General features: G+C 42.3%; 2 protein-coding genes across 13 annotated transcripts in view; one reads left to right on the forward strand and one right to left on the reverse strand.

Moving 5' to 3' along the window:
* Positions 1–20421, forward strand: part of ARID2 (AT-rich interaction domain 2) — a 203135-nt gene extending 182714 nt beyond the window's left edge. Inside the window, exons 21-23 of one of the 5 annotated variants that reach the window (XR_012904297.1) lie at positions 1–11566; positions 12747–12808; positions 14583–20421. The exon at positions 1–11566 is cut by the window's left edge and continues 3254 nt beyond it. The gene's annotated coding sequence lies outside the window, so the exon portion shown is untranslated. The other 4 variants (XR_012904298.1, XR_012904299.1, XR_012904300.1 and 1 more) reach the window with 4 other exon arrangements.
* Positions 20422–22107: 1686 nt separating this feature from the next.
* SCAF11 (SR-related CTD associated factor 11) lies at positions 22108–97459 on the reverse strand. 8 transcript variants are annotated; one of them, XM_006126485.2, is made up of 17 exons: positions 97172–97459; positions 79254–79308; positions 71570–71650; positions 69245–69405; positions 66001–66078; positions 65172–65269; positions 63317–63381; positions 61171–61226; positions 55938–56024; positions 54357–54454; positions 50161–50250; positions 42804–42925; positions 29685–32168; positions 26698–27041; positions 23759–23926; positions 23159–23278; positions 22108–22861 (listed from the first exon to the last, which is right to left on the reverse strand). In XM_006126485.2, exons 3-17 carry the CDS (start codon positions 71628–71630, stop codon positions 22727–22729), a joined length of 4167 nt encoding a protein of 1388 aa, XP_006126547.2. In that variant the 5' UTR covers positions 71631–71650; positions 79254–79308; positions 97172–97459; the 3' UTR covers positions 22108–22726. The 8 variants fall into 8 exon arrangements, with proteins under 8 accessions (XP_006126547.2, XP_006126545.2, XP_006126546.2 ...); XM_006126483.2 differs by having other exon boundaries at positions 23711–23926; positions 97172–97457; XM_006126484.2 differs by having other exon boundaries at positions 23711–23926; positions 42819–42925; positions 97172–97455.
* Between the last annotated feature and the right edge of the window lie 12361 nt (positions 97460–109820).

A 109820-nucleotide genomic window follows, 5' to 3' on the forward strand; every position in this document is an offset into this window, starting at 1 on the left:
AGCCCCCTACCAAAAAAAGAGTGGGAGACCAGACGAAGTCCATTTTCATGGAAACAGGGCTCAGACCTCTCTCGGAGCTGAGATATTCAGATTCGCTACAGCTCTGGTGCCATGGAAAAAACAGGAGAAGACAACTGACAGAGGATGTTCCCCAACCCCTATGATGTCTGGACATGGAGACCAACACAGAGTGTAACCCACGCCAGGTCACTTCACAATTCTCAGAGTGGGTGTTGTTGATCGCAGCACAATACCAGAATATGAGCAATCCCTTCCATACCAGAAGCTTTTTTCATAGCTAGAGCCCTACTCTGAGTGTTGGTACCAATTGCAGCAGAAGGAAGAAAAAACAGGCTACTGGCTTTACCTTGGCACTGTCTAAAGGGAAACTGGCCATGATGACCCAGTCCCAAGCTCCTTGCTTCAGCAATGGTGCTTGGTTAGGATTGCTCCTCCCTAATCTCTGAATAGACACTCCTCAGAGTTGGAGGCAGAGGAAGAGTCATACACCTCCCACAGGAGATGGCCACTGATACACAGCTCAGCACTATCCTGCAATGGACCCAGGCCAGGCCAGTCCATCAGCTGAATGGCCTTTTGGACAGTGGCGGATGCTAGTACAGTGGCTCTTCTGAAATCTGTGGGTTTTTCCCCTATGCAAGGCCCTCAGTCAAGATGCTTATTTCCACATTTTAATGTCAGGGGGACAGAATGTTCCTCAAGTTCACTATGAATCGCAGACACTACCACTTCGTGGCTCTCCCATTCAGCCTGTCAGCAGTCCTATGAATGTTTACAAAGTGCATGGTGGTCATAGTTGCCTTCCCAAGGAGGCAAGAGGTGCCGGTTTATCCTTGCCTTGACAATCGGTTGGTCAGAGGCTGGACCAGGGCCAAGATGACATCCAGCACATTTTTAATTGTTGACTTTCTGAGACCCGGGCCTACTAATAAATGTGTAGAAATCTACTCTCTCCCCAGTAGAAAGGATAGAGTTCATTGGAGTGGTGCTCAGACTCATCCAAGCCACAAAGCATTCATAGGTCAAGGCAATCGTGATGATTGAGCATGTGAGATCACCCATTTATAACTGTGTGAAGCCGGACCAAAACATGATGTTCCTCTGCCTTGCAGCCTGGAAGCTCCATGGCTAAACCCCATAGAACTAGCACGCGCATAGTAAGTAAGTTATATTAGGAAGCAGGAAGCCACCCACTGGGGCTACTTGTCTGTCAAATTGGAAATGTTTCTCTGGTCTTCCCAGAAGACCTATGGAATCATCATTGTCATCATTCTGGAATACTTACTGCAATGAAAACTGCAAGGTATAACTATGGCATCTATTAGAGTCCACCTGGCAGCAATCTCAGACTTTCACGACTGGTGAATGGCTGATTTATTTTTTTCCAATGAATTCTCTGATAGTCTCCATAAGGGCCATGACAGGTTCTACCCCTATGTGCATGACCGGGTACCCCCCAAACTGGTTCTATCAAACAGCACCCAAACCACCCCCATTTGACCCATTGGCAACTTGTTCCCTGCTCTATCACGGAAGGTGACCTTCCTAGTGGCCATCACTTTAGCTCTGACATGAGGGCAAGATCTGTTTCCTCACATCAGAGCTGCCTTAAATGGTGTTCTCAATGACAAAGTTCAGTTGTATCCTCACACATCTTTTCTTCTGAGTGTGATTTCCTAGTTTCAGAGCAACTGAATTATCTTCCACCTGGATTTCTATTCAAAGGTACATGTGAACAGGGAATAACTGAGGCTGCACTTGCTAGATGTTAGGCATGTTATGGCTTTTTACATAGAAAGTACAAAAACATTTCAGAAATCTATCTTAACTGTTCATGGTTATTGCGGAGAGGATGAAAGGTCTCCACTCTCAGCCAAGAGAATTTCATCATAATGTTACGAATTGGCAGGGGTTCTTACCCTGCCTGTTCTAACACCTTAGTCCACAGAAGCACAATCATCTCCGGCATTATTTCTAGCACAGGAACCCACTCAGGACATTTGCAGAGCAGCAACCTAGTCATCAATACACACATTTGCTGCTTGTTACAGCATCACTCAGCAGGCTAGAGATTATGTTGAATTTGTTGCAGTGAGCACGTCACTAAACTCTCAAGTCCTCTACCTCTACTTGTACAAGAGTCACCTACCTTGGAATGGACATGTGCAATCACTTGAAGAAAAATGGTTACTAAACTTTAAGATGTTTTGTACATGTTCCAAGACCTTCCTCCTATCCCTCTTCAGAGTTGACTGGAAAGAAGGAACTAAGCGGGTACAGGGTTGGCCAAGCTCTTTATATTGGTGCTATGAGCATGCAGCACCAGAGGGCACGAGAGCTGACCCAACAGATACCATTGAGGGAAATATTGCCAGCTGCTGTGCTCAGGGCATGCACACCCCTATATTGGAATGCACATGTTCAACACATCTTGAAGAACAACAATTCTAGAAAGGTTCATAACTGTTTTTATTAACTGGTGTTGTGAGTTGTTTAAAAAATAATTAAGGAGCTGTTGGGATTGATTTCTGAGGAAAAAGTAAAACATATATAGCTTTACCAAATGATTATGGAACATGTATAGTCCACAAACAACTAAGACTAATTGTTTGTGTGGTCCAGGGGGATATAACAAGGAACAATGGACTGAAAATAAGTCATGGAAAAAACAGACTATTGGAATACTCTTTAAAGGGATGGGCTAGAAATCCCATTGCTTGACCCACTTTAAAAATAGACTGAACATAGCTTTTGTGAATACTACAGGAAACAATCCTGCATCATGACTGCTATAGATAAAATAAACTTAAATGGAGCTTTTTCATCTGTAATTTTTTAGCTTCTATTACATGCCTTTCCCAATGACTGGAACAATTTGCATTGAAATTTATTACGGACAATTTCCCATTTTCAAGAAGATTTGACCTTTAACCATTATGTTTGGCAGTACACTTATTGAATATTTAATGAAATATATGTTGTAAGTTTCTGTATTATTCTGAACTGCGATGCTAAGATTTCTGTATTATATTTGTGTTATCATTAAATGTGTTGACCACTTGTTTCAGAGAATAATCAGCATCAAATATACAAACTGAAAAAGTTATTCACATTCTGCTGTATAATGTAATCAACTCCTTAACTATTCTTTATTTTCATATTTATTGTGGTGGTTTCCAGAGACTTGGGAATATAAAATAGGAGTTATAGGGTAGATCTGGGGGCATGGAGTTGTCAGTTAGCTGCATTTGCTCCAAGATCGCAGAAGTAAACCCAATTTCACAAAGTCCAACATGGTGGATAATAATCTGTTCATTTCTGTATTTCATCTTATACTTTCATACAGAACATAACATGAATCAAATGTTTAACTTTTGACAAATCATGTATGTATTGTCTTTGTTGGAAATTATTCAAGGTTTGATCTAATGTTCATTAAAGTCAGTGGAAAGACTCCTGTTGACTTTCATTGAGCTTTGGATCAGGCCCTTAGTCTTTAAGAGTTTATTTTTCCTGCAATGTTTCCTTTTCATGGCTTTGGTTCCACTTCAGCTTACTTTTAAGAAGAATTTTGACTTGTCTAAGGTCTTTGACAGCTAATAAAAATACTTGATAAGAGTAAAATGAAAATGGATAAAATAATTTCAATTTTAATAAAAATGATTTTATTTTAATTATAGCATAAGTACTTCTGTAATATTTAATTGTCAGCTGCCTACTTTCTGAACAAAAAGATTCTAATTTTTAAAAATAAAGTCCTTGCTATTTACCAAACCTTAGTTCAGATTTCTCTCATTGTTTCCTATAAATATTTCTAATTATATTAAGTAGGATAATAGAATATTTCAGTTATGCAAGTATTATTCCTCTTTAATTACCTTGTTTTTTGTTTGTTTGTTTTAGGGCTTGTAAGTGATCAACTCTACCTACTTTTACCAATCTATGTACTGCTAAGGCCAGCTCAACAATAATGCACCATCTTCTCCTGGGAGAAGGAAGAAAGTCACAACTGATAAGCTTTAATCAGCATACTTTTATTTGAACTAAGATCTTTTTTCTGATGCATTAACCACTGCTTCTTTCTGAAACGTATCATTCCAGAACTGAGAAGGCACAACAGTGAACAACTTGCTATCAGTTTGGAACAAAATCAGTATTTGTACCCAAACAATTTTGTTACCCATATGACTGTGTTTCCCTCTATTTTTATTGCTTTTTTAAAAATCATTATGGACTTGTTTGGTTTTGCATGATTCTGACTTTCAGCATGGAAGGAAGGATGGTCTTGGACTTAAGGAGCTGGACCAAGACTCAGAACTGAGTTCACTTCCTGGTGCTGCCAAGACTTCCTGTGTGACTTTGGACAAATCACTTAGGGTGCATCAACACTGCACCCTACCTTGAAATAAGCTATGCAATTTTTGCTACGCAAATTGCATAGCTTATTTCAAAATTTGGTGCTGTCTACATATATTTCGAAATAAGAGGCACGTTTCAAGATACGGAATAGCTATTTTGGGATACTTCTGGTATCCCAAAATAGCACCACTGTCTAGACATAGCCTTAATGTCTGTGCACCTCACTATAAAATGGTAACAATAGAATTGCACTGTTTCATGGAGTTGTCATGAAGATAAGTCAGTGAATTATTGGAGTTCAGAGGTTACATCAATGTGGGGTCAAAATGGTACCTATATACCACCAAAGCATGTTAGTTCATTCTATCTATGTTTTGCAGAGGTGCCATGTGGGGAGGAGCATGCAGGGTCATGTGCTCCTCCCCTTTTCCCCTGAGTTATTTGGTTTGTACAGAGCTGCTCGCAGAGACTGAGCATGCTCAGTAACATCTGCCAAAGCCATTGCCCTCACTCTCTCCCTCAACTCAACGCCCCCCCACCAATCAGTATGGGTGGGCTCTGCCTTGAAGCATTAGCCAATCATATTGGAGAAACAGGGTTTTGTTTTTTCTTACCTGGGCCCTTTTCTACCTGCATTGTTATGGTAGCAGATAGTTTTATCTGGGTGGATGATTATGAACAGCCTTTTTCTAGTTGCAATGCTGATGTAATTTCATCTGGAATTTCATCTGGTAGGTACAGTAGTTGCAAATGCATGTGTAGTGGCCATCAATCTTCATGTGTTGCCCACAGAGCATGGCCAATGATTAGCTCAACACAGCCAGTGATCACCAATCCTGAAAACTGCTTAAGGTTGTTCCTGAAGGCCCAGCATAGCAATTACCTGCATTTAATCACATAAGTTTTAAAATTTGGAAATAAAGAACCACATTAGGTTAATAATTAAAAGGGAGTTGAAGTGAGATGTTCTGAAATCAGAGTTTTTCAAGCAGGTAAATGGTGAAGACTCAATGCTGATCTTGATGGATCATCGTTACTGTCAAATATTTGAAGAATTCAACAAACCTAAATGATTATCATTACTTTATTGTCATAGCTTTTCTCCCAAAATAACGAATGTGTTCTTTGAGAAGTGTCCCCGTGGGTGCTCCAACTTTAGGTACACCAGCCCCGCTGCACCTACCAGTCAGAGATTCTTAGTAGCAGTGCCCCCCCGGCTGGCCACTCGTGTGAGATTCAGGCACAAGATACCTGGAGTGTGTAACGCACAGGCTTGGCCAGCCAGCTCCTCAGTTCTCCGACCACCGCTGGCTTTGTTTCAGCACAGCAGTTGCCTTCACACACTTCCCTCTCTTTAATTAGCCTATTTTGTTTAGTTCTTTTCAACTATTTCTGTTATTCACGTTACTCAGCCTTTTTGAAAAAAATGAGTTTTTTCTGTCAGGCAGCACTTTCTTTGTTTCCCATGGCTCCGCTTTGATAGTGCCCGTCATGTTTCTGCTTATACTACTCAGGACATGCCCAGCTCACCTGAGTTTAAAAGGTGTTTAGACTGCAGTCTATCCATATCAGTAACAGACGGCCACTTTCAGTGTGTCCACTGCCTGGATCAAGATCATGACACAGCGCTGTCAGCATTGCAGGAAATTGACTAAGCATACAAGGAGAGCTAGACAGCTTCAACTCCGCATTTTACAAGTGGAGAAAGCCTTGACACCTCTCGGTCTCTTTCCCTAACTTGCCCCTGAGGCTGACAAAAGGGTGCTTTCAGTTGCAAGCCCTAAACTCAAGGAAAATCTCCCTCAGCAAGGAAGAGGTCTCATACTTCCTCGGGGCTACATCCCCGATGAGGAAACTGGTGAGCACAAAACCTGGTACTGTTGCCCCTACTCTATCAAGGGGGGCAGATAACTCTAGTGCTGGCTCCCATAAAAGCCGAGAGTGCACACAGAGCCGGATGGCAAGGCCAATTGATCAAGCCGGTACTCCAGCATCAGTTAAGACACTGGCAACAGAAAAGGGGGTGCTAACAACACCACATTCCATGCCAGCACCTTCAGCTGCACATGCACTGCCCGCTGAGCAGCCGACACCAGCAAAGTGCTCAAAAACGCTAAGCACGTTCTTGATGCCCTGTGTGCTACTGGCACCGGCTGTTCAAAGTACTGTGGTACCGATAGCTCCGCCTCCTGCAGTTCACTACAGCTACCGAGTTGTCAGTAACTTTGGTGCTGGGAACCCTGCACTTCGGCACAGTTGGCACCCCAACCAACTCAGACATTTCTTTTTCGGGTATACCTGCTTCTATGTCAGAAAAGTTTAGTTACTCTGAGGAGGAAGATTTACCTTAAGCTCGAGTGTCTAAGACCTCCTCACCTAAACTGGTACAGCTCCAACAGTGGCAACAGCAGTGGGTACTGCCATTCATGCCTCTAAATTGGCTGTATTGGGACCCATGGGCTTCATTCAGACAGCAGCCCTCTCCCCAACCAGGATGCCAATACCACTCATCTGCCAGACCTAGTCTTCCCAGCCTACATTCACTAGACAGGTCTGAATTTTCCGACGGCGAAGAGGACGGGGATGTCACAGGGACGGAGCAATCCTCCAACTCCCCCCACCTACACACTCTTCTCCAGCCTTGTCAACAGACACAATTATATCCCCATCATTCATGAGTTCGGGGTACACTTTCAAGTCCTTTCAGAACCTTTTTAAGAGGGTAACCGACAAACTAGAAATATCCCTCTCCGCTCCTCCTGACACACAGCACAAGCTAATTCAGTGGTCTCCAACCTTTTTAAGATCACTTTTTTGAATTTAAGTGCTATCCAAGATCTCTGTCACACCTAAATACCCTAGTCCTGCCCCATTTGTGCCCCTTCTGTGAGGCCCTACCCCCATCTCACTCCAGCCTCCCTCACTTTCACTCGTCTGAGGCAAAGGGCTGGTCTTGGATTAAGGGATTTGGAGTGTGAGGGGGCTCTGAGGTAAGCCTGGGGCAGCCAATTGAAGTACCGGGGGGTTCTAGGTACAGGCTCTGGGATGGTGTTTGGATGCAGGGATACTCAGGGCTAGGGTAGGAGCTTGGGGTGAAGGAAGGAGTTCATAACTGGGGTTGGAGTTTGAGATGTGGGCTCCAGATGGGCACTGCTTACCTTAGGTGGCTTCTGGTTGATGGTGCAGTGGGGCTAAGGCACCTCTGCCCTGGCCCACTCCCTAAAGCAGTCAGCAAACTCCATCCCAAGTCCTGTTGTGCCCCCTTTCTGCTCTGTGGAGATAGGATGAAGTGTGAGAGGGGGCACCTTGACATCAGCACTCCTCCTTGCCTTTACCTGCCCTGCAGAGAAAGCAGAAGGCTCCTCAAGGGGAGGGGGAGCTGAAGTGCCAGCACTTGATAGCCTCTTGACCAAACCAGTAAGGATCACCTGTAAGAGGCTCCAAAATCTACCAGTAGATCCCGATCTACTGGTTGGTGACCACTGAGCTAACTAATATTCTTCACACCTTGGTGCAAACTAGGGTCTCAATATCCATGAATGAGGTATTGATGGATCCAGCTAAGCTCCTCTGGAAGACCCTGGCGACAATCCCACCTACATCTAAGAGACTAGATCGAAAATACTACATTGCCCCATAGGGTGTGGAATTTCTCTTCACTCATCCCTCTCCAAACGCTCTACTGGTAGAGGTGGCAAACAGCAGACTATGCGATCAATCCCATATGACAAGGAATGGAAGAGGCTTAATGCCATGGGCAAGAGATCATAGTCCTCTGCCAGGCTACAGCTCCATATCACCAAGTACGTGGTGCTACTTTCCAAATACACGCACCACATTTTTGACCAACTGTCGACTTCTATTGAAACTATACCAGACAATGAAAGAAAGGAATACAAAGCTTTGATGAAGGAAGGTTCTCTGATATCTAGAACTGCACTTCAGCCTGCCTTCAATTCCGCAGCTACAGCTTCTAAATCTCTGGCATCTGCAGTGGAGATGAGGCGCATGTCCTGGCTTCAATGGTCAGGTTTTCCAAAGGAAGTCCAGAGCACGGTTGAGGATCTCCCATTCGGGACATCCCAGCTATTTGCAGACACCACGAATGTGACTCTTCACTCTCTGAAAGATTCGTGAGTCACTCTGTGCACACTTGGCATCCAACCTCCTCCCAATAGAAGAACGTAAAATCGACAATTTACATATAGATACAAACCAACACCTTTCAACCACACTATACAATATGACAACAGATGATGTTCAAGACAACCTCGTCCAACAGGCTCAAGCACATCAGTCATTTTGAAGTCTTGGTCGAGGGTCAGAGAGCCCCCATACATCCTGTGCAGCAATACAAGCCTTATACTACATTTGGCTCCAGACTAGCAGCATTCTGTCCTTCCTGGCAATCCATTATGACTGACAAGTGGGTTTTCAAGATTATCAACACAGGTTACGTCATCCCCTTTACCTCCACCATATCCACCATCCCCGTCCCACTTCAGGGACCTTTCTTGTGAGGCTGTGCTTGTACGAGAGGCACAATGTCTCCTGCAATTGGGAGCCATAGAAGAGCTGCACTTCGAGTGCAGGGGAAGAGGTTTTTATTCTTTCTACTTCCTCACAACCAAGAAATCGGAATTGGAGACCTGTACTATATCTCAGAGGATTCAATCGGTACATGTATGATCAACGCTTCAAAATGATGACCCTCGCCACAGTCATACCCACCACCAAGAAGGGAGATTGGCTGTCCACCCTCAACCCTCAGGAGGCTTACTTCCACATCACGATACACCTGTCACACAGCCGCTTCCTCAGAGTTACAGTGGCAACCCAACATTTCTTGTACAGAGTCCTACCTTTCAGCCTATCAACTGCCCCAAGGGTATTCTGAAAGATACTAGCAGTGGTCATCGCTCACTTTAGAACAAGGGGAATTATCATTTTTCTGTCTCTTGACAATTGCCTCATAAAGGGCCAGTCACCCTACGATACTCAGCAGGCAGTGACATTTACCAGGGCATTATTCACCAGACTCGGGCTATGCATAAACTTGGCAAAGTGTATCTTGCTTCCAACACAGACACTAGACTTCATAGGGGTACACCTGGACTGCAAAACAGCCACAACCTCACTTCCACAGCACAGGTTCACAGCAATTCTAGAGTTGGTACATCTGGCACAGTTCAGACTCTGTATAAGTTTCTATCATTTCAATGCCTGTTTAGTGGTGCTCCCAAAGTACATTATTTGTACGTTGTCATCTGAAAATCCCTCACTGTTTTTTCTTGCTATTTCCCTTAATTCAGTTGCTTTACTTCTGTAACACTTCAGAACCCTTATTGTATGACACTCTGCTGCCAAAACTTTGGTCCAAGTTCCCAGCTACAACAGGAGACTTCCCATTTGGTGGCTCTTGGTTTGGTACTGTTCACAATCCACTCAGAATGACTACAGGTTGCTTATCTGTAATCCTTTGCAGAATTGCATTGATTCCCCGGCAAAGCAATGGTTGGTTTGAAATGTTGTTATTGTCATTTTCAGCTGTGGGAGCTTAACGAGTCCTACTGCAAAATATGCTGAAGTTTACATTCCTACCTGCAGCTGAGGCACTCTCTGCAATTGAGCCAGGTTTTTTTTTTATCGTTTGCTCTAGTTTAAATATTTAACACCAAGACATTCACAAAGTAAATTCCATTTCTGATTTAGAAATATTTCCCTCTAGTCAGTATATTTACTGAAATTAGCTCTGCCATGTAACTACTGCAATCTCTATTAACTAATAGCACATGCCATCACCTGCAGCTACCCTGAGCTTGTGTCAGTATCTTAAGAGCAACATTTGTTTGCTTTACAGTTAACATGATGTGTCATCTAGATCAAGATTTAGCATTTGATAAGAAGAGAGGGTTACTCACCCTCTGCAGTAACTGATGTTCTTTGAGATGGATGTTCCCGTGGGTACTCCATCTTAGGTGACTACAAGCAGTCTATCCCCTGGAGGTGGGCGCTTTGGATGGTGTAGTCTCCTTTGGACTGTAGCGAAGATTGTATGTCCAAATGCAGTTTCTCTGGACACAGAGGAATCCAGAGCATAGTGAGTAGCAAATGTATGAGTAGATGACCAGATGGCCGATTTGCATATATTGGACAGGAAGATGCTCTGTGCATAGGCTGTTGATGCAGCCATGGCCCTGATCGAATGTGCAAAAAGTTGTGCAGGTGGTTCTTTACTAAAGGTTGAATATGCTATTTTTATGCATTCTACTATCCATTTAAAGATCCTTTGGGACGAGATGGGGAGTCCTTGGGTTTGTTCAGTGGTTGACATGAACAACCTGTTGGTTTTCCGAATTTGCTTGGTTATTTCCAGGTAAAATGCAATGGCCCTCCATAAATCAAAAGTGTGAAGTGTGGCCTCTGTTTGGTTTGCATGAGGTTTGGGAAAAAAAGACTAGTAAGTTAATAGGTTTGTTACAGTGGAAAGGAGAGGGCATCTTTGGCAGGAACCTAGGGTGAGGTCAGAGGACTACTTTGTCCTTGTAGAAAGTGGTGAAAGGTGGGTCTGCCATGAGTGCAGCAATTTTGCTAACTCTCCTGGCAGATGTGATTGCCACTAGTAGAGCCACCTTTATGGAAAGGTGGAGTATACAGCAGGTTGCCATAGGCTCAAACAGTTTATAAGTTAAGGTTCTTAGAACCAAATTGAGGTCCCAGGCAGGAGCTGGAGGTTTGATTGGTGGATAGATGTTCTGCAAACCCTTGAAGAACTTTCTGGTCATAGGATGTGTAAACAGCGACTTGCTGTCTATTGGCTGGTGTAAAGCAGTTATGGCAGAGAGGTGGACCTTCAGTGAACTGAGTGAAAGTCCAGAGTTTTTTAGTTCGGTTATGTATTGCAGGACCGCAGGTAATGGAGCGGAAGATGGGTCGAGGTTGTGGAGATGAGACCAAGTGGAGAACTGGCACCACTCGTACAGGTAAGTTTTGCAAGTGAATGTTCGACTGCTAAGGAGAATCTGTTGAACATCATCTGTGCATTCTGTTTCTAGTAAAGTGAGCCACTAAGGAGCCAGGTCTAAAGGTTCATGGTGTGGAGATGAAGATGCTGAAGGCAACTCCGATATTGAGCAAGGAGATGGGGAAGCTATGGGAGTGGGCGATTGGCTGATATATGCAGTAGGTAGGTATACCAGGTTTGTCTTGGCCAGTCTGGCACTCTCAAAATGATGTTGGTGTTGTCTAAGCGCACCTTGGCGACTACTTGATGGAGAAGCGGTATGGGGGTGGGGAGGAAGCGTATAGTAAGGCTGTCCCACCGGGGAATTGTGAACGTGTCCCCTAGGGATTGTGCTCCAATGCCCGCTTGCGAACAGTAGCATGGACACTTTTTGTTGGCAGTGGTGGCAAACAAGTCTATTTGCAGGAAGTCCCTTTGTGTAAAGATTTGATGTAGAATGATGGGGTCTACTTCCCATTTGTGGCTCGCAGGAAAATTCCTGCTGAGGCTGTCTGCAGTTATGTTGTCTTTTCTGGGGAGATGTGAGGCAATTAACATTATGCTGTGAGTGATGCACCAAATCCATAACTGGACTCTCTCTCTGCAGAAGGGGAGGACCTCTTCCCTCCCTGCCTGGTTATGTAGAACATTGCAGCTTAGTTGTCAGTAAAGACCTGCACTGTGGAGTTGGAAATATGATTCACAAAATACCGGCAGGCGTAGTATATCGCTCAGAGTTCAAGCACATTGATGTGCATCGTGGTCTCTGTGTGGAACCACTGTGCTTGTGTAGTGACGGAACCCAGGTGAGGTCCCCAGCCCTGTTGGGAGGCGTCTGTGGAGATGGTGAATGATGGGGATTGCATGTGGAAGGGGATCCCAGCGCACACATTTTGCTCGTGACGACCATCGGAGGGAGTGTCTGACCAGGATCAGAAGCTAAACCAGTTTGTGAAGGCTGTGTATCTGAGGCCTGTATACTGTGCTCAGCCATTGTGGTATTGGCCTCATGTAATCTGGCATGCGGGATAACTGTTGTCACTGTTGCCATATGGCCTAGTAGCTAGAAGCATAACCTGGCAGGAAGTTGTGGGGCCATTGAGTGAAGTTGTACTAGTTGTAGTATTTCGAGGAACCTCTGATGGGATAAGGATGCAATAGCATGGGTACAATCAAGTTGAGCTCCTATAAACTCCAGGACTTGGGTTGGCTGGTGCTGGCATTTGGATAGGTGGATTTGGAGGCCAAGTACATGGAACAGCACCATACTGGTTGTGACGGAGTCCTGAGTTTCTTGGAACAACTTGCCCCTTCTGAGGCAGTCATTGAGATATGGGTAGACTGACACTCCCTGTCTTCGCAGGTGGGACGTCACAATTGCAAAGACCTTGGAAAAGACCCTCAGCGCAGTGGATAGGCCGAAAGGTAATACTGTATACTGGAAATGTCCCCCTGCTGTGACTCTTAGGTACTTCCAATGTGCAGGGTATATGAACATATGGAATTACACGTCTTGAAGGTTGAGAGTTGCCAACTAGTCATCATCGTGAGGGAGGGGTGTCACGTTATTGGATTCTAAAGATCACTGTTGCACCCATGGGGGGGGGGGGTTGCCCCAAAAGTCTCTACATGTGAGATGTTAAATGAAAGCTTGTTTTATTGATTCTGTATATGCCATTCATGTACTTGTATAATATCTGTACGTGGAGTTATAAATATGTACTCTGTGTTGATGCTGGAAAATTTTCTGTCTGAGACCGAGAAAATAGGCAAAGAATGTTCAGCCAGTGGCTATGCTAATTAGCAAGGAGACAATGAATCTCTAGGTGCCAATACACACCTGAGGAATGTGACAGGATACCTGCAAACCAGCCAGGGCATAATGGCTGCCAGCATGTGAAACAGAGATAGGTCGCTCGACCATGTGACATACTCTGGCCAGGAGGATGCCAGGAGAGGTATATAAGTGCCATGTGGCAACCTCCATCGTCTTCAGTTCATCTCCTGATCCTAGATGTAGCCTTGCAGGGAACAACAAGCCAGAAAGAACCATGGACCCATCCTGACATAGGATGTACACCAGAGACTTATAAGATAGCAGTTTATAACATCTCTGCTAAGAGCTTGCATTGAGAACTTGGTGATTCAATGCATGTAATGTATTCTCCTTAACCTTATTCTCATGCTTTTCTTTCTTTTAGTAATAACCCTTTAGATTTTAGATTCTAAAGGATTGGTTCAGTGTGATCTTGTGGGTAAGATCCAGAGTGTAAATTGACTGGGACCTGTGGCTGGTGTCTTGAGACCAGAGAACCCATTTGGGATTGGTGAGATTAGGTTCTAAAGCCCCTCATCTGTGTGCAGGCCCAGGGCTGATTGGGGCACAGGAAGAGCTGGAGTGTCAGAGGAGTTTTGCTTGTGAGGCTTCTGGCTGGCCAGATTGGCAGCTGAAGCATTCGGTGTGACTGGTTTGTGACCTGTTTGGAAGGTCTCCAGTCTGGGGCTGTAAGGAGCCCCAAGTTTTGAGCAATTTGCCCTGAACCGATGCCCTCAGCTGTGCCCAGACCCGGCCCAGTCCAGTACGTCACAGAGGGTATGATGGTGGAGAGGGTAACCACATTGAAGCATTGATACCGGACATATTTGTTGAGAGCTCTGAGATCGAGAATGCGTCTCCAGCCCCCTGACGTCTCACAGATATTTCCTCACAGAGAAGCCGGTATTTTGATATTGTTGTGGAACCCTTTCCGCTGCTTTGATATAGAGCAAGTGGTCAATCTCTTGACTCAGGACAGGCTCGTGAGATGGGTCTGTGAAGAGAGATGGGGGGGTGGTTGGGTTTTGGGAGGAGATAAGAAGGGGAGATAGGAAGTTTGCAGTACCCAAACTTTATCATGTCTAGAACCCATTTGTCTGATGTTACGAGGCGCCACTGATGGTGAAATGGTGCTAATCTGCGGTTGGATACTAAGAGTGATCGGAGGCTCGGGTGAGGGAAGACGAATCTGATGGGTCTTGACAAGACCTTCAAAATGTTTGCCTAGAGTTAGAGGACTGAGATGAGGTGGGTTGGTTGGTGGGCTGTCTCCTCCTTCCCGGACGTTGGCACTTCTGGGGTAGTATTGTCTTTGAGAAGGACCAAAGAGGGAAGGTCTGTATCTTTGAATGTAAGGTTTGTTTTATTTGCGTTTTGGTACAGGAGCCTGGATGCCCAGCATTTTAAGCGTGACCCTGGAGTCTTTGAGGAAATGTAGAGAAGCGTGTGTGCCATCAGCAAAGAGCTTCGGACCCTCGAATGGAAGGTCTTCCACCTTTGTCTGAACTAACTTAGGGAAGCCAGAGAGGTAGAGCTAGGAGGCTCTTCTCAGAGATGGCCAAGGCTTGTGACGCTGTGTCAGCTGAATCCAGAGCAGCTTGGAGGGCTGTTCTGGCTACCAAGAGTCCTTCATTAGTGTTTGCTCTCATTTGTTCTTTTTTTCCCTCTGGGAGGAATTGAATAAAGTCTGCAATTTGCTGAAAAATGGGGTGAGTGTATTTTGCTAGCATCACAGTGTAATTAGCAATACGTAGCTGTAGGGAGGCAGAGGCGTATGATTGTTTGCCCATGATACCCAAACATTTCCACTCTTCAATCAGGAGGGGCAGATTTGGCAATGGTTTACTTGCTCCTCTGATTTTATGCTGGGTCTCTGGCAGTGTGGTTAGCAAGACCTTGAGGACCTCAGCTACCCTCTTAAAGAGGTCTTGGAATGCCTTGAAATTGTGCCTGGATGGGGCTTGTAGAGGCATGAGTGTGTCCACTGGGGAGGAAGGAGAAATCTGGGGAAGTGGGTGAAAGGTGGTTGTGGAGTCCTCGTCACTCAGTGGCTGATGGAAATCTGGTCCCCTGAAATGTCAAGGGACACAGTGGATATAGGCCTCAAGTGGAGCTGGGCAACATGGAGATGCTGTTGTTACTGAGCTCTGTGAAGTGCCCAGGGGTCACTTGGTGGTAGCCAATGCGCAGGTTGCCATTGTAGTAAGGCTAGTTGTAAGGGAGGGAATTTGTGCCTTGGCGTAGAGTGTCTGGGAGAAGTTGAGGTCACACTGGAGGACTGATCCTTCTCACCAGAATACAGAGGTATGAAAGTGCCAGGCACGGACATAAAAAAAAGCCTCATAATGCAGGGAGGAATCAGTGCCAAATAAGGGTGTCACAGACACTAAAGAGATCATAGAATTGTCTGTGGACATATAAGGGCAAAAAAGAAGCACCAGTGGTAAAGACTATTGTGCCAGTATATGCTTTGGCATTACCAGGAGAGGGAGGCAGTAACAGTGCCCTGGTCCTTTATATGCAGCACTGCTCAGTGTCGGTAAGACCGATGATGCTGTTGTAGCCCTGTGCTGTTTGGCTGCGACAGGCTGGGGCTTATCAGCATGTTTAGGCACACTGACCAGGTTCTTAGACCCTCGGGGCGCTGTGGGTGAAAACTGCCCTGGTAAGCACTTGTCTGGAGCCCCAACGGGGGACGGAGCTGGCTTAGGATTTAGGAATCGCCCATTCTTATGTGCAGGGGATTCCATTTGCTGCTGCATGTGCTCTTTTTTGTTTGGAAGAGGCAGAGCTCGCAGCTGAGGCAGGAGGAACTGCCTTATCTGACATTGCCATTGGTGAGGCTGGTCTGAGGGAGATCAGGCTGAACTGAAAACCCTCTGGGTCTTCTAACCCTGGCTGCCAAATTTTCACTGATGGCAGTGAGCTGCACTGTATGGCTGTGTACATGTTGGTAAGATTTTGCGCAAAAGCAAGCACTTTTGCACAAAAACTTGATGCCTGTCTACACTGGCGGGGAGTTCTTGCGCAAGAACACTGATGTTCTAATGTAAGAAATCAGTGCTTCTTGCGCAAGAACTATGACACTCCCGCTCAGGAATAAGCCCTATTGTGGAAGCATTCTTGCGCAAGAGGCCAGTGTAGACAAGCAACATGAATTTCTTGTGCAAGAAAGCCCGATGGTTAAAATGGCCCTCGGAGCTTTCTTGCGCAAGAGAACGTCTACACTGGCACAGACGCTTTTGCGCAAAAACACATGCCAGGATAGACGCTCTCTTGCGCAAATACTCTAATGCAAGAGTTTTTGTGTTAGAGTATTTGCGCAAAATCTTGCCAGTGTAGACATAGCCTATTTGTCCAGATAGCTAGCCTTATAAAGAGAATGGCAGCCTGTGAGGAAAAACAGCATTTAGAAATCAGAACCCCTGCCTGGGAGAACTCTGTTACAAAAAAAAAATTTATTTATTTTTTTTATTTGAGGAAAAGTAAGACTCTCAGCCGTTTGTGAGGAGTCTGAGGTAAAAACGTGCTGAGGCATTTTGTTTGCCTCAGCACATCAGAGAGGGGGCCCCTGAGGGGGCACACAAGGCGCGGAACACATGCTTGTCTCTGTGTGAAGGGGAGACGCTCAGTCTTTATTTTTTAAAAATCATAAGATGGTTGTAAGAAGGTAATAAAAAACCTAACTCGGCAAAAGAAACTAAAAAGACAGACTAGCTGAGAAAAATCTGCAGAGCGCACTGCGGTTCTGACCGACGCCATCAGTGGCAGAGAAGGAACTGAGGAGATTGTACCTTGCACATGCACATTAGCCGCCTGGCGTGTGCAGTGCTTCTGTGCATGTGCGCGCTAGCTGTCAATGCCATTGCTATGAAAATCTTCCAGCCAGCGGCGCTAAAACACCGAAGGTAGAGCAACCCCTGGGATGCTCCTCGAAGACCAATCAGCAATTGGCCTGATCTTTTGAGACTGTATAGATGGGGGCCTGAATTTAGTAGAGGTTGCTCATACTTATCACTTATAAGCCATGAAGGCCCTGATCCTGCAGAGACTTACACTTATGCTGGCCATTCTGAACGCAGCCCAGTGAAGGGAAAGGGACCACTGAGAATAGTGAAATAAAGGCATATGAGTAAGTCTTTGCATCACTGTGGGTGCATGTTTTGGGGCCAAGCAATTCCTCCTGCAGCCCATACTAGTTTTCCTGTGCATGGGGTATTTTCCTTTTGTGTTTCTATACATACAGGTTGCTTCTTTGTTCCTTGATTACATCTCCTAAAAGAAAAGAAAAAACACAAGTCAAGAAGGGAGCAACTATAGGAAAGTTACTATAAACTCTCCATACCACTAAAGGGGACAAGTGATGTAACAGGTACGTTGGCCTCCTAGTCCATTTTTGGGTCCCTACCAGCCATTATGGGTTTTGAAGTTTTTAAACTAACCAGAGACCTGACATCTCAATACATTTCCAATAGTGACCACTTCAACGGTTTCAGTAGACAATTCCAGCAACTGTTCAAAAGGTGGTATTTAAATTCTGCCAGGCTTTTCACTCCACCTAATATAATTAATTGGTCTGATTCTAGTTTAGTCCAATGTCATCAAGGATATTAGATCTGGAGCAAAGAACTTCAGTTGCTGAAACAATGTGAAATAACTATAGGACAAACTTAATGAAGCACAGGTGTCCTACATTTCTAGCTAAGTATTTAATGATGCTTTTGTATAATGAAAAACAGGTGCCATAAACTGTTTTATAATCTACCAAAGGCTCCTAGGGGTTAAATTCAGGGCTGCATCTCTAAGTCAGAGCACAGATTTCACAGCCCCAGCTGAAGAATGTACTGAGTTGGTTTAAAACCACATTTGCACCCTCTTGATCCTGGGCTATTCTAGAGCCTGCAGAGAATTTCAGTAAAATCTGGAAAATAACTTCAGCTTAAAAAAAAAAAAATCAATAAAACCCCTTTTAAATATTGTGGAAATGTTTTGAATTGACAAAAAAGCCACAAGCTTATGTGCATGTTTGGACCCTGGAACAGTGCTGGTAAAGTACAGAGCATTTCACTTGCAAGCCACCACTCACATGTAGCCTGGACAGGTAATGACTGAAAGATGGTTACATTTCAATGACTTGATTTCAGTGAGTGAAATCAAATGACATTCTCAGTCTGTCACAGAGATCGGGGCTAGATTCAGAGCAGTCCTCTACTCAAGCTCTGCTGAGGTAGCCATCCCTTTTTGGCTCCTAGCTCTGGGGGTGTAAAGTGGCAAGAAGGTAAGCTGGCCCTGGGACTGCCTGCTGAATCAGTCCCTTGCAGCCTGAAATTTGTTAGTGGCCTGTAGCTGCTCCACCTTGCAGCACTGGGCCTGGTTTGGCCTCCAAGCTCTGGAGAGCATTAAAAGTGCCAAAGTTCTGATCTAGTTTCACAAAGTTGGCACCATAAATCTGTAAAGATGCCACTTGTTCAACGCACATGTTGCTCCACTCTGCCCTTGACTGGGGACACAAGTTGGATACTCATCTCGGCAGAGCAGTTGACCAGCCTTCATGTACTTGGCTTTTCTTGTGAGGGTAGTTGCTGATGATCTCTCTCAAACATGGGGCTCCATAAAGGGGCTTATTCATGAAGGAAATGTGTTTACTCACCTGCAATTAGAGTTTGCCTAAGTATACTCCCTGTGCAGTCACTCATATCCAAGCTTCTTTCCTTTCTTTTTTAAGATCTTACTAAGAGCTTTGACACAACTTGGAGTGATTAAAATATTTCAATCTTTTTTTTTTACAGGAGTGCCAATAAATGGAGATGCAGCCCCAAGGACAGTAATAGTGACATTAGCATATTACCTTGTGGAAATAGTCACTGAAACATTTGCCTGTCAAAGGTTGAGGGACTGTAACTCCATATCCTTGAGCAGTAACTTACACAGCTCTTCAAGTAAAATTAGTGGTGCTTACGATGTGATCCATGGAATTCTTCTGGACAGGCCACAGAACAATGTCTGAATATGAAACAGAGGACTGAGGTTCTTCAACAGCAAAGAGGAACTTCAAACAACTTCATGCCTTTTGTCAAAACTACCTCACTACTGCTAAACCACTAGGGCCACTTCTATACCAGAAAAAGTATTTTTAACAGTTACTACAGGAGTAGAGTAAAACCTGGCCTTAATGAAGTAAATGTAAAAACTGATCTAAAAGAGTCAAGATTTCACCTCTTATATAGACAAAGCAGATTTGTAATTTTAATGAGTCACGTCTAAAGCTGGTATCAGCTCTAGTGATGTGCCCTTTGCTAACTACTAAGGAGAAATCAAGCCTCTAGTTACCTAAGGGAGACCAACCACAGCCTCAACTGTGGAGGTCTTGGCCACAAAAACTCAGGGTACAGAGCTGTAGTCCTACACTCCTTTCTAAGAGCTGGAATGTATTGTACCCAGAGAAGCCAGGCAGCTGGACAAGGATTAGATTCCTCTGTACTTAAACACACTGTTTCCCACAACTCCTCCCAAAAGGTGTGAAATGTATTAAATGCTTCACCACTAGCGCATGTCTCCAAAGAGTTACACACAATTTCTCTTTTACTTAATCATTATAAAACAAGAAAGTACAGATGTACACAAAACCACCATCCTAACTAGGGATTTCAGAAAAGGTAAATACTGCAGAATAATTTCCATTTAGTTTTACATGCCTACAAAACAGCAATTCATTTCAGAGCCTGTCCTGTGACAGACACTGGTAGAAGATTCAGCCGTTTAGTTTAAGACCAGACACATAACTTGCAGTTTAGCCAAAAGAATTTATTAGAAAATATTATGCACTACATAAAACTATTTTTAGAATATTATTTCAGTAGACAGCACTCCAGCCTTAAGCACCACAGCATGGACTTTGTCCAGCTACTGTGCTCCTGAAGATACATCTTTAGGATGAGACATTCAAGCAGCATGCATAGTGAAACCATTTGATGGAGTGCAGGGAAACCCCTTTGTGATTTGCCTAAATTCACAAAAAACAACAATTCAATAGATTTTTCTCAAGGCAATTTAGATAAGATGAATTTGTCTTCTCAACCTTCTTAGCATCAACTGGGGCCTGAGCTTCTGCTATCACTTTGCATTTTGTATTAGTGCATGTCAGGAAATCCCAATAACTACTAGGGGTTAACACAAGAATTGCAATAAATAGCAACAGGAACATAGATTTAATATTAGTCTTTTAACAAAAAGATGTTCACAAAGTTAAAACCCATGCCTTCTCATGCAATCATTAAAGTAGACCTTGCTAATTTTTCTGGAAAAATAAAGGATAGTCTATGTATTAAGGCATCACATTTTTAATTTAGCACAGATTTTAATGGACTGCATATTTTCTGATAAATTCTTATCTATTTCAGTTGTAAAAAATAAGGTTTACCGATCACATTCTAATCTATCGGATATTCTTCATAACAATTTGAAATACAGTGGAGCATCATAATAATAATCACATTACCACAATATAATTGGGACAAAGTGGCATCTTGTCTTCCAGACAGGAGCTATGGACACAAAGAAACAAATTCTGCCTTCCTGCTCCCAACATGTTGAAAGCATCTATCCCTCCAGCCATTTACCTCCTATTTCTCTTTAAAAGGACATTTATCTGTCTCTGAAAATGAGCATTATACTGAGGCTCAACTGTATAGAGTAAAAAGATATAAAAATCATTAAACTCCAAAATTCATCCAAGGAGGAAAATGCAATAAAAATAAGTACGCATGGCGTGATTAACCAGGATAGACATAGCAATTTGCTACAAGATTTGTAGAAAAAGTGCTAATCAATTTTAGCTTAAAATAGATTGAGAGTTCATACAAATTGCTACCACTGTCTAAAACTGAATCACTTTTGAAAGATCTAAAACATGGCTTGACCATAGAAAAAGTATTATACCATCAGTCTTCAATTTACATATTTTGATTTAGCCACACAAAAATAAATATTGCAAGTCAAATGTTTCTGTTTTGTGATAGCATTTAGTTATATGTGTATAAATCCCTTATTTTATCCTTTAGACTCATGGACGGGAGTGGACAAGCATTTGAAAGCTCTCAGAGATCTGGATGATAACATACCAGAAGGTTAAACAAAGTATATTACACCACATTGCAGGGATTAAGTGTGTATGGCACATTCACACTTTTGAGATCTTTTAGTGGAACACAAGGCTCTTGGGCTCACAAACAAGTGTCACCACAGTGCAGTACTGAGGGAAGCATATTGCATTTGTTAGCACTGCCCTTCAAAAGGAGAAGGAGAGCAAGGGCCATTCTGCTATTCCCCCTTGTCACTGTCCTAAAGAAAGTTAAAAGGAGCCGAATGGGTGCCATAAAGAGCTGGTAAAAATCTCAAGTACTCTTATAGCATGCTTAATAGCTCCTATATATGCCTTTCAGAATGACTAGACATTCTGTACCTGAATTCTTTATTGAAAAGTATTTTGGGAAATTAAACTAACATATGTGACTACATATTGCTTGTTATCTAGGATATCTTTGTGCTGTTTTAGTGACAAGTTTTGTGGGCTATGCTGTAGTCCTTTGCAAAGTACAGTTCATTTTAATAAAATACCTCACAAGTAAAATTGGCACAACTGGCAACCTCTGGTCAACAGAGACTCTAGTAAGACTCAATAGAGAAGTCCACTTTATTCACTATAAGTTCAAGAGCTGTACAATGCTAATGTTTATAATTCCTGAATATCAAGCCTATAGTGTGAATTTTCTAGGCCACTTTACCAGATGAGGGAAGGATTAGATATGCACTTGTGGTTGCCTGAACCATACCTCTTGGAACTGAAGCCTTCACTTCAATTCCATAATAATTAATCAGATTCATTTTAAAACAAAAGTCACAAAACAAAAACAAGCAGCATAACCTTTATTTGGTGTTACAATAGATGTACAGCGCCCATGATATTGGACACTGAATCTTACTGTATGATTTTTTTTTAAATCTAAACAGCTCTTCTGTTCAGACAGCCATGTGCTTTTTTATATACACACACAGACCCCTGCAAGCCATCTGTCCAGTTAACACTAGAAATATGTCAGGGGAATACATTATTATAATTAGGGGAAAATCAAAGAGAAAAATCTTACTTTCATATTTTTAACCTGACTGATTACATGTACTGTACATACCTGTTCCAAAACCAATGTAATTAGAAGTTTCTAATTTTATGCACTTCATTATTCAAGTCAAAATGCTGTACATCTGCTAGTATCCACACAATCGTACATTCCTAATAAAAATGCACTCTCCTTTACACCTTTTACTTTCTTTTAAGCCTCTTTACTGGAAAAGGGTAAAGAAGTTGCAGTTAGATCTATATTTATTTAGAACAAAACATATACTACATTGAAAAATAATTTTTATCAAAACCAGATTCCAATTAATCATGTATAATTTTCAGTTAATGGTTCATGTAGAAATTGCACTTTGCAGATTTATCTTGATCATTTTCTCAGTTCTTTTTCATTTTACTCTTTTTTTCTTTCAGCAGAGACTGCATCCTCTGGATTTTTCTTCCGTGAATGTTTGTATTTATCTACATATGCTTTCACTAGATTTGCCACTTTTTCAGAATTGACTTCTCCACTCTTGCTATGACAAACCTACAACAGGAAACAGACACACACACACATCACTGTCAATGTTTCATAGCTGTCAGTAACGAGTTACTCACAGATAAATGCTTCCTTTCAGCAAAATGGGCAAAACTATATTAAAGAAATCAGGTGGGCTGTTTTATTAATTTAAGACATGATATACTGCTCTCTACTGTCATCACTTTTTGTCTATGTAGTGCACCCTTATCTTCTTTTCCAATATGGCCAGGGGAAAGGGAGAGGGGGGAGAGACAGCAATTTAAATATTACTTTTTTAAAAAGTAATTTCTGAACAGAACTTACTTTGTCTACTGCTTTCCGCACAATTTCTTTATATTCTTCCTTAGTAATATCTTTATTCTGGTAAAAAGGTTTGATAGCCAGTTTTACCTCATGTGCTGCTTTTTCTTGAATTAACAATTTCTGTTAAAAAAAAACCCAAACCCTTATATATTTAGGTCAGTATATCTGCAATTTTTTAAACATCAAAATATAGTATTAATGTTAAATTAAAGAGAGAGAAGCTTTGCAGACTGTTTCTCTTAAATTGAGGGTGTCAGAAACAGGGACATAGTTTCGCTCTACTATTTGAACACATGACCAATTTCCACAGATATGAGAACCACGCCTATTTATCTAGAGCAGAATATGATCCTAATAATAAATTAATATTTTATAGTGTATGGTACTTACAGAACTACAGCTCTAAAAGTATTAATATTTTGTTAGGTTAAAAATTAAATTAATTTAAATTAATTTGCTAGTTTTTTGTAGTTACATGAAAGTTTAAAAATGACAGCAACAAGTATCCTATACATAAGGAGAGAAAAATTAAACTCTCAACTTTGAACTTGCCTGGTCTTTCTTCGAGCTATCTGCGCTGGCTTCCACCATTACACTTACTTTGTCATCTGCCAATTTTACAGCAGCATTAGAGGGTTTGATGTGACTTGATGTTGGATTACCAGAACTTGGTCCTTGAACTGTTCCCACATTTCCCAGGGCGGCTGTTGGAGCAGGCAAGAGTGGTGCACTCAAGTTACTACTTACATGAGGAGCACTAGGAATACCCTGTTTTAAAAAGTTATCAGCAGTTAATACATTATTCTTCAGATATTCAATAACTGCTACTTTTTAAAAAGAACTCAGAAAGTGTATGAATATCACAGGTACTTGGATTTAGCAGCTAATTTCTACGTGAGCTGTTGCTACAACTGCCAGCCACTTTTATATAGGGATTAATATGCACAAGAACAAAAATAGTTAATCAAAGCCCGAACAAAATAAATACATCTTTTATTATATCATTAACGTTGCTCAACCCTGGCTGTGATGGACTTCTACCTACTGGGAAAGAATTCCTAAGAATGGTGCTGAAAGTGGAAATGGGCAGTGTTCAAATTTAGGTTGTGACAGCAAGTACTTCCCAGTCTCATTTAGCTCTCATGGCAACATACAGGAATGTGTCCTTCAAATGTATTCTCCCAACTGCCCCCCGGGGAGCGGGGGGTGGCAGGGTGGAGGGGGGAAGAGTATACAGGTGCTTGAGCTCAGGTATCAGAATGCCTGCCCATATGTCTTAGGTTTGCTTCTGTGTTTCACAAGAAATGGAGCTTTTCATAAATGTCAAGGGTAGCCATAGCTAAAGCTCAGTCATGACTAGAAGAGCCCAAATTACCTCTGAAGTCTATACCTTAGGAAAAGCCATTTCTGAGATATCCATAAAACGCAATGAGCCATTGCTGCTACCCTGGAATTATGGAACAACAAAGGGAGCAACAGTCCCTAGTGGAGCAAATGCTGCCCACTTGCCAGCTGCTCTAAATGCTTCTCCCTACAAGCATCACTTCTATATTATGTAGGTTGATTGCCTGCCAGATTATATTTATCCAGATTGGGCAGTAACAAAACTACAATTTGAGTTCAACCAAAAAGAGATACAGAGCTATATATCAAGGCATTACACCAGTAGCAATCCAGTTAGACCTTCCTTAATTGTTTCTTATAAACACGGAATAGGAAGGAGAAACTGAAATGTTGCACAACTCACACAAGGATAAGTAATTTTGTGACACTACCCAAGTGCCTCTCAAGAAGTAGCAGAATTATTAAAGAGCTATTCTCAAAAGACCCGTCAAGCAATTCAGGACATGTCTATGCTACAGTATGTTTCCTACACTGAAAGAAGTGGTACTTCTATCAGTACATTTAATCCATTTCTCCAAAAGGCAACAGCTGGGGATAAGATTGACCTAACCATGGTATTTCGGGGTTCAACATTTTACACAATTCAGATCAACCTAACCATGTGATTCAAATTTAAATGTAGACCAGGTCTCAGTCTCTCATGATCAATGTTGTTACAAGTCACTAACAGATTTAGGTCTCAGCACAAACACAATTTCATAAAAATATTGAGGGGAAGCACACAGACAACAGTAGTGTCTCAGTTCCATACTGGCTCTTTGCTGCAATACATTTTGCTACTTTGTCTTTACACAAACATATTTACTGAGTCACTGGACAATTTACCTTTTCTGCAAATGTGTCTTCAGATGTGTTAAGTAAACCTCTTGTAAGTCATTCAATTTTCCTCAACACTCCTGCGTGGCTCCTAATATAATGACTAGTTGTGGAAGAACCACACATGTACAGAACTGATGGCTAACAGCAGCCCACCAGCCCAAATATCACTTCTTTAGAGCACTACACAGGTACTACCAACCTTATGAGGCACATAGGCTACGTCTAGACTGGCATGATTTTCTGCAAATGCTTTTAACAGAAAAGTTTTCCGTTAAAAGCATTTGCGGAAAAGAGCGTCTAGATTGGCACGGACGCTTTTCCGCAAAACCATTTTCGCGATCTGGGCTTTTTTGCGCAAAACAAATCTGAGCTGTTTACACTGGCCCTTTTGCGCAAAAGCTTTGCGCAAAAGGACTTTTGCCCGAACGGGAGCAGCATAGTATTTCCACAAGAAGCACTGATTTCAGACAGTAGGAAGTCAGTGTTCTTGCGGAAATTCAAGCGGACAGTGTAGGCAACTGCTTTTGCGGAAAACCTTGCCAGTCTAGACACAGCCATAGAGATCCCCCAATCTATCTCCAGTAAAAATGAGGCTTTTGATTGACTGGAGAAATGGAGCAGTGACTAGAGAACCGAAGTGGAGGGACAGAGACTATATAACATACATAAAAGCAAAAAAAAACCCAAAAATTAAAAGGAAAAAAGGATGAAGACATGGGGTGGAAAAAGAGAAGGACTAGAGAAGATAAAGAGAGACAAGCAATGCCATAAGAAAATGGTGCAAGGGGACACTAAAGAGGTGATACTTTGATGATCTATCCCAAGAGATGGCTCCAATAAAAGTTGGGAACCACTAATTTAGGGGATTGTTAAATGAGACAATAAAAGCTTCCACGTATTACAAAATATATAAACTGTTCCAGAATATTAAGGCACTGCACTGCTAAACTGGGAAGAACATTTAGCACTCAATTCAAACATGTTAGAATTGAATATATATATTTGTACACACACACAATTTAATCAGACAAACTATGAGGAAATTATGCAACATACCATTCATGGCTGAGATCCCTGGGTGCTACCTGAACTACAAATAAACAGTAAATATTGTGCATTCTGGCTAAGATTGTTAATAGTCAGAATCAACACATTTCCTCATATAAGATCACCTTTTTTCAGTCGGAAGAAGAGCTGTTAGTATATATTTTACAAACTTTATGGTAGTTTAATACAAGATACTCTGGATAGATGTAGCACTGCTCAACTATGTATTTTGGCTATAGTGATTAGACCTTGATTTCTGAAAAACATACCTGCAACTGTTTTCCATCTGGTTGTGAAGAAATGTAGCTGATTTGCTGAGATGGTGGGGGAGGCGGTGGAGGTGGTGGTAATCCCTGAGACACATTGGTAGGAGCAGCTACCTGTATGAGAGGTACTCCTGTATGGAGATGCAAGGGCAGCGGAGGATGAATGTTAAATGGATTGTGTTGGATGTTCATCATAGGAGCATGAACACCCATTGGATATGGGAAAATATTCATAGGCTGGTGTTGGGCGTTCACTTGTGGTATTACATTCATTTGTTGCTGCATCACATTTATTGGTAGCTGAGAGCCATCACCTTGTTGGTTTGTTTGGTCTTTGAGGTTTGGATCTATTAAAAGAACACAGAATATTTAAAGTACAAAATACCCTCAAGAAATACTAATGTATCGGCTCAAGAAGTCAAAGTTCAGGTTGCTCTGAGTGCTCTAACTACTCCTTTATATTTAAAATGTGTTACATTTTTACTGAAACAAAAGGTTCAGCCAAAGTAAAGGAATACAACACACAGTACCCAACTTTTGTTATTATGGAAACAGAACCATACATTTTCTCCTGTATGCAATTCCTTGCACTCCTATTGACTCTGGATAACTGATTTGCACAACCATGCCATAGTTATTTCTAGCAAAATGCAGGACAATGTAGCACTTTAAAGACTAACAAGATGGTTTATTAGATGATGAGCTTTCGTGGGCCAGACCACGAAAGCTCATCATCTAATAAACCATCTTGTTAGTCTTTAAAGTGCTACATTGTCCTGCATTTTGCTTCAACTACCCCAGACTAACACGGCTACATTTCTATAGTTATTTCTAGTAAGTGTTCTAAAGTACAAGAATATTTTATACTCTGATTGGCTAAGAGTGTTTATTATCCATGCTTCATGGATATTAACTGTATGAATGGTGACATGCTCCCTTACTCACAACTTTCACACTTTGTGCCAGAAAGGAAAAAAGGTGTCCATCTCAGCTTTACAATAGAAGGCAATACCATAGATACCTTTTCAATAGAAGGCAATACCATAAATACATTAAAAAAAATCAAATTTATATGAAAGTAGTAAAACAGCAGCAGCTAAGAAGCTGGGACTATGAAAGTGCTGAAATGTTTAAAAATCCATAAGCTGACTTTCTTTCTTTATACATGACTGAAAACAGTGAGAACTATGTCACTGAATTCAAGGAGATCAAGATTTGACGTTCACTCTTATCTCTCACTCCCTGCATACGCTTCTCTTTTTCTATAGGCCAACACAGCTGAGTCTTACTGATTTTATAATGGAAGAATTTAATTATCTTCCTCCGAATTCAGTTTTCAACAATATATGGAGCTATTTTGAAGATGATTTTATGGACAGTATGAATTAGGAATAGAAATGGAGAAAGAAAAATGAAGAAATGGACATGAGAGCAACAGTAGGAATTTTGTTTTGTAAGTTTTAGTAATAGCCCATTTCTCTTTTTCAGCTTTTATTTATGATTTACAAACTTTATAATAATATGAGTATTAGTCATTTGAGAAAGCTTTCCACTAATTCAGAATTAACCTCATCATGAGTTAATAAAAGCCTCAGCCTTCCACTCAGCCCAGTTTACTCAGCCCAGAATATTTTTATCAACAGAAAAAAATTCAAAGTGATATTACAGTCCCACTGGTCAGGGATGTTCACTGTAATATGGAAAAAAGAGTAGCCTTTACATAAATGTTTTATTTGTTCCTAGTTCTCTGAATGCCTTTTGATATTTCTCTCCTAAGCTTCTTTTTCTGCTTCCTCTTGTAATTCAATAATAATTCTGTTTATAACAGCAGTTTGTGCATAGTGCTAATTGTTAAATCAAAAAAAAAAAAAATCTAGGACCAAGAGAGGGGCAAACAAGGATTTCTTTCCCTCCAGGTCAGACAAGAGCTATCTGCTAAAGTATAAGTTTTTGGATTTATAAATACTTTACAACATGAAAAGTCAATTTCACTTTAAAACTACTAACTGCTTAGCTTTTAAAATAAACTTAAAAACAACAAATGGTCTGGTAGCACTTTATAGACTAACAAAACATGTAGATGGTATCCATGAGCTATTCCACTTCTTTCGATGTGCCCATGAAAGCTCATGATACCATCTACATGTTTTGTCAGTCTATAAAGTGCTACCAGACCATCTGCTGTTTTTTTAAGTTTATCCTGTCCAGACTAACTCAGCTACCCCCTGAAGCTTCTGTAGCCTTTTAAAAACAGTTAAAGATATAGTGCCATCAAGTTAATAAAAGTGGCGAGGAGTCCTGTGGCACCTTATAGACTAACTGAAGTGTTGGAGCATAAGCTTTCGTGGGCAAAGACCCACTTCGTCAGATGCATCTGACGAAGTGGGTCTTTGCCCACGAAAGCTTATGCTCCAACACTTCAGTTAGTCTATAAGGTGCCACAGGACTCCTCGCCGCTTTTGCAGATTCAGACTAACATGGCTACCCCTCTGATACTTGACACCTCAGATATAAGTTAATAAAAATGATCAAATCTGTAACCTGTGAATATATTTATTGGGCACTATTAAGTCTTCTTGAAGAAATCTTTCTTTTAAAAAGGCAGTAAGTAGTTTATTAAATTTCTCTCCTTTTCAATCTGTACCTACAATACCGTACTGTGTATAAATTCTCAAAAAAAAAGCAAAGCATATCCATAAACATTTTTCCTTAGAAACATATTCGATTGAGTCTTTTGAATTACAGTGCGAGCAAAGGCCAGTTCTTAATTTACTGAATGTTCAGGCCAAGAATATTTGTGGTGTATAGACGGAGGTGGAAGGGGGAGGCGTCCCCTTCTTAGTAGGCTTTTCCAATTTTGTTGTGTGATTACTAGGTTAGCCTTTGCTGCATGCACAAAGCAGTAAAGTGACTGAAATTCACATACTATCTGTAGTACTCTTAAAAAACCCTCCATTCAAATGAAATGAATATCAGATAAAAATGAGTACCTTGTTCAGATGTCTCATCTTCTTGCCTCATCCATCCAGACTGAGGACTTGAGGAATTTCTTCCTCTTCGTGAATAATAGTTCTGTACATCTGCAGGTAATGTCCTTCTTACAGCCCAACTAGATGCAGATGTCCACCCAGACCTATCAGCAGGCGTATCAAAAGAAAAATCTTGTTCATTCTTACGCCTGTAGGGTTGATGTTCTGGGAACCTTGCAGTTTCATTCCCAGAAGCATTTGAGTTTCCTGAGAGAGGTTTTCTATTTTGCCAGTGGTTTTCATTCTGGTCTCCATACATAAAACCGCCTCTGCCACGGCCACCTCTGTTACGGCCACCTCTGCCACGATTTGAAATCCAACCTGAACCAAAGGTTTTATTCCAAGAATGCCCTGAATTATCGTATCTATTTTCTTCCCATTGTGAATCTTTAAATTTGTCTCTTTCTCTGCTCCTATTTTCCGGAACAGAATTTATCCTTTCCATTACCCAGTCTGGACAATCATTCTTATGCTTTTCAGAAGATGATGGTTCATCAATACTTTCATCTGTATTGTCTTTTTCTTTTTGCATATTTTCATTCTGTTTCTCCTGTTCACTTCTTTTGTATCTATCATTTCCTCTGGGACTTCTCCAGCTGTCATTTGTCCACCTCTCTTTCCAACGAGGAGAGTGGCCATCTCGCTCATTCCTAATGAATGAAGAACCTTTATTTCTTGTTCTTGATCTGGATCTTGATCTAGATCGCGACCGAGATCTTGACCACCTCCTATTTCTTCTCTCCCTATCATGATCTCTCCTTTGCCCATCTCTATCAGTATCTCTGTCTTTGCTTTGAGACCTAGATTTTTGTCTTGGAGAGAAATCTTTAACTCTTGACCAAGGAGGAGAACTTTTACCTTCCCGGTCAGTCTCCCTTTTAGGAGACCGAGATGGTGTTTTCCTGCCTCCTCTGACAGTCTCTTTTTTTGGAGACCGAGAAGGAGATCTCCTGCCCTCCCTGATAGTCTCCCTTTCACGTGACCGAGACATCCTGCCCTCTCTCACAATATCCCTTTTGGGAGACGGTGACTGAGATTTCCTACCCTCCCTCATGGAAGGAGACCAAGTTGTTGATGGAGAGTGAAATCTAGACTTTCTAGTTCGAGTCTTCTTATCTCTTTTAAATTCTGTTGAGCATTCTGTTTCTTGAGCATCTTCATCTTTTTTGTCAGAAAGACCTGAGTGAGATACACAGTATTCAGAATCTTGCTGCAATGAGCTTGCCTCCTCTTGTTTTATGCCAACAATCAGTGGTGGCTGTTCAACATGAGATTCAATCTGGTCGCTGCAAAACGGGCCACAATCCTTCGATATAATTTCACTGTTATCCTCATTAAAATGTTTCTTAGATTGTTCAACATTCACCTCGAGTAACTCTGAAGTTCTGTCCTCACATACCGGTATGGGCTCCTCATCTAAAGACTGGTCCAATTTATTAATGTCTAGAGAAATATTACTTGTTAATACAACTGTATCAGTATCTTGCACAGTTTGTATGTCCTCAGTATTTACACTATTACAATTTGCTGACTTTTCTTTGTCCTCAGAATCGTTAGTTTCTATGGATTCTGGATGCTCAGTCAAATAGCTTCTGGGGCTACCTAAAAACTGATCTACTTTTGCCACAGATTCTAGATGCTCAGGCATTTCATTTTGGACACTCACTAATGCTTGATCTACTTTTATAGATGTTTTTGAATTCTCAAGTAATTCATCTGTGATACTATTCACTGGTTGTTCTACTTGTTCTAGAACATTTTCACAGACACCCTTATTCTCAAAATCTGTAGCATTTTCATTAACATCTTTTATTTCACATTCCTGAATCTCTAAGTTTAACACAGGAGGTTCTTGAATACAGGAACCTGAGTCTGAATTTTCTAGGGTATCCTGTTCTTTGTCACATTCGCTAGTAAGCTCCTCCCTCTCTACATGTTCACTAAGGCTTTCCAAGCCATTAGCAGACTCTGTTTCTGCATTATTTGTGTGCATAAGACAGCAGTTACTACTTTCAATATCTGATGGGTGGTCTTTCGTAAATATAGGAGGTGTATCAGACTCAGCAGTTTCATCATCTTCCACTGAATCACTGGATGATTTTTCAGAACGCAAAGAACTTCTAAGTTTCTTTTTAACCAAAGGTACCTGCTGTTTAACTCCTCTTTTAGATTTTCGTTTTGGAAGCGATTTTTCTGGTTCTGCAGAGGAAGTAACATTTATAGTTGAGTTATTGTCATTGGGGGCATCACATCCAGAATTACTTGATCTTGGTGAGCTGCAAGACTGACTCATAGTCTCAGTTTTTCTGTTCCGCGCAGATCTTCTAGGAGTAGTATTTGCAGTCTTCTTTCTTGTTCCTCTAGTAGTGCCAGATGTGCTAGAAGCTTGCTTTTTTTCCTCTCCTTCCTGTGTACATGCAACAGCATATCTCTTTCCTGAAGGATCTAATATAACAAATTATAAGTTAAAATATAGCAAATATATTAGTTAAATGTAAAGTAAAGACAAACATAGTATTTTAAGTTTAATGAAATTAAGATACTGATGTGTGCAACACAATGTACATTTTGGTATGAAACGCTACCAGGGCTACATCTAGCATTTCGTCCAATATATGCTGCTTCTTCAAAAGAACAGAACTAGACTAAAAAAATTAACATGTTAGAGATGTACAAGAAAGGCTCCGTGACAGCAATGACATTCAAAAACAAGTAAGCAACCAGGTCTTACCACAGTGAGACTTAACCATTAGAAGAGTTAGAATGAATGCCATTTAGTAAAATTAACTGTTCACCACATATAGTGGTTAATTTACAGCAGTGTTTGCCATTTCAAGAACAATATTTATTGCAGTTACAGGTTGACACAATCTGGAATCCTCTGGTGTGGCAACATCCGTAGTCTGTCAGGGCCACAGATGTTGCTGGACCTAAGAGCCCCATAGGGGGAGCCAGCTGGAAGAAAGTGGAGGCTGGGGAATCCCAACTGGGCTAGCAGTGGCTGGAGTGGGAGCCCTGGTGAACCACAAGAGATCATTCCACTCTACACTGTGCTAATTAGGCCGCAATTGGAGTATTGTGTTCAGTTCTGTGTACATTTCAAGAAAGATGTGGAGAAATTGGAGAGGTCCAGAGAAGAGCAACAAGAATGATTAAAGGTCTAGAAAACATGAGGGAAAACTGAAAAAATTGGGCTTGTTTAGTTTAGAAAAGAGAAGACAGAGGGGACATGATAGCAGTTTTCAAGCATCTAAAAGGGTGCTATAAGGAGGAAGAAGAAAAACTGTTGTTCTTGCCTCTGAGGATAGGAAAGAAGCAATGGGTTTAAATTGCTGCAAGGGAAGTTTAAGTTGGACATCAGGGAAAACTCCCTGTCTGTCAGGATGGTTAAATACTGGAATAAATTGCCTGGGGGGAGGGGGAGTAGTTGTGGAATCTTCATCACTGGAGATATTTCAGAGTAGGTTAGATAGACATCTATCAGGGATGGTCTAGACTGGGCTACTCCCTCCAGGTGGGATCCTTTGAACATGTCCTCTACTGGGAACACACTCCACACAACAGCAAGGTGTCTCCCAGGTGGGGTGAGCATTAAAAGATGCAAGCAGATGGGCTGGCTGGAAAAGATAGGTAGAGCATGGGCATTTCTAGCCCTCAGGGAGGAAGTGCTGGGATCACTGGGGCATTGTGGGAAGTGTTGTGTATTCATACCAATCACTGTGAAAGAAGTTATTTGCATATAGTTTTGCATGTATATGCAACCACATTTAAGTTGCAGCCCTCGGCATGTGCTGTATCACTATGGCCCCCGGGCTTCCAAAGTTGAGTAGCCCTGGTCTAGATGGCATTGGTCCTGCCATGAAGGCTGGGGTCCCTTCCAGTTCTAGTGTTCTATGGAGTCAGTAGAACTGGTAGTGGCAGGGTACCCTGGCAGGGGAACCCCTGCGGCAGTGCTTGGGCAGCCTGGCCGGGAACCCTAGGGAACCACAGCAGTAGTGCTTAGACAAGGCAGCCAGCAGGGAGGCACTGACCTCCCCTGGTCTGGGACAGCTCAGGTCCTGAGGCAAAGTCCAACCTGTTTAGGGTGCTGAATGATATTTTTTAAAATGGCCATCAATGTAACTGTGAATTACTGTATGAAAAGTGGCTAATTAACAAGTGTAAATGGTAACATAACACCAAATAAAATCCTACGTTGATAGTTTATAATGAAGACTCTGTGTGTTCCACATCAAAGTGAAATTAAAGGCCAGAAAGGACAGTTGCAATAATCTAGTCTGATCTCCACAACACAGGCCACAGGAAAAGCTGGAGATACTGGTTTCTCACACATATCCCATTCTCCACTGGGATGAATCCAAGACTTTCCCAAAATCAATCAAGAAATCAGAGAGAGTGTGAGATTGAAAGTACGTAAGTGAGAGCAGAATAGCCAAGAGTTGTTTAATATTTTTGTGGTAGGAAAGCTTCAATCTCTAAGTCAGACGTGAGCATTCAAAGACTTCCTGTTATGAGGCTATGACACATCAAATCTCAATGCAAGAAAAAAATGACACTGTATGAATTACAACACCGTAATCCATTGCTGCCATGGAGACATTGAGTAAGGGGATAACAGACTAAAATCTAGAGTACTACAAAAAAGGTTTGCTGGGATAGCTATCTTGGTAAACCCCTCTTATGTAGATGCATTTGCTACAAAAACCATCATAGTTACCTACCTTTTTGAAACTGCTGTTCTTCAAGATGCGTTGCTCATGTCCATTCCATTATAGGTTTGTGCGCCCACATGCACAGTTGGAGATTTTTGCCTTAGCAGTATCTGAAGGGTTGGCTATAGCAACTCCTTGAGTGCCATGTACACACGTTGGAATATTGGTGATCCTGACCTTTCAGTTCACTCTTGCAGGCAACTGTGACAGGGGTAAGAAGGAAGGCAATGGAATGAACATGAGCAACACATATCAAAGAACAGTTAATTACAAAAGGATAGGTAATTTTTTCTTCAAGTGTTTGCTCTTGTTGATTACATTCTAGGTGACTCGCAAGCAGTATCCTTGGAGGTGGGCTTGGAGTTCACTGTCTAGCAGCTTGCAGTATTGCTCTACCAAATCCAGCATTTTCCTGGGCATACCAGTAAGTGCATAATAGGATGTGGACAGATGAACTGGTGGCTGCCCTACAGGTGTCCTGGATAAGCATTTGGGCAAGGAAAGCTGCTAAAGGGGCTTGTGCCCTGGTTGAATGGGTGGCACCTTTGCCTGATGATAGCAGCAGGAAATGCAGGCAGTGATACCAAAAAGAAATTCTTTGAGTGGACAGTGGATGACTTTTCATCCTGTCAGCCACCACCACAAACAATTGTGTTGACTTGTGGAATGATTAAGCTAATGCCCTCCTGACATCTAGGGAATGCAAACTTATGCAGTTTTTGGGGAAAAAATACAGGCAAGTAATTGTCCTGTCCTATACCAGACTGAAAGATCACCTTAGACAGGAAAGCTGGCTGTGGCCACAGCTAGACCCTATCTTTGAAGAAGCCTGGATAGGGAGGTTCTGAGGAAAGCGCCTTAACCTCAGAGACCTGGCAGGTAGATATTATCACAACTAGGAACACAATTTCCAAGACAGGAGGAAGAGAGAGCAGGAAGCCACAGGCTTGGAAAGGGGTCCTGTGAGCTGCAACAGCACAAGATTCAGATTGCATGGCAGAAAGGGGTCCCTGAAGTGCCAGTAGAGATACCTGAGGCCCTTGAGGAACCTGGCTGTCATGTCCTGGTTAAAAACTGACGGATCTTCGAGTGGTGGATAGAAGGCTGAATATATGCCAAGCAGACCCTGATAAATGAAAGAAAGGGACAAACTTTGAAGCTTGAGATGCATAAGGTAGTCCAGGACCAACTTGCAGTGAGGTCTGCTTTGGCCAAATACTTGTACCCAAGGTCCAACATTCGAACTGCTTCCATTTGGCCAGATACGTCACACTGGTGGAGAGCTTTCTGCTGCCTAACAGGAACTTCTAGACTGTGGCCAAGCACTCCTGCCCCATCACATTTAGCCATGCAGCAGCCATGCTGTCAGGTTCAGTGTCACCAAGTTTGGATGCAGAAGACTGCTGTGATTTTGGGACAGCAGGTGCAGTTTGATCAGCAGCCACCTAGAGTTCCAACAGCATGTCAAACCAGTGCTGGCTCAACCAAGCCAGCACTATGAAGATCACCTTTGTCCTGTCTGATTTTCACGAGGACGTTGTAAATCAACAGCATTGGAGAGAAAGATATTCAACAGAGCCCCCAACCACAGGAGCAGGAAAGTGTGACAGTGACTCTGTCAATCCCACAAATCAAGCAGAAATGGTGTCATATTTCCTAATCTGTGAACAGATCCACCTGTGGAATTTCCCACCTCTGGAAGATAATGCTCACCAATTCCAGATGGAGGGATCACCTGGGGCTTGCTGATGTGATCTGCCACAGCATTCCTGCCCTAGAGAGGCATGCAACTACAAGATGAATGCCCTTTTGAACACAGACATTACAGACCTTGAAGGTTTCCTGGCAATGGACAGAAAACCTTATCACCTTGCTTGTTGATATAGCACGTAGCTGTTTTATTTTCTGTCAGACCTGGACCATTCTGCTTTTTGAGAGAGGCAGGAAAGCTTGGCAAGCCAGACAAACCGCTCTGAGCTCTGATGTTGATATTTAATAAGAGCATGCCTTGACCAGCAACCTTGTGTGCCAAGATTGCCCAGGAGGGGGCTCTACCTGACATCTGAGGCACCTGAGATGAGGGTTCCAAAATGGATGGCATCGCAAAGGCAACCCCTCTCCAACACTATGTGAAACTAACTTCTTAAGAGACTTGTAGAAGAGGTACAAATCCAGAATGGGTCTGAGGCTCGCTTTTGCTTCTGGAATTAGGAAATAGCAGGAGTAGAATCCTTTCCCCTTCAAGTCTGGAGGAACCTACTCTACAATCCCCAGGTATGGTATGTTCACTCCTGAATGAATATTTGCTCATGAGAAGAGTAGGAGGAAAGGTTTGCCATGAACTACAAGGTGTAGCCCAAAGGCATTATGTCCAAGCACCAATGGTCTGAAGTCAACTGCAACCAGGCCAACTGGAAGGGGCGCAGGCAGTTGAAGAAAGAGCAGAGGGTGGATCCTGAGAAGCGAATGAGGCACTGTCCTTGGGCACATCCTCAAAACGCCTGCTTCTGGCTTCCTTGGCCCCTTGAAGAATCAGGCTGGGCAGAGGAATGGGAAGATGAACAGTGAAACCATTTAAAACCTTTATCTTTATCCTTCCTTTAGGAGCTGGACAGAAACACTCCATGACCCCGATGGAGGCAACGGGACAAAATGACCTGCTATCCTGCTGAGGGATGTGTAGATACAACAAATGGAAGATAACACAGGAGTCTTTAAGGCAATGAATTCATGCATCAGTCAGCTCTGAAAAGAGCCCTTCATCCTCAAGTGTAATCTGCATCTTCTGGGACAGCCCAAAAGACTAACCAGGAGTAGCACCTCATGACTGCCACAGAGGCAACTACTCTGGCCATCGAGTCTGTGGCATCCGCCTTCTGAAGGGTGTCTCTGGTCACTGCTTTAACCTCTTCCTGGTCTTGGTCCTGTGAGTGGTCCTCCCTGAACTTCCTTATGTTCAGGTTTTGTGTAGCAGGGCCTGATGGTTAGACTCCCAAAATTTCAGGCTGGCTGTCAAATAAGTTTTCCTGTCAAACAATACCATGTTTACATTTCCATGCACCACTCGCCTACCCCAGCCCAGTTTGGCCTTTTAGTGTACGTCAGACATGACAGGGATCCTGCTGTTGGGTGGATGTATAAGCACTCAAATCCCTTTGCTGGGACACAGTACTCCTTTTCTGCCTTCTTGGAGGTAAGCAGAAAAGGAAGAGGAGGTCTACCACACAGACTACGCAATTTTAAGGACCTCTTGGGCAGACAGGAAACATGATACGGGCCAGGATGGAGGAGCGTATGATATTGAAGAGGTTGTTGGACTCTTCTCTCTGCTAGCTCCTCTACCTCCAAGTTCCGATTGGCAGGTACCCTTCTGAGCAGGGCCTGGTGCTCCTTGAAGTTGTCATGGGTAGGGGCGGGAGAGGATCTGCTTGTTTGTGAGCACTTTGTCCAGAGACAATGAAGACTATTGTGCAGCAGGGGGATGAGGTGGCTTCTCCTTGCTCATCTGGGTGTCAGGTCCTGCTGTGCCACCCTCACGTCAGATTTAGCACTATGCACTAACTTGAATGCCAGCTGCACTGAGGGTGACTGATGTGGCCTGGGTGAAACGGTGGAAGTACAGGACTAGCATAAGAGGTATAAGCCCAAGTTCCAGTACTGCAACTGAGCAGGCCATTGTTTCTGCCTCCACAACTCCACCGTAGGAGCCACAATGTCTCATGAACAGTGGCAATTGTCTTTTAAAGGCAAGGGGCTGCACTCTTCTTCAGGCTCGGATCACTGTCCTTCTAGTGACCAGGGTGGATCTGTAGATGTCCAAATCTGCCAACTGATTCTTGGTGACCGGTAAGCAGAGGGCAAGGACTGGTGCCTGCCTGAAGAGTAGGGAGTTGGAGACCACTGCTACAACCGAGATTGATCCTGCAGGGGGGCAAGGGGAGAGAAATTGATGCCTGAGAGACCACCCAAGTGATGGCAAACTTTAGTTGGAGGCCAACAGTACGATGAGTACAGGGATTGTGGTCATGAGTCAGGTGCACTGTACCTTGCTGGTGGAAACCTTGGCATCAGGGAACTGTGTTTTTCTAACTGGGGACTGAGATTGTGGTACCAGGGTTTGAGGCTGCACTGCTGGGGCTGACACTTGTAGTCCAGGAATTGGGGATGCTCTGTTGTAGGAGGCAGTCCTCTAACTAGCCTGCTTGTAAATGCTGGGTCCATTGCCTGGCTTGGTGTCTGCAATGCTGTTTGGCCTACTTGCTGTTTGGCTGGTGGGCCTTCTTCAGGCATAGAGGACCCTACTAGGGGTTGGGATCTTCTGTGTCTCCCAGGAGTCAGAGGCAAGTTGCTGGCTGGATTAGGGAATATGACCACAGATGTGCTCCTGAGCAGCTCCAAGTCCTTTGCCTGAAGCTCCCTTTTTTTGCAGTGCTGGCAGGCCCATTGACATTGACCACTTAGGCACCAGGGAGGGGGAATGGTGTCAAGTGGAATTTTGTGCCAGTGATATACTGTGCACCAGTGCTGAGCGGTCAGGCATGGAATCTGATCAAGAGGGCACCAAGGAAGGACCAAGCACAGCCTCCATGAGGAGGGCCCTCAAACAGATATTTTGCTCTTTCCAAGTTTGAAGGCAAAGATTTTTACAGATCCTGCACTTATCCTTTCTGTGGGACTTCCCCCAAACACTCTAAACAGCTTTCATGGGGTTCACTAATGGGCAATGGTCAGCAGCATGATGAACATGGCTTAATGCCTGGGCAATGGGGCATGCCCTGCTCCAAGGCAAAATCCCAGCTGGGACTAATTCCTAAACTACTACTCTAACACCTAATGGTCTAACTATGGTCAGGTCTACATTAGACCTGGCAAGCCGGGTTAACGTATGCAATTCCAGCTACGTAAAATACGTAGTCGGAGTTGGCTTACCTTAAGCAGAGCATGGCACAGTGGGGGGCTGACAGGAACACACACTCTGGTCAATTTTTTAACTAGTCCCACTAAATCAAATGCCAGAAGACCGATTTCCAGCATGGCAAGTGGAGACATTGCTTAAGTACCTATCAACTAGCAACAAAGATGACAGAACAATGGAGTGTAAGACCCACTAATGCTCTTGCACTGCAAGACAAGGAGTTCCAACCAACCATGAGAGGCAGTAAGAAGGAACTGGAAGGGTATAAGGTCAGCAGCACCTAATCTACTGACTCATAAAAATGGCACTCACGAGGGTGCTCCTATCTCTCTGACTACAGATACCACGAAGGCAAAATCTCTGATTGTGCACATGGATGTGCACATACCTCGAATGGAATCAATGTGAGCAAGAACTTGAAGAATATGCTTTGGTAACTATCACTTATAAAATAAGCTATACCGGCAAAAGAATTTTTCTGTTATATGAATTATTCTTCACTAGGGCTATCTGCCCATATAAAAATCTCATATCCATAACAGGCCTTATTATACTACCAAAAGTTTATAGTGTAGACCAGGCCTAAAAGTCTTCACGCAGCGCTCACATCCTGAACATTGAAAAGAAGGATTAGGTCCTACAACTGTCTTGATGAGGTTGCTCTGTAAATTTCAATTTTCCCAGTTCAGCATGCTTGAACACCTTATACTGTCCTGTTCACATGAGACTTTTAAAACATGCTAACAACAGATCTTTAAGTTCTAGTTTAAGGAGAGCTTAAGTATATAATAAATGAAAGTCTCGTGCGTGTCCCTCTAAACACCTTTTTCAAGTCACTGACATCCTTTTGACTTTCATATATCAAAGAGTAAAAAAGAAACCAGACAACTTCATTTCAAATCACAATTATTCTCATTTCTTCATATTTCCCTAGTAAGATCTGCACTCTGTCTTTTGTACTACTTCCAGTACACAATGTGAAGAATTTAGTTCCATCTTGCATTAAATATATGGAGGGTCATTGACACTTGGAAGAGTTGCTAGCATTATCAATCCTAATTAGGCTTAGGATTAATAAAAATAATTAGGCTTAGGATGAATAAAAATAAATAAAAAAGTTTTCAACATTTTATTATACTAACTTTTCAAACAAAATAAAGGATACACTTCAACCACGGGTGCACATTCTATTAAGAGAAGCCCTATCACCTTAGGGGAGAAGTCTAGTACTGCCACAATCCACTGCAGTGGATTCCCATCAATCTAGGTCCACGTTTAAAAGAGAACAGCTGAAATCATGTGCTTTCTTATCCCAGATCTCAATCACAGCAGGGCAGCCAGTAAGCATCTTACAAAAACTCCTTCTCTTAATTGCTGACACCACCTTCAATCAAGATCTTACATCAAATATCTGCAACCACAAAATAGGACAAGCCTCAAAGAGGAAGTGTATGTAAGTTAACCGATATTTCAAGTTCTATTTTAAAAACAGAATCAATCTTTTGCTGCTCCTAGCTTCAATTTCTGCCTGAATTTAAATTAAAGAATATTAAGGACTTAACTGTATGGGGAAATTGACCAGCACAGCTATAGCAGAATAACTATTGCACTATAGCTAACCTGGTATAACTCCCAGGTGTGGACAAACTGCAAGTTTCAAGCATCTTTAAGGTGAAGAAAGCCTTTAAAATGTGGACTACTGAAATATGTTCCTGAATCTGAAGATGAAGTTAAACAATAGCTTCAAGGGACATTATATTGCCTTAATCATCGCACAGCTGACACCCAGTTGAAAACAGTTATAATGTCAACAGTAACTGTTCAGTCGCTGAGAATTTTAGCAGCAGCATTCATCTAGTGTTCACATGTTACCAGATGCAGTAGAGGTAAGAAACTAGTTGACTATCCAATAAGCTATAGCTTATCAGATAGTGGATTAGTGATGCAACTAGTTGCTTCCCACACCTGTGCTGCCTCTATCAGAGAGAGAAGCAAAGCGGGGAGTAGGAGCTGGTGGGAGCCAGCGTAAAAGCCGGGTTCCCCCCAGCAACGTCTTGGCAGGGGCAGGGGCAGTAGAGGCACAGCAGAAACTGCATGAGCGGGGAAAGAAGCAATCTCCTCTTGCACTGCTTCTACTATTCAATTGTACAAGAGCCCCAGGGCTCTTGCACATTTCAAAGGCTCAGGTGTCACAAGGAGAGCAGGGCCAGCGGGGGACTCCCCCACTGGCCCAGAGCTTGCTTCTGCTTTTGAAATGTACAAGAACACTAGCAGGGCTCTTGTACATTTCAAAAGCTGAAGCGCCACACCGAGCTCAGGGCCAGAGGGGTCCCACACTCCCTGTACAAGATCCCCACTGGGGCTCTTGTACATTTCAAAGGCTGAGGCACCGCAGGGAGTGTGAAGCCAGCCCTAATTGGGCTCTTGAACATTTCAAAAGGAAGACCCATCCTCCCTGCGAGCTCTTGCTATAGTTCAAAGGTGGAGACGCCCTCAGACTAAATCAAATAGTTGATGGAAATTCCATTGGCTATTGGATTAGATAATTAATCTAAATTTAACATTCTTAGTAGTAGAGCATTGGAAAATAGGCAGGAGGAGGTGAAAGCGAGCCAGTTAAACTGTGCTAAACAGTAGGGCCCTGAAGAGTCAATCTTTCTCTGCCTCCCTCCACACAAAAAAGGGTAAAGTTTTAGCTTGTATTACTGGATCTGTTCTCACCCCTTGCTCTTGTCCCTTGATAGCTGTTTCCCTGTTTTTGCTGCTTATGTTGAAGCCCCAAAGTCCCTGCTTGCACAGCGCTTAGCTCTGAGGCAATATTGCTTCAAAGAGGCAACAGATGATAGGCAGCAGAACTATGAAAGCTCTGTTTTCCACATCTCAGAGCTGTGCAGACCGGGGGACAGGAAGACTGCCATTCTAATTGGGTTTGAGGGTAGGATAAACTAGATGACAGCTACTGCAACAGGGGAGAAAATGCTTCTTCTCGGTTCCCCATGCCCATATTTTTACTGGCTCTTAAAGATCAAATGATGCTGCAAATTTTTTCCTCTCACTTTTTGGTGAAGGGCCCTGCCCTACATTAAATACTAATCTAGACCACGCTGGTGCTTATGCAAGATTGTTTCCTTCATGACATTTAACAGAGCACTGCCGAGTGTAGCACTTCCAGATTCCAATTAAACAACTTAAAAGAATGAATAGGAGCTTTCCTGATGTAACCAGTTTGATAAGGTTTGAATAATAAATACAAGATTCATATAATTTTAAAATATAGAATTCTATAAGAAAAATTTAGAGAGAAAACATTTTGCTCTTCATTTAATGAAGACAACTAGTAAGCAAGTGACAAATTACTGGCACAATAGTTTACTGCCTAAATTTTAACTGTGGAAACTGATTTAGAAATTCACAGCTGGACAATTCTTTATATGAACTATAAATAAAACTTACAAAAAAAAAGTTTACCAAAATTTTCCAGAGGCGTAGTATGTGTTGGAAAAACAGTCCTTGGCATTATACTGGAAGCAAGAAGATAAGTTTCAGCTTCAGCTTCATAAAACATGAAGGTATTTCTGTAATATTAAAAATATTAAAACAATATAAAAGATAGAATGCTTTACAAAGAAAAAGATACTACATTAAATGAAAAATATTGTAAGCAAGTAAGATGTTTCACTACATTCACAAATGGAACATTATGCCTAGGACTGCCTGAAAGCTAGTGATATTGAGTCAAAACTGAGAGTCAGTAAGCTTTCTTTCCCAAAAAATATATTTTTCAGGAGTCATTCAGTAACAAAGCCAAAATAACTCTCTACAATCCTTTAAATAAAAGTAGACATAACTAACAACCTGGAGCAAGGTATCAATGGAAAAATCCATAGTCCTACTGTAATTCCTTCTGGTCAGTCCAGTAATAAACTTCCCTCTACTAAGGAGAAGAAATACTTCTAAGAGAAACTCTCTTCTGATGCAGCACAGTGAAGGGATGAAAAATTCCTTTTCCCTCAGGCTATGTCTAGATTACATCCCTCTTTCGACAGAGGAATGTAAATTAGACACTTCGAAATTGCAAATGAAGCCGGGATTTGAATCTCATGCTTCATTTGCATATCACATCATGGTGCTCTTTCAAAAAAGGCTTCTGTTTTCGAAAGAACCGTGTCTAGACCGTGGCTTTACTTTCGAAATAGCACTTTTTCAAAAGAGCGCCATGACGCAAAAATGCAAATGAAGCATAGAAATTTCAAATCCTGGCTTCATTTGCAATTTCCAAGTGTCTAATTTACATCCCTCTGTCGAAAGATGGATGTAATCTAAACATACCCTCAGACACAGCAGTAGTGGAAACACAGCAGGGATAGAGAAGAATAAATACATTTTTCCAGAAATGTTCCTTTTGTGGGTGTCAGGGACACCATTTGAGGGGGATGGGCTGGAGGACAAACTGGGAAAGATGCCTGAGCGAATGATTAAGGTTATGAAGGAGCCAACAGGGATGCTCGTGTTGGAGTAAACAGAAATGGACCTGCAACATATACAGAATTCTTTGTCCAGCAACCCACCCTCTACTCACCCATACATTACTTTTCATTGTCTGGGAAGGCTCACTTTCCACCACACTCCACACCCTATCACAACCATGACTATGACAGCTGGACCTACAGATAGCTGTGAGGTTCTACCCTAACCCAAACCCTCCTTTCCAAGGAAAAATTGATCTTTAGGCGTGTGACCATGATTTGCAGTGGTCAATAAAAGCACACATATTCGATGGTACAATGACTTTATCTTCTGTTCCACAATTCATAGTGATCGTTTAGGCCCCAGGTGCAGGCTGTTAAATCCCTTTCTTTCAGGGAAATGCATTATTTGGGAAGAGGAATGGGATGCAGCAGGGAAGCGACCCCCAAAAAAGAGACATTTCAGTGCCATTCATTGTCAAAGTAGTTCCTCAAAGTCTCCCTGATGTTAATGGCAGCCCTCTGGGCTCCTCTGACAGCCATAGTGTCTGACTGTTCAAAATGTATGCCCAAGTGCTGTGCCTCAGTGCTCCACCCATGAGGAACCATTTCACCCTTATTTTCACACTTGGAAATAGTGACCATAATACATTCAAATGTAACATCCCTATGGTGGGAAAAGCACCACAGCAACCCAACACTGTGACATTTAATTTCAGAAAGGGGAACATCAGAAAAATGAGGCTGGTTAAAACAGAAATTAAAAGATACAATATCAAAAGTGAAATCCCTGCAAGCTGTAAAAAAAACTTTTCAAAGACACCATAACAGAGGCACAACTTGAATATACACTCCTGTAATGGACTGGAGGAGTGCTGACCAGCACCTACAGACTGAGAGGTTAAGCTCAGGTACCTAGCAAAGGTGTCAACCAGGGGGCTGAGAGAACCAATCAAGATAGAAGGTTGAAATTTGAATTGGATATAGATCCCCTGCCTGCTTTCTTTGTGTGGGAGAAATAAACCAGAAGTTGAGAGAGAGAGAGAGAGAGAGAGAGAGAGAGAGAGAATAATTTAAACCCAGGCAGGACTACTAAGTCTCTAGGAATTCAGGGCATGGGAGAGGACTGAACAAAGAGAAAATCAGACGTAAGTAAAAGTGAATCCAGTCACGCTCAGAGTAATTTTCTTTTTTGGGGGGTTTGGTTTGCCCTGCGTGAATCTATGCCTCCTCTCCCCATTTGCTACCATCTAAGCATTGTGCTGAGACTTTTGTTAATTTGTTTCCCTTAGTTGCTCTGTAACATCTAGCAACCATGTATGAGCTCTCAAGTTTCTCTTTTGTTTTGCAATAAAAATCATTAAAGTGACAATTTGATTCTTGTGACCAGGAGGGTCTGTCTGCATGTATCTGCATGCCTCTGACTGAAGGGTCAGGTAGCAGAGACTGCAGCTTGTTTTTCTTTTTTCAAGCTCTTTTGAGGCAAAAGAGCTTTGGGTACCCGTGGGGGTGATTTTAAGTGATCACCCCTGGTTTTTAGGGATCAAAAAGTAGTTGATGATGGCTGCAATTCCCCAAAATCTGTGTATTATGATTTTGGGGGGGGGGGGAGGGGGAGGTTTTTTTTTTTTTTTTTTTAATTTTATTATAACCAATGCCTGTAGAGGCAAGGTTTTGAATCTCTCTTGCAGGCCTTCCTCACCTTCTGCACTTGGTGTGCCAGAGTGGGGAACGGTCCTGACAACCCCAAGTTAAAAGCAGTGAGAAAGAGAAAGGCATAGTTTAAAACATGGAAGTTAAATCCTAGTGAGAAAAATAGAAAGTAGTATCAGCTCCGGAAAGTGAAATGTAAAAATGTAATTAAGGCAGCTAAAAATGAATTTGAAGAATAGCTAGCCAAAAACTCAAAAAGTAATAGCAATTTTTTATTGTAAGTACATTAGAAGTAAGAAGCCTGTTCAGCAGCCCCACTGGTTGTTTGACTATCTAGATGCTACTGGAGCACTCAAGAAAACTAAATGAATTATTTGCATTCTTTCCACTCATTGTGGAAAAACTAAATGAATCCTTTGCATCAGTCTTCACAGCTGAAGATATGAGGGAGATTCCCAAACCTAAGTCTTTTTTTAGGTGACAAATCTGAAGAACTGTCCCAGATTGAGGTGTCATTAGAGGTGGTTTTGGAACCAACTGATAAACTAAATAAGTAGTCACCAGGACCAGATAGTATTCACCCAAGAATTATGAAAGAATTCAAATGTGAAAGTACAGACCTACTAACTGTGGTTTGTAACCTATCCTTTAAACCAGCTTTAAAACAAAGGAAGTACTTCACACAAGACAGCGTCAACCTGTGGAACCACTCACCAGAGGATGTTGCGAAGGCCTAGACCAGGGATGGGCAACCAGGAATGGTGGATGTGCCACAAGTGGCCCTCTTTCACTTCAATGGCCCACTGGGTTTCCACCTGTGGCCCTATGGGCTCCCCTGTCTGCCTTCCCCTCTTCTAGGTGCCTCTCACGCACCAGGGCACTAGAGCCCCCCACTTACCTGTTCCTTCCCCTCCCTCCCTGCACATTTGGAGTGCACAAATTACCTGATTCACGTGCCGCCCCAACTCCTTCCCTTCCCCTCACAGAGCTGGAACACTGCAAACAGCTTATTTGGGTACAGAGCATGAATCAGGCAGTTTGTGTGCTCTTAAAGTGCTGGGAAGGAGGGAAAGGAGAAGGAAGTGTGGAGCTCCAGTGCCCTGGTGTGTGACAAGTGCATGGGGTGGAGGGGAAGGGAGACAGCTAGGAGTCTGAGTGTCACAGGTGGTACCCCAGTGGGCCATATGCAGGTTGCAGGTTACTCACCACTGGCCTATACTTTATTAGGGTTAAAAAAGAACTAGATAAATTCATGGAGGATAGGTCCATCAATGGCTTGTAGCCAGGATGGTGTCCCTAACTTCTGTCTGCCAGAAGCTGGAAATGATTGCAAAGGGATTTCACAAAACAGGGTGACTGGACAACACATGGCAGACAGAATGCTATGCTGATATCTGCAAAGTAGTGTATACAGCAAAATAATCCCAAATATATATGTTAGTTTGACATCTGTAGTATGTAAGATCTTGGAAAAAATTTTGAAGGAGAAAGTAGTTACAGACATTGAGGCTAATGGCAATTGGGACAAATTACAACATGGTTTTACAAAAGGTAGATCGTGCCAAACCAACCTAATCTCCTTTTTTGAGAAAGTAACAGATTTTTTAGATAAAGGAAATGCAGTGGATCTAATCTACCTTGACTTTAGTAAGGCATTTGATACAGTACCACATGGGGAATTATTGGTTAAATTGGAAATGATAGGGATTAATATGAAAGTTGAGAGGTGGATAAGCAACTGGTTAAAGGGGAGACTACAGCGGATTATATTGAAAGGTGAACTGTCAGGTTGGAGGAAGGTTACTAGTGGGGTTCCTCAAGGATCAGTTTTGGGGCCAATTTTATTTAATCTTTTTATCGCTGACCTTGGCACCAAAAGTGGAAGTGTCCTGATAAAATTTGCAGATGACACAAAGTTGGGAGCTATTGCCAATTCAGAAAAGGATTGGGATATCATACAGGAAGATCTGGACGATCTTGTAAATTGGAGTGATAGCAATAGGATGAAATTTAATAGTGAGAAGTGTAAGGTTATGCATTTAGGGATTAACAACAAGAATTTTAGTTATAAGCTGGGGACAGATCAGTTGAAAGTAACGGAGGAGGAGAAGGACCTCGGAGTCCTGGTTGATTATAGGATGACTATGAGCTGCCATTGTGACATGGCCGTGAAAAAGGCTAATACGGTCTTGGGATGTACTAGGCAAGGTATTTCCAGTAGGGATAAGGAGGTGTTAGTGCCATTATACAAGGCATTGGTGAGACCCCATTTGGAATACTGTGTGCAGTTCTCGTCTCCCATGTTTAAGAAGGATGAATTCAAATTGGAACAGGTACAAAGAAGGGCCACTAGGATGATCCAAGGAATGGAAAACCTGTCTTATGAAAGGAGACTCAAGGAGCTGGGCTTGTTTACCTTAACCAAAAGAAGGCTGAGGGGGGACATGATTGCATTCTTTAAATATATTAGAGGGATAAATACCAGGGAGGGAGAGGAGTTATTTAAGCTTAATACCAATGTGGACACAAGAACAAATGGATATAAGCTGGCTAGTAGGAAGTTTAGACTTGAGATTAGACGAAGGTTTCTAACCATTAGAGGAGTGAGGTTCTGGAACGGCCTTCCAAGGGAAGTAGTGGGGGCAAAAGATCTATCTGGTTTCAAGATTAAACTAGATAGGTTTATGAAGGGGATGGTTTGATGAGATAACATGATCTTGGTAACTAATTGACCATTATCAGTGGGAAATAGGTCAATGGAGGGATGATAGGAGTTACTATAGAGAACTTTCTGGGTGTCTGGCTGATGAGTCTTGCCCACATGCTCAGGGTTTAGCTGATCGCGATATTTGGGGTCGGGAAGGAATTTTCCTCCAGGGTAGATTGGCAGAGGCCCTGGAGGTTTTTTGACTTCCTCTGTAGCATGGGGTACAGATCACAGCTGGAGGATTCTATGCATCTTGGGGTCTTCAAAGTATTTGAAGGCTTCAATATCTGAGATATAGGTGAGAGGATTATTCTAGGAGGGGTGGGTGAGATTCTGTGGCCTGCACTGTGCAGGGGGTCAGACTAGATGATCATAATGGTCCCTTCTGACCTTAAAGTCTATGAGTCTATATACAAAATAATGGTGTCTAAATTAGCTGACCCCCATCAATAAAGAGCTCTTGGAGTCATTGTTGACAGTTGTCTGAAAATATTTTCTCTATATCTCCTGACTGGAAAAAAAACCCTAACAGAATATTGAGACTTCATAGGAAAAGAATAGATAACAAGATAAAAAATATATTGCCTCTATAAATCCATGGTATGTCCACATATTTAATAGTGTGTGCAAATGCGATCACCCCATTTGAAAAAAACATATATATTGGATTTGGAAAAAGTAAAGAGAAGGGCAACAGAAATTAGCAGTACTGAACATATTCCGTATGAGGAGATTAAAAAGACGACTTTTCAGTTTGGAAAAAGAGATGACTGAAGAGAAGATAGGACAGGAGTCTATAAAAGCATGAATGATGTGAAAAAATTGAATAGGAAGTGTTATTTATTTCTCCAAACACCACAAGAATAAAAGCCACTCAATGAAATTAATAGGAAGCAGATTTAAAAACCAAGTATTTCTTTGCAGTCAGTCTGTTGGAACACTTTGCCAGAGGTTGATGTGAAGGTCAAGACTAACTGTTCAAAACCGAACAAGATAAGTTCATGGAGAATAGTGTCCTCAATGGCTATTAGCCAGCGTGGGCAGAGATCCAACACTATGTCCAGAAGCTTGGAATGGGTTATGGGATGAATCACTCACTGATTGCTTGTTGCGTTCATTCTCTTTGAAGCACCTGGCATTTGCTACTGCCAAAAGACCAGATACTGACCTAGATGGACTTTTGGGTCTGACCCAATATGGCCAGTCTGATGTTCTTACATAGAACCCAAATGTATCTGCCCCTATTGTAACCCACTAGACTCCTTTCTACCAGAGCAGAGGTAGAAACCAGGAGTTCTGACAGTCTCTCTCTCCACAGAGTTAGTAACAAAGAAAGGATATATTAACATTTTTAAACCTAACAATGTCCCTTAAGAAACTTGCCACAAGAGGTCAGAACATATTATTACAATTGAGTGGGTCTACTATTTGTTTTTCTTTTACATAGGAATTAGATACTGGACTCCTGTGAGCTAATTGTCAAATTATCTGCCCCCCATTTTTTGTGAGAAATGTGGATTTTTCTTTCCTCCCCAGGTTGAAGAAAGTGAAAACCAACCATAGGAGAGAATAACTGGTTTGAAGCTGTGGTTTAAGTCTTGAGATTTAGTAGTCTGTGTTTAAATCAGAAAAGTATTACAAAAGAGGTAACATGAACTTATTGAACGATAAACAATGACAAATCCTGAATGAAAAAAAAAATAGACACACATATATGAAAAATGGCACATGTAGGCTCACAGATCTGTGCACAGTGAGCTTATCACACTGATGCACATGAAAGAAAGTACCAGAATATACACAATAAAAAGTCTCAATTTAGATAGAAGTAGCAACTAAGCTATGAAAACATAGAAAATTATTATCTGAAAACAGATTTTAAGTTTTATGTTTACGGTATTATATATAAAAACAATTAATGCGATTTCAAACTTTAGTTTTCATTTAAACATTTATCCACTTAAAACCACTGTGAACATTTTACCTTTGAACTCTAGCTAACACAGATGACGACGACAATTCCAGTTCTCGTCTCTTTTGTCCAATCACTGTATGGATTTCTATAGATTCTGTACTGGAAAATAAATTTCAGATTTTTTTTTAAAAGGGTGCATCAGACCAGTCTTGGATATTATGCATTTTTGTAACTGATCCAAGCAAATTTATTAAAATCAATTATTCCTAAAGTATGTTTTAAATATTTAAAATTGTCAAGATTTTTTTCATGGCTCCTCATACTTCCCTAAATGTGCAAATGAGTAAGAATGTCCCAGAACTGCATATTAAAATGATGATACGAAGGAAAAGTGGGAACTACTAAAGTGAGAGCAGAATGCAATAAGTCATAAATAGAGACATAGATTAGGTTTGTGAGGTGATGTGTTGGATTACATCTCAAAAGATCATGAAGAAATTGAGTATGGGACTTTAATTCATGAACGCCAAGAGAAAAGTGGAGTTTAAGTATTCATCAACTCTCAGGGGGTATGTCTACACTACCCCGCTAGTTCGAACTAGCGGGGTAATGTATGCATACCGCACTTGCTAATGAAGCCCGGGATTTGAATTTCCCGGGCTTCATTAGCATAAGCGGGGAGCCGCCATTTTTAAATCCCCGCTGCTTCGAACCCCGTGTAGCGCGGCTACACGGGGCTCGAACTAGGTAGTTCGGACTAGGGTCCTATTCCGAACTACCGTTACTCCTCGTGAAACGAGGTGTACCGGTAGTTCGGAATAGGCACCCTAGTCCGAACTACCTAGTTCGAGCCCCGTGTAGCCGCGCTACACGGGGTTCGAAGCAGCGGGGATTTAAAAATGGCGGCTCCCCGCTTATGCTAATGAAGCCCGGGAAATTCAAATCCCGGGCTTCATTAGCAAGTGCGGTATGCATACATTACCCTCCTAGTTCGAACTAGGAGGGTAGTGTAGACATACCCTAAAAGACTTTGTCAGGCTGGTAGTATATATGGGACAAGTGAGGAGGAACTACATTCCTTGGCTACGTCTACACTGGCCCCTTTTCCGGAAGGGGCATGTAAATTTCACTAGTCGTCGTAGGGAAATCCGCGGGGGATTTAAATATCCCCCGCGGCATTTAAATAAAAATGTCCGCCGCTTTTTTCCGGCTTTTAAAAAAGCCGGAAAAGAGCGTCTAGACTGGCCCCGATCCTCCGGAAAAAGTGCCCTTTTCCGGAGGATCGGGGCCAGTCTAGACGCTCTTTTCCGGCTTTTTTAAAAGCCGGAAAAAAGCGGCGGACATTTTTATTTAAATGCCGCGGGGGATATTTAAATCCCCCGCGGATTTCCCTACGACGACTCATGAAATTTACATGCCCCTTCCGGAAAAGGGGCCAGTGTAGACGTAGCCCTTTAGTGATACAGCACCCAATGTTTTGTTTTGTTATCCAATTAGTGTTCAAGGTTTTCATTATTTTTCCCCTCTCTTTAAATATGCATCATTAGTTCTCATACTTTCGCAGAATATTTGTCATCTTCTCATTTATTGTTCTCTCTGCTATACAGCAACCTGTTGGTTTTTGTTTTTTTTTTGTTTTTTTTTTTTAAACACACTCTTTGCCTCTGCTGTGAATTGTGTTCTCATTATTTTGAGAATTGACTAATAATGGTCTTATGCTATTCAGCAACACAATCGAGCACATACTTAAAAGTTAAAGCCAGTGACACTTAAGCATGTACTCACATGCTCTGATGGACACGGATGTATTGCTGAACTGCAGTCTTTATTCCCAAAATAAGACAAAGTGAAAATGAAGGCTTTTATTTATCACTTAGTGTAAGAAAATACATGTATTTGGGGGTAAAGCTGTCAAGCAATTAAAAAAATTAATCACAATTAACAATGCTGCAAAATAATCATAGAACAGTATTTATTTAAGTATTTGGATGTTTTCTACATTTTCAAATATATTGAATTCTATTAGAATACAAAGTGCACAGTACTCACTTTATCTCTGACTAGAAGATTTACCCTCCATTGTTTGGGTCCTTAATTTTTTTTTTTTTTTTTTTTTTTTAAGTAAAATGAAAATGTACATGTTTCATTTAAATCATTGCTCCACGGTGAGGCTGGAGATGAAGGGTTCAGCATGCAGACTGCACTAGGGAGAGAGGACTACCCCCAACCCTCTCTTACCACAGCAGCTTGGGGCCAAGTGAGAAGTGCCTCTCCATGGCTGCTGCAGCTCCAGTGGGCACAGCTGGGAGAGGGGTGCATGTCTCCCAGCTGGGGCAGGTCCAGGTTAGTCTCCCCTTTGTGTGCTCCCGACAGATTGAGGAATGCAGCAAACTGTGCGTTTTCCCTTCACTCCCTGACAAAGGGGAACAGCCAGCAACATCCCCATATGAAACGAGATGAGGATTGGGGGGAGGGGGAAATCTACAGACCCTCTGCTCTCTCTAAAGGGTGCCTGGGGAAGTGGGAGGCTATGGCAGTTCCAGAGGGTAGGGGGCACTCTTCCACCCAGTCCTTTTCACCTTCTTGGTGATTCTGTCTCAGTGTTTGGTTTTATGAGAATGAATCAATCATATTCCTGTCACTTCCCATTTTCCTGGAACAACCAAGCCCTTACCTTGCTTTAAGTTATGATAAGAGGAAGCTGTATACCAAATTTTGTGATCCTAGCTCTTGCCATTTAGGAGGAGTTTTTTAATAGACAGACAGACACTCATATACACACATAGCAGATTACAAATGCTTGAACTGTAAACAAAAATAGAAATGGTATTTTTCAATTCACCTACTACAAGTAATGTAGTAAAATCTCTATCAGGAAAGCTAACCTTACAAATGCAGAATTATATACAAAAAATAACTGCATTAAAAATTAGACAGTGTAGAACTTTAGGGCCAAAAAGTCCACTCAGTTCTACCTATTGTTTAGTAAATTACACAGACAAACAAGTTTGATTACAATTTGCAAGAGATAATGTTAAAGTCACCTGAAAGTGAGAACAGGTGCTCAGCTGGCACTGTCCACTTATTTACAATAATGCTGTCCACTTATTTACAATGTCACGTGAAAGAGAGAACAGATGTACGCATGGCACTTTTGTAGCCGGAAAATTTGGAATACAGCTTCCTCTTAACATAACTTAAAGCAAGGTAAAGTTTTGGTTGTACCAGGAAACGTGAACAAACTTCCTATAAAAGTGAACAAACTTGTTTGTCTTAGCAGTAAGCTGAAGAAATAAGACTGAAAGGAATTACAGGGTCTTAAGTTTTACATTGTTTTGTTTTTGAGTGCATTTATGTGACAACAAATTTCTACATTTGTAAGTTGCACTTTCACAATAGTTTCCACTACAGTACTTGTATGAGATACACTGAAATATAGTTTTTAATCATTTTACAGTGCATATCTTTGTAATCAAAATTACATGGGCACCGTATACTTTGTATTTTGTGTTGTAAAAGCAATCCATATACAGTAAACTTCCGATAATCCAGCACCTTTAGGGCCCAGGGGGTGCCAGATTACCAGATATGCTGGAGTATCGGAAGAGGAGGCTATGAGGGGTCTGAGGTGGGGTGGGAGGGATGCCACCCCAGACCCCTCATAGCCTCCCCTTCAGATAGTCCGGCTCTGCCCCAGGCTTCCCCGATTCAGCCGCTGCTGGTCAGTTTCAGCAGCGGCTGAATCTGGGACGCCTGCGGCAAAGCAGCTGGGGTGCTGCCGGGTTGGTCCCACAGTCCCGAGGGGCAGCGCTACGGAACCAACCCGGCAGCACCCCAGCTGCTCTGCCCCCGGTTTCCCCGATTCAGCTAATGGTCAGTTTCAGCAGCGGCTGAATCGGGGAAGCTGGGCGCAGAACAGTTCCAATAGTCTGGCTGCATGGAGCACTTCCAGGCTCCCGATGGTGCTGGATCATCAGGAGTGCCGGAGCATTGGATGCCGGACCAATGGAGTTTTACTGTATTTGAAAATAATGTCCAAAATATTTAATAAATTTTAATTGGCATTCTGTTTAACAGTGTAAGTAATCATGATTAATTTTTCAAGTTACAATTAATTCTGCGTTAATCATGTGAGTTAACTGCGATTAATGGACAGCCCTAATTTGAAGGCAATAAAATGTAAATGAAAGCATAACTGAACTAGAATTTCTACACCTACAATGCTAAAACTTAGTAAGTTCAGTAAAGCATTAGCAAATACTCACCAGTCATTTCTATAGCTAGAGAAGGATTCTCCAATGGAAGGAGATCTATTGCAGAAATTATTATTCAAGCACTCAGTGGAGCAGGTCTGTCTTCTAGGCTACAAAATAAAAATATAAAAGAAAGACAGCCAATATTGAATCTTCAGTATCTTTAGCAGTTAATGCATGATTGTCCAGAGACTTTAAAATTGAACTGGCTAGATTTCCTTTAAATGTATGTTATAGAGGCTTTATAGTTGAAATTGTATTGAGATTTGCAGTTTTGTATTCAAATGTTTGAAATTCAATCTCCAAACATTATACACATGTTCTTTGTGGACCAATTTTTTTCGAAGTCAGGTTTTCTCTTTAGTACCGGAAAAATTTAAGACGACCTTTTTGAATTTTTCCCAGTCTCAACATTTTTCCTGGCTAATGAACCACAGTATCAATGAACATCAAACCCCACACAGAGACATTTCCAAAATAATTCAGAAAGGACAGGTTTCAAACTTCATAGGGTTAAGAAATCTGGAGTTATACATCATGATATTCATCATCTTTGCTTAACTTTTTTTAATGCACAAATCAAATTCAGCTACTTCCTTCCTCCAATGTTGTCATCCTGCCTGGAACCACCAGATCTACTTTGCACTAGGGATGTTAGCAACTAGTCAACTATTCAATAAGCAAATGCTTATTAGATAGTCAAGTAGCCACCTGACTAGTTGCTTCTCTTCCCCTCCCTCCCCCCACCTTGCTGCCTCTATCAGAGAGGGGCAGCAAGGGGAAGGGAGGAGGAGCAGGAGCTGGTGGAACCAGCTTAAAGCCAGTTCCCACAGCACTATCTCCACGGGGGGCAGGGGAGGCAGAGGCACAGCGTGGAAACAGTGCAAGCAGCGACTCCCTCGCCCTGTTCTCTGTGGTGCCCCCCATCTTGCTGCCTCTGAGAGAAGCAGAAGGGGACAGGGGAAAGAACAGGAGCCAGTGCTGGGGGGAGCTGGTTCCCTCCATCACCGTCTCCAGAGTGCCTCCTTATCCCTGGGATCCCTTGTCCACAGCAGTCCCAGTGGAGAGCTGCCCCCCACCGCAGACAAAGGCTCTGCCACCAAGCCGCCCCTTTTCATGGCAGCCAAGACTGGCTGTGGGCAGGGGCTGCTCAGATAGCAGCCCCATCCATGGCCATCCTGGGCTCCTGTGAATAGGGGCTGGTGCTGGAGAAGTCTCTGTTTGCATCGGCCAACAGAGAACTGCTCCCGGCACCAACCCCTCTTCATGGCAGCCAGGGCTGGCCACGAATAGTGTCTGGTATGGCACCAGCCCCTGTTCGCTGCAAACAGGAGCTGCTGGACTCCGCATGAGCCGGGACCAAGCAGTCTCAGCTCGCACTGATTGCTGCACCTTTGCATTTAAAATGTATTAAGAACCCAGCAACTTTTACTACATTTAAAATTCAGAGCAGCAGTGCAGGTGGCTCCAGAGCTGGCTCCTGGAGCTCTCTGCTGCGGCTCTGCACAGCAGCACTTACTGACCACCCCTATAGTTGATATAAATTGTATCGACTATATGATTACCCAGATAATCGCATTTTTATATCCTTACCTTGCACAGAGAGTCTAAAAAGGCAGCTGGGCAGTTAGGAGACGTGTACCTAGGTAGGGGCAGATGGGATCTCTGGGGCATACATAACTGTGCAGAGGGTCAGAAGAGAATTTGCTTTATTAAGGGGGCAAGAGAAGCAGAAGCTTTCAGAGTTGCCTGGGACCCCCAGCAAATCAGATAGCATCATCATGAAGAGGAGGATACAAAGAAGGAAGCAGAGAGGGGAATCTTGCAAACCAATCTTGCAAAGGATGGGGCAGCACAATGTCTGTTTTCGAGAAGTGTTTTTATGTTTGGGGAGAACAGGGCAATGCAGGAGGAGTGGAGGATGGGACTTTTGTGGTTTCCCCCACCTCTAGGTTTCTTTGAAGTCTGTGCACTCTCAGGGTACGTCTACACTACAGCGCTAATTCGAACTAACTTAGTTCGAATTAGTTAATTCGAACTAACGCGTCTAGAACTAAAAACTAGTTCGAATTAGCGTTTTGCTAATTCGAACTAGCATGTCCACATTAAGTGGACCCTGAACCAGGCTTAAGGATGGCCGGAAGCAGTGCCGGCAGGGCATCAGAGGAGGACTTAGAGATGCTGTCTCAGGCTAGCCGAGGGCTGTGCTTAAAGGGACCCAACCCCCACCCAGCCCTTAATTCGAACTAGTAAATTCGAACTAGGCTTAATCCTCGTGGAATGAGGATTACCTAGTTCGAACTAAGCGCTCCGTTAGTTCGAATTAAGTTCGAACTAACGGAGCACTAGTGTAGCGCCTATGAAAGTTAGTTCGAACTAACGTCCGTTAGTTCGAACTAACTTTGTAGTGTAGACATACCCTCAGTGACTGTGCCTCAGCTCACTGCATTTCCAACAACATATTAAATTCCTCTGAATCACATCTAAATGCAAAATTAACTCCAGCCTCATATTTCCCCCTAGACAACCACTGCTAATGCTTATTAACTGCTCATATCACCACAGAAAATTAACATTGGTTTTGAGATTATAGCTCAGGTTTTGTTTTAGCGTACGATCTAGAGAAGTATTGTATGCTTCACTGTGTTTGAGTAACTTAGAAGCGTAAAGAACCATCTTGTGGAGATACAGAGTATGTCATTGATTGCATAATGTCATGTGTTACATATAGCATGTTTAATAAGGGTGCCAAAATTGGAAATATCCTTGCTTTTCAGTGATTGCAATGATGAGCTCTGCACTTAAGCAAACTCAAGTTCTAGGACATTTTTGGATGGTGGGATAACTAAATGCTTAGACACATGCTTTCTTATTGTCATAAGCTGCCTATCACATTTTGATGCTAGATAATAAATATCATGGGTAGGTTAAAAAAAAATCTAAATTTAAACAATTGTGGTAGTCTGCTTCTGCAATTGAAGTATTTTTTTTAATACAGGTGAGTTCTGATAAAGTACATGAACATAAAAATGTATGTTTTACTAGCATAAATATTTGACAACTTTAGTAAAAATGAAACAAAAGTTTATTTACAGTTGCTTACAAGAAAGGGTCCCAATAAAAACAGAAACAGGAGGCAGTAAAATAGTTTCCTTTCACTTACAGAAGGTATCTACTCCTGGTTTTGCTTCTTCATGCTTCTAATTTATTACTTCATTAGTTTCCAAAAATATCTACCTGACTACCATAATTTCATATATATTTCTAAGTCTCATTCTACTGCAGTTTGATAAGTAACACCTATAAAGGTTGAACCTCCCAAATCTGGGACTGCCTGGTCCAGCAACATCCATGATCCAATAGGAACCCCAGCATCAACGAGGCCAGGCGGTGGCTGGGAAGCTCCAGCCCTGGCCAAGGAACCTCTGGCATTAGCGAGGCAAGGTGATCAGGGAATCCCAGCCCCAGCTGAGGAACCCCCAGCTGCCACTGGATCCCAGGAATCCCACAAGGGCCGTAGGGCTGGGATGACAGAGCAGCCTCTGCCAGGGAATCCCCAGTGACAGCAGGGCAGCCCTAGAAGCAGCATGGTGTGGACGGGTGGCCCCAGCTGGGGAACCCCCAGTGGTAGCAGGACTGGCAGCAGCCCCCGCCAGAACCCCAGAGCAGCAAGCAGGTAGTAAGGTGGGGAGCAATGGTGGGCCAGTGGCAGTGCAGGGAGCCCCAAGGAGAGGAGCCTGGGACCGGGATAGCCAGCAAAGGAACACTGTCCATGGTCCAGGACAGCTCAGGTCATGAGGGTGCTGGACCAGGGAGGTCCAACCTATATTTCTTTTATATACCTTTGTACCACTTCACAATTCTTATTTCTATGAATGACCCAACAATACAGGGGTCTCAACTGCCTGCTACTGTAGTTTATAAAATGCACATCAGATTAAAAATTAAATAATCAATAGGGCTGTCGAGTGATTAAAATCAATCTTGATTAACTGTGCTAATAAAATACCCTTTATTTAAAAGTGTTTGTATGTATTCTATGCTTTCAAATACATTTGGACAGTCATACTCCAAGTACTCGAAATGCAGGAGCACCTGTGGAATGGACCCTGGCGGTAGGAGGAATAGGAGGTTCTGTGTGGCCATTGTCATGTGGTATTGGACACTGTTGGTAGACAGGATACAGGGCTGGATGGACCTTTGGTCTGACTCACTATGGGTGTTCTTATGTACCTTCCTTAACCTGGACTCCCTGGTCCAACATCATCTGTGCTTTGGTACTGACCATGGATGTTCCTGGACCACAGAGCCCAAGAACAGGAAGGTCTGGCGGCCAGCTGGGAGCCCAGTGTGCATGCGTGGGGGAGGAAACGGGCAGAACAGTGGGGAGTTCTGACCCCAGCAGCAGCCATGGAGCTCAGGCTCCAGCCCCAGAGGCGGCAAGGGAGCTCCAGCCTCGGAGCCAGGCAGCTGCAGAGCATTAGCTGTGGCCCTCCAGCCTTGGCAGCAGTGGGGCCAGCAGCATATGGAGAACCCCGAGGACCTGGGACAGTAGAGCAGGCAGGCTGGAGTTCTAACCTGGTGGCAGCCCGGATCAGAAGAGGCAAGACCTCCTCCGGTCTAGCAAATCTCCCCCTTCGGGACTAGTCAAGTCCGGAGGGTGCCAGACCAGCAAGGTCCAAACTGCATTCTACTGTGGCTACACATGTGGTAAGACTGGAAGACTTTTTTATAGCAATTATCTGTTGGTCTGTGACTACACTCCTCCTTCTTGAGCTCTGAACTGAGTGTAGAAAAGGCAGTACAGATTGACCACCTCACCTTTATTGGAAATCATGAGTCAAGAATCTGAAGCAGAGGACAAGGAGAGCAGGTAATGGCATAAAACACATAGCCCACATACCTCAAATAACTCCAGTTACTATACAAGGTAAGAACCTTTTTCTTCAACTCTCTAAGTGTATTCCACTATGGCTGGCAGAGGGTATGTCTACACTACCCCGCTAGTTTGAACTAGCGGGGGTAATGTAGTCATCCGCACTTGCAAATGAAGCCCGGGATTTGAATTTCCCGGGCTTCATTTACATGAAGCCGGCCGGCACCATTTTTAAATGCCAGCTAGTTCGAACCCCGTGCCGTGCGGCTACACGCGGCACAGAGTAACTAGTTCGGATTAGGCTTCCATGAGGAGTACAGCTAGTTTGGATTAGAAGCCTAATCCAAACTAGCTACTCTGTGCCGCGTGTAGCCGCGCGGCACGGGGTTCGAACTAGCCAGCATTTAAAAATGGCGCCGGCCGGCTTCATGCAAATGAAGCCTGGGAAATTCAAATCCCGGGTTTCATTTGCAAGTGCGGATGACTACATTACCCCCGCTAGTTTGAACTAGCGGGGTAGTGTAGACATACCCTGAGATAGTACTCACTGATATGGAAGGTTTGAGGATGGAAGACCTGTCAAACCACAGGATGCATCTGCTATTAAAATCTGTACTAGGACGTAATGTTTTGTGAGAGTATGGATAGAACCCCTAGTATCAACTGCTTACCAAATATCCTTTAAAAATAACTATACTGAAAGTACTTAGGTGCTGTAAGTAAATAGATTTTATTGTGGATAATTCTGAGTTCAGTATCTTTACCAAAGATACTAATAGACTTTTTCCATTGATTTCTGCTGAAGAAAGTCTGGTTACCTTATATATGTGGCATACTGCCTTCTATTAACAGGTTTCAGCTTCAATGATTAAGGCTATTTCAAAGATGCCGTAACGAACAACACTGGACATTCAGAGCGTTGATCCATCATGGAGCCACATTGATGTACGCTGAACTCACATCACAAAGGCCTATCTACCCACTTCAGATGCTTTTAAGTGGATGAATGATAACTTTGTATGTATTTGGGAATGAGACCCCAAAACACAGATCAAGAGACCTGGCTTGTGGGGCTATCACAGGAAAAGAAAGCCTGGAACTACTTTTGGGCTTCAAGATGTAAACAAACAATGAGCCTGAAAACAGATATCCTCAAAGCCCACCATACACCAGGAAAACTGGGGGCATGAAATCTAAACTACGCAGGATACATTTTTAAATAGTTGTAGGTTTCTATAACAAGTAACAGCAAACAAAGTTGTCTTAGGCAAAAAACCAAAATAAATTCTGGGCACAGAGTGATGGTTTCTACAAATGCAGCAGCCATGAAAAGAAAGTAACTGTCTGGAGACTTCATGGCTTCTTATAATTTTGACTCCAAATGGTTGGTGTAACATTAAATTATACAAGGAAAGCAAAAGAACTGGAAGATGCTAATTGGTTATCTTCAGGCAATCCCATTAAAATGGAATTATTCTAATTTTGAATAGTTATGTTTATTCACATAGCAAATTACTTGGTTAAGTACATCTGTTGATACAGGCATTCCTCTCTCTGTGTGGCCTCTATATATTAATTTCTTTGCCTAAAAGCCTGTGGCTGATGCCTCAGGTTAATGAGAAGATACAATACTTCACTAATGAAACAGTTTGAACTTTCTTCGAGCACTCCCAGGTGCATCATGCTGTTTTGGATCTATACTGAAGCTCACCTTTAGTTACTGCAGGATATCCTTGACATTTTAGTGTAACACAATGTACCAGTACAAAATTATTGTAAGCAGATTATCAAAAGAAAAAGTTCACAAAGTGATTTATGTAATATTGGTTATTTTTTAAATAATTACAAGTATGCAGTATTTTAGATAAGTTAAACTTTCAAAAGAATTTGCAGTGTAAAAAAACCTTCCTAGTTTCACCAAGATATTTTCTTCGTTTTATTTGAACAAACCTTGTTTATCTTTACAGGTGCAGTTTCCTTATTTCTTTCTTCATCTGAAATACCACCTGTATAAAAATTAAGATGACACATTTTGTTCTCAATTTTAACACATTTTGCTCTTTAAGTATTTGTTTAAGAGCATTAGTGCAACAGCAATATTATAGTACTGACAAATGAGAATCACTCCAATTTTTTTTTTTTTAACTGTTAAAGTCAAGACACAAGAAGTAACTCAGAGAGAATAACCAGTACATACTATTGGCAACCTTTTTGAGAGGAAATTACTACTAATACATTAAGAATGGAAACGGAATATTAAATAGTCCATTAATCATGTATAAACTACAACAAACAGGCGAGAGAGAGATGCTGATGAGACTATGTTTGTGTTGGGATGCATTCTTTTCTATAAGGAATTTCTCAGCAGTCAATTAGACAGATGCTATTATAACTAAATCCATGTAATCTGGAATGCAAAAGTTACTGATTTTAATTTAGAAACCAAACACATTATTAAAGCAATTCTTAAACTTGTCCATGGACTAACTGCTTGTAGGCCACAGACATCTAACTAGTCAAAGTAATAGTTCTCCTTATTTCCAACCACCAAATTACCTTAACAGACAGTGAAAAATAGAACACTGCTTTCCTGATATGATGGTAATACTAGTAATAATATTAATATTTAGCAATTGCAATACCTGCTATCAGGATGATATGCAATAATGAAAGGGGGGTGAGGTGAAAAAGTTAGGAATAAGAGAAAGGGATCCATGACACACTTTCTATTTAGTTAAGGCCAATAAGTATGAAAGGGTTTGTGAATTCACGGATTATATATTCCTTACAGTGAGGAGGCTTACAGACCTCAATGTGTTTTGGTTATCAAAAAAGAAAACTGAATGTTGACCTGATCATTGTACAAATACTTCCATGGGGGAGAAAATACCAGATACTAAAAAGAGCTCTTTAACCTAGTGGACAAAAGCACAACAAGCACCAGTGGCTGGACATGGAAGCCAGACAAATGTCTTAGCAGTGAACATGATTAAACACTGGAACAAACTGCCAAGGTAAATAGTGAATTCTACTTTTCTTGATCTCTTCTAATCAAGACTGGATGCCTTCCTGGAAGGTGTATTTTTAATTAAATAAGTTACTAGGCCCACTACTAGATAACTGGGTGAAATTTAATGACCTGTGATATATAGGAGCTCACAGCAGATTATTTAAGGGTTGCTTCTGCTTGAAGTTCTATGAAGATCTGTAAAGACTCCATTTTACCACCAGATAAATCACTTACAAGAAAAAAAATTAAGTGTGCGTTTACACTGCAATAAAATACCTGTGGCACAGCTGTGGCAGGCACAACTCAGCTGACTTGGGTTTCTGGGACTACAAACTCCAGGTTACATACATTTGTGCATTTGGCTGAACTCTGAGATCCTTCCTCCTTTAGGTACTTAAACATCAGACTCTACCCTAAGCATGCATGTCTCACCAGAAGTTTCATGGTGAGAGTCCCAGGGGCGTGAGTCAATTGCCTTAGACTTTTAGAGTGGGTGCTGACATTTTTTTTTTTTTTACAATGTCAATGTACTGTAAGAAATATAGTTCAATATCTCAAGCCAACTTTAACTATTACTATTTATAGCTATTAATAAAATATAACAGCAAAGAAAATGTCATCTTGCAATTGTATGTCTATATTACATCAGATTAAAGAGGACCTACTAACTAGAAAATGGCTCTTTGAAAATGATCCCCCAAAATACTGCTAAAACAACTCAGTTCTGAACTGCTATAACCTAGCTGCGGGTTTCTTGTTAGCAGAGACTGCCAATGTGTTGAATTGTGATGGTTCTGTGATACAGAGTGACACCTGGTAGGTTGAAAACCAAATCCATTTCACTTGTGATATACACCAGTTTAATTACGATTAAAAAGAAAGCTTTCACATTTTAACTTTGCATGGAATATACAGTTCCACCATCCCAGAAGTTTTCTCTTTTTATCCAAATTCAGAGCAACAGAAAGATGGTTACTATTTATAAATAAGTGATTTAGGAAAACAAAGAAAAGAAAATAATCCTAGAATATGTTGATGAAGATCCATGTGGTTCTGAAAGTAGCAGACAGAAAAATATCAACTTACTGTCATTCTTCAAATCTTTACAGAGTTTTTCTATTAATGGTCCTTTGTCTGCATGTGTATCCTTTCTGTAAGATTAACGAAGAATTATTTGCAATGGCACTAAATGGTTCTACTGCACACCCCCCCCCCCAAGGAGAGCTTTAAAACTTTGGTAAATTTTAAGCATTTGGATTGCTAAGGATCAGACTGAAGGATGAATCCATGATTAGCAACTTCAAATCATCTGGAATGAAAAATTTTACATCAACTGACCCTGTAACAAGCAATTATTTTCAAACTGATCCATCAAAATTCCCACTGTATTATCATCTGCCAGATCAACTCGAGAACCACTGAGAAACAATGCAACAGGTATTCATACTATTTTGTTACCATTGCTAAAATAGCACCAAATGAGTATCTTGATTTTCAACAAAATCTTTGCAGTTCATCTTTTTAATACAGTTTTAGAAATTTACAAATTTAAATTTTTATTCAGGAAAACATATCAACCACATGAACATTGATTTAGAAATAAACTAGTGCATTTTAAGAGTCCACTGTACAGCTCTTGGTGAATTTGCTTAGTATATTTGGGCACATAAAACTCTTAAGTTTGCATGCTTGCAAACAGGAACAATAGTTGCTAATTGCTTTCTGAGCTACTGCAAATTCTAGAGTCATAACTAAAATCACAAGTAACAAAATATTATTGTGGTCTGATTATTTTACTGCTGAAGCAGTTCAATCACATATGGAATTTAAGAGCCATAGGAAAAAAGTTACAGCAATGCACCACACCACGAAAGCTGATCCTTATTGTCAATGATGTAGAGACTCTAAAACATATCAAAGACCTTACAGGACAATAGCATCCCCTCTTCCATATAAATCAGTAAAAGCAAATTTTTTTTAAAGCAATGCTATATGTATTAGTTTTAACCAAGATCTTTCCATGCATGAACAGAAGGGAGGGGTTGTGTATACCCTATAGTGGTAACTGATAAGCACCTGCTTATTGGTTAATTGTTTAATCGAATACACTATTACATCCTACTGTTAATACATTCCAGGATGATGATGATGGTGGTTGGTTTTTTGGCAACAGCATCACAATGTTGAGTCCTATTTAGCTGTGGTCCACTAGGAGCCCTAGATCCCTTTCTACAGTTCTTCTTCCTGGCCAGTCATTTCCTATTTTGTAAACTGATTGTTCTTTCCCAAGTGCAGTACTCTGCATTTGTCCTTACTGAATTTCATCCTATTTACCTCATACCCATACCTTTTTCTCCAGTTTGTCCATATCATTTTGAATGATGGCCCTATTATCCAAAGCACTTGCAACCCCTCCAAAGTTGGTATCACCTGCAAATCTTTTAAGTGTACTCTCTATGACATTATCTAAAATCACTGATGAAGACATTGAACAGAACCAGTCCCAAAACTGATCACTGCAGAACCCCACTTGTTATGCCCTACCAACATGACAGTTGAACAATTGATAATTCTCTCTGGGAACGTTTAGGCAACCAGTTATGCACTCACATATAAAGTTTATAATTTAAAAGCAGAGTAGTGATTTACCATATAGCACCTCCATTAAAAATTAATGCAATATGTGTTAAATCCCCAGCCTGATATGAAAATATCAACCTATGCTTTTTGGAATGCATACATTCATAAGGTCTCCTGCAAGTCATTTAATAGGTTATATTAAAAAGGAGAATCATGAAAATATTTAGTGTCTCGATAAAGTTACTTAGAAAAGGTATACATGCATGACGTTGCCTTCTGAGGAACCTCCAAACTGAGGCTTCAACGGTTAATAGCAAATGGTAATTCTTATTAGAGATTCATACATTCAGAGCACACCAACCTCGTTAAGATTTTTGTATTCATGTGATAACATTTTTCCTTATTGCAGCAATAATTTTCTTTTTCTCCCTTATCTCTTAGTTGAATCTTCTCCTGAACCTGAAATAAAAAAAAATGAAGTCAGTCTTGGAATTAGACAGCACAATATAATGCATAAAAATATTATTTTAAAACTAATGCATTAGGACTTCTTCACTCCTGTATCTTACAAGAGCCAAGTGTGATACTTCCTTAAGATATAGCTATTTGGACACCAAAATGTATGGGTGCTGTCAGTATTTTTGACATATCTTAATCTGATATATAGGGATTTACTGGCCTTATCAATCATGCATTTAAAATTCTGCCAGATCAAAATGGTTACATCATCTGTCAAGATTCAGATTTTCATAGCAAGTAATTCCATTATTATCCACCCAGCTTTGTTAAAAAACAGCATTATGCACTGCTTCCCAATTAGAAACAGTTACTTACTGTAACTGTGGTTCTTCGAGATGTGATGCAGACATGTAATCCACTTAGGTACGTGTGCACCCAGAGCATCACAGCCAGAGATTTTGCCTAGCAGTACCTGTAAAGGAAAGGTGTGCGCACCTCATGGCTATGGAGCCTCTTCTGGTTATGAGTGATGCTGCCCTGCCTGCCCTCAGTTTCTTTGTACCAAAACCCCATATAAGAAGACTCCAATGCAAAGGTGATGGAGGGTGGGCAGTGGAATACACATTTGCATCACATCCTAATTAATATAGGTAATTTACTAGCAACAGGCTTCAGCATGACCCACAAGTTCCTATAATTAAAATCTATTTGAAAAGGAACCTTGGACTTACCTTAATATGGTATTTCAATGCACCAAGCTGATACACTGCTTGAAAAGGTTTGCGATCAACTGGACATGAAGCCATGATCTAAAACAAGATTATTCACATATAAAATAACTTAGCATGTTTGTTGTTTTTGAAAATAAAAATATTTTATAAATATGTCAACTGCCCCTCAAGATACAACTATCCTCTCTTCGCCTCTCCATGGTTTAAATCCTTGTGCAAGACTGTGGAAGAGCTAAAATGTTACTTGTCAAAGTACTGAAGCAACACTTTCAAAGTACTCAATGCCAGTAGAAGAACCTATGCAATGGAAGAGAAGATTCTTTAAGATCTTTCTATTGATGCACCTGATCTAGTGGTGGTGGAAAAGCTTTGATGTTGCACCATAATAAAACAATTTATGGAGAACAAGGGCTTACTATAAGGTTGAGGGGCAAGCAGAATAGATAAAGCAGAGTAGGTGCTGGGCAAGAGCAATAACTGCATAGAGATATCTTTAGCAGGGTAGCTCATGCTGAACTCGGTCAGGAAAAAGGAAGAAATGAATAAAAAGTTCCATAATGAGATAAGACTGTCAAGTATGAGGATGAATTTGGGTGGGTAACACTTGACTCTTACCGGACAGCAAAGATCCAGGACTAAGAATCTTACAAAACAACTCCACAAAAGTAGAATGTTATGGTAACATAATCTCTTCCTGCTATTTACTAATATTCTCTTTCTTAGGACACTACTCTCTCTCATACAAATCAGAGCAGAGATTTCTTCTGGAAAAAAAAATATCAGGAAACCTTGCTTTTTAAATTCAGGGTTGTTGTTTTTTAAGCAGAGCTTAACTGTAAAATATCCTGTGTCAGTGTGTGTATATATTAAGTGTTTTTAAGATGGTTCCTCTATAGCAAATAAAAATTTGATAGTAGTTCAAATCACGTTGAGCAACTCTTTTTTAATCTTAGTTGTTTTTATAGACTATATTGAAAATAGAACATAGGACATTTTGGAAGGTGGGAGGAAAAAAAAAATCTTTCAGATTAGAATTTTCAGACCACTGCTTGGGGTTTTTATTCCCCTTCTTATGGATGAAGTTTTACCTTTAAAATATCTTTTAAACCAAAAACCATCAGGAACTTGTATATGGTGGTACAAAAATAGCTATTGTACATTTAATAGAAGATGATGTAATTGTAACATCTTCTATATTCTGAATTAGGTGATTTCTACTCAAAGTAATTGACAGTTATTCATAAATGAATGCTCATACAAGAGGATAAAAGTATGCAAGCAAATACTAAACTCCTCCTTCACCAAAATATAAATGCACCCAAATATACAGTAAATATTTAATACTCATTAATTAGGAAAATTAGTGAACAAAGCATACGATATTAACATACTGCTATTGACCATATGTTTAAAATATACTTCTACAAAGCCACTTAAAAATTTAGCCAAAATACCTTTGCTGGGTATCTCACCACCACATTTTACAAAGTAGTTTTAAATTATATTTATATAATTACATGGGCTGAAGGGATTCTAAGCCCCAGAGAAGAAAGGAATCTTCATGAAGTCATTTGACATTTCCCCTCCAAGCCCCACTCATCTTCAGCCATGATGGAACAATCAGGCAAGACCTTTAAGCAACTAACAAAACCTATATAGCATATGAGCAAACTGAAAAGTACATCTTCGTCTATCTTAGGCTTTGTCTTCACTGCGAGCTCTTTCAGCAGAAAATATGCTGAGGGACTCATTAGCATAAGCCGTGATCTCATTCACATATTTTCTGCCATTTCTTTTTGCGCAAGGGGGTTTTGCACAAAAAGCAGCAGTGTGGACAAGGGTTTTTTGCGCAAAACCCTGTTTTGTGCAAGATCCTTATGTCTGTTTGGAAACTTGTGCAAAACAGGGGGTTTTGCGCAATCCTTCCCCATCTACACTGCTTCTTTTTGCGCAAAAGCCCCTTGCACAAAAAGAAACAGCAGAAAATATGCAAATGAGACCAGAACTTATGCTAACAAGTCCCTCAGCATATTTTCTGCTGAAAGAGCTCGCAGTGAAGACAAAGCCTAAGATAATTAGACTGTAACCGGTTTGGGGCCAAAACCAGCATTTATTATGCTTCTGTAAGGTACCTAACACAATGGAGGCCTCAATCCTTATCAGGACTTGTAAATAATATCTATATACAGTAAATGAAGGCAACAACAATAAGAAAAGCTATTACAGAAGAAAACAAAAATGGCAACGATTTTATTTTTAAAATATATGATTAGTAAAACATGCATTTAAAAAAAATCTCATTTACTCTAGCAAAGAGGACTGTAGAGAGGAAAATTCTCAGGCTGGTATGGTACTGAAAGAGATAAGCTTAACACTAACTCAAAAGGACAATATTTTTTGAAGAAAACATTTTATATACACACACGCATGCACGCATGGAACCCAAGACGGTAATAGACAAAATGAACAATCCTCTGCTTTTACCTCCTTTCAATGGAAGCTCAGTTTGACAGCCTTGGAAAAATAATAGTTTTGCTGCAGTGGATTCAGTTTTTTAGGAAGTGTACACTAGATACCAAATTAAAAATCGTGGAAAAGAAATGTAAGGACAGAAGTTTTCCCACTTACTTTAGAACGCAAATAAAACCTAATAAACAATTACGGTCAGAAATTGCAGTTATGATTTTAATATTTCATGTCAATTCCTAATACGACCACAATGAAAGATCTAGAGGAAGCAATATTTCTTAATAAATTTCTGAAGTGAAGCATCAATCTGAAGAGTTAGAAGAATCAATGCTCCATTGTGTAGATACCGTACAGACACCTATGAAACAATGTCTCTGTCCAGAAAGGCTTACAATATAAGATAATGGAAGTATAAATGGTGGAGTGGGATGCAAACACTTTTTGTATAATTAGCAGCCTCAAACATAAAATGGTAATTATCCTCATCTCCCATTCGAAATATCCATAATTAACTATTCGCTATTTTCCCGTGGACATTACAAGAGGCTGGAGATCTTGAGAAAGAAAAATTAAGGTCTCACACTATTCAAACAGTGGAGAAAGCTACTTAGCATTAATTATAAGCAGACTAATTTAAATAATTTTGAAAAACTGAATCCAGTTACAACAAATTCACAGATTTTAATTGTCAAAGGTGATCAGTTACAACCAGTTATTTTTCCTATTAAAGGTATCAGAAACAGAGAATATATTACATCTTTGTTCTCAAACTTACTTCAGCCCATTTAAGAATACAGGTCATGCAGAAGAAGTGTCTGCAGTTTTCAGGAAATCCAACCTCCTGTTCTAAAAAGCAGTTTAAACAGATTGGGCACCTGTCAGCTTCATCATATAACACAGTAGGAAGACAGGAACAGCCTTCTTCATTCTCTTCACCTGTTATTAACATTGACACTTTCAATTATTTTTCATTTCTGGAACAAAGTTATATTTGAATACAACCGTTTGAGAGAAAAATGAGTGTGCTAACTCTTAACTGTACTGATTCCTCCAACTTAACTGATTGCTCTGATTTAATAGCTAGTATTTTGTGTACCAGGCAACAAATCACTTAATTATAGTAAAGAGCAGAGTAGCAAGTTGATTATGTTTCAGGTGTTATTTAGTCAAAGCTGTTGACCAAAGCATTGATGTTAATAATGGAATTTTAACTTGAATGGAAAAAAAACTGAAGAGCCTGGTAATCATATAACCCTTACCAGTATTTTCCATTCAAAGGAATGGAAGTTAGCTCTACATTAATTTAAATATATATATATAAACAAACACAGGGATGGTAGGCTAAATTATTGAACAAATCTAGCCTTATTTTATTTGCAATAAGAACATAAGAACGTCCGTACTGGGTAAGACCAAAGGTCCTTCTAGCCCAGTATCCTGTCTACCGACAGTGGCCAACACCGGGTGCCCCAGAGAGGGTGGACCGAAGACAATGATCAAGCGATTTGTCTCCTGCCATCTCTCTTCAGCCTCTGACAAACAGAGGCCAAGGACGCCATTTTATCCCCTGGCTAATAGCCTTTTATGGACCTAACCCCCATGAAATTATCTAGCTTCTCTTTAAACTCTATTATAGTCCTAGCCTCCTCTGGCAAGGAGTTCCACAGGTTGACTACATGCTGTGTGAAGAAGAACTTTCTTTTATTCGTTTTAAACCCATTAAATGCTACCCATTAATTTCATTTGGTGATCTCTAGTTCTTCTATTTAGGGAACTAATAAATAACTTTTCTTTATCAGCCCTCTCCATACCACTCATGATTTTATAGACCTCTATCTCCTTTTATAGACCTCAGTCTCCTTTTTTCTAAACTGAAAAGTCCCAGTCGCTTTAACCTCTCCTCATATGGGACCCGTTCCAAACCCCTAATCATTTTAGTTGCCCTTTTCTGAACCCTTTCCAAGGCCAAAATATCTTTTTTGAGGTGAGGAGACCACATCTGTACACAGTATTCCAGACGTGGGCGTACCATAGTTTTATACAGGGGCAGTAAGATATTCTGGGTCTTATTTTCTATCCCTTTCCTAATAATTCCTAGCATCCTATTTGCCTTTTTGACCGCCGCTGCACACTGCGTGGAAGTTTTCAGAGAACTGTCCACGATAACTCCAAGATCCCTTTCCTGATTTGTCGTAGCCAAATTAGCCCCCATCATACTGTACATATAGTTGGGGTTATTTTTCCCCAATGTGCATTACTTTACACTTATCCACATTAAATTTCATTTGCCATTTTGCTGCCCAATCACTGAGTTTGGTGAGATCATCTTGGAGTCCCTCACAGTCTGCTTCTGTCTTGACTATCCTAAATGTCTAATGAAAAAAAAGTTCCCCTTTAAACTCCCCCCCCCCCCACCTCACATGCTTGTGAGGTCTGCACATGCTCATTTCATCCTAATTATGTCTGTTCCAATACCTTGTAAATGAACAAAAAAGTCTATCCTTATAGTCTTTTGTACTTTCATTCAAATTAAAATTAGATCTTTGCAAGACTGCCTCATGACCTAGCAAAGTATCTAGTATGCATGTTAAATGCAGCAACATCTAAATTTTGTTAAATCAGAACTTAATTTTCAAATCAAACAAAACTGAATTCAACCCATAGTTCACTACAGTCAGTAAGGACTAGTTCCATGACACAGGTTAACTTTAACATTTTTACAAAATTATTAATTCCTTCACTCAATGTTTCCATATTTTCCCACTCACACAAAATTCAAATACAAATGAAGAGATTTAACTAAAATTTATGATAATTACATTGCTACTAGTTGAAAACACTACTAACCCAGGAGTCGGCCAATCTCTGCCTGAAACTGACAGAAGTCAGGTTGAACTGTTACTGTAAAGTATTTAGGGACTTTCCCAAGCAGAAGAAAAACCAAATTTTGTTAACCAGTGTAAATGTAAAAATTAAATTCTATAACAAAAACATATTTTCATGTTTTCCTTTATATTTTAATTTCATATAATTTCAAACACCATCTCTATTATATGACACTACACACAAAGTTAGGTAGATATACAGATGCATAAGTTACCTTCCATATCTTCATGTTTTTGATCCTCAATATCTGAAACACATTTTTTTTTGTTCTTCATCTTTACTTAGGAAATATAACCTGAAAAATAGTAAAGTAGCAATTTAGTTTCTCTTAATATATGTTTATATCCCAATTAAAGTAACCACTATCAACTTTACAAAATAATTTCTATGCTCGCCATTGTTTTATTACATGAAGTTGGAAGCAGAAGTATTTGCCAGGAAGAGATGCAGAATATGAACCATTTAATATTCACATTTTGATCTCAGTGGCTCACCTGACCATCTCAAGTAGGTGACTATATAGTTTAACCACTATAAAACCTAATAAATATCTTTTAATATCAAAATTATATTAAGACTTTACATCCCACCTCAGAGAGAGGAGCGGGGGGGAGAGAAACAGCAGGTCTTGGAAATCATAGACTAGAATAATAGAATCCTAGGGTTGGAAGAGATGTCAGGAGGTCATCGGAGTCCAGCCCCTTGCCTAAAGCAAGATCAACCCCAACTAAATCATCCCAGTCATGGCTTTGTCAAGCCGGGACTTAACCCCTTAACCTCTACCTCCCTAGGTAACCCATTCCAATGCTTTACCACCTTCCTAATGAAAGAGTTTTTCCTAATATCTAACCTAGACCTCCCCTACTGTAACTTGAAACCATTGCTTCTTGTTCTGCCATCACTTAGGTGTACATGGAGGAGTAAAAAGAGATCAAGATGATGATTCAAGTCTGAAAAATAGAAGTGGTAACATAACTACAGTGAGAATTAAGAGGCCTTAGAAAGATGTTTTATCCATGTGGAGTTCATAGAATTATAGAACACTAGAACTGAAAGGGACCAAGAGGTCATCAAGTCCAGTCCCCTTCCCTCACAGCAGGATCCAGTACTGTTTAGACCAGGGGTTCTCAAACTTGTGATTCCGTGATCCCCCTCTCCATTGCTGCAACCACCCTCTCAGTTGTTCGCAAACCCCCCCCCCCCCGGGGGGGGTCAGGACCCACAGTTTGAAAAATGCTGGTCTAGATCATTCCATATAGATGTCTATCTAACCTGCTCTTATGTATCTCCAGAGATGGAGATTCCACAACCTCCCTAGGTAACTTATTCCAATGTTTAACCACCCTGACAATTAGGAATTTTTTCCTAATACCCAACCTAAACCTTTCTTGCTGCAGTTTAAGCCTATTGCTTATTATCCTATCCTCAGGGGCCAGGAACAATTTTTCTCCCTCCTCCTTTTGACACCCTTTCAGATACCTGAAAACTGCTATCATGTCCCCTCTGTGTCTTCTCCCTTCCAAACTAAAAAAAGCCCAATTCCCTCAATCTTCCTTCAGAGGTCATGTTCTCTAGACCTTTAATCATTTTTGTTGCTCTTCTTTGGACCTTCTCCAATTTCTCCACATCTTTCTTGAAATATGGTGCCCAGAACTGGACACTCTAACTGAGGCCTAATCAGCACAAAATAGAGTGGAAGAACGACTTCTCGTGTCTCGCTCACAACATTCCTGTTAATGTATCCCAGAAGCATGTTTGCTTTTTTTGCAAAAAAATGTTGACAATGTTGACTCATATTTAGCTTGTGGTCCACTATGAGCCCTAGATACCTTTCTGCAGTTCCTAGACAGCCACTTCTGTATGTGAGACGCAGATTGTTCCTTCCTAAGTGGAGTACTTTGCATTTGTCCTTATTAAATTTCATCCTATTTACCTCAGACCATTTCTCCAGTTTGTCCAGATCATTTTGAATTATGACCCTATCCTCCAAAGCAGTTGCAACCCCTCCCAGCTTCATATCATCTGCCAAGCTGAAAGTGTTGTCTTGATATCCAGAAAGAAATATGAATGAGGCAGGCTGAAATATGAGATTCAAGACAGGTCAGAAGTACAGGTATAGATTTGACAGTCACAGCATAGATGACGCAGTGGACACAATCACCCAGAGGGGAAAAGGTGTTAACTGAAAAAAAGGAAAGGCTAGGGGGTCTTTGAGACCTACCTTTCATTCAGTCAGACTGCACTGATGTGACACTATGTAAGAAGCAAACAGGTTTGAAAGATGGTCTATCCATTGAATCAGGAGCTAAATCTATCTCAATTCTCCTTAGTTGAGGATGGAAGAGTCTCATCCTATTTACCTTGATCTCTGACAGCTGACTCGGATATATGATGCTTAGGCTTCAGGAGTATTTAATTGGTGTATAAACTTCCAGGCTTAAGTTGCAACCTGAGCTTTAGAACTCTCCAACCTTGCAGGGTTCTGGAATACAGGATGCAGCCCAAGCCCAAAGTCTATATTGCAAGTGAACATTCCTGCCACGAGTGTCTAACTGACATAGCCAGACCTCACTTTCCTTGTAGTTTCTCTAAGGCCACTGGCTGTAACATGATAGCATTCCGTTTTCTGGACTCTTCATCATTATTCATACTGCTTACTACTGAGGTGAGAAGCATTGCTGTCAATGGAGTTGCATAGAACCCTTTAATCGGCTACTTCAGGCCACTAAGGTACGTCTACACAGCAGTGTTATTTTGGAATAACGAACATTATTCCGAAATAACAAAGTGTGCATCTACACTACAAGCCTTTATTTCAAAATGTCATTGACTTGGAGGACTTCTTACTCCAACTCATGGCAACCCTCATTTCATGAGAAGTAAGGGAAGTTTAAGTAAGTTTTCCTTTGACTTCCTAAGGTATAGACAGTGCCTAAAGCTGAATTAAGCTATTTCGACTTCAGCTATGCAATTGACGTAGCTGAAGTTGCGTAGCTTAATTCGACTTTAGCCCTGCTGTGTAGACATACCCTAAGAGCTTGCCTGTACAGAGAAATTGACCAGAATAAGCTATTCCAGAATAACTCTCCCTGTGGACACACCTATTTCAGCATAAGGGTTTCCATACAGTGAGCTACTCTGGAATAGCTACCGTAATTTAAATTCACACATTACCTTATTCCATAGCAACATCTTCATGTAGACAAGCCCTAAATCACTGAACATCCAGAGCGTGCTTACAAGGGAGGCTTAGGAATACAATTCAAGACAGTAAAACTGTTACAGGAGTAACTGCTGGGTCTCTTGCTCTCAGAAGAGCACATGAGGAAAGTATTGAGGGGGCTTTCTGGACCACTATGTGAACAACACCTTTTCTTTTTTCCATTTGCTCTCAGGACAGATAGATCATATTGTGAGAAAAGGTGTTTCTAAATATAAAGGAAAAATGTAATTAATGTTGTGTTTTTAATCAACATATGTGACAGCTATTTTCTTTAGTGCCAGAGATATCTGGATTGTTAACATTATGCACTGTGATAAAGTAAATTACCAAAAGTTTGAAAAAGTCTTTGTATTCCAAACCCCTAATTTAATTTCTCTTGTTAAGGTATCTGAAGCGAAACCAGACATCTGCAATTTATATTTTTCAGGACTTCAAGAGGCTGTTAAAATAGAGCATGTGTTATATTTTTTACACATTGTACTTTTCCCTTTATAAAAATGTACAAGTCTAATCAACGCCTCTGAAGTTCTACTTTAAATGCACAATAATTGTGAAATCAAAGTTATATGGTTTCCACAGCAACTATATCTAGCCAGCTGTTCACACCGCTCACATAGTGCTACATTTTCATCCTCTAGTACGAGCATGACTGCCTAGAAAGGAGTACTACAGAAAAAGATTTGGGATCACAAGCATAGTGGATCACAAGCTAACTTTGGAGTAAGCAGTCCAACACTGTTGCAAAGAAAGCAAACATTCTGGGATTTATTAGCAGGAATGTTGTAAGCAAGACAGAAGTAATTTTTCCACTCCACTCTACTCTACTACAGTAAGGTCTCAACTGCAACACTGTGTCCCATTCTGGGTGTCACATTTCAGAAAAGAAATGGACTAACTGGAGAAAGTCCAGTGGAGAACAACAAAAATGATTAAAGATCTAGAACTCATGACCTATAAGAAGAGATTGAAAAAAATCGTAGTGTTTTTTTTTTTTTAAAATCTGCAGACAACTATGAGGGGACATCAGCTTAGCATGCATACAACATCCCTTTTTTGATACACGACGAGGATTCACCACTTAATTTAGTTCACTGCTTAACTAATTGGCTTCCCTGGCTCGAGGCAAGTACTGATGGGAAGTGTTGCAGGTTGACACTCCATAAACTGGACTTCCCTAGTCCGGCAACACACCTGGTCTGGCATGGAACTAGGAGCATTACCAGACTAGGGCGGGCAGACTGGAGTCCAGGCCTGCAGCGCCCTGCTGGGGAGAGTCCCTAGCAGCAGCAGGATTGTTCGGTGCAGTACAGAGCACCAGGCATGGGGCTGCTGGAGAGAACCCCTGGCAGCAGCAAACCTGCTGGGCGGAGCATGGAGTCCCACTCAGGGAGCAGCAAAGCCGTGGGGCAAAATCGGAGCCCTGGGTGACAGCAGAGGTGCAAGAAGAGAGGAAGAAGGGCTGCCAGGAGGAAACATGGAGACCACGGGTACATCAATCTTCTTTGGTCTAGCACTAGTCAAGTCCCAAGGATGCCGGACCAGAGAGGTTCAACCTGTATATGCCTAGACTAGCATGCTCCTCACAGTTTTAAAATACATAATAGGTTGTTACAAAGAAGAGGGAGAAAAAAAATGTTCTTCTTATCCTCTGAGGATAAGACAAGAAACAATACATTTAAACTGCAGCAAAAGCACTTTTGGTTGGACATTAGGAAAAACTTCTTGTTGGGACAGGTAAGCACTGAAATAAATTGCCTATAAAGGCTGCAGAATCTCTGATGATAGAGATTAAGAGCACATTAGACAAACACCCATCAGAGATGGTCTAGATCAGTCTCTCTCAATCAGGAATACATGTTCCCCACAAAATAACTCTAAGTACCCCCAGGGAACATCAACTCATCTAGATATATTCTTAATTTTAACAGGCTACAGGTTGAATCTCTCTAGTTTGGCACTTTAGGAATTTGACTGGTGCCAAGCCAGAGAATTTGCAGAACCATGGGAGGTCAATATTACTAAGCAGCATTACTAACACTTCCACTGCTTACTGAGCTCTTAGAAGATATTTAGGGATAAATTAGAGCTAAGTAATGGCACAGAACACTGAGCCAGGACTGGTGGCTGTACACAAACTTTATGGGACCACAGGAAACTTGGCCACAACCATGATAAGTGGACATCCAGCTAACTAAAATCATGCCAGACATGGGGTGTTGCCAGACGAGAGTGCTAAATTAAAGAGAGGCTCTGCCTGTATAGAAAAACCATTAGCAAAGTCAGTATAAACAAATCATTTAATAGATAACTATTTATTTTTACTGTGCAGTATACTATACACTGTAGTGAAAGTACAATATTTATATTTCAATTGATTTTAACAATGTGAATGGTTAACTGGTGAGCATCACCCTTATTGGGTGATGCTTACCAAATATAGGTAACCAGTGGTCCAGCTGACCTGGAGCAGCCCCCACTCTCCCTCCATTTAAGTAGCAAACAGGTAAAACAATGTTTAAGCAGCTAACTAATTAAATGGGATTTTACATCCCTAATTGATATATTTTATTTATAAACTATATTCTATGGTAAAAAAATGAGAAAGCAAGCATTTTTTCAGTAATAGTGTTCTGTGACATCTTATTTTTATGCCTGATTATGTAGGTTTTTAAGTGAAGTGAAACTTGGAGGTACACATGACTAATCACATTCTTGAAAGGGGCACAGAAGTCTGGCAAGATTGAAAAAAACTGGTTTAAATAATAATTTGTCTTGCTGTGACTGCAGGAAACTGGACTAGATGACCTCAAAATCCCTTCTAGTCCCTAGGATTTCTGTGATCACCATACAACAGTCGACAGAAAATGAAAAATATTGTAATTCTCTGAGAGAGGAGTTTGAAATAGGCATAAAGTAATTAATAGAATGGCAATGGAAGCAACAGCACCAGGGTTAATGTCCCATCTTTCAAAAAAGTGTCTTGATAGGTTTAATAAAAAAAATGGTACTTAAAAGTGGCAATAGCAAAATCTCAAGAGAAGCAGAAAAGTGTAGGTTGACAGGCAAACCCACCTCTCAACTTTCTAGCTTCCAAACATGATTTGCACTAGTACTAATCTCTGAACTCCTGGATTTTGACAGTTGACCCATAATTTCATGGTTTACAGTGACTGAAAGCATGCATTTTGTACCGGTGCTTCCTCTAATTGTCTAATCTATTTTTATTAAGGAGCATTCTGAAGTGTTTTAAGCAGAAACTTCATCAATGTCAATATACTGCCTAATATAAAAAGAAAGCACAGACTCAAAGAAACCATGGACATCACGGAATTGGAGAGATGGACATACCGTATATTCCGGCGTACAAGACGACCTCTGAAGTTAAAAAACATCCCCCAAAAATCGGGGGTCGTCTTGTACGCCGGATGCCCCGCCGCCGGAGCCCCTCCGCGGCTTTGAAAGCCTCGGGGAAGCCGGCGGCGGGGCATCCCAGGCGCGCATGGGCTGCCCCCCCGCCGGAGCCCCTCCGCGGCTTTGAAAGCCTCGGGGGAAGCCGGCGAGGGGGCATCCCAGGCGCGCATGGGCTGCCCGCCCGCCGGAGCTCCTCCGCGGCTTTCAAAGCCTCGGGGGAAGCCGGCGAGGGGGCATCCCAGGCGCGCATGGGCTGCCCGCCCGCCGGAGCTCCTCCGCGGCTTTCAAAGCCTCGGGGGAAGCCGGCGAGGGGGCAGCCCATGCGCGCCTGGGATGCCCCCCCGCCGGCTTCCCCCGAGGCTTTGAAAGCCGCGGAGGGGCTCCGGCGGGCGGGCAGCCCATGCGCGCCTGGGATGCCCCGCCGCCGGCTTCCCCCGAGGCTTTCAAAGCCGCGGAGGGGCTCCGGCGGGGGGGCAGCCCATGCGCGCCTGGGATGCCCCGCCGCCGGCTTCCCCCGAGGCTTTCAAAGCCGCGGAGGGGCTCCGGCGGGGGGGCAGCCCATGCGCGCCTGGGATGCCCCCCGCCGGCTTCCCCCGAGGCTTTCAAAGCCGCGGAGGGGCTCCGGCGGGGGCAGGAGGGAGCCCTGGCGCTCCTGGCGGCTTTGCTCCCGGTGCCTCTGGTCTGCTGGGGACCAGCTCAAGCAGACCAGGGACACCGGGAGCAAAGGAGGCGGAGGGGCGCTGGGGTATAAGATGAAACCCTATCTTTTAATTAAAAAGATAGGGGGTCGTCTTATACGCCCAGTCGCCCTATACGCCGGAAAATACGGTAACTTAAAAAATGTAAAAGATCTGTTGATTTTCTCTTTTGGGAACAGAGATTAATTTTTAGAGCATTTGTTTTGAAAATTTCCTAGCAGAAAGAACAGTAATGAACGTTATTCTAAAAACAACCACCACCACCATCACCCAGCCACCCACCCAAAAAACAAAAAAATAAAACACATGAACATTTTGATGGACAGAAGCCATAGGACTATACCTGATTCTAAACAGCACTGATAAATTTCTAATCTTATTCCCAATCACAAAGTGACCAACATTTTCAATAACAGAACACAAAATCCCTTTGGTTTTATTTCACTGGAAAATATTAATAAAAAGATATTTAATGAAGAAACTCTGAAAGGCTATTTTTCCTACCTAGTTTTAAAAAAGCGTATATAAGGAACAGAGTAATAACACAGATTTTTAAGAGCTCTTACGTTATGTTAGCATCCGAGGAATCTGGAATGTGTTCAATAGTTGAGTTTTGATAAACTGTGGAAAACAAAGAATTTTAAAAGCAAGTTATTATTTTGGGGGGAGATGGGTAAAAGAAAGGACTGACAGAAGATGAAGTACTTGTCTTGCCACAAACCAAATACTCCTTCCAAGAACTGTAAACATTGAGAATGTAAATCTTAAGAATATTTCAGTAGCATGTCTCAGAACTCACTTTATGGCAGTTGTACACCACACCAGCTTTCTAAGTTATTAAAGAAAATCTTTAAGAACTTTTCTGATTTTGCATGCAAATTGTGAATGTCTAATGAGGTTAACAGACATTTCAGAAATTTTGTATTTGAGTTTTAATTGTATCAAATTTTGTTGGCTGCATCTTGCATGGAACAACACAATATATGTCAGACAAGTGCTGACAGAATATTAAACAAAAAAGGAAACTGGTGTTTGCAAAGAACAACAGCAAAGATGACACTAATACCAAGAGAAATACATTCTAAAAATTTATATTCTCTTTACAAGATAAACATAGAAAATATATAATTTTAGTATAGTAGCAAGGCTTTTTCATGTACTTATAAACTTTCTGCAAAAGCTATCTTTTGGGCATGTAATTCCTTGTTTAATCTCAGTCTAGAGATAAACTGTGGGCACAGTTTGATAACGTTAGCTATTTTTCAGATAACAAATCATGAATATTTTCCAATTAAGTTTGAACTATTTTAGCATTAAAATAGCAGTTAATAAATTTCAAATTTACAGATGTACAGTATTGGATTTCAAAAGAGAATTCCAGTCCCTTTCTCAATGCAAGACAAATTTCTTTGACATGTCAAATTCTACTTGAAAATAAGGTACCAGGGTACTGATCCAGATAGGGATGGAATAGTAGTCAATTAACCAATAAGCAAAAGCTTTTCAGTTAATGATACAGACTACATGCATTCCCCCTTCCTCCAGCCAGTAAATTTCTTACCAAGCTGGCCAGCAGCCTGGCTTGCATCAGGTCTGCGACCTACCCCTGCTGTGGCTCTACATTAGGAGCCAGGCAGACAGGCAGCCCAGTTCAGTCCCAGTTCATGCTGGGTCCAGGAGCTTGACCCCCTCTCCTTAAACAGGGTCTGCTGGCACCCCATGCTGCTGGCATGCAAGTGGAGCTTGTTTTTAAAACGGCTCCCCTTGCAAACCAGTTCCCCGCCTGGCACCCTACAGAGGCAGCAGCACAGACTGGCAGAAGGCTCCTTGGGAGTGGGGCCAGAGCACACTGGCTGCTAGCCCCACCCCCGGGAACTATAGAATAATCGAGGAACCAATAAGAATTCACTGAGTTAATCAACTATTATATTAACCAAGTTAACATCCCTAGTTCCAGATGCTTCAGCTATGAGCCCCAACAATACATACATTGAAACATACATATCTACACCTAAGAAATAAAAAGCATTTGTGGTTATTTCTAAGGATGATCTAATACATCTGAAAATATTCACCAGAAAGACCCACTTACATTTTTCTAAAAATTCAAAATGATAAGAGTATGTAAATGGGTTATGGTTTCGGTAAGCGAGTAAGGACAAATTAGAACATCCATAACTTAGTTACATTACATTAAGATTCTGAACAGTACAGATGACAATACAAATTAGGCAGAAGGGATCAGAGTTTGGGTTATTGAAAGTGTCACACTTTTAAGTATCCAAAACTAAAAAATATTATCATAAAGTTACAATATCATAGAAATAAGATAAAATAAAAAAAATTTGAGGGTGCGTTGGGATGGTCAGACTCATACATCTGAAGGTGCGAAGTGCTGGGGAGACCCCTCCTGCTTCTGCCCGCTGACGCTACTTGGCTGCATCCTGTGCAGGCAGCTACTGTGTGAGCCGGTGACCCTGCACTGCAGCCACACCTGCTACCGCCGCTGTGCCAAGCCTGGCAACGATGGCAGCTGTCATTAGCCTCACAGTGCCACCGCCAAATCCAAACTTCGAGCTCCAGACTTTAGGGTGGGGAAAGGAAACCCACGACTTCAGCCACAGCAAGGAGGTCTGTAACCTGTACCCTACAGTCTAATGTGAGTAGTGGCGATCCTATTAAAATGGGGTCATGATTTACTCCAGTGGTCTCCAACCTTTTTACACCCAAGATCACTTTTTAAATCTCAGAACAGGCGAAGATCTACTGCCCCGCTCCTTCCTTGAAGCCCCGTCCTCTCTATTCTCCTCCTGTCCATCACTTGCTATCCCCAGCCCTTACTTACACACTCTGATAAACAGTTTATTTTTAAATTATGCGACATATAAAATTAAAATCACGTGTTTATAGTTATGAAATAAATGGTCTGGTTTTTATTCATGCTATTTAAATCTAAAATGAAGCATTTATAATTATACATTTTGTGGGGTCAGAGTTCTGAGGCTGGGGGCAGGGGAGAGGGAACAAGGTGCTGGGAGGGCAGAGGACAGGGTTCTGCAGCAGGGGACAGAATGCCAGTGGGGACAGGTTTCTGCAGCTAGAGACAGGGTGCCAGTGGGGACAGAGTTCATGGAGTGGGGACGGGAGTGGGGATAGAGTACTGTAGCCAGGGACAGGGGAGTGGGAGCTGGGAGTGCGGACAGGGAGCGGGGTGCCAGTGGCAGCAGAGAGTCCCCTGCATCTGCCTCCTCCCAGGATTCTCCCCCCTCTACCAGAGGGAAGCCACCACATGCCTCCTCTGGGTTCGACTCCCCACCCCCACCTCACCATAGCGCAGGGAAATCCTGCGGGAGCCTGGCCCAGGGGCAACCCTCCCCCCCCGCCCCCCGCAGCACGGCCAACCCCTGCAGGCACCTGCCCTGGGGCCAAACCCCTCTCCCACAGCATGGCCTGGCCTGGCCTGGTCCCCTCCCCTCCCCTCCCGCAGCGCGGCCAACCCCCGTGGGCACCTGCCCCAGGGCCAAACCCTCTCTCCCGTGGCGCAGCCAACCCCCTCCCACAGCACGGCCAACACCCACGGGCGCCTGCCCTGGGGCCAAACCCCCCTCCCGTGGTGCGGCCCGACCCGGCCAACCCCCTGCCCACCCTTCCCTCCCGCAGCATGGCCAACCACTGCGGGCACCTGCCCCGGGGCCAAACCCCCTCTCCTGCGGTGCAGCCAATTCCCTCCTGCATCACAGCCAACCCCCCCCCCCCCCCCCGGGCGGTTGGCCCGGGCCAAACCTCCCACCTGCGGCACAGCCCGACCCGGCCAACCCCCCGCCCTCTCCTTCCCTCCCACAGTATGGCCAATCCCCGCGGGCACCTGCCCCGGAGCCAAACCCCCTCTCCTGCGGCGCAGCCAACCCCCTCCCACAGCACAGCCAACCCCCGCGGGCACTTGGCCCGGGGCCAAACCCCCCTCCCACAGCACGGCCTGACCTAGCCAACCCCCCGCCCACTCATTCCCTCCCGCAGCATGGCCAACCCCCGCGGGCACCTGCCCCAGGGCCAAACCCCCCTCCCATAGCGTGGCTCGGCCCGGCCCAGCCAACCTCTTCCTCTCCCGCAGCACGGCCAAACCCCGGGGCCGACTCCCGCTCCCGTGGCGCAGGGAAACCCCTGCGCTCAACTCACCCCTCCGGCGCCGGCGGCGCAGGGAATCCACCGCACTCCTCCTCCAGGGAAGACGCCCCGCCTCCCACCCCCCTCCCTGCATGCAACAGAGCTGTGGGAGGGGAGCAGCCCATGCTCTTCCAGAACCCCTGGAAGTGACGCGGGCTTCAGACAGGACTTCTGTCCACCCCGCGGGAAGCCGACACTACACTAAAGGTAGGTAGTGGGGCTTCTCGGGAGTGGGGGGAAATAGGGGTGCCTGAACATCTCGCGATCAACTGGTCGAGGCCAGTCGATCACGATCAACGGGTTGGTGACCATGGATTTACTCTGTGGTCATGACCCACTGTTTGAGAACTACCAATCTACACTCAAAACATTCAGCTGTTTGATGCATATAACCAGGTGTGACCAACAATGAATTAATGAAATCTTTAACCATGAAGTTCATTTATATGAAGTGAAAGATCATGGCTGAAGAGGACTTCTCCTCTGGATGCTCCAACTTGATCCAAGGGCTTTCCTACATAATGAATTGCATCAGCTTAACTTAAGCTATGATTTTAAACAGATATTCTTAAACAAGTGCAAAAGGGGCTGTGGAAAAAGAATCTTCCTTGACAATTCCTCTAAAAGGTGCTAATAGTTACATTTGGTTGCTTAAATAAAATTATACATATATTTTACTCCTATTAATTTAAGAACATAAGAATGGTCATAACTGGGTCAGACCAAAAGCCCATCTAGCTCAGTATCCTGTTTTCCAACCGTGGCCAATGCCAGGTGCCCCAGAGGAAATGAAAAGAACAGTAATCACCAAGTGATCCCATCATCAATCACCCATTCCCAACCTCTGATCAAAAATGGCTAGGACACCATTCCTACCCATCCTGGCTAAAAAACATTGATGGACCTAACCTCCATGAATTTATCAAGTTCTTTTCTGAACCCTGTTAAAGTCCTGGTATTCACAACATCCTCTGGCAAGGAGTTCCACAGGTTGACGGTGTGTTGCATAAAGAAATGCTTCCTTCTGTTTGTTTTAAACATGCTATTAATGTCATTTGGTGAACCCTGGTTCTTATGCTATAGGAACAAGTGAATAACTTCCTTATTCACTTTCTCCACACCAGTCATGATTTTGTAGATCTCTATCATATATCCCCATCGCCCCGGTCTGTCTCCTCTTTTCTAAACTGATAAATCCTACTATTTTTAATGTCTCTTCATATGGCAGCCATTCCAAACCCCTAATAATTTTTGTTGCCCTTTTCTGAATTTTTTTCACATACCGAGATATCTTTTTTGAGATGAGGCAACCACATCCACATGCAGTATTTTATATGTGGGTGTACCATAGATTTATACAGCGGTAATAAGGTATTCTCTCTCATTTTTTATCCCTTTTTTAATTATTCCTAACATTATGTTTTATTTTTTGACTGCTGCTGCTGCACATTGAGTGAATGTCTTCAGAGAACTATCCAGAAGGACTCCAAGATCTCTTTAGAGTAGAAATAGCTATTATAGTCCCCATCATTTTGTATGTGTAGTTGGGATTATGTTTTCCAATGTGTGTTACTTTGCATTTATCAACATTAAAATTCATTTGCCATTTCGTTTCCCAGTCAACTAGTAGGGATGTTGATTGGCTGAATAACCTCAATTTAAGTAGTCAATAGAATTTCCACTGACTACTCGATTAGTCAATAAGACTATGTCTAGACTACATTCCTCTCTCGGAAGAAGAATGCAAATGAAGCAGATAAAAAATTCAAATGAAGCACAGGTTTACAAATCTTGCACTTCATTTGCATAACCATATTATTAGGGGTTCTGCAAAATTCTTTCGAGTTTAAAATGGTTCCATGGCCAAATAAAATTGGGAAACACTGCTTTACAGAAACCATGTTGACTTTTTCCCCAAACAAATTATATTCATCTACATGTCCGACAATTCTGTTCTGTAGTTTCAACCAGTTTACCCAGTACTGACATTAGACTTACCAGTCTATAATTGCCAGGATCACCTCTAGATTCCTTCAAAAGATTGGCATCACATTAGCTATCTTCTAGTCATTTGGTACAAAAGATGACTTAAAGGATAGCATACAAACTACAATTACTAGTTCTGCAATTTTACATTTGTGTTTTTCCAGAACTCTGGGGTAAATGCCACCTGATCCTGGTGACCTGTTACTGTTTAATTTATCAATTTGTTCCAAAACCTCCTCTAACAAAACCTCAATCTGGGACAATTCCTCAGATTTGTTATCTAAAAAGAATGGCTCAGGTTTGGGGATGTCCCTAACATCCTCAGCTGTGAAGACCAACACAAAGAAATCATTTCTCCACTATGACTTCCCATCCTTGAGTGCTCCTTTAGCATCTTGATCCTGTAAAGGCCTCAACTGGTTGTTCAGCAGGCTTTCTGCTGTTGACATATTTTAAAAAACATTTGATATTACTTTGAGTTTTTGGCTAGCTGTTCTTCAAATTCCTGTTTGGTCTTCCTAATTATATTTTTACATTTGATAAGTTTATGCTCCTTTCTGGACAGAATCATCACACCAAAGGCAATTTAGTTTTACCCTGGCATCTGAAACATTTGGAATCCACCCTATCCAAAATGCAAGGCTGAGTTTTGTTATTACACCTGTGCTACCAAGTGGAACACATATGTAACTGACAGTGAACTTGACCTTAATTATCATTACTGATAACAGCAAAAGCTACAGACTTTCAGATTCCATGGTAGACTTCAAAGCTGTCAAATGGGATAGACTAATAGTAAAAAGATAGCTAACAAAATGTGATATGGAAATCACTGACACAAAAATGGAACCCAGTCTGCCGCTCAGTCACTTTCCAGATAAAATTATTAGGGATATAAAATATTAAATAGTTAACTGGCAAGCATTAGTCTTATGATTAACATACTGCAGCTAATGATTAAAACAAATTTTACCAATTTTGTGACACCAATATTAAAAAAGCCATAGCAACACGAGCAAATATGTAGCATAACCCAATTATCATTGTTTTACATGGTCTTATTTCTTTGCCTGTGTATTTTTCTGCATTTCACAGTGTATGCAGAAATAGGTTCCACATCATTAGAGCCATTGCTGTGGAACGCATGTCACGCTTTGGCAGTGTTAAACCTTCAGACACCACCACACAGGCCCTTGTAATTTTTGGTGACTACTTTTCCAGAGCTGTAAGCACCCCCATAGTTTGAAGATGGAGTAATGCCTGGAATCTTTTCACAAAAATAACAGAAGACATTGTTAAATATAAACTGGTAAGCCAGAACTGAGGTATGCAAACAGCACTGCAGTAACGCTACAACATCTGAAGATGAAACGGCCCTCTGTTCCATGCGAAAAAGAACATTGCCATTACACTACTACAGTGGAAAGACAGGGTTTGGTGGCCATGTAATGGCACAATAACACGATAAGTACGGCTGCAGTTCTTCTACAGAGGTTGCTGGGTCAGCCTGAATCCAGCTGCTCCAGCAGTCCCTAAAGGCAGCTGCACTGGGGACCATTCAAGCAGCACTCCCAGGGACCGTCCTGAAGCTAGCCACACCAGCACTGGTCCCTGCAGAGCCACCTACCCCCTTCTGCCCCATGCTGCTGCCTCTGATAGAGAAGCAGCAGCAGCACTGGAGGAGGGGGAAGCGGGAGCCGGTAAATGCTGGAAGCAGCTTTCAAGCCGGGTCCCCGAACATATCAGCTCCCAGGGAGCTACCTGACCCCCATGCAGATGCCACTTTCCTAAAGAGATCATTGATACAGGATTCCAATTCTTAGGCCTGGTCTTCACTAGGAATTTAGGTCAGTTTTAGCCACATAAGGTCAATTTTCTAAACAACGTATTCACACTACCAAGCTCTTTTCACTGACTTTAAGGCCCGCTGAAGTCAGTTTCAGTACTCCTACTTTTAATGAGTAACATTAAATGTGATCTTGCATGGCTGGCTTTATGGTAGTGTAGACGCAGCACTGAGAAAGAACATGTTCTTGGCCTCCTGAAATCATCCCAAAGTGCCTCGCTGTGACCACTCTGGCCACAACTTGCAACTCTACTGCTCTCCAGGTGAATAGGAAATGAGTCCAGCAGCAGTGATAAACCCTCATCAATGGTTTATCTTTTGTGATGGCTATCAGGGTAGAAAAATAAGGAGTGGTCCTGTGGCATCTTAGAGACTAACCAAATATATAGAATCTAGGGATGTTAAACTTAGATTAATTGGGCTAATCGAATTGTTGATGCAATTTGCATCAACTATTCAATTAGTTGATAAGGGTGCCTCCATCTTTGAAGCATAGCAACAGACCCAGGGCTGACAAAGGTGAAAGTACTGCAGGGATCATGGGGCCAGAGGGGGGACTGAAGCAGCAGTGCCAGGTGGAACCCTGGGCTCCATGCGGAACTGCTATTTTGAAATATTGCCTGAAGTCCGGGGCCAGGTGGAGAGGACTCCACAGGTGGTGACTCCCCCAGTGGCCCTGGGCTACATGCAGCATTTCAAAGTGGCAGTGTCATAGGGAGCCTGGGGTCTGGCCCTGGGCTCCATGCAGCACTGCCACTTTGAAGTGCCCCATCCCTTTCCCCCACCTTGCTACCTCTTTCTGATAGAGGCAGCAAGTGGAAGGGATGTAGGGGGAAGCGACTAGTCTACCAGTGTGTCGACTATCCGATAAGAATTTGCTTATTGGACAGTCAACTAGTCATTCACATCCCTAATAGAATCATGAGCTTTGGCAGGCAAAACCCACTTAAAATATCACCAACTATCACAGCCGAGGTGGTCAACATTAGGCTGAAGAAAAATGCAGAAGACATGTTGTGTATGCCGAAAACAATTTCCATAACCTTGAACAAATTGCTGAAAAATTGCTCCTGTATTGCTCATGCTGTTGAAGAGATACTGATGAAAGGAATATCCAACCACAAAATACTGCAGAGAGTAGCGAAGTGGATGGATCAAGCACTTACTCCGCCTCATTTTCTTGCAAATATTCCCAACCTGAAGTTCCAAGGTAATTGCCCAACTGCTGAAGAAGATGCTGCTATGACAGGAGCATTCAATTGTCCATCAATCATGTCAATCACAATAGATTTCAGAGCTGTAGATGACCCATTCAGGCAGAACAAGTTTGCTAATATTTTAAAGAAAGTGACACCACTGAAGTGGATGTATTAACTACGAATTTGGAACCTGAAATTGCTGAAGTTTTAAACCAGTTTTTGACAGCTGTAGCTTCTTCTGCAGGCACAGAATGAGTTAGTCCAAACAAAGAAAATATTCTATCAAATTCAAGAAATCTATTGGGAGCTGAAAAAGCCAGAATATGTATCTCCCTCTGCCAATCTATGAATAAAAATGAGGGAGGAAGAATTTTAAAAAAATAAAAACAATAGTTTAAAAAATGTGAAGGACTTAGGATACTCATTTGCAAGATACTCAGGTGCACAAGAACTTATATTCCAGACCCTTTCACACAAGTTTCCCAGGCTCACCTGAAATAATCAATTTAATTAACTAATTACAGATAAACCTTCTGTTTAGCATACAGTTAAAGCTGTAAATGTGAAACATGTTTTGATAAGAGAAGTTTATGTATCCAAAACATTTAAGGTTATATAATAAATGTAAGTTTTATTTCAGATTGCTAGTTTAATTAAATTCCAGTTACCCTCCTAATGCAGTTTGTCACAGATCATGAGCAAAAAGTTAATTATCTAGAAAATGAGCAATATCATACACATATTCCAAAGCAATATTGATGAACAAGTAATGAGATTCTGAAAATATTTTTCTGAAAATAATGTTTACTGCAAAGTTGATAAATTACTTTGAAAACTTTTCAGAACTGCTTGGGAAAAAGGCAAAGACAGTGGATTTGTATTGGGTGCAGAGCAGACTGATTAACCTAGGCAGCAGCACGGAGTGGTAAGGGGCTCCCCAGGAGTGGGGACAGGAATGCACAGGCTGCCAGCTCTGCCCCCAGTGACTACTGAATAATCACGTAACTCCTAATATTTGATGCTGTTACGTGATTATTCCATGACTTGATATCTAACATCCCTAATTGACAAGATAACTAAATACTGATGCCTCTGATTTCCTGGTCCACAGGTTAAATTCCAGATATTATTTTGAGAGTGGATCACATTTAAAAAGAGTATTTATAGTAAAAAACAGTACAGGTTGCACCTCCCTAAACCAGGACTCTCTTGTCTGACAACAGCCATGGTTTGGTAAGGCTGTGGATGTTGCTGAACGAGAGCACACAGGGGCAATAGGGCCAGCAGCTGAGAGCCCCATGAAAGAGGCAAGGCTGGTGGTAATGGGGCCAGGCTCTCAGCAAATTGGCGGTAGTAGTGGGTCCATAGTAGCAGGGCAGGGGAGCCCAGGAGTGCTGGCCCATCAGTAGGGTTGTCACAAGGCAGCCCAAGTGGAGCTGCATGCCGGCCTAGTGGTGGGGTCAGAGCTGCAGCAGCCTGGTTAGCAGGAAGGCCAGGTCACGACAGCTCAGAAGGGGAAGGTATCTGGGGCCGAGGCAGGTCGGTAGCTTGATCAGGACCGCATGCCAGCCAGCAGTGGTACTGATGTTGTGGCAGTGGGGCCAGGGCTGTGTGCTGCCATGTCAGTAGTGAGACTGGAGCAGCAGTTATGGCAGTGGGGCAGGGCAGCCACATTGCCTGGCTGGCAGTGGGGTTAAAGGAGTTAGTGACGGGAAGGGGAAGCAGGCTGAGAGGGTTGAAGGCAGGAGACCTTCCCTGGTTCAGCAAACTCCCTCATTCCGGACCAATGAGGTCCAACCTGTAGTAGCATTTGAAAAATAATTGCCAGAGACAATATTTAAGCATTCATGTTCTCCAGGCAACAAATAAGCATTAGTTGTCTCCACATATGATCTATCAGAATTTATTAATACAATGGATAAGATAACACTCACTTGCCTATATGCCGTAATGGAAGAGTAATGCAGACATTTGAGGGCAATTCCACTTCTTAGATATTCTAGTGGATAGTACTGAGAAAATGTTCTTCTTCCATGATTTCTGGATGTGTATGGGGAATCACAGAAGATTTTTAAAATAGGAGACACAGGTTGCTGGGTTACCAAAACAAAATACCCTTCTCCTTGCTTAGTGGGCTAAATGAACATGAATGGGGATCTCACAAGGACATGTGCATAGTTGGGTCCATGCTCCAAGCTTTCACTTTCAACTCTTTAAAGTATGCATGCATTCAACCACATTAGGAAAAATGTTCCACATGGAAGACGAAGACAACTAAAAGCCCCAATCTGAACAAATGAAAAAGATCAAACAATTGGCCTGATAAAACCCAGGTCAGTCATCTGGCCTTCTGGAAAAAGTAGTAACGTTATCTATTTATCAAGGTATTTTCTGAGGAGTTTTTCACTGAGCAATTTAAAGGGTATTACTGTTGAGTGCTAATCTTAGGCAATGTTTTTATTTCAAGCTCCTATAGCGACTAGGGATGTGAAAGATTTGTAGATTATCCGATAAACAAATGCTTAATGGATAGTCGACATACTAGTCGTTCCCCTCCTTCCCCCGTTGCCTCTATCAGAAAAAGGCAGCGGGAAGGAGAAGAAGATGCTTCAAAGCGGCAGTGCCACATGCAGCCCAGGGTCTGCCACTTTGAAACATTGCATGCAGTCCAGGGCCACTTGCAGAATAGCTAGCCCCAGGCAGCACACAGCAGTTCAAAGTGGCAGCACTGCATGGAGCCCGTTAAACTCCCCCGCTGACCCCAGACTCCATGCAACACTGCCGCTTTGAAACCCCACAGGGTGCACAGGGCTAATGGGGGATTGCTTGTGTTCCCCGCTGGCCCCGTGTTCCCCGCAGCACTTTCGCCTTTGAACTAATCAAATAGTAGATGCAAACAGCACTGACTATTTGATTATCCAATTAATCTAAATTTAACATCCCTATTAGTGACTGTAAGTATGTGTATTTCATCATGCAAAAATATACCAGTTCCCACCATGAAAGTTAGCCTGCACTTAAACAACAGGTGCACAAACCAGTACTCCCCAATATGCTTGATACTAAAAACAGACTAATTTCCCAAATAGCACTAACATAATTTATCCTATACCACTTCTTACAGCACAACCCAATTAAATGAAGGCAACCAGAGAAGGAATTCAGCAAAGCTGACAGGCTGAGCTATTGCATCATAGTTCACTCCCCCACCTCCCCGCACACACTTTAGGCAACATTATAATGAAACTTTTTATGTTTAGTCTTTTCAGACACTGATTCTAGATTTTTAAGAGCAGAGTATATCAGCAGTTTCATGTAAAATTCTAACAGAAATCCAAACTGTAGAACTTAATTTTTGTACAAAAGAAATTATGATAATCTTGTCTGCTTTGCAGATAATTAAGCATGGGATCTTAACTAGCCTTGTTCAAATCATGGTAAAAATGTACTTGCCTTGCTGGAAGATTAGAGTATCTTTCACAGAGTTAAAAGTCTACTTGTTTCTGTAGTCACAACGGTTAAGCTCCAAAAACTAAAGAAATCAGGTAAAACTGCCATGTAACTAGAAGACAAATCCATAAGCCCCAATAAATAATACAACATTTTCTATGGCTCCACTTGCTGGTAATGAATAATCGATCGCTGACGTTAGTACAGATCATAAAAAATAAAGATAGTGGAAATTCTTTTAAGGTCTCAAGATTTCTTCTATGCTTAAGAGCTCCTGCAGTGCTTTGTAAAACTATACATGCATTGTTAATTAAAAAACTTGTTTTGTTGCTTTGTCTTTATGGTAGTGAAATAAGTTTTCAAATGTGAATCAATTCAGTGTGGTCTTCCCAAGTCTACCAGAAAGGCCTTGTGTACACTTAAATGTTGGATCAACATAACTACAAGGATCAGAGTCCCATAGCTATGCTGAACTAACACTCAGTGTGAATGCAACTATGCGGATGGAAGAATGCACTCACCAACCTTACTACTATTGCTCAGGTATCTGATATTCTTACACCAATGGAAAAAACCCTTCCGTCAACTAGACATGTCAGCACATAGCCAAGTAAACAATTAACCAATAAATTTAGGCTTACTGATTAAGCCTAATGACTTCACACACACACACCCCGTTGCCTCTGTATCAGTTTCATTATAATGTTGCCTAAAGAGTGGGGGAGGAGTGAAGTATGATGCAATAGCTCTGTATCAGAGGCAGCTAAGTGAGGGGGAGAGCAGGAACTAGTGCCCATGAGGAGCTGGCTTTAAGCAGATTCCCCACAAGCACCAGATCCACATGTCCCCACTCTCAACCCTGCCCTGCTGACGGAGCAGTAGAAGCGTGGACGGTGAGGGGGGCAGGAGGGAACCAATACACACAGGGAGCTGGCTTTCATGCCATCTCCCATCATGTATCGGCCCCTGTGGCCCCACCTGCTCACACCGTTGCTGACTCCTAGAGAGGCAATAAGGGTAGGGATGGGGAGGGGAGGGGAGGGCAGGAAGGAGCCAGCACTGGGGGGAGTTGCTTAAAAGGCTGAAGGAAGGGCAGGGGAGATGCCAGAAAGCAGCCTCTGTCCACAGGCGGTCCAAGCTTCCTATGGACAGAGGCTGCTCCGCATCCCATGGAGACCACTAGTAAAAACAAGGGGTTTTGCCGGAGAAAAGCGCCAGTCTAGACGGGATCTTGCGGAAAATAAACCCTTTTCCGGAAGATCCCTTATTCCTACTTGAAAGTAGGAAAAGGGTTTATTTTCCGCAAGATCCCGTCTAGACTGGCGCTTTTCTCCGGCAAAACCCCGAGCCGGAAAAAAGCGGCAGCCATGTTCGTGCAAATGCCGCGGGGGATATTTAAATCCCCCGCGGCATATGCAATTCCGACTGGTCTCATTAGCATCCCTTTTCCGGAAAGGGGTGCCAATGTAGACACAGCCAACTTGTGTATCATGGTATATCTCAGGTAAAAAGTAGAAAAATAATTTCATATTTTATACTTCATAAGACAATCGAAGAAGGCGCAAACTATCATCCCCATTCGTAGGCTTTCAAATACAACTTTACAGTAATTAGTACAAGAGGAGTTAGAATACTTCTTATCCCAACAAAAATTCAAATACATTTTAGTGATATTAATTTGTCATTTCATCTCAAAATCCTGATATTTTAATTACTGTTACCAAGGTTTTTGAATAGGTACAAATGGCAGAGCAGGGGAAGTAAGGAGTTCCACCACTCTTTATCCGGATAGTAAGCGTGAACTGTTAGGGTATGTCTGCAGCACCGCCACAGCACTGAGCAATAGACATTTTGTACATTGATGGAAAGGATTTTTCCATTGATGTAAATACTCCAACTCTTCAGTTGGCCTACCTTCATCTACAAAGGCACTAGGGAAAGAGGTTAGGTCAAGCTAACTACATCTGACAGGATTTAAAATTTTTGGCAACTATGTAATTAAGATGACCTAAGTTTTAGGTGCAGACAGTACCACTTTGATAAGTGGTTGTTTACACTACTGCTTAAGCTAATGTACACTTAAATGTACTTAAAAAGCCACCGCATGAGTGACAAGTTTTACTGATTTAAAGAGGAGCATATACTCTGCCAACCTAGCATGAGATGCTCTCCCTCTGACAAAACTTCTTCCTCTTGTTTCAGTGGAGCAATAATGGTGACAGGAGAGAGTTCTCTAGTCAGCATAACACATCTTCACCAGACACACTAGAGCAGCTCAGCTGCATAAGTGCAGCTGTGCTGATATAGCAAGGTCGAATAAGCTAGCCCTAAGTTAGGGATCTTTCCTTTAAAAACAGTTTTGTTAGAAGTCAAATTAATGGATGATTATATGAATCAAGCTCTGGTTATGCCAAAAATTAGCTTTTTAGACTCAGTATCAACTCAGCAGTATAAAAGTCCTAAAAGCTATAAAATTCTGTTGACTTTGTATCATTTTTATCTATCTTTCAAGTGAAACTATGTAGACTACCATAGCCACAAATTTGTAGTCTAGTAAGATAAATGTTTTATTAAGAGCTTACACAAAAGAGTCAAGAAATAGTTCTAGACTCTTCCAGGAACCACATTTAACCTACTTACACATGGGATAGAGTTTCATTTCCAGGTTGCATATGCATTACCTGAATAGTACACAATTGCACATGTAATTTACATAAGCACATGTACAAACTAGCAAAACAAGGCTCCTGAATACTGCAGCTGAATCTGTGAGTATATACAGGCAGTCCCCGGGTTACATGGATCCAACTTACATCGGATCCCTACTTACAGACGGGGTGAGGCAACCCCACACTAGCTGCTTCCCCCCAGCAGACCAGGGAGACGCGAAGCTAGCGCCCCCCCCCCCAGCAGACCAGGGAGACGCGGAGCGGCTTTTCTCAGCAGACACCTCAGCTTGAGAATAAAGGACTGAGGGTATGTCTACACTACCCCCCTAGTTCGAACTAGGGGGGGTAATGTAGTCATACGGAGTTGCAAATGAAGCCCGGGATTTGAATTTCCCGGGCTTCATTTGCATAAAGCCGGCCGGCGCCATTTTTAAATGCTGGCTAGTTCGGACCCCGTGCTGCGCGGTTACACGCAGCACGGACTAGCTAGTTCGGATTAGGCTTCCTAATCCGAACTAGCTGTACACCTCGTGGAATGGCTTCCTAATCCGAACTAGCTGTACGCCTCGTGGAATGGCGCCGGCCGGCTTTATGCAAATGAAGCCCGGGAAATTCAAATCCCGGGCTTCATTTGCAACTCCGTATGACTACATTGCCCCCCCAGTTCGAACTAGGGGGGTAGTGTAGACATACACTGAGGGAAGTGAGGTGTGGGAGAATAAAACTGAGCTCTGGAGAAATGTTTGGCTAGAGTTTCCCCTACAATATGTACCAGTTCCGACTTACATACAAATTCAACTTAAGAACAAACCTACAGTCCCTATCTTGTACGTAACCCGGGGACTGCCTGTATACATAAGCCAGGCATCAGCTTTTACACATTACTACAGTAGTAAGAAAAAAGCCATATCATATATGAGGGTATGTCTAGACTACCTGGCTCCGTCGACAGAGCCACGTAAACTAGTTTACCCAGCATAGGCAAAGAAGCAGGGATTTAAATAATCCCTGGGTCATTAAAATAAACATGGCCGCCACACTGTGCCGACAATCGGTTGATCCGGCACAACGCAGTAGTCTAGACGCAGATCGGTCAGCTGGGGAAGCCTTTGTCGACCGGTCCTGTAAGCCTTGTTTCATGAGGCATAAGGGATCGGTCGGCAAAGGCTTCCCCAGTCGACCGATCCGCGTCTAAACTACCGTGCTGTGCCGGATCAGCTGACTGTCGGCACAGCGCGGTGGCCATGTTTATTTTAATGAAGCAGGGATTATTTAAATCCCTGCTTCTTTGCTTATGCTGGGTAAACTAGTTTACATGGCTCCATTGACGGAGCCATATAGTCTAGACATACCCTGAGAGTCACACTCTTCTCTCAAACTCACAGAATTCATTCATTATTGAGTACTACATATATAAAGCTGAACTTCTAAGAAAGTATCTAAAGTTTATTTTTTTTAAATGGTAAAAATCCAAAATGGTATGGATCTAAAAGGCTAATCTTTTCAGAAGGTTCAAAGAACATGGTGTGTTTTTAAGCCTTAATTGTAAGGCAAATACTGGGCAACATCTGACATACAATTTTGCAGTCCTGCATTCCATTTAAAGTGTCAGCTAAGTATTATTGCTGCAACTAGAAATCTTATATTTAGCATGAAGCTTTTAAAAAAATCTAAGATGTTCCATGCTCTCCATCCAAATGCTTTCATTTTAGACAGCAAACTCTTTGGGTGCCATTGTACAGATGTAATAAACAACAGCCTCTTCCCCCAGAGTGGTTGTTGCCTTTGGGCTCTATTGTAATATACATATTAATGAAAATCTAAGTAAAGTACAAAAAACTGTATTCCAATAAGCAGTAAAACAATTAAAAAATGAACTGTCTTAGTACTGTCTTAGTAGTGTCTGTCTTTATTTTAAAAGAAGCTTCCTTGCCTTATACTCATAGCACATCAGATTAGTAAACATGAAAGAATCACCTTTTTCTTTTCACTATTTAATTTCTGTATTTCACTTGTATTCGATATTTAGTTCAATAGCATTTAAAGTACAAACACTGCAGAAAATTTTGAAGTCTGTGAAAGTTACTCAATTTTAAGTAAGCATAAAATATCTTTACTTTTATTAGTATTAGGGAATGTGAACTATAAATGCATATTTAAGATGCGAGCTTCCTCTGATCCGCCAACATCCATTCTTTCCATGGATATCAAGGGGGGAAATAAAATATAGAATGACTGATGACCACATTTCCTCCACAACTCAACGCAGAAAGTTTCACGGATTTTAAGGGCCAAATTTTCTTCTCACTACTAGTTTTATCCCAGTATCACACTAATGACAAATTACGTCTGATTTACAAGGGCATAAAAGTAACCACAAACGGAGTAAGTCCCAAGCACCACTCTTTAACTTTACTACAACGTTCGAGCCTTAATCTAATTCTTGGGGCCTGAATACAACACCCGGATGCGGGGATGCCAATACAGAAAGTTTGGATCCAAATGTTTTACTACAAAAGTGGTCTAGGTAAGATTTTGACCGACCCGAAGGGAGCAACATTCAGCTCCCTACATGGGACTGCTGTACACATGCCAACAGAGTTTGGTCCGTGCCTATCGCGGTTATGTAGAGTCGGGATCGGGATTTGTTGTGGCGGTTTGTTTTTGTACAACAAAGCTTTTCCCGGATGCTGGAGGCGCGGGGAGTGAGGTCAACGAGGAGAAGTGCTCGGGAGCAGCCGGCGCTTGTCCAGGGACTCGGGAGCTAAGTTACTGCCGCAGCTGGTCCCCTTTGTTTTCCCTCTTGCCCCGCGGAAAGACATAGCCCGACGGGTAAGGGTCCGGGGCAGCGCGCCCAGAGCCTGCAGAGCAACGGCCTGTCACGTTTGGGTTTAAACCCGTGAGCTCGTGTCAGCCTCCTCGCACAGGCGGGAGACGGGAGGCCGCAGTTAGGGCCGGGCCCCACATCCCACCTGCTGCCGCGGCCGGGGGTGGTGCAGAGACCGTAACTCTCCGGCGGGCTCCGAGCGGAGGTGAAGGCCCCGCCGAGCCGGGAGCCGCCCCGACAGGAGCCGGAGCCAACTACTTTCACTTGCAACATGGGAGGTCCCGGGAGTCCCAGAGGACGCGACACCGCCCCAGCGCTCCCCCATGGAGGGACCCGGGCGTACCTGGCGCCAAGGATCGGAGGCTCCGGCCCTAGAGGCCCCGGGTCCCCAGAGCTCGGTCACTGCTGCGCCGCCAGCTTCCCCAACATGGAGGCTCCGGCTCCTTGCACCGCCGCCGCCGCCTCAGGGCTTCCGGGAGCCGCCGCCGTTGCTCCGCGGCTGAGGCCCTGAACGCGTCCCCAGCCAAAAGGCTCCGCGAGGGGAGGGGCGGGCTCCGAGCGCGCTGCGCCACCGCCGCCTGCTCCGCTCGCGCCTCAGCACTTCCCCGGCCACATGTCCGTCCGTGTGCGGCGGCCGCGCGGCGGCGCTGCCTCTCCGCCTTTTGCGACAGAGGAACAGCGTGGCGGCGGGCGGCGCAGCCTGACAACGAGGCGCTTCCAAACCGGCCCGCAAGGGCATTCTGGGAAAGGTCCTCCGGCTCCGAGTTCCGGAGGGGCGGGGGGACCGCTGAGGCTTGAGGCCAAGGGGCTGAACCCCGCGGCGCAGAGGCCCTGGGGAGCGGGGCGTTTCCCCCGTTGCCGGGGCGCTGGCGGCGGGGCCCTGCGGTGTTTCCAACCCGGCGCCAAGCGGCTGCGTGGCATGGACAGGCGGCCAAGGCTTAAGAGGAGCCCAGCGCAGGAGTGCGCGGCTGCTTCCCCTCCAGTGCGGGCCTGGCTCTCCAGGCGGGATTTGACTAGCCAGGCTGGGCAGGGCAGAGGTGACAGAGATGCTGGGGGGGGGGGGGACTTGTGATCTGCTTTGACTTGCTGTGATTCAAACACTGGCCACAGAACTTCCCCTGGATAATTCCTAGAGCAGGAGCTTTTAGAAAAGCATCCACTCCATGGAAAAAAATCGTGTGTGAATTTGGCTAGTGTTATCTGTGTGAATTTGCCTCCTTTGAACCACTGGACTGAAGACCCCTTATTAAATATGTTTCTCTATGCAGGCACTTATAGATTATCAGGTCCTCCTTAACTTTGTTAAACTAAATTGATTGACTGCTTTGAATCTATTATGTAAGAGTGTAGCTGTTTAAACAGGTGACTCATGCTTATTGGTTACCAATCGGCTACACAAGGCTCCCAGTCCAGCTCCTGGAAAGCTGTCTGCTGCCCCTGTATCAGAGGCAGCAGCATGGGGCAGAAGCTGGCTCCCTGGGAGCAGAGTGACAGGCAGGAACTAGGGATGGTAGGTACCGGATAATTAGAATAGTGGAGTAACTGCATGAAATCTTAGCAGTTACTTGACTATTCTATTGTTCCCAGGGGCAGGGCAGGCAAGCAGTGCAATCTGCCCCACTGCTAGGGAGCCCCCTGTCACTGTTGCCTCTGAATCAGAGGCAGGAGCACGGGGTGCCAGATGGGAGCCCATCTGTGAGGGGAGCCAGGTGAAAAACCAGTTTGAAAATCTTTAGTCAGCTCACCACAGCACCAGCTTCTGCTCCCCACCCCTTTACTGCCTCTGAAACAGAGGCAGCAAGGTGTGTGTGTGGGGGGGGGGGGAATGTGTGTAGTTGACTAGATTAGATTAACTGACAAGCCTTATCGGTTGATTGTATAGTCGACTACTTGTTTACATCCCTAGTGGGAACCGGTGTGCACTGGAAGCCAGTTACCATACTGTACTACTGCAGCAGCACAGGGCAGTTCCCAGTGTGAACCAATTCCCAGGGAGCTAGCTACCACTCCATGTTTAACCGCTGACATTTTCAGCAGTTACACGATTACTCAATTACACATATTTGAACATCCCTAATGACTAAAAGGCATATTTTCTAATCCTTTAATTATTCTTGTGGCTCTTCTCTGAACTCTCTACAATGTATCAATGTCCTTCTTAAATTTTGAACATCAGAATTGGAGGCATTATTCCAGCATAGTTTGCACCAATTCCAAATATAGACTGAAAATAACCACGCTACTCCTACTAGAGATTCCTCTGTTTATCATCTCCAGATAACATTAGTTCTTATGGCCAGGATGGTGCACTGAGAAATTACATTGATTATTCAACATGTGCCCCAAGTCTTTTTTCAGAATCCCTGCTTTCCGGAACAGAGTCCCTCATCCTGTAAGAATGGTCTACATTTTTTGTTTCTAAATGCATAGATTTACTTTTAGTTGTATGAACATTTATTATTTGCCTGCATTCAGTTTAGCAAGTGATACAAATCACTCAGAATCAGAAATCTGTTCTTTTCATTATTTACCATTCCTCCAATTTCTGTGTCCTCTACAAACTGTCAATTATCATTTTGTTTTTTTCTAGGTCACTGATACAAATGTTAAATGTGCCAATAAACAATCCATTCAGGACTCCACTGGAAACATACTGGCTTGATGGTGATTTCCTTTTTACAATTACATTTTGAGACCCCCAGCCAGTTTTTAATCCATGTAATATATGCTGCGTTCATTTTACATATGCCTAGTTTTTAATCAAAATGTCATGTAGTGCCAAGTCAGTTGGCATGCAGAAGTCTTAAGTATATTATGTCCACACTATTATCTTTGTTAACCAAACCTGTAATCTCATAAAAGTAAGATATAAAGTTAGTTTGACAGGCTCTATTTTCATAAACCCATGTTGATTTGCATTAATTACATTACCATCCTTTACTTTATTAAATTGTATTCAGTCCCTGCGTGATTCCAATCCTCACAGTTTGTGTAGCATAAGAACTTGCTGCAGATGTTGGGACAAAGTTACATCCAGCATTTTTGGGCCTTGAAAAAATAGTCCTTAATACTCAAAGTCACAAGATTATTAGTTGTGTGTGCTCAATAGAATACCTTATTGTAACAATGTTTAGTGTATTATTTGTTGAGTACCAACAGCTAAGTATATGGTGCTTTATAAGAGGAAAAGACTCCTGCCCAACAGGGCTTACCGACTAAAAATAGTCCTGTGTAATCTCATGCACAAATCAGTGAGAATGGTGCTAATTTGGGAAATATTTTGATTTGTTTGGAATGGAATAGTGCCAGCAGTTACTGGCTTGGATTTGTATTTTTGGGCCTTGTGGAAAAAGCAACATTTAGTTAATATCTGTGCTACAAGTGACTGGTTAGTCATACTGTAATCTGGATTGTTCACAACAAATATAAAGTTGTGCTATACATCAACTTTTTTCACAACACAACCATCTGTCAAGCATATTTCTCCATTCACACCTACAATGTTTGCTGTGTTTGAATCCGTTAATTTTGGGTAGTTTATTTCATACTGCCTCAGGAGAGAAAGCTCTGAAGATATGCATGCAGAATGGTACCAGCAGTACATAGAGCAATGTACTGCGATGTGGCACAGAGAACTTGGAGGTACACCTGGCTATCCTAATTATAGAGACAGCTCCTTCCCCTCCAAATTACAGTATTACAATTATAGGTGGTGGATATAATAGGCCAGGGGAAGCTAAGGGCCCCCAAACAGCTGCTGCCTTTGAGAGTGCAGATGCTGGGGCCCCTCGTGTGCTCCTCTACAAGTCCCTACTCCCATTCTTTCAATATGGACCTGCCCATACTGCATCTCTTCCTGCCCGCACTACTTCCCCCCCCCAACTCATGCTTGCTCCACCCCTTCCTGTCCCTGTCCCACCCCTTCTACCAAGTCCCCTACTATCTGCTGTTTGCCAAGTTGCTCCTCTCCACCAACCCGCACAATCTCCCACTGACTCCTATTTTCTAAGTCAGTCCTGTCCCCTCTCATTCTCTTTCACAGTGGATGGAAAAGAGGGTGGTAGGGTGAAATTAGTTTCACTAGCAGGGTAAAGGGAGAAATAATGAGAAACAAGTAAAGCCATAAGCAGGGGTGTAGTAGTAAAAGTGAAGAAAAGAATCTTTATATAGAGCCTGAACCCAAGCTCACAGAGATCACTGAACTGTTGTGTCTTCAGTGGGCTTTGGCACAGCCCTTATTAGTGATAAGAGGAAATGATTGTGTGTGTGAATGGGTGGGAGGTGGGCGGGGCAATAAAAAGAGGTCTGTGCAGTTGGTAAGGAAAGTGATTTTCAGTGCTGCATTCTAAATAGTCTGCATTTTAGGAAAGAAGGAAGCCAGAAATAAGGAAGCTGTGGTAGTCAGGATGAAAGAGAATGGTAGGAGGAAGCTGCAGCATGTTTGGCTGCCCAGCCAACTAGATGAAGATTTACTACCTGCAGGGCATATTATGCTGAGTTATTTACTTTTCCTATATTATTGTGAGTCTTGCCATTTTAGACCATTATAAAGCCACAAGGCTAGAATTCAGTGTTGCCAACTCTCACAAATGTATGATAAGTTGTGTGCCAACTCCCACAAATTTATGATGAGTTGTGCTATTGTGGCCTCTGCTGAAACTTATCTCCCTATGACTAAGAAGCACTAGCCTCTACAGATTTTCACTCCATCCAAGGGAAAGCCCATCTCTGGCTGCATTTCCAGGACTTGGGGGTGGAGCAGACAATCAGAACTCCAGTGGTGGGGATACGCCACTCTCCCCCACATGGGTCAGGATCCCAACTGAGTGTTTGGATAGAGGAGAATCAGGAAAAGGAGAAGCCAAATCCATTTTCACATGAGCATGTAGAAGGAGCTCAGCTCCTCGAGATGATTATGGACTTCCTCGCCTGTGAAAAATGGCTCATTCTGCTCTCCTACTTTTGTGCCCTCCACTCATGCCACAATAGGCCACAGAAAGGGGAGAGAATGTGAAGAGTGCTGGAAGCACCACCTATTGCCACTTCATGAGTGGAAATGGGTAGAGGGAGTGAAGGATTCTTGGGATTGTTCTCTCCCCCCTCAAAACTGGAAAGAAGGAGAGGAGGACCCCACTGCAGCTGCCCCCAAGTCTACGGGAGAGGTGAAGAACCCCTGGAATTGCACAACTGCGTTGAGGGGCAAGGGATAGATGAGGGGTTGGGCCAAAATTAATATGGAAACTGGTGTGCTCAATTAATTAGAAGTATGGGGAGTGGACAGATGTGGGATGGAGATGCACATAATTTATATATAACAGAATTGTGGGATTTGGTGAGAAACGGTGCTCTTCAGTATCAGGCAGCAATTTCTATAATGGTGTACTGTGAACCCAATTGAAGCTTCCAGCAAGAGGAAGAATAATCATACTCTAAAATCACAAGATTTGGGGCCAATCTCATTTGGTTTTTTTGGTTTCTAAAGTTTGGTAATAGTGGGAATTGACTGAAGTCACCGATGGCTACTTTTCCCGGTTGTTCCCAAAGGGACTGCAGTGACTACGTGGTGACTTGCTTATACTTACTTTTCCATTGATTTGTCCCTTAACGTAACCACTCATCCCTTATTTTCAGATGTATTGTGATATAATAAAACTAATAAATATTTTAAACATTAATTTGAAACTTATAGTAATTGTATACCACTGGTCTACATTTTTTTAGAAGTTGTCTGCTTCAGAGATAAAATGTGCTATTTATTATGTATTTTGATGTGCTGAATTCAAATATGACAATTAAAACAACTGATTGGCTACTGTTTCCAAGATATTTAAATTTTTACATTTTACGTCTATGTAGATTGTATAGATAGTAGAATTTTAATCATAAATTGTAAACCTAGGTCTTTTCATGTGTTTATGGTTGCTTTACGTGATAATATTTCACCTGTCCTGTTTATGTAACACTTTAAAAATCAGCAAAAGGGTTATATAAATAAAATTTATTATGAAACAAAAGGCAAAAATCTATTATGTACATAGTTTAGTCCTATTCAATGTCTACTCGGCGCTTCTTGGCTTGTCTCTTGTATTCATTAAATGGAGCATCTCTTGTCACTGTCTAGCAATAGTCTGCAAGCATTGATGGGCTCCATTTGCCCTGATAGCGTTTCTCCATTGTTGCAATGTCCTGGTGAAATCGCTCGCCGTGCTTGTCGCTCACTGCTCTGCAGTTCGGTGGAAAAAAATCTAGATGAGAGTGCAAAATATGTATCGTTAGTGACATGTTGCAACCAAGGCTTTTGTATGCCTTGAGGAGGTTTTCCACCAACAACCTGTAGTTGTCTGCCTTGTTGTTTCAAAGAAAATTTATTGCCACTAACTGGAAGGCATTCCATGCCGTCTTTTCCTTGCCACGCAGTGCATGGTCAAATGCATCATCTCGAAGAAGTTCACGAATCTGAGGACCAACAAAGACACCTTCCTTTATCTTAGCTTCACTTAACCTTGGAAATTTTCCACAGAGGTACTTGAAAGCTGCTTGTGTTTTGTCCATGGCCTTGACAAAGTTCTTCATCAGACCCAGCTTGATGTGTAAGGGTGGTAACAAAATCTTCCTTGATTCAATAAGTGATGGATGCTGAATACTTTTCCTCCCAGGCTCCAATGACTGTCGGAGTGGCCAATCTATCTTGATGTAGTGTAGTTGGAATCTCTTGCACAACTATCCCATTCGCAGAGAAAACAGCAGTACTTTGTGTATCCAGTCTGCAGACCAAGCAAGAGAGCAACAACCTTCAAATCGCCGCAAAGCTGCCATTGATGTTGGTCATAGTTTATGCACCTCAAAAGTTGTTTCATGTTGTCATAGTTTTCCTTCGTATGGACTGCATGACCAACTGGAATTGATGGCAAAACATTGCCATTATGCAGCAAAACAGCTTTAAGACTGTAGCCAGACAGCCCCCCCCCCATCTCATCCATCTTATTTTGCCTCTCTGAGGTTCCTGAAGTATACAGGACAGAGAAGGAGCAATAAAATCAGCATAGTCTATGCTGGCTCATCTGATCCTGAGAAACTGAAAACATAGATATGAGGAGAGAGAGAGAGCGATTAAGGCAATCAGCATAACCATTAAGCTTTGATCTGCTTTGATGCGAGATCATGATATGCGGGTGTGCCCGGCTGGCACCCATGTTGATTCGAACACACACAGTCCCTGGAAGAGGAATTTCCCACTGAGAAAAGTATGCCCAGTACTTCCAATTTAGTTATCTCTCTTACAAGTGTAAATTAAGTTCACAACTCCCTTGTAAGAACTGGTCTCACAAAGACAGACCAGCACCATTTGGCATCACAGATAAGAAACAGAAATACGTGACCCCATGAGTATAAAGGTGGTACAGCAGCACACTCTCTTTTGAGTGTCATTCTACCCTCTACCTGCTGGTCGGGTTAGGTGTTTGACCTCCCGAGGTTCCACCTTGTATTTTCGTCTTTCCTAGGAATTGAGGGACCGGCCCTGGCCTGACACGCTGGAGTCAAGAGGCACAGAAGGGGGTAAAAATTGTACCTGGATGTGGTCCTCTGTCTTAAGTGTACACAGACTTAGAGCTCTTTAAAGATTAAGCTGTTACTTGGTACTATTATTTCTGTTTTCCTATCTTTATCTTCTTTGTAACATCTATATTTTGCTAGCAGTTAAGAAATAGAACAATAGCCATTGCAACCATATGATTTATAAGCTTCCTCAATAAACCTGTAACTGTTTAAGCTTTAACCTGACTCCTTCAGTTGCTGTAACAGAACCAGGCACAATTTAAAAGAACTTCAGCCGGTCTTAAGGGACAGATATAGGGAGAGCTTGGGCGTTTGGATTTGTGTCACACCCAGGTGGCAGAATTCACTGGGGCACTTCTCAGCCTTCCCCAAGGCTGCCCACTGCGAAGGAATTACGAATTCTAGCAGCTGAAATCTGAAGTGTAATAAGCTCTTCCTGTACACTTATTGGGGTGCTCGTCAACCTCCTCCAGGTTGCCTGCTGCAAGGGACCCCGGTCTCAGCAGTTGAAGTCTCGGGTGTGTAGCACACACACACTGCCCTGACTGTCGGCTGACAAAGACTCATCTTAAAGGGAAGGTCCTTTCTTGGATTGAGAACTGGTTAAAGACAGGAAACAAAAGGTAGGAATAAATGGTAAATGTTCAGATTGGAGAGGGGTAACTAGTGGTGTCCCCCAAGGCTCAGTCCTGGGACCAATCCTTTTCAACTTATTCATAAATGATCTGGAGAAAGGGGTAAGCAGTGAGGTAGTAAAGTTTGCAGATGATACCAAACTGTTTAGGATAGTCAAGACAGAAGCAGACTGTGAGGGACACCCCAGGAGGCATACCTGGGTGGTCGACAAATGCCTTTGATGTCGACACCTGCGAGTCCAGACTACCGCGCTGAGCCGACAAACAGCTGATTAGCTGTTTGTCGGCTCAGCGCAGCAGCCATGTAAATTTAAATGAAGCGGCGATTATTTAAATTGCCACTTCATTTTCCTATGCCCGGTAGCCTAATCTACATGCCTTTGGTGACAGAGGCATGTAGTCTAGATGTACCCTAAGAGACTGACACTATTTTTTAATGTAATGATTTTGGAAATCTGAATCATGTCTTCAACTTCGGATAATTTAAATGTATTGGCAATGAACACTTTCAGGTTCAGCTTTGGCTTGTGTTTTACAGTTTAAACAAAAATTGTTTATAGATATAAAGATCTGAGACCCTGATTTCTGCAAGCATTTGAGCCAGCAAAGCTTTTTAGTCATCTTTTTAAGACTGAAAAGTTGTTTGCAGCCATGCAGGAGTAACCAAACAAATAGTTCTAGATTGCACACTTTTTATATTCCAACACATTTTGCACCACACAAGTAGAGATGTAAAATCTCCTATAATCAGTTAGCTGGTTAAGTTTAACTAGTTAATCAGTTAAGTTTAACTGGTTACCCATTCACATCCCTACACAATACAGGCAGTCCCCGGGTTACGTACAAGATAGGGACTGTAGGTTTGTTCTTAAGTTGAATCTGTATGTAAGTTGGCACTGGCGTCCAGATTCAGCCACTGCTGAAACTGATCAGCGGCTGATTCCACTGATTTCACTTTTCCTCTGCCTTGTAAAAACCCTCTCTAGTCTCATCTAAATATTTTTTATCTTATGTACAAAAAATAACTATTTTCATTGGGAGCATTACATTTTTATTTTTTGTTGTAACTTAGAGCACACTAGAAGATGCTTAGCGGCACTTTGGGTATCTGGACATTGTTTAAAACAACAGTACAAAAAAAAGTAGCAAAAGGCTGAGAGAGCATCAGGAAAACTCCCAGATCCAATAGAACTACAGTAAATGCATAGGACTGTCTTACCAAACTTATATCCCTCATAAATAGTTGCTTCTCTAAATTTACAACCACTTCATTGCCCTGGTGAAAAGATGAGCCTTTTGTGGTCTCTAAAATTGCTTGTTTATATAGAGAGATATGTTAGAGAAGAAACAGGTGATCCAGGAGCAGATAAGGTAAAAAAAACTGCTATTGCCTACATATGTTTACCTTGGACATTCAACACAGTATCCTAGTGGCCGCAACCTGGTGCCAATTATACACTTTTATCTATTTTAGTATGTTAATTCACATATCTATCACTACTTTTCCTAACCCCTTATTTACTAAAGTTAACACCCATGAATAAATATTAAAAAGCAACCAATGAATACAATTATACCCACTCCTAATTACTATTTACAGAATTTCTAATTAAATCAACACACTCCTATGCTACAGACTAACAGGTTACAGAGATTACAAGGAATTTGACCCTGAAGATATGTTATGCAGAGCCAATGAGGACAAATAAAGGACACAACAAAATAGTATCAGAGGGGTAGCTGTGTTAGTCTGGATCTGCAAAAGTGACAAGGAGTCCTGTAGCACCTTATAGACTAACAGATGTATTGGAGCATAAGCTTTCATGGGCAAAGACCCACTTCGTCAGATGCACGTAGTGGAAATTTCCAGAGGCAGGTATAATATTCATGCAAGAATCAGGCTAGAGATAACGAGGTAAATTCAATCATGGAGGATGAGGCCCACTTCTAGCAGCTGATCTGGTTCACACCTCCAGATCAGCTGCTAGAAGTGGGCCTCATCCTCCCTGATTTAATTTTTACCTCATTATCTCTAGCCTGATTCTTGCCTTCATATTATACCTGCCTCTGGAAATTTCCACTACAGGCATCTGACGAAGTGGGTCTTTGCCCATGAAAGCTTATGCTCCAATACAACTGTTAGTCTATAAGGTGCTACAGGACTCCTTGTCGCTGTAACAACAAAATAGAGCAACTCCATACTTATCTGGTTTCCTAGGCTACAAAAATGAAGGAAAAGAGTACGTCCAAGGGTAATGCTTGCTGTGGCATCCCAGACCTGTGCTCATTTTACATATCCCAACAATATAAATAAACCAAGGGGGAAAATGTTCAGAGAAGGGGTAAGGAATATAAAAAACTGTATTAAATAGATATAGAATGGTGTCTAAAAGTCCTGTCAGCACACATTCACACAATAAGCTAAGTTGTGTCCAGGAATGAACATGAATATTTTATGTAACTATTTAAAATGTACATACATGAAGCAAGTACATTTTAATTTTATTTTTCTGAAAAATAAAAATCAGTCAAGTTAAGGATCCAAGCAATGGTGGTTAAATCTTCTAGTATCTTAAAAAGCAAATGTGTCCCAAAGTCTTTCTAGTATTTTACAGCCAAGCATGGCTGTGATCTTTTTCCGTCATGTGATAAGTCACACTGTTGGTTTCCTCTATCAGTGAAAAGGTGCACCTCAGTTTCCTCTCATGGAGTGTCTGCAGTCTCTTGATTACCATCCAGTTCAGTATACCAATAGGCCTTCATTGTGAAATGGACAATATACCATGACCAGACAGGGAGATATGCATCTTTTACCCTTTTCTGTCAGGAATATGTTTGAAGTTTGCCAACAACTGTTTACCTGCCTTCAGAACACAATGTTTAGCACAGAAACATAACTTCTTAAATATTCCTATTACACTTACTTTGCAGTGATTTAGATGACCAGTTGATCTATTGGCTCTGGGCAGAGACCTCACATGCCATCCTTCAGTGGACTATCATTTATATAGTTGACCCAGAAGATCTCTATAAAATTCTGTGTACCCTTGTGTCACAAGGACAGGTTGGGGTAGAGTAGCTGGAGCACATTGAACTCTGACTGTACAGGGCTACTACTTTAGGAACTGGTGTAAACCAGTGTAAATTAGCTTTAATCTGCACTGGGACACAGAAATCAGGAGCAATATCTTGACAGCCCCACCATCTGTCGCACTCAATTGAAACTGAGCACAGCAGAGTCTGATGTAACATGGTTTGCTGACAATATTCCTCAGATCAACCAGGAAGTGATATTCTAGATGTTGGGAAGTCTTTCACTTCCCAGAGCTGCTTCTTTTCTCGGTTTGCTAAAGCTACATTATTCTTCCTTCTATATATTTTAGAAATGTGCATCTGTCACTCTGCAAGTCCATTTGTTAAAGAGCTCCTCCTAAATGGTAAAAACTAAGATGACCGCATTTGGTATGCAGCTACCTCTTACCATAACCTAAAGCAGAGGTGGGAAACCCTTTTTGGTTTGAGGGACACTGATCCACAGAAAAATCAGTTGGGGGCTGACGTGGCGCCCAACTGAGAAGAAGAAAGACATTCCCCATAGTCCCATTGCACACCAGAGCCAGGGGGCCCAGCCTAGTATATTTTGTGTGATCCAGCCCTGTGGTGGGAAAACAAGGGGGTTGGAGTGCCAGCACAGACTCCCCATGCAGGAGGGGCCCTGAACCTCAGGGGCCGGGTCTAACTCCCGGGCCTGAGATTTCCCACCCTGACCTAAAGCAAGGTCAGGGTTTGCTTGTACCAAGACAATGGATTGTGCTTGGAATTCTCATAAAATGGAAAGGGACGAGTCTGGTAGGAGAGAGTTAAACTGCAGAATGACCATGCGGGGTAGCAAGGGTCCAGAGATAGGGACCGGGACAGCTATAACCCCACTGAACCAGCAGGGGTGGAGAAAGGGACAGCTATCTATTATATATTTCAGCACATTTGTGTGTCTGTCTCCCAGGCAGGGGACATGCACTTTGCCCCCAGCTGTGCCTGCAGCAGCAGCCCTGGACAGTCACTTCTCACTTGGCCCCCCAGCTGCTATGGTGAGAGAGAGCTGGGATTGTTTTCTCTCCAGGGGGCAGGCCTGTATACTGAATCCCGCATATCTAGCCTCACCCCAGGGTGATGATTTAAATGAAGTAAAAACTTATTTGAGTTAAGGACCCACGCAACGCTGGGTAAATCTTCTAGTTGAAATTATAAGTGGAGACTACACAATACTGGGTGACAGGGCAACAAAAAGGCAAATGAAATTCAGTGTTGATAAATGCACAGAGGAAAACTTAATTCCAGCTATACAGTACAAAATGATGGGGTCTAAATTAGCAGTTGCCACTCAAGAAAAAGATCTTGATATCATTGTGGATAGTTCTCTCAAAACATCCACTCAATGTGCAGCAACTGACAAAAAAAGCCAACCAAATGATAGATAATTAGATAAGGCAAAAATATCACATTGAGTGCATATAAATCCATAGTATGTCCACATCTTGAAGGCCTCATGCAGGTATAGTCTCCCCATCTCAAAAAAGATATAGTGGTATTGGAAAAAGTACAGAAAAGGGTAACAAAAATTACTAAAAGTATGGAACCCCTGCCATATAAGGCAAGATTAGTAAGACTGGGACTTTTCAGCTTGGAAAAGAGAGGAGTATGGGGGGATCTGATAGAGGTCTATAAAATCATTTGAAAAAAGTAAATAAGAAAGTGTTATTCACTCCACATAACACAAGAATTAGGGGTTACCAAATGAAA

Source organism: Pelodiscus sinensis, chromosome 1, assembly GCF_049634645.1.
Source record: "Pelodiscus sinensis isolate JC-2024 chromosome 1, ASM4963464v1, whole genome shotgun sequence".
In the NCBI taxonomy this organism is placed as follows: Eukaryota; Metazoa; Chordata; order Testudines; family Trionychidae; genus Pelodiscus; species Pelodiscus sinensis.

Coding starts and splice junctions, on each gene's coding strand:
- SCAF11 (XM_075930451.1), bottom strand. CDS start 71,630: ATGAAGAACAAAAAAAAATGTGTTTCAGATATTGAGGATCAAAAACAT. Junction 50,251..54,356: donor TCTAGCTATAGAAATGACTG/GTGAGTATTTGC, acceptor TTTATTTTCCAG/TACAGAATCTATAGAAATCC. Junction 22,862..23,158: donor TGCGGAAAGCAGTAGACAAA/GTAAGTTCTGTT, acceptor TTCCTGTTGTAG/GTTTGTCATAGCAAGAGTGG.